General features: G+C 42.7%; 1 protein-coding gene across 11 annotated transcripts; it reads left to right on the top strand.

The window, feature by feature from the left end:
- The first annotated feature begins 22,804 nt into the window (after nt 1-22,804).
- LOC110487942 (DNA-binding protein SATB1) lies at nt 22,805-82,484 on the top strand. 11 transcript variants are annotated; one of them, XM_036946565.1, is made up of 15 exons: nt 22,805-23,031; nt 35,412-35,647; nt 37,532-37,708; nt 38,428-38,554; nt 43,038-43,086; nt 52,100-52,211; nt 54,197-54,274; nt 55,957-55,995; nt 56,592-57,079; nt 58,636-58,863; nt 60,883-60,954; nt 61,352-61,582; nt 78,545-78,754; nt 78,943-78,984; nt 80,409-82,484. In XM_036946565.1, the coding sequence occupies exons 2-15, from the start codon at nt 35,437-35,439 to the stop codon at nt 80,997-80,999; spliced, it is 2,655 nt and encodes an 884-aa protein (XP_036802460.1). In that variant the 5' UTR covers nt 22,805-23,031; nt 35,412-35,436; the 3' UTR covers nt 81,000-82,484. The 11 variants fall into 11 exon arrangements, with proteins under 11 accessions (XP_036802460.1, XP_036802438.1, XP_036802434.1 ...); XM_036946543.1 differs by having other exon boundaries at nt 43,038-43,161; nt 58,636-58,848; XM_036946539.1 differs by having other exon boundaries at nt 43,038-43,161; nt 58,636-58,848; nt 60,880-60,954.
- Nucleotides 82,485-144,179: the final 61,695 nt, after the last annotated feature.

Genomic DNA, 144,179 nt, shown 5'->3' with positions numbered 1-144,179 from the left:
ATGGATTACTGTCATTTCACATCCTCCATTGTGAACGCCTGCCAGCCCTGCTTGCCATTTCTGGGCCTGTGTTTGGAATCTTGATATATTTGCCAAATGAATATTTGAAGCTTTAATTAAATGCATTCCACCTCTACACCTTCTGTAAGACGGCCAAGGCCACCTTGCACATTTCTCATATTTCACATTGGGTCTATAATGTACCTGCTGGTTAGGGTGAAAATCTACAGCATGTTGCCATTTCAGTGAATATTTCCGCTAGGTTAAATTGACTGATTTGTGAACATGTATAAAGCTGTGAATATAGGCTTTACTGTAACAGGATCATTCAAAGACGGCTTTAGTCCTAAAACATATAAAACAAAGAAGTCAGTCATCATGACCAAAAAGAAGATAACAAAGCACAAATCAGAAATATAATTGAAGCATACATATGAATGAAAACAGTAATGATGCAGTAGAACTGTGCTGTGGTGTTTTTCTGGTGCTAATCTCCACTCTCCTGACAGACGAGGGACTATTTCCAGCCAGCCAGGGGAGGACGAGCTAGCATACTTTTAACCAGGACAGAGTAATACATCTTACTCTGAATACTTACTCAACAACATGGAGCATTTACCTTTCATATATCCACAGAGATGGTAACTTCCATTATATTGGAATTGTTCAGGGGTGAGGGGCTATATTCCAACTGTCATCGTGTTTGCCCAATGAAAAGTCTAATAAACCATGCTTACAGTAGATGTGTAATTGACTGTGTACGTGTAGGTTATAGATGGGCGGAGGGATATGAATAGGAAGTGTTCTGTGAGTACTATTCATGCCTACCTACCATAACAGTAGTATATACAGTACAGAACAGCTACACTCTGACAAACAAACACTTGTTTATGGTGAAAGAGGGCATTGAAGTAATGGCACAGTAGGACCTTGAAAACATCAAATACATATTTGATTTCAGAATACAACATTTGTCTGACTGTTTGAATCACCTCATCAAATCCTAGCCCCTCTCCCATCCCCAACCCATAGTATTCAATAAGTACACCCTACACACCATCATCTTCCCTAGGGATCTTGGTAGGTACCCTTCAAAGGCGCCCTCACTCCTCTCCCTAGCCCCCCCAAATGCCCCCTTTCCTGTCTTTAGTTAATTACCCCACTGGTTCCCAAGCATTTTTAGATCACGGTTATGGTGACATAATTCATTAGCGTTTGCCCAAAGAAATGATTTAAACTCTTTAAAGTGCTCCTCCAAGCAGAATAGCTATTACTGGAGCCATATGCACCAGCTTAAGTATTAACCGGTTTGTTGAAGTCAACTACGGAACAAGAGATGATAAACATAAATTATGGCTAATATACTGCACCAGTGGTTTTTATAAAAAATAAAAAATGACTGACACAGGGAAAACACTTTGTAGTCAACGTCGCAGCAAAAATGCCCCTCTAATCCGTGACTGGTGAAGCGAGTGCCTGGAAAACACAACACAACATGGCACCGCGTCACCTTGAACATTCAGCCGGGTTACTGCATCGTTTATGCCTGGGTACACCGGTGTGATTAGTGACTCCTGGTTTGACATAACTTTGATTTGTTGAGATATCTAGGAAAACATAACTAAATAGAATGTATGAATTCCATGTTTTTTTTATGTTGCTCCTAGTAAATCACATTTTACCCTCAAACATAGTGTGATGAAAGTAAAGAACGCTAACTATCACTGTCTTGTACGTGTGGTTAAGATTGATGTAATTATTATCCTCCTATATAAAAAAAATCCCCCAAGTAAGGATGTGTTTTAGAGAAGAAAGGTCTTTTTTATCATTTAATAGCAGTTAAATCAAGTTTTGACGAGTCTATCGCCACTAATGTTCTAAATTTGTTGCTCTACTCAGGGAGTTAAACCGTATTCTTCTAATGTTAATTGACTTGTATAACTAACATTGTTGTTTAACTTTGTTAAAAGAACCGTTTGTTCTTCTATTCATCATCATGATCATGACAGTGAAATATGATAGCGTCAGAAGGGTCCAGTAATTTTATCTCTTATCTCCTCACCTTGTACCTTGTCGCTACAGCCAATCAGGTGTGACATTTAGTTCCAAGAATTTCCAGTGATTCTGAGGGTAAAACTAGAGGGTACTTTGTGCAGGTTCGCTATTATGAGGGAACTGATGTGACCTAGCAGCCACTCCCAGTAGCTGAGTGGTCTTTGTGGAGGCCTGGGGTTCATTGTCAGCATGGCCTTACTATTACCATATACAAGGATTCATTACTTTGTCTCGCCTTTGTGTGTATCGCTTTTTTAAGGGAACTGCAGGAATTATTAGAGGCTTAGCATTGAATGGGCCTCTAAGTAGCTTGAGGGGTGTAAGCCTCTTCCCCAAGTCAAGGCCAACATGCACACTCTGATCCCCAGTCCTATTCAGTGATAATGTACATGTCAGTGGGGACATGCAATGATCCCGCACTTCTCCATGCTAAATGATCACTCTCTTTCTTCCCCTCTTTCTTTCATTTAACTAAATCCATTCCCCTAAAACTCGCAGCAAATATTAACATGTTCCCAAACAATAGTCCACAGAAAGCATGAATCAGCAGACAATTCCCAATTCCAGGCACACAACAGGGGCCTGTGTAGGGGAGGGGGAGCTCTGTCGAAGCCTCCATCTTAAAAAATTCCAAATTCTGGAATAGGGAGGATTGTGATCCTGGGAAAGCCAAAGCGAGTTGCGAGCAGTGCCGCACAACTCCGTGTCTCCAGACGGCCTGATTTGGGAACGCCGTGAAATCCGTGGCACCTCTCCTGCTTCTCCGGCTGAATCGGTGCCATATCTGTGATGGACTGAGGCAGGAAAAGGAGGCAGCCAGGGATGAATACAGCTTAATCTTTACCCAGGCCACATGTGTGTGTATGATAACATGGATGCTTTCTTCCTGTGCAGGGCTATATTCAGCCAGCTGCCAGGTTGCTGCTTCGCTGCGATATTTGCTCACACTAAAAAGAACTATTGCACCTAAGGAGGGGGTTAATGCATGTTTTTGGAATAGGAGGCTCAAATGGTGGTAATTCCTGACACATTTCGAGAGGCAGATAGGGTTGTCTTATGGCTACTGACAATATGTAAAAGCAACTACACATGGCGCTTTCACCCCTCGAGGTCCTTATATCTGATTTGTGCAGATCACCTCACGTGGGGTTATTTTTGTACACAAGTGATGGTGTTGCCATAGATGCTCTTGTCAATTAGAATAAATAAGACATTTTAGTCTCCACGTACGAGGAGAAATGCTACCTGCAGCGTAACACCCCACCAAGGTTCTATGGAGTATAAATGTAGGCCATGATCTGTTCACCTTAAATCCTCTGATTTAACAGAATATAAACAAATGTCTCCTCCTAAGCATGTATGGTGCCATAACAAAATACCTGTGTGTGTGTGTGTGTGTGTGTGTGTGTGTGTGTGTGTGTGTGTGTGTGTGTGTGTGTGTGTGTGTGTGTGTGTGTGTGTGTGTGTGTGTGTGTGTGTGTGTGTGTGTGTGTGTGTGTGTGTGTGTGTGTGTGCGTGTGTGTGATGGTGGCATATGATGGGGGACTGGCAGCTCATCTCCTAGATAGATACTGCCTATATGCAGTAGTCACTTGGACAGCTTTGTTTAAAAAATGTAAACGGCCTCCCCATTCCCCACCCTTTCCCACATCAAGTCCCCCCCACCCCCCACCCAGCAACAAAAGCCATTTATTATGATTGCATTACCATAAATGACTTTATAACATCTGCTTGTCAATAATTATCGTACAAATTCCCCTACCCTCTGACCCCTGGTTTGGATGAACCCCAGGTGTATGCCACAGTCAGGCTAATGAGTAGCGCAGCGCTAGCACATTGTCCCCACGTCACTGCACACAGCCACCCAGCCACTTCAATTAAAACACAGTGTGGGCCTTAATATTAAGAGGAAATGAGGAATCATGAGCTAATTGAAAATATCACATTCAAGAGATACTGTAGCTTCCAAACAAAAGACTTGGATATTTTATCTAATATTGCTCAAATAGCTCATCAGTAACATATGGAGGATGGTATGTATTGTATGTGATAGGTACAACAAGGTGATATACGAGTATTATATATTTATTTTATTTAACCTTTATTGATCTAGGCAAGTCAGTTAAGAACAAATTCTTATTTACAATGACGGCCGACCAAAAGGCAAAAGGCCTGCTGTGGGAACAGGGGCTGGGATTAAAAAATATATATATAAACACTACCGTACAAAAGTTTGGGGTCACTTAGAAATGTCCTTGTTTTTGAAAGAAAAGCGCTTTATTTTGTCCATTAAATTAACATCAAATTGATCAGAAATACAGTGTAGACATTGTTAATGTTGTAAATTACTATTATAGCTGGAAAGGCTGATTTTTTATGGAATATCTACATCGTCGTACAGAGGCCCATTATCAGCAACCATCACTCCTGTGTTCCAATGGCACGTTGTGTTAGCTAATCTGTAACGGCTGTCGTAGGTGGAAGAAGGAGAGGACCAAGGTGCAGCGTGGTAAGTGTCCATGTTCATATTTATTATAACTCAGAACACTAAGACCAAAATAACAAAAATAGACCAACACGAAACAGTTATGTCTGGTGCAGACACAGAGACAGAAAACAACTACCCACAACACATAGTGGAAAAACAGGCTGCTTAAGTATGGTTCTCAATCAGAGACAACGATTGCCAGCTGCCTCTGATTGGGAACCATACCAGGCGAAACACATAGAAATACAAAACCTAGACTACAAAACATGGAATGCCCACCCCAACCAAACTAAAACAGAGACATAAAAAAGGAACTAAGGTCAGGACGTGACATAATCCAAGTTTATCCTTTAAAAAGGATAATTGATCATTAGAAAACCCTTTTGCAATTATGTTAGCATAGCTGAAAACTGTTGTGCTGATTAATTAAGCAATAAAACTGGCCTTCTTTAGACTAGTTGAGTATCTGGAGCATCAGAATTGGTGGTTTTGATTACAGGTTCAAAATCTCTGGAAACAAAGACCTTTCTTCTGAAACTCGTCAGTCTACTCTTGTTCTGAGAAATGAAGGCTTTTCCATGTGAGAAATTGCCAAGAAACTGAAGATCTGGTACAATGCTGTGAACTACTCCCTTCACAGAACAGCGCAAACTGGCTCCAGAATAGAAAGAGGATTGGGAGGCCCCGGTGCACAACTGAGCAAGAGGACAAGTACATTAGAGTGTTAAGTTTGAGAAACAGATGCCTCACAAGTTCTCAACTGGCAGCTTCATTAAAAAGTACCCTGTGTTTTGCGCATACTATTTAATGAAGCTGCCAACAAACATTTTGAGTGTTTGTTGCAGCTCATTCCAGTCGCTAGCTGCAGCGAACTGAAAAGACGAGCGTCCAGGGATGTGTGTGCTTTGGGGACCTTTAACAGAATGTGAGCGGCAGAACAGGTGTTGTATGTGGAGGATGAAGGCTGCAGTAGATATCTCAGATGGGGGGAATGAGGCCTAAGAGGGTTTTATAAATAAGCATCAACTGGTGGGTCTTGCGACGGGTATACAGAGATGACCAGTTTACAGAGGAGTATAGAGTGCAGTGATGTGTCCTATAAGGAGCATTGGTGGCAAATCTGATGGCCGAATGGTAAAGATCATCTAGCCGCCATCATCTAGCCGCCAACATCTAGCCACACTTACCTGCCTATCTATAAATGTCTCCGTAATCCGGCATGGGTAGGATGGTCATCTGAATCAGGGTTCATTTGGCAGACGAGCGATTGCAATAGAGGAAACCAAGTCTAGATTTAACTTTAGCCTGCAGCTTTGATATGTGCTGAGAGAAGGACAGTGTACCGTCTAGCCATACTCCCAAGTACTTGTATAAGGTGACTAACTCAAGCTCTAAACCCTCAGAGGTGGTAATCACACCTGTGGGGAGAGGGGCATTCTTCTTACCAAACCACTTGACCTTTGTTTTGTAGGTGTTCAGAACAAGGTTAAAGGTAGAGAAAGCTTGTTGGAGAGAGGCAGTTAGCAAACCAGGCCAAAGACCCCTCATGGACACCAATACTCCTTAGCCAGCCCACAAGAATGGAATGGTCTACCATAAAAAAAAGATTTGGCCAAGTCAATAAAAATAGCAGCACAACATTGCTTAGAATCAAGGGCCATGGGGACATCATTGAGGACCTGTCAGGTTACAGTGACAAATCCATAACCTGAGCGGAAACCAGACTGCATACCAGAGAGAATACCATAGACATCAAGAAAGCCAGTCAGTTGATTATTGACAAGTTGTTCCAACACTTTTGATAAACAGGGTAAAAGTAGTGTTTTAAATAAAAACCATCAGTGCTTGGATTTAGGGTTTTATTAGTGTTCACTGGATTTATAACTATCATTTTCCAGATTAAATGTCATTATGAGAGCTAATAGCAAACACATTTTGGAAAATTACAATATCTCACAAAGTTTCAAAGCACAACACATTACAAAAATGACATCTTTCAAACACCTAAATAATGCAAAGTGTGTCAATCTATTACCCAAGTCTCCCTAAACAGCAGTCTAGTTGTTTGACTAGACACCACGGCAATGTCAGATGCAGCACTAATTGTAAAGTTAATTATCTTTTCTAAGCCATCAGCTGTCATTTGGGCAGATCAGATTCTATCACAGCCTCCCGGGACCAACTTTATTTTCTTCTTAATGGCTCGGGGCCTTCCATTTAGCTGTGTGGGAACATTTGGTCATTGAAAGTACCATTTATACAGCATTGTTTAATTAAAGTCAAATTAAGAGAACGGTATGCAGAATTTAATTTCTTGTATAAATGATTGTCTAAAAAACTGGGTGCAAGTTAGATCATCAAACTTTTCATTATCTTTCCCATCTCTCGAGGTGCCTATGTTGTTTTGCTGACGCCTCTCTGCATCTTGTTGACGGCTCCCGAAACATAAATGAGAGGAAATCACCCACAATGCACTGCATATCTCTTCAATGAATTCGTTTTTTTGCTCTACCTTTTCCAAAACATGGAGTGAAATAGGTTGTGAGAACTTGTTTATCTAATTTCCTTGTCAAAAATGTCGCCCTGAATTGTATCACTACAAAGGAGGTTTAAGTCTAGAGAAGATAACTGTCACTAAAGTGTTGAAATCAATGGCTGTTTGAAATTCCAGAGGATTTAGGTTTACAATCCATTTAAATAAGTAAGGATTAAGCCATCATGATTACAAGGGTACAACAAAGTGCATTCTGCCAAAGTTTGAGAGTGGCTTAGACCCAAAACTGCATTATTGAATTCTCATTACAGTGCATTGTGCATTGTGTACAATATAAACTCACAGACTATTTCCTCCTGTTCTTGTGGTTCACATCATGACTTTAGAAAGGCCTTGCGTTGGTGCTGAAGGAAAAGATAAATATTCCATCCCAAATGTTGTCTTGAGACAAATGCTTTTGTGTACCACATTGCTTTCCGTAGTCACATTCCTTCTGAGGGTCAGCATCAGTGTAATTGATTCTGCTTCATCTTATTCCATTTGTTATTAAGGCCACATCGCTCTCCATGGGAACGCCTAATTGGTCTTCCCAGGTGGCCACTTGGAGAAACAGACAGAGTCAGTCTAACAGTCACTCGCCGTGTCCAGTGGGACAGCAGCTGATAAAAAATGTACTTCATCTTGCAACTATAGGAGTCTGCCTGTGTTGCGCTCAAATTAAGGTATCTCGCTCAAATGAATTATGTTTTTTGTTTGTTTTGAGACTTGCATTTGTGTCAATCAAGTAAATGTATTCTGTGCAACTTCCAGCACGCGTTTACTGTGAACACTGAGGCTGTACCCACTTTAAGTTACAGTTTTAACAGTTACCAAGTAGGCTACTGTGGCTATTTGATCATAATGTAGGCCTACCAGAGTGGCCTAACATCCAAACAATGGAGAAAATGCATCTCATAATAACATGGAAACAGCTGTTCTATCAATCAGCCTACAGTAGCAGCCAATGTGCGGTGTTCAATGTAGGTCTACATTCCATGAGACTTTTGAAAAAAAACATGCAGGGCTTGACATGAACCTGTTCATCCACTTGTCCTTCAGACAAGGAGGTGACTGAACATGTTGTTGTGTTGTTTGATGCAAGAAACCATTTTACAAAATAAAATGCATTATTATTCCCATACCATTATTACAGAGAATCAGACAAATTATGTTAGCTACTTAGCTTATTCAAGCATTCCTCAAAATACAACACTGCCCTTTTATGATGTAAAATCTCTTTACCTGACTCACTTTTCAAAGTGTTGTGCTCCTGTAGGAAGCAATCACTCCCCTATTGCTGACTACAAATGATCTATAAGTGGGATAGTAACTCACTAACTAGCAAAGGATATTAACAAAAATAATGTATGTCTAATACAGCTCTAATTGGTTATGCCGAGTACGGGCTGAGTCGGGCTGAGTTGTGCAATAGAATCCTACTCCAATGTGTTCTACCTACAACAAAATCTCTTGCATCGTTTTGCATGCTGAGTCTTGCATAGTTCGTTTTATTTCGATATGTTGCTTTTCAAGTGGATAATATTGCGTTGATTCGATCACAATTGCCACAGTAAAGGGAAACAGTTGATATAGTGTTAACCAACAGGGAAAGTTGAGTGAAGTTCAATCTCGTGCTTCGTTCAGCAGGCTTGTATTTCTTCTGCTTTCTTCTACAAGGCAGTCCCAGTTTTGAGGGTCATTGGTGTCAACCATGTTCAATGTCTTCATGAGGGCAACTTTTTTTTTGTAGAATAACTTAGTTTGTACGTACACACTGCACTAGTGTGCAATTTGATGAGATTGATGCCTTACTTTGTAAGGTAGACGGGTTATGACGATATGTGTACATTTATAATTTGCTACGTGTAGGCCTATGGAACACAGTGACATTTTCAGAAGGTCAGAGAGAGCATCTTGCAAAACGTTTTCTAATACAACAGCTGTAACTGTTTTAAAATCTCCCTTGGCATCATGGTGAAATCCCTGACGGGTCTTCTTCCTCTCCAACAACTGAGTTTGGAGGGACACCTGTGTCTTTGTAGTGACTGGGTGTATAGATACACCATCCAAAGTGTAATTAATAACTTCACAATGCTCAAAGGGATATTCAGACATTTTTACATTTTTACACATCTACCAATTAGTGCCCTTCTTTGCGAGGCATTGAAAAACCTCCCTGATCTTCACCACTCAACTGAGGAACCTTACAGACAGTTGTATGTGTAGGGTATAGAGATGTCATTCAAAAATAATGTTAACCACTATCATTGAACACGGAAGGAGTCCATGCAACCTATTATAGGATTTGTTATGCACATATTTACTCCTGAACTTATTTAGGCTTGCCACAACAACGTCTTTGAATACTTATTTGCTCAAGACATTTCAGCTTTACATATTTTATTCATTTGAAACATTTTCTACAAACAAAATTCCACTTTGACATTATGGGGTATAAGTAATAGGTTAACGTTAAATGGGGCCTTCCTCAGCTGGAGCAAAAAAATAGGATACTAAGTTCTCATAATGACTTACTCTTTTTACAGAGAGTAGGCTACTGAGACAGACAGTGAGTGATGTGTCGCTCAGTGGTGAGGCTGAGGCAGTCTGCAATCACTGTGGTATAATAAAAAACGGGGACTGCGTCCAAGATGCCCAATTGTTGTTTTCAAGGTAATCTACTCACGTTCTCATACGCCAATTCATGGACCATGTATATCTGGGTTGACCAACACCACATGAGCCCTAGCAATCAGTGAGCACAGGGAGCAGCGCGGGCAGCACCGAAGTCATCACGTCATCCAAAAACCTGGCAGACGTTGGATGAATATAACATTTGAATATCTTTGACTGTGAGTTATGAAGAAAAAAAATAGGCCTCAGCGACTATTATTTGAATAATTAAATGGATGTTTTGTGATGACGAAAGTTTCTTATTAGGAATTTTCAAATCTGACTTCTCTATGTGGCCGTCTGTGGAAATTGTCTTTCTGGGCCGGGCGTCATTTCAACTGCAGTACTGAAGCAAAACTATAGGATCAATCAAAACCGTGCTTCTAGACCGGAAACCCTGGCTCCTTGGCTGCAATGCATGCAGGAGGAAGCAGAGGAGACAGAGAGAGAAGAAGCAAGCAGAGACAGAGGCTAGTACAGTGGTTCCCAAACGTAGGGTTGGGGCCCCATGCGGGGCCCCTAAGAAAATCTGTTCTAATCTTATCAAACAAGTCTTGAACAACAAAAATATATGTTTCAATATGCTATCTTCCCTGTAGGCCTATATTGAAATGCAATCAAACAATACAGTTCTAAAAATACATTTTCATTTATATATTGGTGGTTGTTCATCTTACCTCGATCACCCACTGGAGTTCATAGTTAACCCATTACCCACCTTTTTATTTACCACTACATCACTGATATTAATACAGAATCATAAGTAATATTCTAATACATCATGTGAATGTGAGAATACGATCATCTGTGTGCTCTGTTGATGTCTGTTTGTGTGTCGTTTTATTAGAACCTCCACACACCCCCCTTTCAGACCTCACTAAAACTCAATCCCTGCTTTACAGCCCTATTTGCCATGATTACGTGCCACTTCCCTCAACTTCAATGTTGCCCAGGTAGCTACTGTTTGTCTGTCTGTCTGGTGCGTCGTGGAACATTGTTCTCTTAGCTCTTTATCTGCTTCCTGCTTCCAATTGTCACAAAAATGTCCTCGGTAGCTAACTTACAATTTAAACTTACACAATCAGTTCTCACTCCTCAAATATGTCATTACCTCTGCAAACGAATCAGAGTGCAGTTGCTTGGTATCCATTTAACCTATCAGTCATGATCAATGACTGATCAGTGATCGTGCTACATACCTAAGGTTTTTCAAGTCTGGGTTAGGCTCTATTCATATAATCTCACAGTTTATTGATTATGGCATTTGACGGTAAATAAATTAATACTATATACTATCCAAATGTCAAAATGAACTCTGAAAATGACGCCCCGCCAATTACAGTTCCTATGGTATGACTCAACATATGAATTGAACAAATACTTTGAACTTTCCCATGCTTTGTTGTGGCAGTAATTCTTTTCAGAACGCCCTCAATTTACCTGAAGTAATTCAACACAATTTTCCCAGCACTTTGCTAGACCACAAAGAAGTCAAGGTACAAAGACAAGTGAACTGAGAGAAACAGGGCCCCAAACGTTTCTGTTTTATCCTCACATACCATTCTGTGTAAGATAGCATGGGTTTATTCCATGAAATCACACCAAACAACGTCAAATAAGAAGAGATAGTGACAGAGATTTGTACTTTAGGAAGTTGTTTTGGAAATGTAAAAAAATGTACGTGAGATAGAGGTCTCAACAGTAACATGGGCATGTGAAAGGTTTTCAGTACTATCTTTTTTCCCAACAATAAATATTGATTTGAAAATGAACGTACACATGTTTGGAGGATACAAGAAGAGCAAATTTTATTAAAATGCATCTGAGTTTAAAATGATGATATCTGAATGCAGAAATCACTGTGGATCTCCATTGCCCAGCTTTAGCATCTCAGGGTTAAATAGTATTATCTGTTGTGATTAAGGAGTGTGTAAACGATACCTGATCTACCACTGAGACAGCCACGGGTGTCAATAGGGCTAATTAGCTCATTACACTGCTATTTAACTGTGCCATAATCATTCCATGTCATCACTTAAGCCTTGGTAGAGCATTGGGGCTTTGAGGGCTGAATACCCTGCAACCCCTGAAATGATCTGAAATATGGAATACTTTAGTTTGAGTGACTGGTTGAAAAGTTTGTTTGTATAGCTTTTATGGACTTATATTTTTCCTTTCAGTGTCCCTTCTCCAGCAACACACCCTCACAAAGAAAATCACCCCCCAAAAAGGTATATGTGATGCTCATGGCTTTCTCTGTGAGTCTGTGGATGTTAAGGGCCACTTCTATACTCAGAATTCCCCTCTCTATGGACTGATAGCACACATTTAGGCAAAACAGACACAGAAACATTGGGCAGAAAAGTTTCAGTGCAGTCACATTTATCAAACCTTTTACTCCCCTCTCTTTTTGTCAACCTGCCACTTGTATAATTCCATTGATTCAATTCACCATGTTATCTTCTCATATCCCACATATTCCATAGGACAGTCATGCCTTCACTGACAGTCTCTAGTTGAGGAGAAGGGGGATGACTTCAGGGCCTGTGTGCTGGCATGGTGTTGACCGTGCCTCTGCTCTCTGTGAAAGGAATGTGTTTGGTGTGGCATCAGCTCACTGCTGGCATCTAGGAGATGAGCTGCCAGTCCCCCATCATATGCCACCATCACACACACGCACGCACGCACACACACACACACACACACACACACACACACACACACACACACACACACACACACACACACACACACAGACATCGACCGTCACACTCGGCTCTCACCTTGTGCAGGGTAGTGATAGGCAGAGGAGGACGATCGAGGCTCCTTATCGACGCCAATCCAGATGAACCTACAGACACGCTCCCCAATATGCCAGTCTCACTCGCTCTGTATTTGGCCACCATTAGTCGTCTTTTAGCTTCAGCAGTCCTAAGGCTAGGGGGGCCCCACTGCCAAGGTGCTCTTGTGATTTGCTACGTCTCCCTGGGCTACAGGGCCTGTGGGCTTACTGGCCCATGGAGACTTAAGCCCCGGCCTCCCTGGGGCTCTCGACCAACTCAAGCGCTTGGCATGGGCTGAACCGCCCCACAGATCCTTCCCAGAGCAGTGGATGACTATAATATCCTTCCACCGAGGGCCATGTCAGTCATGTGTCATTTGAAAGGATGAAGGGAATGTGTTAACTGGAGCTGGCCTGCTGGAGAGAGGGAGTTCACCTGCCTTCACATCACATCCCTCTCTCATAGGGTTCCAGTCAATGATGGCTTAAAATGGACCCATACTTAACTGTAGAATAATTGGCATTTTGAGATTGAAGTGTATAATGTACCCATGTCATTAGTGAGGCCTGGTTTAGATTATAGTACAACTATCTTAGTTGACAGTTAAAGTCACATTACCAAGTACAATGGAAAGCAAGTGTTAGTTTTACAGTATATCAATTATGTCAATTTCACCTCTATTCTAAATGTACTCACTGAATCAGAGGGAGTTATCAGTATTGCATTTTCTTCATTGTCTGTCTTATTGCAGTAGCAACAGCTTTCTCCTTTGTGAGACGTATTATCCTTATAGCTAATTACTTGGAGACATATATCATTTCATAAGAACTGTCACAAGTAACAAAATAATTCAACCGAGACCGCGCCACTTCAACACGAATATATCCAAGGGGTTACAAACACATTGAGAGATTACTGTCATTTTTTATTTAGACATGTTGTTATTTTAATTCTCTCCGACTGCTTTGCCTTGATGGTTTTGATTAATATCTCTAGGAAGTGTTTGTGAGTAAGACGTATACCGCGATTCATCTGCAAAATAATCCAATCATTACCAGCTAATGACAGGGGGGTGAAAAATGACGTGTCTACCCGGGTACTCCCCAGCATGCGCGATGGCCCAATAGACATGGTGGATGTGGGCCCCACCTGTCACAGCATTGCAGTAATTGCATTATGGGTCCTCTCGCTCTCTCCTCTTCTCGCTGTCTCCCTCCATCCTTTGCAGTTCAGCTGCACAGACAATACTGGTCTTAATGAAGCCGTCTGACGAGGTGGCAATTACAGACTTCTGTCGCCGTCACCGGGGGCAACCAGGAGCGGGGGGAGGGGCGTGCTGATGCCCTGAGGGCCCTCCACACCCCCTGGTTGGGTTTAATAGGAGGGAGGAGGGAGGCTAAGCTGCTGTCAGAAGCAACTTGGGGCACAGAAGGATGAAGGGTTACTGTATGGGTAAACTAGAACAAGATAGTGTTAATGTGGAGATGGTGGGACTGAGGAACTCAGCAGGGCCTAGTGCAATGATGTAGCAATATGATCAGCTTGAAACTCCTGTGTAAAACCTTTATCTTTGCCTGTTGACTTAACGATCATGTGATATACAGTGCTTTCAGAAGGTTTTGATACCCCTTGAATTATAACACATTTTGTTGTGTTACAGCCTGAATTTAAAATGTATTAAATTGTTTTTTTCTCTCACCCATCTACACACAATACCCCACAATGATGAAGTGAAAACACGTTTTTAGAACTGTTTGTAAATGTATTGAAGATTAAATACAGAAATATCTTGTATATACTGAAATATCTTATGTTGTAGAAGCACCTTTGGCAGGGATATCAGCTGTGAGTCTTTCTGGGTAAGTCTCTAAGAGGTTTCCACACCTGGATTGTGTAGCATTTGCCTATTATTATTTTTTTAATTCCATAAGCTCTGTCAAATTGGTTGTTGATCATTGCTAGACAACCATTTTCAGGTCTTGCCATAGATTTTCAAGTAGATTTAACACAAAAATTTAACTCGGCCACTCAAGAACATTCAATGTCTTCGTGGTAAGCAACTCCAGTGTAGACTTGGCCTGGGATTTTAGGTTATTGTCATGCTGAAAGGAGACATTTTCCTCTAGGATTTTGCCCGTACTTAGCTCCATTACGTTTCTTTTTTTTATCCTGAAAAACTCCCCAGTCCTTAATGATTACAAGCATATCCATAACATGAGGCAGCCACCACTATGCTTGCAAATATTTAGAGTGGTATTCAGTAATGTGTTGTATTGGATTTGCCGCAAACACTTTTTATTCAGGACAGAAAGTAATACTGCTCTGCCACATTTTTTGCAGTATTACTTTAGTACCTTGTTGCAAACCAGAATGCATGTTTTGGAATATTTGTATTCTGTACGGGCTACCTTCTTTTCGCTCTGTCAATTATGTTAGTATTGTGGAGTAACTACAATGTTGTTGATCCATCCTCAGTTTTCTCCTATCATAGCCATTCAACTCTGTAACTGTTTTAAAGTCACCATTGGCCTCATGGTGAAATCCCTAAGAGGTTACCTTCCTCTCCGACAACTGAGTCAGGAAAGACACCTGTATCTTTGTAGTGACTGGGTGTATTGATAGACCATCCAAAGTGTAATTAATAACTTCACCATGCTCAAAGGGATATTCAATGTCTGCCTTTTGTATTTGTTTTGAGGTAGTCATTCAAAAACAATGTTAAACACTATTACTGCACACAGAGTGAGTCCATGCAACTTATTATGTGACTTGTAAAGCAAAGTTTTACTCCTGAACTTCTTTAGGCTTGCCACAATAAAGGGGTTGAATAATTATTGACTCAAGACATTTCAACTTTTTATTTTTAAATCTATTTTAACATTTCGGGGGTATTGTGTGTTGGCCAGTGACCCAAAAATCAAAATTGAATCAATTTTAAATTCAAAAAGGAGTGAAAACGGGGGTGGGGTGTAAATACTTTCATAAGGCTCTGTAAATACTGTAAATACTGTAAATACCATGTTATGGATCATTTATTACTGCTTTGGCATTTCATGTTTCATGTTCTGTATGATTCTAGAGTACAACAGTTAACGTATAATAAGGCACAGTATGGACGCGAAGAAATGACCTGCCACATATCGCACAAGCCTTACGTCAACATGCAGCAACATTTAAAGGTTTTACACAGGAGTTTTACACTGCTGATAGTTGCATCATTGCAATGGGCAAAGTATGGAAGCAAAGATATAGCAAAGAAAGAATGGATGCCAAGAAATAAATTCAAATCAGTGAACTCTCCTTATATGTCAACAAGTGTATGTCTACTCTCTATAAAGTTGTTAAATAGTTTAACACGGATGCAATTTTTTCTCTCAATTATTTATCTTCTTGGACAAATGTTAATTGAATCAGGTCGTAAATGCTAGGCTGAAGTGTTTTGATGGCGTTAATGAAGCTGACACTTGCGACACGCTCACTCACTCCTCCTCTCCCCCCGTCACACTACCCCACCCCTGATTGGCCTCAGGTGTGCCCTGACGCTTACAGATGTTGCCATGGTTACATCATGTATTCCACTCCTATATAATTATGTGGAATAACTTGACGTGGCTCCTCAACATAACAAAATAGTGCAAATATATCTCTCAGTACAGTACATTCCACTCGCCTCCCATCTCTACCCACACAGACTTCTTACTCTTCTCTCTCAAACTATTTGAGCAAAGTGAGATGATCCATGTCATCTGGAGTGTAGGCTACATTATATTTAGTCATATGTGACTTCACTTAATTGATGCTCTTACTGTCTCACATATTGACAAAATAAAAATAATGACATTAATGAAAGTAACTCTTGGTAATTGCGTAAGTAAACTATTGGAAGAAATATCGGCGACCTCATTAGCTTGAATAGCGAGTCACCCAATAACATATGAGGGCATATTACCTCATGCCCTGTCAGAAGTCAAAGTCCTCATTTTGGTCTGAGATAGGATAGGAAGACTATTGTTAAGAAAAAATCCAATGCCCTGGATATCTTGAGTTTAGCTGGCCCTTTAGTAATGAGTTCATTATTAAACGACTTCAACCACCATATCCTGAGATACAGGGGCAGAGAAATTTCAAATTGGAATTCAGTGTGCTCCCCTGTTACTTTTTGGAACTCTGTTAATTTGCAGAGCTACTTCTGACATATTCAATATACTGTACGCCACTGTACTGCTAATGCGCTGTACTTTACTGCTACTGTACCAATACTACTACTGTACTGTAATTCTTTATTTTTTTTACAGTAGTAACACAGTCCAGTATGTATTGGTAATTGGGAGTCATTTGAATTGAGTGATGACTCATTTCCCCTCAATAGCTTAAAGGGCAAGGGAAATTAGGTCACATGTTCAAGCAAAACAACTGGCCATAGGCTTAAAGTACCTCACACTCAATGACTAACTCATACTCAATGACTCACTCATACTCAGTGACTCACTCATACCCAATGACTCACTCACACACTCAGTGACTCACTCACACTCTCAACAACTCAATCACACTCAGTGACTCACTCACACTCAATGACTCACTCACTCACTCACACTCAATGTCTCACTCACACAATGACTCACTCACATTCAATGACTCACTCACTCAATGACTCACTCACACTCTCAATGACTCACTCACACTCTCAATGACTCACTCACACTCTCAATAACTCACTCACACTCAATGACTCACTCACGCTCTCAATAACTCACTCCTACTCAATGACTCATTCACACTCTCAATGACTCACTCACACTCTCAATGACTCACTCACACTCAATTACTCACTCACACTCAATGTCTCACTCACTCACTCAATGACTCACTCACACTCAAAATGACTCACTCACAATCTCAATGACTCACTCACACTCAATGTCTCACTCACACAATGACTCACTCACATTCAATGACTCACTCAATCAATGACTCACTCACACTCTCAATGACTCACTCACACTCTCAATAACTCACTCATACTCAATGACTCACGCACACTCTCAATAACTCACTCATACCCAATGACTCACTCACACTCTCAATGACTCACTCACACTCTCAATGACTCACTCACACTCTCAATGAATCACCCACACTCTCAATGACCCACTCACTCTCTCAATGACTAACTCACACTCTACATGACTCACTCATGCTCAATGACTCACTCACACACTCAATGACTTAATAACACTCAATGACTCACACACTCAATGACTTAATAGCACCCAATGACTCACTCACACTCAATGACTCACTCACACACTCAATGACTTAATGACACTCAGTGACTCACTCACACACTCAATAACTCACTCACACTCTCAACAACTCACTCACACTCAATGACTCACTCACACTCTCAATGACTCACTCACACTCAATGACTCACTCACACTCTCAATGACTCACTCACACTCAATGACTCACTTACACTCAATGACTAACTTACACTCAATGAGTCACTCACACACTCAATGGCTCCAAACAAATCAAAATAATGATATAGAGAGAAATTATCCTTTGGTGTTCATCAGTCATTGATTGTCATCATCCTTTGGGCCCACCCAACATATGTTTGAAGCAATATATGTAATTTGCCAGTCACAAGCTTTCTAGTTTACAATACGAGCATTGCTTGCTCAATCAACCCATATTCATCGTTGGTTTTACAAAATCTGAAAAACTTCAGATACAGTAGGGTACATCCCAAGCATTTATTTCACAAGTAGACACATTATCCACGCACAAGCTCTCAAGCTCAGCGAAGAGCGTATTACTGTGTAATAGGTAGGCCTACCATTACTAATGTCTAGCCAGGGGATGTGGCAACACTACTCCTCTCATGGCCGCTTCCTTATCAACGATTCAGTCGTCTGAGTTTGGATATGTCTAATTACATTAGTTTAATTAAGCACGGCTAATAGACTCTCCTGGAAGATATGATGTCTTGCTGTGACTGGAGCGCCGTGCTGAGATGCATGTCAAACACACAGACATGGGCATTGTGGGGACTTCAAATGCTTTGTATTGGCAGGCATGTCAGACCAGGCAGCTAGGAGTGGAGGGCTGCGGATTAGATAAGGTTCAACTACTGGGAGAGTTAATCAACAGAACTTACTGTATTTGTCCATGGAATGTTTCAGCATACTGTAAACTCTGCTTGTAGCCTACCAATAACTGAGTTTTGACATGTAAATGTAATTTGCTTGTGTGATTGTAAAAACTGAAAGATCATTTTTCTTCTCGTCTTTCACCTACAAGTAGCATAAAGGTGACAGGAAGTATGGATTTAGCCTCGGAAGCCCAGGCTTCAACTAGACAAGGTTTGTAAGGATGGTCTCACAAGACTAATTTGGATGACAAGGGTATGAAATGCACTGTTGAATGTTCTGTTATAGCGACACCTCACTGACTTGGGGCGGTAGTTAGCCCAAAGGCTACGGAGATGGAGCTGTGGCCAAAAGGTGGCAGGTATGAATCCCAGGCCAGGCGTAGGAAAAACAGTCAGAATTCATCTGGAAACTGGAGGGCTGCTGGGTTCACATCCTCAAGACATTCCCCTACCGTTGGTCCCATTACCCCACAACACGCTCTCCATCCAGGCGCGCTGCACTGCAGCTTGACCCTCTGCTCATCTCACCTGTATGTGTTTTGTCAGGGGGTTTAGAACTGAGCGGAAGACACATTTATGTTGTTCGCTGTAACAAATGGACAATAAATAAATACATTTGATACACTTTACTGACATTTAGCAGCCATTAACAACCAGTGGGCAAACAGACTGATAAATACTTTTACTGAGTACCTAGAACTGCGAACCTGACTGACTGACTGACACACCATTAGCGCAGTAGGCATATTAGGCATGTGCAGTTTGGATAGGGCCTCTGTGGGTCAGCTTATTGTTCTGCTTGGTTCTCCACTTCAAAGTCCTCCCTGACGGAGCACAGCAGCATCTTGAGGGAGCAGATGAATGAGGATTAATAGCGTTTCATCTGGGCTGTGAGCATGTTTAGCACAGCAGAACACATCAAGTTAGACATGAAGGTCCCATCGCCACATACAGAATTGGGGAGAGGTAGAGGCTACAGTGGAGGGAGGGTAGGGAGGGATTGAGCTCAAATTCCCTATTTGATTTCTAACGGGTGAAAATAGAGACAATACGCCTTGTGAAATGGTGAAATGATCAGAAAAAAACATGAAATTCTGGAAAATACAAGTAGATGACAAGTGCTAGTTTGGATTCCTCAGGAATTCTTGTTAAGCATAAAAGGTGATGAGAAGTTAATTATGAAAGAGAGTAACTCCAGCGAGCAGTGAACAGTAACCACAAAATCAAAACAATAAAACACATTCCAGATTTAGACGAGACGTCTGACTCGTGGCTCAAGGCATCTTTTTTAGACAAATTACATTCAGTCGAAAATAGTCTGTAATTAAAATAGACCCACTTGATGGAAATGCAATGATGTCTTGCCATTAAATTGGTCGGAAACATGAATTCTAGAGTGTTGAACCCTTGTAATCTTCAAAGTACTGTTTACTGTCTTCAGAAAAACACAGACAATTAAAATGTTTTGTGGACCCAGCCCATGGTGTTGCTTGATCATGGTTTGTGTAAACTTCACTTCTCACATCTCAGTTCTTTTAACGATATTCCTAGCAAGAGAGGTCACCATGTTACTACAGCTCAGTGTAGAATAGTTGATAATATGCATTATCACTGCTATTTGGAATATCCATAATACTTCGCCAATACTCAAAACTATCAAAGTGTAATGTCTCTATAGAGATAGTTATTATACAGCTATTCCAGTTTTAAACATATTAACATTAAATTGTGCAGTTTTGTAAAGTTTTTAATGTGTGGTTGTTGGTCAATGAGATGAAAAGCAAAACAATTTTATAAAATGTGCCCGAACTGACTGATGGGTAAGAAATCAGGATTATGGGAGAAAGGGTCATCACTTTTCTGTTCTGCCATCTGTCTGATGCAAACGTCATAGTAGTCCCCCTTGTGGCCTAAATGGGAAAAACATACCAGTGCTTGAGCAACTAATCAGGTGGAAGAGGATAAGTCTACATTTGAGTAAATACATAAATTGTTTGTTATCCATATCTTTGAAAACTATTTAGGCAAAATGCAAACTTAAACATAAAATAACAGTAAAAAACGTAATCTCCGAGTCCTTTTAACTGTAACTTTGGAAGCCACTTCATTCTCCCATGAGAGTGCAGTAAATTAATCATACAGAGAAACTGAGTTTTTTAAAATGTAGATTTCAGATATAACTCATTATGAAACCAAAAAGGCTTTTGTGGATTCCCAAACCCACAACAAATACACCTTTCTGAGAAGTTTTTATTCCTGTGCCTTACAATAAACCTACATCCATATAGAACCATTTTAAAATAGTTAACGTTACATCATTCTTACTTGTTACAAAGTAGTAGGCCTACCGGTAAAGTAATTGTTATGCTACAACTCCTGTGATTTTAGTTTAGTTCTTTATGGTTGTGCTGCAGCGCCTCATTGCAGCACAACTGCAACTACTGCTACCTCTGTTTGCACGTTAAAATAATAAATCAAAGATCAAATCGTCAATCACTTAGTCCAGACAACGTATTCTACACGCACGCACACACACACCTAAGAGAGAGAGAGAAAATGATGTAACAACAAAAGCCCACTATCATATAGGATTAAAAAACGTTCCTTCTGCCATATTCCAAAAATGTAGTAGATAACACCTTCTGAGGAAAAGTCAATTACACTATTAAATGACCATGTCCTCTTGCCCATAGGCTACATAGTTTGGTCATGTAATACAACCACTCTATTCGTTTGAATGTTTACACATGCATACCTTTTGCAGTGCATGGCCATCATTGACTAGTCTTTTGGTCACTCATTTTTAAGTCACATTATGAAACATATCAAAGCTACCTACATTTATTTACCTATACTTTACAAAGCATTACGCACGTTTTCACATTAGCAAAATGTTTTCAACCGACTGCATTTATATTTTCAACGCATCAAATTTATACAGGTGAACCTACAGGATTTAGCAAATACCTATTTAAATTGTTTTAGTAGAAATTTGAGAAAACCTCTCATATAGACTGCAATTAACTTTTAGCAAATTAAATACATGTAAATGTTCTCTCCTTCCAACCGCGTTTTGTTAAATTGTTAACACATTTTCAAACAGGCGTAATAACCGAATTGAGTAAAATTATATAGAAAATCTAATTCAGTATTTTTTTTTAGCTTTGGACTAATAAAGCCTTATAGGTGGCACTCTTATCGACCACAAGACGATTTTCAATTCGATTGTGCCATATAGTAGCCATAAATGCGCAAATGTCGGCTACTGTATTAACTATGGCTGAAGCAACAGCTTGCAGTCTTAAGTGATTTAAATGGTGGGTATGGAATGCCAAAGGCATTTTTCTTACGTAGAAAGTAGGCTATATTATTTATGTATTATTATTGTTATTTTTACAATGTATTCATTGTAAATGTAATTAATGTTATTTTTTAAATGTGTGTGTGTTATCTTTTCAATGCAAAAGCCTTTCAACAAGTTTGTCTCGTATAGCAGTTTTTATTATCTTTTCAACTGACATTGATGGAAATGAAACAATGAAGTGGTTATTTTTTTATCGCTTGTTTGGTTAACCATGGATGAAATGTTAGGCTATGATATCCGGTGCGGTAATTGATTTGATACTTAATGTTGTGCTCTGAGACCAGGTTAGATACCAACACTACAAACCACTGCCTAGGAAGCCTATATAGTTCTATATTATCCGGCAGGACCAATTTGAGAGTTTGGACAATATAATGATCTGTTTTGCCATGCACCATTGTTAAAAAGAGGCTATGCGCACCCTCAAACAAATGTATCTTATGAACACGCAATGTTTTATATTATCGGTCGTTTTTCTTGACACCCAAACATGTGGCGCGTAGATATGAAAATGAATGACTGTGAACGCTCTCCTGGCAGTCGGCTCCTATCTGCTATTCCGGAGTCGAGCTCCCTGGAGACCCTGGAGAGCGCGCCGGGAGAAGAGCGTTGTAAAAACTAAAGTGGGGCACGAGACAAGCTGCGCCACAGCTGGCAAATCATCGATTTGAGCATCAGAAACGGGGAGGGGCGGTTCGTTTACCTGCCACCCTTTCAAAGAAACCCTCCTCTCATGCCGCTACTCAAATCTAGCACACTCCCGCAGCACACGTTGCTTGCATTTGCGCTCAATTCTGTCTCTCCGAAGTTCAGCTTTGCGCAGTCTTCGCGAGTGCAATTTTGACAGCTCGTGTGTCTTTCTCAACCGGAATTGTCCGAGCAGTTTTGGATCCGTCAAGGTGGAGCAGACTCTATTAGAATTCTGAACTTTTTGATGGAAAACAAGAGGCTTCACGGTAACTGCTAACTTTGAAGGTATTGTTACATTTTCTCCTGAATTCATTTTTTCTCTTTCAATTCAACAGAACCTGCTTATTTTTTGCTATTTGCTATTTTGTAAGCTACGGACAGACTGGAATGTCCACCTATTTAAAACATGTAGGTGTGATCCTTGAATGAACGGAAGTAGTCTTTGACAGTAAGCATTTAGGTCAGTTGACCAACAGTTTTCAGACCCTTTCTCGATAACCGACTGAAGGCCAAAATGCATCTAAATATTGGCACATTTATGTCTTCTATTTAGAGAAGACAATCTCTACGCTCTGAGTGCATGATTTAATGATAGGCTATAGATGAAATACTACAATAGGCTATGCTATGTAAATGTCTATACTTTTGTGTCGCGTTTAGTTCAGTTGTAAATAATAACTCGGCATATTCCAGGCTTAATAGGCACTCTTGAATGAGGTTAAACCGATTCATGTATATTGCGCATCTTGAGAGAACGCACCATCTCTGTGCTTCCTTATCTTTTCAGTTCCGTGATGTAGCCTAGGCTACCTGCAAACTTGGCTCGAAAAATGCATTACCTGACCAGTATTTGTTTTGAGTGATGTCTTGGAATAACCACAATAGAAAAACATTAGCCACCTTTATTGTTATACAACTGTATATAGGCATAGATAACAGTGTCTTTGACAAAAGTTTTTTTTTTGTCGCGGCAGTTGTTTTACATACTGTTAGATGAATTATATACTTTCAGAACGTGACAGTTTGTATCACGTGTTAATAACAAGTAGGCTAAGTAGTCTATTAGCCTATACCAACAGGCCATGATAGCCCCCCCCCCCCCCCCCCTTTTTAATTTGCCAATGGGTGTTTTATGAAGTCAAGTGATAATCGTTCAAATGTATGCTTATGCTCTTATGCTTATTTTAAGACAGAACTCACACACTCCAACTCATTCACATAGTTTAAGATAGTTCTCCAGATAACTTTACATTTTCCAGGATTCAAACAATAGGTGATCTTTAATAGTCAGAGAACATAGTTATTATACCGTACTACTTAAATATCTAACGCTGCACTTCATGAAGAATTGCTTTATAATTGCTTCATAATCAAATGCATTGTAGCCTAATGGAACTCAAATAGTAAATTAAGAAATAAAGTGGATTGCGGACATAATGAATATGCAGTGGTTGCGTTGACAACATGTATTGCAACTGATGGTGAGCATATTGGGTAAAAGTAGTAATGATGGCCTTGATTTTTTGTCTAATTGAGGTTCTTGTAATTGTGCTGATACAGTGTTTTTAGAAAGATCCAGATGAGTGTGTGTGTAAGGGCATGTTATGGGAAGTTGTAGTGTCCCATTGTGAGATTGTGTGGGCATAGGTGTGTTGTGGTTTTGTTCAGGTTCACGACAGACAGTCTCTTTCACGTATCTCAGTACGGCTTGGATTCTTGACATGCCATAATCACTAGCATTGCTGCTGACTTAGATTAATCTGATCTGATTCACTGATCACCGATAGGTAAACAAGCTGTCTATTGTCTCAGCCCTGAAAAATGTAATGGTTTCTTTATTTAACCTAATATGAATAAATAATTCAATATGGAAAATATGCATTTATTAAAACAATTATTCCACAGGGACATCAGGTAAAAACAGCATGATATGGAGAATTCCATTTACCATAGTTACGTTTTAAGTAATCTTATAGTTATGTTTTAAGTAATCTTATAGTTAAGTTTTAAGTATTCTTTTACAGGAGGTAAAGTTTGTATGTCTATTATTTGTAACTAGCCTAATAAGCCTATGGAATATGTTATAGAAGAAGTTGATTAGACAAATCTAGAGTGTAAACATTTTTCTTTCCACTGCTGACTGTATATTGAGAGTGTGATAGTCCTGTATGTTGAGAGTGTGATAGTCGTGTATGCTGAGAGTGTGATAGTCCTGTATGCTGAGAGTGTGATAGTCCTGTATGCTGAGAGTGTGATAGTCCTGTATGCTGAGAGTGTGATAGTCCTGTATGCTGAGAGTCTGATAGTCCTGTATGCTGAGAGTCTGATAGTCATGCCATTAGTAGTGCTCATACATTTTTTAAGAAGTCAAAGTAGCACAAGCTGGAGAAAACCAGGTTATGGTTTTAATAGAGGTGATTGTATCTTGTCAAATCTCTCACAGTCTGAGGAGCTGTTGTAGTTAATCTGGTCACTATTTCACAGAACAATGTCACAGCCCTTTTCCTGTTTTAGCGACCGTGTCACTTCTTGTAAGTCCTGCTTAAGATGAAAGACTGAATGTTGAAAGTTGAGCGCTTCTGTTAGCCCTCTCAGTCTCACTTTCTGCTTACTAAAACCAGTCTTAACACTTAGCTAGCCGTTGTGAAAGTGGCACACACACACAAACACACACACACACACACACACACAAATCTGTTACTTAACCTTATTTGACAGGAACGACACAAGTCAGATGGCAAGGACAGTGCTAACAGTCCAGATACCTAACAGGACACAGATCCAATAGTGATGCTCTGAAGAAGCCTATCATTGTGCCATAATTTCATGTTCACATACCCTTTTGCAAATTCCTTTGACATGTAATAATGACCATAAGGCGATCAATTATCAAGAATAAATGCAGAAGAAATACCAAGACATTTAACTGCCTTTCTTTGCCTATAGATGTTTTTGAGGTTATCAAAAGTCAGGTTATATTTGTCAAGGCACCAAAGTGAAAGTAGTGTCCGCCTTTGTTATTGACAGCTCTGTAATAGCAGGAAATCAACCGACTGTTTGAGAACTGTTAGAAACACACCTAGGGGATCTCTCCCTCTCCTCTCCACCCTTGTCATCCTGGTGGCACGTTTGCCTCACATCTCCAATAATTGCCACTTCATTTGTCAGGTCGCTCTAGCATACGGGAGCAGAAGATTCTGAGGGAGCGGAGGCATTGCAGGCTCAGCTGAACATTGGCTGCTGCTCTTAACATACAGTACAGAAGACAGGAGTAGGGTGTGCAACTCATAGTGCTCTTTCAGATGAGGTCCCCACAGCCGTTGAACAGCAGTTGTGGTAAGGGATGTAGGGTTGGAAGTACATAGTAATAGATACTAACGTACATAATAGGTGGGCGAGAGGAAACAACGTCTTCAGTTCATGTCCTGACCCTAAGAGACCACTTAGGCAGTACAGTACATCATAGAGGTTTCCTCTTTGCTACCTCTCCTCAAAAAACACACAATGATGTCTCAATGACACTCAACAACACTGACGTTTGAAACTGAATTATTCACTCAAGCGCCTTGCAGTGGTAGCTTGTTTTTGAAGAAGAAGAAAAAATGATGTGGATGTTAAATGGTAGAACCTCCAGACTTTTGCGACTAAACGATAGCTTCAGGTTAGGGTGTAGCTAAAAGAGTTTGGGGCTTGTTCAAAATACCTCCTACGAAGATCTCTACGCTATTAAAATTCATACAGCAAAGTACTTGGAGAGTCTAGAGTTGGGTTGTGTCTCGCTGGGCTGAGACTGATATCTAGGGTAAAACCATTAATCGTCTTTACCACCCTCGATAATTAGCAGTGTAGAAATAACAGCTCAGCAAACAGTGAAATTATACCTGTGGTAGGGAGCAGAGTAAATACCTGTTTAGCTGCCAGCAAATGCATTTATTAGACTGTCGCCAGTAAATAAGAGGCCTGTCTGGTTTTTTGATGTGTGGCTCTTTGGGGATTCCACCTCCTCTGAAATAGGTCTGTTATGATTGCTAATAGAGAACAAAGGTAACAATGAATCTGAGACTTTTTGATGACATGCTGCAACCAGTTTTGGTAAAAGGTCTGTGTCTTAATAGGGATTGTTTGCACATTCCAGGGCTCAGTGTCAAAAATGTAAAAAGGCCTGGCAATTACAGACATACCACCCTGGATGCGCGTTTGTATGCAACTGCAGAGTTACAGCACATTTGGCCATGATCTGAGACTCCTTTAAAAGGGGGATATGTTGCCCCAGCATGTTGAAAACAATTTATTTTGGCATATGCTTTGCATACTGTTGATCCAGATTCCTTGGCTTAACGATAAAAGCTTGCATTGTTTCTGGTCCTCACAATCAGCACTGTTTGGTTCAATGGGGAGCCTGTCTTTCCACAGAGATAAATAACCAACGTCTGTCATGTCGATTCTGTCACGGTTTGGCAAAATGACAATTCTGTAAAAAATGGAATAGCAATTGTTTGCATGCTTCACTGCACAATAACAAACACAATTTGAAATACATGTTGACTGATACTTTGAACTTTTTATAATTCAAATCACCTTATTTCAGGCCCAACATGTGTTTTGATTTCTTGAAAAAATGTGATTGTGTTTTATTTTTATGCTTGTCATTATCCGATCTGTGTAGGTTTTCCTGAATCCTTTGTTCAGATAATGCAACAAAAAAGGAACCGAGTGCTTTGGTGGAATTTGCATCCTGCTAAGATCAGGTTGTTAATACCCACCCACATACTCCGATGAAACAAATTCAACCGATACTGTATTCTCTTGTACACACAAACACAACCTCAACCATCCCCTTGTCAAATGTTTTGTACAGTGGTGGATGATGCATCCTTTGACTGCAGATTAAATGTGCAGAGGAAAATATGTAGATACAACTGCATTGACATGTTGGCACTCCTTATCCAATGCTCCCACCCAGGCCTATGGAATGGTTGGCTCAGTAGCCTTTCTGTGTACTGGGCGTAGTAAACATTTGTTTCACCTGCCCACAATCACTTAACACTCTTAAGAGTTCTCCTGCACCAACCATAGTTTTGTCCTTTCAGTATCCTCCACAGCAGAGTATATGGCATCCTTTGCACCATCTTTAGCCTCCCTTTTCACTGTGTAGCTTAACATCAAAGTGTGGACAAAGCCATCTTCAGTGTCGCTTCCCGAAACACACAACCCTGTCTCTCTAGCTATTAATTGTTGATATGTTGCAATCCACGAGGCAGAAATTATAGTTCAAATTATTCAGTCATGTGATGAGCACTGGCCCTGCAACCAGTGACAGAAAAGTAATTTCCAAGGCCCTGAAACTGATGCTAGTTAATTGTTCTATGACTAATTTGTTTTATAATTCGATAAAAGCGAAGGGGGATAAACAAGCCGATACAGGGTCCTCTCACCAGCCTCGGGGAAACAATCATTTGTTTTGAATCATTAATAAAGATTCCTGTGGGCAGCTCTGGCCCTGTGTTAATCTTGGCCCGGTCGTCGTCGTGGCACCACTGTCGCTACGGCTGCTGCGGCTCGGGACAGCGATCTTGACCTTATGATGCATATAGGCCCAGAGAGCTGAGACCAGCTCAATCTCGGATACCGAGAAACCTGTGTTTCCGTGTGTGGGGGGAGTTGTACAGTGCACACCACACATCGTACTAGTGGTGGGCGTCAGAGTTCCGTTCTGTGAGGCAAATAGTATATTTTGTAAGAGCATGCGGCTTCTCAAAACCGTCACCGTCTCATTTCTGTTACTCTTTGATGCCGGCGTCTACGACTTGACGCATACTGTGAGGCCTGTTCAGAGGAAAGTGAAAAAGTCTTCCAGTAAGTGGGCGGGGACGTCGTCCGGTTCTACTTTGGACATTCATGTGATTATAAAAGAATTAAGCACTTAGGAAACTTTAAGATGTTCATTTGAATCACACTCTCTTTCTCCAATGACGACACAACACTGCCAAATCAGAATTTAAAAAAAATGATTTACTTTCTTTCACTTTTAATTAAAAACCATACTGACTAAGAGGGCCAAATAGAGAGCCTACAACTCGTTCAGTTTAAAGAACACTATCCATTGCTGATATGGAATATCTTTCATATTCAGGTTCACTGCTTAACGACTGAGTACTAAAAGGATATCTCAATTTCTCACTGATGTCTTTTTAGTAATAGTTTATTTGTATATGTGGCACACCATGCAACACTGCTGGAAATGTCCCTTCAACTAAAACAATTTGCACCGGACACTATCCTCTTCAAGTTTTCATGTGACTTTGGTAATTGGTTTGCTGTCTACACACTCTCAATGCAAAGACACTTGCAAATACCTACTACTGTATTAACAATATCTCATTAGTGGAGAGGGAATTTGTGCATGTACTATAATAATGTTTTGACATCAGCACACCAATATTAATAATACACAGATTATTGAATACCTCATTGGCTTATTAGTGCCTTCTTTTTTTGTGTGCTTTCATATTTCCCAGATCCTACACAGCCAGCTGAGGTCTGCACTGACAGCATTACCCCATGCTGTTAGTATTCACACACGGCTAAGATGCAGACAGACTCATTTGTATTAGATAATCCAAATAATCGTATTAATGCCCACTAAAGTAGTGAGCATGACGATATCACAACACCTACATACTGTATGTGATGACGCGTTCGGCGTCTGGGGACAACAAAGAAGCCACGTCGTCCGAGACGCTAAGCCAACATTGCAGCGTTCGCTCATGACGCTTTCTTTCGCAGGATCTTGACATGTTAAAGAGTAGATTATAAACTGGTTGTTAAAACTGACCTCGTACTTATTTTCTCTCCATTATTTAACAAGGGGCTTCATGATCGTTCTATGTGATGGTATAGTGAGGGTCGAAGAAGGGGCTACAATATGGCAATAACATTTGTAAGGTTATATATTATGGTGGTGCAAAAGATGGCAAAGGGGACAGCGCAATAGAAGGGATCATGAGTAGGTGTTGTAAAATGATAGTGAAATCGATTTATGATTGCCATTTTTGACTTCTTATCTTACTTATAAAGGCCACGTGCATGTGATTTGCCTACTGCTTATGTCTATGAATCTTGATACAAGCTTTGTATTGTAACTAAATCATATGGCTCAAGTATTACACTATTTAACAGAGATACATCTTTAAAGACATCCATTATGTTTACATTGTTTATTTTATTGAAGATGTGCATGCCAAACCTCTGCTTCATACTAAGGAGCTCAGCTATATCATCACCCATCTCTTACAAACATGTAATAACACATATGCCTTGGTCCTGGTAAATCTATCACAATAGTGTGTTTGTAATCAGCTGGTATTGATAGAGGCCTTTCAGTGTGAAAACTATTTTTTTTCTCTCTGATACAAAAACCTATATGTTAATTGATAATCAGTACTGTTGATTCAGTGGTGCAGTCAGTGCAAATCTGTGCCCTTCTGGATGTCAGAGGGTTTTCACAGCCATGTTTGTGCCAACGTCGCTGGCAGTGGCAGCACCTGTTGGCAGTGCCAGAACCTGGCTGGCAGGGTTATCAATGCTCTCTGATGGTCTCCCACAATCACAGTGGAAATGACAGCGGCTGCTTGCGTCACGGCAGATAACAATTTGCCCGACTACAGCTCGCATTCGCTGTTATTTCTATGTCCATGCCCACTCTGACAGATATGAAAATGTACACCCAACCAAATGTACAGCAAGCGTCATGTGTAGTCTCTCAAAAACCATTTTGATAAAAAAAACATTTTATGTATTTAGCTTTGAACTTTCCCAATGTGTTAAATAAAACCTTGACCCTGCTATTACAGGTGATATCATGTGAAATGAGCAATGGTTTTGACCCAAAAACATTGATAGTTGTTTTTATACATTTTACTACATCACCAGCAGTAACACTGTAATAACATAGTAATAGCCCCAGAATATTGCGTTGTCCTTTTCATCTTTATTATCATGCACCTTACTTGATTAAAACAAAGTAATACTGCAGTACTCTGTTGATGAATGCAATATGAATTTGTCAGTTTAGACAGTTTTTACATCTCTGTACAACCCAACATTTTATAGATAGGCTACTAAGTTTATTGAATTGTGACATACACCTGACTAGTTTGAACCTCAGTAAGGTTTTAACATTGGAGCATACAGTATGGGTTTCCGGTGACAGGCCACAGACATGGGACAGCATCACTTACCGGCAGCACAGACTCACTGCTTTGAAAGTGACTGACATTGAGCTAGATGTTGCTGTTTACTCAAGACAGTGTTCCACCTCAACTTGATACCGCTGAATCTTACCTTGCTCTGTTTACTTCTGGCTCAAACGTTTTTCAGCAATACAATCATTGGGAATAGTGACTCAGGTGCTCTTTCTATCAAAAAACATAAAACAATTACATTTTTATATGATAAAGAGGTCATCTGCTGGGTCAATCCTTATAAAGCTTGAACACCATAAAGTATTACCCTCTTGGCTTAAAACTTCATAAACAGGTATGAACTAAGAGTTTCCCTGAGCTCAAGATGTCTCATCTCTAGGAACCATCTCTCAGGAATTTAAGAGAAACCCTCCTTTGAAGAGTTGGACTTTTTATGACAAATCTTTTCCCCTCAGATATCTCCTTCTGCTCGCCTCTATGCGTTATTGACAAAACAACCGTTTTTTGTTGTTGTGTGGGAAGAGATTTATGATTTGGCTTAACATTTCTGGGAGCTATAGGCCTTACCATGGTTTATGATTAAATACTACAATATATGCAACATTTTGTTTCTATATGCAGCATTTCCTCTGTGTTTGACCAAAGAGGTAGGCAATCACTGCACATATAGAGTTTGTGTTTATGGTTTGCCAGGTATTAATGCGTCCTGTCTTGGTTGGTTTCCTTTTTAGCTTTTTTTATGAATTTGGACTGCCTTGTTTTCATGTTGTGTTGACAACATGCCTGATATACTGTACCTAATATCTTGGTCTGTCTCTGTAAGTATTTACACCCACATATGTTTTTGTTTATAGTCCCCTGCTGACAATCTTTTCGTGTAGAATAGTGTTTTATCTCAGGGTATGCAGGATAACTGTAATGATTTGCATTCTTTGATTCTGTGTGACAATTGATGTTCTCTCTACGTTGTTTGTGCAAACATATGTTTTATAGCATCGCTGTGCTGTGCACATTCCCATTTGAGCGAGAATAATTGTATTGTGATGTATATAGTAATAGACAGCAACATTGCTTTCAGTTATAGACAATACTTTGTCTATAACAGAGGTTGTAAGGCACTTGCCTTGACAGTGATGTCCTTGAGGTGCGCCTCTAGGGTCTTGGGAAGGTCACACTCACTCTCTCCCAGTCCCCCCTCTCTCCTGTACGAGGTTAGGACAGTGCCATATTTGTGGTCAGGGAAAGTCAGTACTGTAATCCAATATTTTTAGTAGTAGAGGTTTGGCTATGCTCTCTATTGCGTTGTCACCCGTGTGTAGGGCTGCTCGTAGCATGTGTGAAATGAATGCACTGTGTACATAAGCTATTTTAGAAAGGCACCAGAACAGCTTTTGCTCAACACCCTCTACTTCTATGATGTGTGCTGTAGCAATAGGACATATTCAGCCAGTGAGGCACCTCTAAGTGATATGCAAACACAGTTGTCAGGCTTTTGTTCACACCTAACAGATTTGATCTGTCTTCAATAATCATAATATTGGAGCCCGGCATTATTATTGTAGGCTATTATTCATCTTATTATGGGAAAAGTTCAGGAAAATAATAGTAACCATGTAATAAACAAACAGGGATAACAGTTTTGTTTGTTTGTTTCTGTATTTGTTTGTACAATAAGAATAGCTTACGGGTCGAGTAGGCTACTCAGGACTGACGTAGATCAATAGCCAAAATGGCATGGGAGTTAATCTATTGTGCTCTCTCAGATAGCATTCCAGGGATGCGCGGTTTATATCGGCCTATTTTAACAATTTCACACATGGTCCTCCTGTAGCCTATATAATGTCCATTCGCATAGCATCTCGAATATGTATAGCCTATGCGCGCCTCTGTGTATGTGCATGTGTGTTATTCAGTAATAAATGCAGAACCGCCTCACTCTAATCAAGCTGATTAAAAATTCCTGCGCGCACAGCCGGAAATCGCACCATCCTCTGTTTTCTTTCCACTTTTTACTTTATTTTAGGTTCTCCACTCCGCCAGGACATCGGCTGTCGCGGGTGGCTGCCTTCAACACTCGACATGCGGGTTAAATCGTCTTGTTTTGGGGGTATTTTCTTTTGAAATGAGGAGGAGAAAGGGAAAGCACAGGCAGCACCAGCAAGGGGAGTGATGAGTCAATACAACTCATAATTTAATGGGGACACAGAGGGGGAAAGCGAGAAAGAAAGAAGAGCTCCCGTCCGGACGTTAATCAAACCAGCAGAAAGAACATATCGCAAGCAGATGTTGTGCATCCATAGCAAGCCTTAACTCGACATTGGAAAGTAAATCGCACTTTTTAACATGGGTGTGCATATCGTTGCGCCATCGTCTCTACATGAGATAGCAGATCATTGTCGATTTTTTTTTTCTAGAGAAGCCGAATTGATTTAATACACGTTATTTTTGTATGCGTTTATACATCAGGATTGTTCGCGACTGGTAGAAATAACAGATTTCAGCACCGCTTACCACTATCCGATGTTCTATTCACGAACGACTGACTGATAATCGTGGTGGATACGTTGTGTTAACTCGTTGCACTTGTAACCGATGGACTATGCCCGAGACAGTTAGCCAGTTTATTGTATCAGGTGTTATTTTCCTCCGCTACTTCTAATAAGACGTAAGAATGAGCAAATAATTCGATTTATTTAGGCTATACTGTACATACTTAATTCCTTACCAATGTTATCGTATCCCAGTCTGTCTCGACGTCTTCTTTTATATAGATTTGGGTTGCTCTTTTGTATATCAACCTTTCATCTCTCAAAAGAAGAACACATTTCTGTAGAGGACCTATCATTTAAACCTAGAAAGCATCCGACATTGAAGTTGTCTTTCCCTTGACAAAACTTGAAGAAGGCATCGTTCACCAAGACTGCATTATATGCTTTCGAGTTTTGACGTGCTGAGTTTCAGGTTGGTTTGTCCTAAATGTAACTTAACTTGTGTTTTGCACTCTTGCTTGTCTTTTTTAAAGGTCATTCAGAAATCCTGCCCTGGACTACCACCATATCCGGGTCTGGATTCTGTTGCCCCCCCTATTTAAATAATTAGTTGCTTCATTGCATATCATGAATGAGATAGTTCATGATCATTTGTGTGCTGGTGGGAAGGTGGGGATACATTATTTTGACCTGTTCAGTTTTTGTTTAAATATTGAAAAAACCTTTCTATTGCACAATGTAAACACTGTATAATAACCCATCTGAATTTAGCCTTATTTTTTTACCAAAAAGAATGAAACACCATTAACAGATAATTATTCAAATGTTGCTATAGAAAATGGTGTGTATTAGGTGTTTAACCATGTCATTCAGTTGTGGAGAGCCTGTCAAGATGTTGATTGTGTGCTTCCTGCAGTCAGTGGCTGTGTATGTGGGCGGCAGGTAGCCTAGTGGTTAGAGTGTTGGGCCAGTAACCGAAAGGTTGCTCGATCGAATCCCCGAGCTGACAAGGTAAAAATCTGGCGTTTTGCCCCAAACTGTTCCCTGGTAGGCTGTCATTGTAATTAAGAATTTGTTCTTAACCTGACTTGCCTAGTTAAATTTAAAAAAATGTTTTGTACACTTATCAAATGCAACTGGCATGTCAGGCTTTGCTTTATCCATAATTTTTTCTGATTGCACTTTTCATTTCTGATACGCTCAAAGGTATAAAACGTCAACATCTTTTCAATGGTACTGCTTTCATTCAGTTTTACCTCACATTTTGTAATGTCTTCTCTGAAATTGAAAGAGAAATTTAAAGAGACATCCCACACAATTCTTATTCCTTATATCATGTCCTGTTTAGGCACATGTGATACCACTTGTGGGTCTTTTGCCTTTTTATGCTTTTTTCCCAAAAGCCTGTCTGGTAATTTTTTGTTTTTTTGGAGTGCTGAAAGTGACTCAAGATGAATATGCTAGCTCTACTCTCTCAGCCTTCACTTCACTGTTGCAAGGCTTGTGGGCTTGTGGGCTTGTGCTGTGAACTGCAGTAATCATCGGAGTGGAATCTCTCTGCAAATTAATGTGTTTGCAAAAAAATGGTCTTGTTTGCCCACCATATGGGAATCCGTAGTGGGACAGACATAAATAATACATGCTCTGAAAAATGGGAACATTACGATGGCACGAAACATTGTGAGTGCCAAGTAATGAAAGCACAGAATTGGCAGTTATTGTTGTAACTGTTGTGTTTTTGTTATGTGCTTTTTCCCGCAGATAGATGTTCATGTTGACAAGTTATCACCCTCTTTGTTGTAACATTTTCAATGTCAAAACAATCAACCCTAAAAATATTATTTGGCATACTTCATATCATGCAATTGAATATGATGTGCTTACTGTGTGAAGGCCTTACATGTCCATGAAACCCCCTAATGTTCTGCCAGCTAGTGAACACCCAGAATGTCCCTGTCTTATCTCCTCCCAGGTGATAGTGAGCAGAGGTGCTGAGAATGATGGACCATCTCAGCGAGGCGTGCCTGGGGAAGGAGAACTGTGACCTGGTCAACAGCATGGGCGACCGCGACTCCAAGGCCCCCCCAGCCAAGCTGGCCCGGCTGGAACAGAACGGCAGCCCCGTGGGCAGGGGCAGCACGGGGGCCAAGCTGGCCGGGGTACACTACAAACCCTCGGGACACCTCCTCAAGAACTGCCACAAGAGGGGTGAGTGACACTGGTCAGGGTGGTGTGTGTTTGTGTGTGTAGGTGTGTGAGATAGCATAATATAAACCCTCAGACACTTCAAAAGGGCCCTCAGTACAAGTAGGCCCAAATTTTGGCCTGTGTGTGTTTGGCAAGATGGGAGAGAGGTGGAATGTCGCAAGTGTGTGTGTGCTGTCTGTGTTTACAATTGCCATGTTTTCATGGTTCACAAGTGTCATGTTGTCATGGTTTTGTTTCCATCTTCCTGCGCAAACCGATTTAAATTTCCCTTAGTCATCTTAGTGCACACACCCACACTTAGGCCTATCTACAAAGACCTATTTTTTATACCAAGGCCGTTTAAGAATTATTACTGTGTTATTCTGCATAACGCTGTGTCACTGTTTCTCTCCTGTTGTTTATTGAAGAGAATGTCATTTAAGAGCCTTTGCCGCTTAAGGGGCCTTCATTTCGAGATGATGACATAGCTTTTTTATATAACTACTGGCCTGGTCATCACATGAATAATGTTACTATGTTATGAATTTTTGGGGCTAGATACGAGCATTCAGACCTGCAGATTTTCATGAGTTTATTAGCGGTTGGCCGCTATGTCTCGACTGTTTGTTCGGTTGTGTTTTTTGGGGACTTTGGAAGCATAGAATGTTGCGTTGAGTACCTTGATGCGCTGTTGCTCTTAGTTGGTTCCTCTCTCAGTTGTCACAAAACACCACCTGAGAAAGCCCTGCATCATTCTGCCCTCCCGTTTTTCAGAAGGTTCCAGTATATTTTTTGCCTTTTTTTCGAGAGGAAATTGTGAAATTTATAGAAGCGTCTGTTGCTGAAGTTTCGCATGGCCACAGTGGGCATTGTTTGAGCTGAATAATATTTACCATGGGCTTTTCTCCGTTCCATGAACACAAAGGCTGTATTGATCCCCAAATGAACCTACACAGCAGTCTTTATTGTTAGATCTCTATCTATTAACATCAGGGAGAGAAGCAGCATTTCAGCACATTCCCTGGCACCTGCTGGTGATTACCCTGTTTATTGATTGTTTGTCAGAGATGTTTGCATCTTCAGGATGCCGGCCATTAGAAATATGGTTCATTGCAACTGCTCAAACCCCATGAATAATGTGTGGCATATCATCACCACTGAAGGCTATAGAGGAACATTTTAGCCAAAAAAGTTATGATGCTCCAAAACTTAAGCCACCGAATTATCAAAAGTAGTTTTTAACCCAAATGGTATAATGTAAAATTTGCACAGTGCACCCCGAACACTCAAGGTCTTTGGACAAGGATTCCTCGTTTTCTACCTAATAGCAGTGCAGTGTTTACACAGACTAGTAAACCTCAGGGCGCACCAGAGTGTTGGGATTTGGAGCGTTGCATCATGGGAAGGTGATATGGGGTTGACAGCAGAGGCAGAAGCAGTCTAATGTGATCTGAGCTCCTCCTTGACAATGAATCAACAGATCTCAGCCAAAAGTGGTTGAAAGCTGAGATAGGCCAAGATTCATCTGAACAGCATTCAATTTATTTAGACTTTAGTTCAAATTGAGTAATGATGTCATTAATAATGGCTAAGAACATTGCTTTAATCATGATGTCACTGATCATGATTGAATAACTAAAATCACAGTACCACCACATCTACTACCGCTACCACAACTAGTTCTATCAATGTGAATAAGGCTAATATGGAAATTCTAATAAAAAAAACAATGCAATATTTATCATTGTGCAGTCACTGATAATACGAATGGCACTGGCATTCATTCATTCATGAATAGAGGTAGTCTGACTGTATCAGCTGTGTCTAAATGTAATATTAATCCCCCCATTGAAGGTCACCATTTGTCATGTCTGAGCCCTCGCTGTGTTGTCTGTGTCTCTCCAGGCAACATGCTCCCTGTGTTCTGCGTGGTGGAGCATTACGAGAGCCCCATCGAGTTTGACAGCAAGGAGGAGCACGCCGAGTTTGTGCTGGTCAGGAAAGACATGCTGTTCAACCAGCTCATCGAGATGGCTCTTCTGTCACTGGGCTACTCGCACAGCTCGGCGGCACAGGCGAAAGGTAGGACTGGCACAAGCCCCACTCTATTGATGACCCGCTCACACACACATACACACATGCACGCACATACACACACATACCAACTCAGGCATGCACGCACACACACCCGCACACACACAGGCCCGCTCCACGAACTATAGAACTGGCCTTGCTATGATTTGGCTTCTCCCACAGCTTACCCCACATACACTCCCCCCTTCCATCCACACGCACACGCACACACACACACACACACACACACACACACACACACACACACACACACACACACACACACACACACACACACACACACACACACACACACACACACACACTGCCCCCTCCCCCACGCTCCCCACACACACACAACCGCCTTAGTTGTCCAGGCCTCTGATAGTTTCCCAGCTGATCTGAAGGCTCAGTAACGTAGGCTGACATTGATCCCAGACAGGGGATGCAACGACATGTCTCTCAGGAGTTCTCAGGGCCTCTCTGCTCTGTAAACCTCTAGCTAGAACACTCAGTGGGAGTGAAGGTGGAACCCGTTGCAGCTGACTGCAACTCTAACACACATACCTGGGCGGGGCTTACTGGGAAAAGAGATGTCAATCTTAATGTGGCCTTGCTAGGAAAATACAGAATCAATCAATGATTGTAAATGTTTATCTGTATGCGTCTAACTTTGAGAAACATAACATTTACCATTGATTGTGTTTGTGTTTCTCGTTCCATTTCAGGTCTCATTCAGGTGGGCAAGTGGAACCCGGTCCCACTGTCCTACGTGACGGACGCGCCGGACGCCACCGTGGCAGACATGCTGCAGGACGTGTACCATGTGGTCACGCTGAAAATTCAGCTGCACAGGTCAGTCTCCACACCCTGTTGCCCAATCAACTACCCACCCAATGCAAGTCCAGTGAAGTACCCAACCACATCACCCTCCTGACCCCACCACCCAGCTATGCCAGTCTAGTGTAGCATGCGTACCAACACATAGGCCTACCATTCCTTTCCATGCTTCCACCCTAACTCAAATTAGCATTATAGCCATAGACTTTGCAGCAGCCATAACTGCAAAGACATACCTGGAATCCAGCCATAGACCCCATAGTCATGGATGGGCTGGACATAGCAATGGTAGCTATCCAGTCCATATAAAAACTGTGCATGGCGGTCAGGTTTGCTCATAGCACCTACTGTAAAACTGTACACACCATTTACGTTATCTATCATATCTATCCTACCCTGCCTTTCTAAGGTCTTCAAAAGCCAAGTTAACAAACTGATCACCGACCATTTTGAATCCCACCGTACCTTCTCCGCTATGCAATCTGGTTTCTGAGCTGGTCATGGGTGCACCTCAGCCACACTCAAGGTCCTAAACGATATCATAACCGCCATCGATAAGAGACAATACTGTGCAGCTGTATTCATTGACCTGGCCAAGGCTTTCGACTCTGTCATTCACCACATTCTAATCGGCAGACTCAACAGCCTTGGTTTCTCAAATGACTGTCCCGCCTGGTTCACCAACTACTTCTCAGACAGAGTCCAGTGTGTCAAATTGGAGGGCCTGTTGTCCGGACCTCTGGCAGTCTCTATGGGGGTGCCACAGGGTTCAATCCTCGGGCCGACTCTTTTCTCTGTATACATCAATGATGTCGCTCTTGCTGCTGGTGATTCTCTGATCCACCTCTACGCAAAAAACACCATTCTGTATACTTCTGGTCCTTCTTTGGACACTGTGTTAACCAACCTCCGGACGAGCTTCAATGCCATACAACTCTCCTTCCGTGGCCTCCAACTGCTCTTAAATGCAAGTAAAACTAAATGCATGCTCTTCAACCGATCGCTGCCCGCACCTGCCCGCCCGTCCAGCATCACTACTCTGGATGGTTCTGACTTAGAATATGTGGACAACTACAAATACCTAGGTGTCTGGTTACACTGTAAACGCTCCTTCCAGACTCACATTAAGCATCTCCAATCCCAAATTGTATCTAGAATTGGCTTCCTATTTCGCCACAAAGCATCCTTCACTCATGCTGCCAAACATACACTCGTAAAACTGACTATCCTACCGATCCTTGACTTTGGCGATGTCATTTACAAAATAGCCTCCAACACTCTACTCAGCAAATTGGATGCAATCTATCACAGTGCCATCTGTTATGTCACCAAAGACCCATATACTACCCACCACTGCAACCTGTGTGCTCTCGTTGGCTGGCCCTCACTACATATTTGTCGCCAAACCCACTGGCTCCAGGTCATCTATAAGTCTTTGATAGGTAAAGCCCGCCTTATCTCAGCTCACTGGTCACCATAGCAGCACCCACCCGTAGCACGCGCTCCAGCAGGTATATTTGACTGGTCACCCCCAAAGCCAATTCCTTCTTCGGCCGCCTTTCCATCCAGTTCTCTGCTGCCAATGACTGGAATGAACTGCAAAAATCCCTGAAGCTGGAGACTCATATCTCCCTCACTTGCTTTAAGTACCAGCTGTCAGAGTGCCTCACAGATCACTGCACCTGTACATAGCCCATCTGTAAATAGCCCATCCAACTCCTTCATCCCCATACTGTTATTTATTTGATTTATTTTGCTCCTTTCCACCCCAGTATCTCTACTTGCACACTCATCTTCTGCACATCTATTACTCCAGTGTTTGTTTGATATATTGTAATTATTTTGCCACTATGGCCTATTTATTGCCTTACCTCCCTCATCCAACCTCATTTGCACACACTGTATATATACTTTTTCTATTGTATTATTGACTGTACGTTTGTTTATTCCATGTGTAACTGTGTTGTTGTTTGTGTCGCACTGCTTTGCTTTATCAACTAGCCGACCTGGATAAATAAAGGTGTTCTCAACTAGCCTACCTGGTTAAATAAAGGTGTTCTCAACTAGCCTACCTGGTTAAATAAAGGTGTTCTCAACTAGCCTACCTGGTTAAATAAAGGTGTTCTCAACTAGCCTACCTGGTTAAATAAAGGTGTTCTCAACTAGCCTACCTGGTTAAATAAAGGTGTTCTCAACTAGCCTACCTGGTTAAATAAAGGTGTTCTCAACTAGCCTACCTGGTTAAATAAAGGTGAAATAAAATAAAAATGTAATACGTTGACCACAGTCAGTAGCCACACCAACAAGATCTCATAGTTTCCCTTCGAAATTCAACATATTATGGATGAATGTCTATTTTTTACGCTTTTATTACGTGTGGTCACAGGGTTAATTCCACATGGGTACAGGGTTAAAACAGAAACAACTCAAAGGTTAACAGTTTGGGCATTAATAGTTAAGGTTAGGGCTATGGTTTGGGGAAGGCTTAACCTTTCACCCCAGTGGGCTAAATCAGGGTCACAGAGAGTGTTTCTTGGTAGTCTTAAACAAATCTACTTTAAGTTTGCATCCCAATATTACACTTCATATACATCACAGAAGACGGAAATATACCAAAACCGTTTGACATAGAAACACAGATTTTTGGCGTAAAAAGAAAAGGTATGTTTATTTATGATGAAATTCTGAAAAATATTTATAACATTCCACTTATAAGGCCACTAGTTCATTTGACTGCAGGAAAAGGCTACAACTAAATAATAAAAAAACATGCAATATTACCATCAGGTATCATCAGTATTCACAGTGTTCTCCAAGCTTGCTAGTGCATTGTGAACTGCAGTAGCACAGTGGTCTCACTCTGATCATCATCAGTTCTCGCCCACTGCTGGGCAAAATGTTGATCTTTTTGCTGGTGTTAGAGCCGAGGAAGGCATATATCGACATTCTCAGGACGTTTTCAAACATCCAAAATCGCCGCCTATTTCTAATGACCAGTCTGGCCACACAGCCCACACATACTGTTTACAGACCACACAGCAGCCACAGACTACACACACACACACACACTGAGATTGGTACTGCTGGTGTAGAGGCCTGTGCCAGCTGCACACACTCAGCCCTACCCTCACTAGTTCACTGCTAATGCAACCCTCTGGGGGGCTGTTCACTCACACACACACACACACACACACGCACACACACTCACATACACACACATACACACACAGGTTGTTCTCCCTCCCTCTCTTTCCTCCCCTCCTCTGCACACACACCAGCCAGGACACAGACGGTTGTGTTTATTTCCAGCAAGCTTGTGTGCCTGCATGGATAGCTGTCTGTCTATCTCCACTCGCCCCCCTCTCTTTTCCTCCCCTCTGTTCCTTTGCTTTCCCCAGAGGCTCTCTTGCTGCTACAGCCGTTTAAGGTGTTCTGGCAAAGCCTCAACCAGAGCCGTGTGTGTTGTGTGTGTGTGTTTTGTGTGTGTGTGTGTGTGTTCGCCCTCTATCTTTGAATCCTCAAACTTCTACCTATCTACCTTCCGTTTATTATATATGCATCACATATATCAAAGTACCTACAACATTTTGATAACCTCGAAGACAATAGCAACCCGTCTCCCCCACCACACACACATAAACTCAATAGACACCCATACCAACTGTGGAGTGTACGGTTCACGTGTTTCTTTTGTCGTTGCCATAATTCAGGAATGCATGCAATGCGAACACGGCCATATGTCCCACACACGTGACGTCTGCGTGGCGCGTGCTTGATCAAATGAAGAGATCCTTATCTGAAGCGAACAGGGCTCTCTCACTGGAGACCTGCTTGTTCACTTTCGAATTCCCCCTCATTAAAATGATCTGGTTTGAAAGGGGGTCCACTTGTCTGTAAATAGAGTACATTCGTATATCGCATAGGCCCATACATTATTTGTCTTTTTATCAAAAATGTGTGTTTTTACGTGCGGCATGTTGTTATTTCCTTTCCCCCCGCTGCAGAAATCTAGCCGGTAACACCTTAAATTGTTTCACCGAGCACATCGAGCCAGGAAGGTAGAAGTAACATGAAATAATAGTCGCCACATGCAGCTGATGTATAATTCATGCATCAATACAGCAGATGTGTTGTATAAAGTAATTAACTAATCAGAACAATCAGGAGAGAGAGAGGGAAGGAGAGAGAGCGACGAAGAAGGGAGGGAGGGAGGGAGGGAGGGAGGGAGAGAGAGCAATCTCCAGATGCATCTGCTTGATGCGCCAAATGAAATCTGTCTGTCTTGGAGGGGCGCTTGCAGCAGGAAAGCAAGGCCCTGTGCTCATCTCTCTCTCTCTCTTTCTCCCCCTGTTCTCTCCTGTTCTCTTTTCTCTCCTTCTCTCTATTCCCCCTTCCCCTGTCTCAATTTCCCTGTTCTCTGTCCTCTCCCCCCACTCTCATCCCTTTCTCTCTCTCTCCCCCTCTATCTCTTCTTCCTACCTCCTATCTCGTCTCACAGTTGTCCTAAACTGGAGGACCTGCCGCCAGAGCAGTGGACCCACTCTACAGTAAGAAATGCCCTCAAGGAGTTACTCAAAGACATGAACCAGAGCTCTCTGGCAAAAGAATGTCCCTTATCACAGGTGCTGGAGCCGTCCACAAACCCCCACTATTCCATTTGCCAAAGACTGCCAGTGTCCCTTTTTCAAATGCCCAGAGTTTGATAGAGTGGAACACGATGGAGAATTCCATAGACAATCCAAATCAATACCCATTGTCGTCCATATAGATGCACCCCCCTCCCTCCTCTTCTTCTCTTCCTCCGTCATTTGCAGAAGCAGTACTTGTTACGGGGAGTGAATGAGGACCCAAAAGCGAATTAACGTAAACAGAGCTTCTTTAATAACAAAACATACGTAGGCTCAGATGGACCGGCAGATTCCGACAGGACAGGACAAGGTTGCAGCAAACATGACGATAGTCTGGTTCAGGCATGAATAACACAAACAAACAAGAATCCGACAAGGACAGGAGCAGAAACAGAGAGAGATATAGGGACCTAATCAGAGGGAAAAAGGGAACAGGTGGGGAACGGGGTGAATGGGTAGTTAGAGGAGACAAGGGACAGCTGGGGGAAAGCGGGGGAGAAAAGGTAACCTAACACGACCAGCAGAGGGAGACAGGGTGAAGGGAAAGGACAGAGACAAGACAACATGACAGTACATGACAGTACCCCCCCACTCACCGAGCGCCTCCTGGCGCACTCGAGGAGGAAACCTGGCGGCAACGGAGGAAATCATCAATCAGCGCACGGTCCAGCACGTCCCGAGAGGGAACCCAACTCCTCTCCTCAGGACCGTACCCCTCCCAGTCAACTAGGTACTGATGACCACGGCCCCGAGGACGCATGTCCAAGATCTTACGGACCCTGTAGATAGGTGCGCCCTCGACAAGGATGGGGGGGGGGGGGGGGGGGGAAGACGAGCGGGGGCGCGAAGAACGGGCTTAACACAGGAGACATGGAAGACCGGGTGGACGCGACGAAGATATCGCGGAAGAAGAAGTCGCACTGCGACAGGATTAATGACCTGAGAGATACGGAATGGACCAATGAACCGCGGGGTCAACTTGCGAGAAGCCGTCTTAAGGGGAAGGTTCTGAGTGGAGAGCCAAACTCTCTGACCGCGACAATATCTAGGGCTCTTCGTTCTACGCTTATTAGCAGCTCTCACAGTCTGCGCCCTATAACGGCAAAGTGCAGACCTGACCCTCTTCCAGGTGCGCTCGCAACGTTGGACAAAAGCCTGAGCGGAGGGGACGCTGGACTCGGCGAACTGAGATGAGAACAACGGAGGCTGGTACCCGAGGCTACTCTGAAAAGGAGATAGCCCGGTCGCAGACGAAGGAAGCGAGTTGTGGGCGTATTCTGCCCAGGGGAGCTGTTCTGACCAAGACGCAGGGTTGCGAAAAGAAAGACTGCGTAAGATGCGACCAATAGTCTGATTGGCCCGTTCTGCTTGACCGTTAGACTGGGGGTGAAAGCCGGAAGAGAGACTGACGGAAGCCCCAATCAAACGGCAAAACTCCCTCCAAAATTGAGACGTGAATTGCGGACCTCTGTCCGAAACGACGTCTGACGGAAGGCCATGAATTCTGAAAACATTCTCGATGATGATTTGTGCCGTCTCTTTAGCAGAAGGAAGCTTAGCAAGGGGAATGAAATGAGCCGCCTTAGAGAACCTATCGACAACCGTAAGAATAACAGTCTTCCCCGCTGACGAAGGCAGTCCGGTGACAAAATCTAAGGCGATGTGAGACCACGGTCGAGAGGGAATAGGAAGCGGCCTGAGACGGCCGGCAGGAGGAGAGTTACCGGACTTAGTCTGCGCGCAGACCGAACAAGCAGCCACGAAACGACGCGTGTCATGCTCCCGGGTGGGCCACCAGAAACGCTGGCGAATGGAAGCAAGCGTACCCCGAACGCCAGGGTGGCCGGCTAACTTGGCAGAGTGAGCCCACTGAAGAACGGCCAGACGAGTAGGAACGGGAACGAAAAGAAGGTTCCTAGGACAAGCGCGCGGCGACGGAGTTTGAGTGAGTGCTTGCTTTACCTGCCTCTCAATTCCCCAGACAGTCAACCCGACAACACGCCCCTCAGGGAGAATCCCCTCGGGGTCAGTGGAGGCTACTGAAGAACTGAAGAGACGAGACAAAGCATCAGGCTTGGTGTTCTTAGAGCCCGGACGATAAGAAATCACGAACTCGAAACGAGCGAAAAAACAGCGCCCAACGCGCCTGACGCGCATTAAGTCGTTTGGCAGAACGGATGTACTCAAGGTTCCTATGGTCAGTCCAAACGACAAAAGGAACGGTCGCCCCCTCCAACCACTGTCGCCATTCGCCTAGGGCTAACCGGATGGCGAGCAGTTCGCGGTTACCCACATCATAGTTACGTTCCGACGGCGACAGGCGATGAGAAAAATACGCGCATGGGTGGACCTTGTCGTCAGAGAGGGAGCGCTGAGAAAGGATGGCTCCCACTCCCACCTCTGACGCGTCAACCTCGACAACGAACTGTCTAGAGACGTCAGGTGTAACAAGGATAGGAGCGGATGTAAAACGATTCTTGAGGAGATCAAAAGCTCCCTGGGCGGAAACGGACCACTTAAAGCACGTCTTGACAGAAGTAAGGGCTGTGAGAGGAGCTGCCACCTGACCGAAATTACGGATGAAACGACGATAGAAGTTCGCGAAGCCGAGAAAGCGCTGCAGCTCGACGCGTGACTTAGGGACGGGCCAATCAATGACAGCTTGGACCTTAGCGGGGTCCATCTTAATGCCTTCAGCGGAAATAACAGAACCGAGAAATGTGACGGAGGAGGCATGAAAAGTGCACTTCTCAGCCTTCACAAAAAGACAATTCTCTAAAAGGCGCTGGAGGACACGTCGAACGTGCTGAACATGAATCTGGAGTGACGGTGAAAAAATCAGGATATCGTCAAGGTAAACGAAAACAAAGATGTTCAGCATGTCTCTCAGGACATCATTGACTAATGCCTGAAAGACAGCTGGAGCGTTAGCGAGGCCGAAAGGAAGAACCCGGTATTCAAAGTGCCCTAACGGAGTGTTAAACGCCGTCTTCCACTCGTCCCCCTCCCTGATGCGCACGAGATGGTAAGCGTTACGAAGGTCCAACTTAGTGAAAAACCTGGCTCCCTGCAGGATCTCGAAGGCTGAAGACATAAGAGGAAGCGGATAACGATTCTTCACTGTTATGTCATTCAGCCCTCGATAATCTATGCAGGGGCGCAGAGACCCGTCCTTCTTCTTGACAAAAAAAAACCCCGCTCCGGCGGGAGAGGAGGAGGGGACTATGGTACCGGCGTCAAGAGCTACAGACAAATAATCCTCGAGAGCCTTACGTTCGGGAGCCGACAGAGAGTATAGTCTACCCCGGGGGGGGGTGGTTCCCGGAAGGAGATCAATACTACAATCATACGACCGGTGTGGAGGAAGAGAGGTGGCCCTGGACCGACTGAACACCGTGCGCAGATCGTGATATTCCTCCGGCACCCCTGTCAAATCACCAGGCTCCTCCTGTGAAGAAGAGACAGAGGAAACAGGAGGGATAGCAGACATTAAACATTTCACATGACAAGAGGCGTTCCAGGAGAGGATAGAATTACTAGACCAATTAATGGAAGGATTATGACAAACTAGCCAGGGATGGCCCAAAACAACAGGTGTAAAAGGTGAACGAAAAATTAAAAAAGAAATGGTTTCACTATGATTACCAGAAACAGTGAGGGTTAAAGGTAGCGTCTCACGCTGAATCCTGGGGAGAGGACTACCATCCAGGGCGAACAAGGCCGTGGGCTCCTTTAACTGTCTGAGAGGAATGTCATGTTCCCGAGCCCAGGTCTCGTCCATAAAACAGCCCTCCGCCCCAGAGTCTATTAAGGCACTGCAGGAAGCTGACGAACCGGTCCAGCGTAGATGGACCGACAAGGTAGTGCAGGATCTTGAAGGAGAGACAGGAGTAGTAGCGCTCACCAGTAGCCCTCCGCTTACTGACGAGCTCTGGCCTTTTACTGGACATGAAGTGACAAAATGACCAGCGGCACCGCAATAGAGACAGAGGCGGTTGGTGATTCTCCGTTCCCTCTCCTTAGTCGAGATGCGGATACCTCCCAGCTGCATGGGCTCAGCACCCGAGCCGGCAGAGGAAGATGGTAGTGATGCGGAGAGGGAGGCGACGGAGAGCGCGAGCTCCTTTCCACGAGCTCGGTGACGAAGATCAACCCGTCGCTCAATGCGAATAGCGAGTTCAATCAAGGAATCCACGCTGGAAGGAACCTCCCGGGAGAGAATCTCATCCTTTACCTCTGCGCGGAAACCCTCCAGAAGACGAGCGAGCAAGGCCGGCTCGTTCCAGCCACTGGAGACAGCAAGAGTGCGAAACTCAATAGAGTAGTCTGTTATGGATCGATTGCCTTGACATAGGGAAGACAGGGCCCTGGAAGCCTCCTCCCCAAAAACAGATCGATCAAAAACCCGTATCATCTCCTCCTTAAAGTCTTGATACTGGTTAGTACACTCAGCCCTTGCCTCCCAGATTGCCGTGCCCCACTCACGAGCCCGTCCAATAAGGAGAGATATGACGTAGGCGACACGAGCAGTGCTCCTGGAGTAAGTGTTGGGCTGGAGAGAAAACACAATATCACACTGGGTGAGGAACGAGCGGCATTCAGTGGGCTCCCCAGAGTAACACGGCGGGTTATTGATTCTGGGCTCCGGAGATTCGAAAGCCCTGGAAGTGGCCGGTGGATCGAGGCGGAGATGGTGAACCTGTTCTGTGAGGTTGGAGACTTGGGTGGCCAGGGTCTCAATGGCATGTCGAGCAGCAGACAATTCCTGCTTGTGTCTGCCTAGCATCGCTCCCTGGATCTCGACGGCTGAGTGGAGAGGATCCGAAGTCGCTGGGTCCATTCTTGGTCGGATTCTTCTGTTACGGGGAGTGAATGAGGACCCAAAAGCGAATTAACGTAAACAGAGCTTCTTTAATAACAAAACATACGTAGGCTCAGATGGACCGGCAGATTCCGACAGGACAGGACAAGGTTGCAGCAAACATGACGATAGTCTGGTTCAGGCATGAATAACACAAACAAACAAGAATCCGACAAGGACAGGAGCAGAAACAGAGAGAGATATAGGGACCTAATCAGAGGGAAAAAGGGAACAGGTGGGGAACGGGGTGAATGGGTAGTTAGAGGAGACAAGGGACAGCTGGGGGAAAGCGGGGGAGAAAAGGTAACCTAACACGACCAGCAGAGGGAGACAGGGTGAAGGGAAAGGACAGAGACAAGACAACATGACAGTACATGACAGTACTGTTGATTGCATGCAGGGTTATTGTTGGGTAAACAATGGACCAACCCAGAATAATCTCGATTCTCCTCTTTATACGTCAGGCTAGAAATATGTCTGTTTTTTTCTCTGACCGTTATGTAATACACTCACTCTGTATTCAAGTAGCTTGACTCTATAGAATTGCAGCTTTCGTCGTATATCATAGCTCATAACAGAAGCTGTTCTGCAGGAAAGAAACTGCAGTATATCTATCACATGAGCCGTCTGGGTGTGTGTGTGTGTGCTCTTACGATATAGAGTGTGTGTGTGAGCGCTTACGGTATGGAGTGTGTATGTTATGGTGTGCGGTATGGAGTGGACTCTCCCCTCACCGAGGCTGCCGTACGGTCACCCAGAGGCCCGTGGTGTGTTTGTTTGTGTTTAGCCGGGCAGAGCGTGGCGATGATGTAAAGAGTCCCCCGGTGGTGTTCAGGCTGAGCCGTGCCGCCGCTCCCTCCCTCTCTGCCCGGTAATCACCCTGTTTACGGTCCGTATGTGAACAACTCTCTGATTTTACTCCGTTGTTCAGCCATTGTTATTTACTCATTGTAAGATGTTCTGTGTTGGTAAGAAGGTCTGTTTTACAGGCTACTGGAAATATGAAATGATAGTTGAGATGTGCATTGTTAATCCCAAATATCACATATGATATACTCTAAGCAGCTATGTTTTTACTTGCATTGTAGGGGTTCACAGATGGCCCAACATGAACATATCTGACACCTGTTACACTGTGGGTTCTGCATTGCTATACCCACAGAGAGGTGTGTTGTTGCTTTTCATAGGTCTCTCTATAAGTCTCATTTGGGCCATTGAGCCCAGTATTATACCTGCGTGGCTACTCCTGTTTCCTATCTGTATTAAACTCTGGCTCAGAGTCTCTGATGATAGTGCCTGAGGGGGACGTGATGGGCGGCAGGTGAGAAGCCACAGAGGCCGAGGCGCTCCTAAAGCTTCTGGGAAGCCAACAGCGCCCGGGGAGAGGAAAGGGCGTGTTCGGAGGCTTGGATGATTGGCAGCTTTTATAGGATTAGTGTCTCCTTGATATTCAGGAGGGTAATCCTGGGGAGAGAAAGGTTAATAAACAGAGAATTTGGGGGAGAGAATGAACCCTACCTCAGAACAGAGCTCAAAGAGAGAAAGAAAGGGGGGGGGGGGGGGGGGGGGGGGTGGGATCTTGAAAAAACGGCGCCTTTGTTCTGGGTCTTGTCAAACATTTAGTTCATTCTTTTGTGGTGGGGAGTCATGCTTTGTGTGTTTGGCCTACAAATGCCCTGAAGAGACTCCGACTCCAAGAGAGGGGAGGGGGGCCTGAGAGAAAAGAGACTTTATTCACCACTGTGACTATTGTTATTGTTCCCAGTGGAATATCATTTGACTGCGCTCAGATGGAGTTTGAGTGTAATGCCCCCAGTAGAGGAAAAGTAGATGGGGTCTCACTAAAAAGTTTGACTCCCGTCCACCCCCTTCTCCTCATCACCACCCTCTCTGAGAGTGCCGGCTCAGTGACTGGGAGCGAACTTAACCCCCAGGCTCCTCTGAAACTACGGCAACAAAAGAGCCCCCCCCCCCCCCCAGCAGAGCAGCTGTCCTGTTGCATAGCAGCAAATAACCATCAAATGCCATCTTTGTGAGTCTGGGCTCTGCTCTGAGGCTGCCAGCAGCTGAGGTAGCAGTAGGGTCTATTGGTGTGTATGTGTGCGTGTGTGTGTGTGTGCAGGCGTGTGAACATGTGTGCGTGTGTGTGGGGAGGGGTGGGGACGCTTAACCCAATTGGTGTGGAATTGACTGTAATTAGTTTTAGATGTTTGGGGGGGGGGGGGAGGAGAAGCAAGATATTAGCCACAATCAGAGCTAGGGAACAAGAAAAGGGTGAGTGTACGGTGTCTTAGTTAGTTTATGTGTGTGTGTGTGTGTGTGTGTGTGTGTGTGTGTGTGTGTGTGTGTGTGTGTGTGTGTGTGTGTGTGTGTGTGTGCAATATGCTTGCAGGCCATGGCAGGTTTTACCAACGTGTCTTTTTCACGCGTCTCTCTCCCATGACGGAAAGTGGAGTAGATAGTTGGGGCAGATAACGGCCCTGTGCAACTTCCTGGGGACACTGATAAGCTCCTGTGCTGTAGATGGCTATCACTTAAAGGGCCCAGGGCAGGCAGGCGGCAGCATCCTGGTGCCACACAGTACCCACCACTACCTGTTGATGGCTGCTGGCTGGCAGAGGCTTCGTGGGCACGAGGTGGCGGTGGTTATTTGCACGGCTTGGCAAGTGTGTGTACCTTGTCTGTGCCTGTGTGTGTGTGTGTGTGTGTGTGTGTGTGTGTGTGTGTGTGTGTGTGTGCGTGCGTGCGTGCGTGCGTGCGTGTGTGTGTTTGTGCCCCAGTGAGAGGTGTGAAGTATGGAGGGAGATGCCTGATTAATCAGGACTGTTTATTAGAACATCTGTGTCGAAGATGAACACAGGAAGTGTGTCTTGGGTGGGCCCTGCTATAGCTGGCTCTGCCTCGCCCAGATACTGTAAATATAGCATGCTACGCCCAAGGAATAGCTCCCATTATGCCACAATACGGACTACACTGTACTCACCAAAATAGTGCATTCATATGGACTTGGTTCGGCTGATATACTGTACTGTATGTGCCATTTTTCTGTTAACACTACTGAAGATACCAATTGTCAGATCCTCAATAACTCATCCTCAATGATCATTCCGCAATTCACCGGGATTGTAATGTATGCCAGTTGTGTAGAGGTGTTGAGGTCAGGAGTTCAGCATCAGGTCCATAGTGATCCACAGCAGCAGACTCAATCCTCCCTCGTCTTCCATCTCCGGTGAGGAGGAGTGGGAGATGAGGCTGCGGCTCTGCTGCCAGCGTCGTGCGTTGTTCACTGAAGTGCTGTTGTGCCAGAAGGTTTCCCTCCCGTCCCCAAGTGCTCATATTAAAGATATGATAAAGATGGCATACCTGTAATTTGAAACCAGATGGTTTCATCTTTTGAATATTTATAACAATCAAAACAATTTCTCCTGCTATTCACCCGCAGGCCAGGAAGGTGTTAAAACATTTAATGAAAAGAAGACTGCGCCTTGTTTGCGAGGAATGCGTTCGAGAAATAAATAAGGAAGAGTAGAGTCAATTGTGGAGAAGGCGAGAGGGCACAGATATAAAAGCCTTATGTCTCTTGAAGATGTTTTTTAACATATTGTGGAGAGCCAGAGAAAAAAGAAAATATTCATCTGTTTACATTGCCTGATTTCCAGATGCTAACTTTTAATAGGCTGTTTGTTATTTTACTTTTTGAAAGCAAACTGCTCTTTACTGTAGTACTTCACCCTGATATCAACAAGGCTGCCAATTCAGTGAAGCTCACTATTTGCCTTCCTCCCAGAAAGGTTCTCTCAAACTCCGTGGCATTTGCTATAAAGGGACACACCTCTTATATTTCATTTTGATTTGTTTTACATTTGGAAAGACAAGACCAAGATTTGTGCATGACTGATAAAAAAAATGGTCTTTGCTAGATTATTGTTGTTTGTGCACCGAAATGTTTTATTCATTTTGACAAGAAAACACAGTATCAGTGCATGTCACACCAGCGTTAATATATGTCCTCGTGCCGCACATTGCGGATCCTGAAGGTTTTCTCTCTCTTTACCAATCTCTCTCTTTCAGAGTATGATCTCCTCCATTGTGAACAGCACTTACTATGCAAATGTGTCGGCGGCGAAGTGTCAGGAATTTGGGCGCTGGTATAAACATTTCAAGAAGACAAAAGATATGATGGGTAAGCAAAATGTCACACTAACACTGTCTTATCAGACCCCCCAATCACCATTTCCAATATGTCTGCCCCATGGTCCCCCCCTTCCCGGTACATTAAACACATTTTAATCACATCATCTAATGATGGCTCTTCTCAGATATTTCCCTGTACACTGCTCAGGTGCACAATGTTTTCACCGTTTTTCCTGAATCCATTCAGAGTAATCTATTATTGCTTATCAGATGTAGTTTAGTATTCGGTAATGGCTGTCAAAACCACAGACTAAATTGAGGTCCGCGACCTTTGTTTATGAATACTGTTTCAGTTACCTACAAATGCATGCAGTAAGGATGATTTTCCTGGCCATCATCTGGTTTGAAATCAATCTGTTTTTCCTTGTCAAAGTAGAACAAGGCTGGCTTTGTATTTTAGATAACTCGGTTAGTCCTCCTTGTCCCTGTTTGGAAATTAGGTCACATAATTCAGATACTGTCTATTTTATGTGTTTTGGTCATGAAATACTATACCAGTCATATTAATAGAGTTTAATATACAGTCATTTAGAGTATTTGTTTCAACCTACTGTGTAGAAATCCAGCTTCCTATACAAGCTAGTGCTCATGTTGATTACATTCAAGATTAGTGGCGGTCGGTGCTGTTTAAGATTAAGGAGGACGATTGATTTTTTATGAGCATGGCATTATTTCTATTACAGCATATTGTATGACTGTCATTCATATTCCATTAACCCAGCTCAATGTAACATCAACGTGATACTTTCATTTTCCCTGTACCCATCATGAGTTTGCTACAACCTAGCCTACGAATAAACGTTTATAACTTGGGGGGAACTGGTCGAGAGACGAATGGAAGTAATCAAGATGAAAGACAGTGACACATTCAATACCTTCTTGCACACTCATGCTTGCATCTAGTTGATCTAGGGTGTAATCATTAGTTCAAACAGTTCCAATTGAGAGTTTCTATTGGACAAATTCAGTTAGAAGAAATACATTTCTTCAAATTTGTTCAAATATTTTCTTTCTCTCGTTTTCAGTAAACTACTCACCACATTTTATGCACTACACAGCTAGCGAGCTGTAGCTTAGTACTAGATTCCATCTCTGATCTTTTGATTAGGTGGACAACATGTCAGTTAATGCTGCAAGAGCTCTGATAGGTACATCCTCCGGAACTCGTAATAATTACTGTGTAAGTCTATGGAAGGGGATGAGAACCATGAGCCTCCTAAGTTCTGTATTTAAGTCAATGTACCCAGAGGAGGACGGAATCTAGCTGTCCTCTGGCCACACCATGGTGCTTCCCCAGAGAGTGCTGTTGAGGCTACTGTAAACCTTCATTACGAAACAGTGTATTTTAATCAGTTATTTGGTGATGTGACTATATTAAGTAGAGTTTAATCTAAAAAGGATAACTTTTTAAATGTTTCACTATTGACATTTTTATGAAATTCACTTAGTAGGGTGGTCCTCCTCTGAGGAATCTTCACTGGTCAAGATATAAGACCAGAATGTTTTCATGGTTTTGCAAGTGCACACTGTTCTGATCATATCGTACTCCATTTGTCTGGACACATAACACCACAACATGGACACATAACACCACTGGCCCCTTTACCCCATCCTCTTGTGTACACACACACATTTTACCTAACAGTCTTTATGGTTTATGGAAGAGTACATAAAGAATGTAGGATCTCAAGTAACAGCGATGTTGAAACTACACATTTAGACAAGTCCTGTGTGTATTTAGAATGTCATATTTATGTGTACATGGGATATGAGGTGAAGCATAGTGGGTATCAACGCTGTGGCATCCCTTATGTCCACATTAACCCTTTCTTCCCCTGGTCATTTATCATGTAGATTGTATGGGGCATTAAACCTCTCTTTCTCTCTCTTCACCTGTACACTGTGTGTCTTGTCCTCTCTCTCTCTCTGTGTGTGTGTGTGTGTGTTTGCGGTCTTGCCCACACGTCTGTGCAGGCATGCGCCAACCCTCGCAGCTGGAGGGCTACCTGGGGACGTGTGTCCTCCACGATAGCCCGCGTGGCAACACACTAGGTACGTCACGTGGCCACACACACACACACCGTCTGTGGGCGCACACACTGCACTGTGTCCCTACCCAGTCCCTGCGAAAGCTGGCACCCCTCAGGTGGCTGTTTGTCGCCCGCGGCGACACTCTCAACCTTAATATTCATGAAAGGATGCCTACTATGCGTGCCCATTGAGTGGCAGCAATGGCATAGAGGGCACTGTTGAAAGGGAGCATGTTAGTCTTTCCTTTGTGCTTCAGTGCCACTGTAGTTTCATAAACATACACTTAGTCTACCACATGGGCAGTGTAGTTATCTTGCCTTACATTGAGACACTGTCTGTAATTGAAAATGCGTCTGGTTAAACACATTGAAGAGTCCTGGTCCACAGTCTCTGCTGTCAGAGCTGCCTCTATGGGACCCAGCAAAGTGGTCTCTACTCTGTTGAAGTGTGATAGCAGTTCAGGGCATTCCCCCTATCCAGCAGGAGAAAGAGTTCCATGGGGTTTGGACCCCCCTTACTCTCTCTCTCTCTCTCTCTCTCTCCCTCCCTCTCTCTCTCTCTCTCTCTCCCTCCCTCTCTCTCTCTCTCTCTCTCTCTCTCTCTCTCTCTCTCTCTCTTTCTCTCTCTCTCTCTCTCTCCCTCCCTCTCTCTCTCTCTCTCTCTCTCTCTCTCTCTCTCTCTCTCTCTCTCTCTCTCTCTCTCTCTCTCTCTCTCTCTCTCTCTCTTTCTCTCTCTTTCTCGCTCTCTCTCTCAATCTCTCTCTCTCCCCCTCTCTCTCTCTCTCTCTCCCCCTCTCTCTCTCTCGCTCTCTTTCTCTCTCTCCCCCTCTCTCCATCCCTCTCTCAACCCACATCCCATTCCCATTGTGTGTTTAATCCGGGACTCTTTTGTGGCTGGATTCCACACAAGGACTCCCGCATCTGTGGCTGCCTTTTCTCCAGGGCCTGCCGTGCTTTTCTGACACCCCTTTTTTATTTTTTATTTTCATGGAAATGCTGTTTGTGTGTGTGTGTGTGTGTGTGTGTGTTTGTGAGCATGCCCCCCAGCAATGTGTGTGAGCACAGAGTAGAGACAAGAGCGAAACATCACAGCCAGGGAATGCCGAGGATTATGGGAGAGATGTAATTATTACCCCCCTTTTTTCCTTAATAATTTGTTTTGACAAATACTGAAAAGAACAGTTTTGGCTGGTTGTTGTGTTTCCTGACAGTTAACAAAACATGCTGCTATACTTGGGATTATTGTGTGGATTTTTGGAACCCTTCCAGGCACTCAATCTTTTATCTCTCGCTGAAATATGGAGTTTGTGGAAGATTTTCTCTTCCTAACACCAATTTGTGCTTCTCAGAAATATGATTTATATGATTCAATATGATTTTTTGGCCCCATGTTGGCAGTTGCACACATCTAGGTGTAAATGGTATGGATTATTTAAGAGACACTATTCTGAGTTCAGTGCATGTAAATGTTTAAATCTATATGAATTCTTTAGATAGAAAACCTCAGATTCAAGCAGATCCAGTCTGACGAAACCTCACATTCACTCATAGTCACTTTGATATCCTCTTAGATTTTGTAAATTATTATTTTCATCCACAGACGTGTAATTTAGACAGAGCTCAAAATACTCACAAGCTGCCATTATGGACTTAAATATTCCCAAAATGAGAGACACCATAAATAGTACATTCATTTTTCCTTAGGCCCGAGGAAGAGGTCATGTCTAGGATGCTCCTTACAAGGTAGAGATCCTCTTCCTCTCTCTCTCTCTTCTCTCTCTCTTTCTCCCCTCCCTGGGGTTATATTTAGGCCGTCCCCAAAAATATCATATTGCCTAGCTTCCGTATCTTGTTTTAGAATTAGGGACATAAAGAGCGATTCAGGGATTATCTGTCTCACAGAATGCGCAGACATACACACACACACAAACATACATACACACACACACTTGTTTTTATTGCTCACATGATTGGGCCATATAAACTAACTTTATAAACTAATTCCGGGAGCTGCCAAGGCTCTGGGGGCTGTCTGCAGGTCGCCCACTGAGGCCCTTTGTCTGGGGCCTGAATTTAGGGTGAGGCTTTTAAGACAGGCAAGTGTCTGGACAGCTATGTCTTTTCACAGGGACACAGGTTTGTTCAGAGGCTGTAAAGTTTTGTTGCTCAGAGATTTGGCCTGATGCACTGTTTTCAATTTCAAAGTCTGTTTTACTCATCTGAGTGGGTTGGGCAGTGTGCATTGGTACATTCTGTCTGGGCATTTTCTGCTGTACTCTTCAGCCAGTATTCAAAGTGTTTAAATTGACCCTCTCTCTCCTCTCTTTCCCCTCCTCTAGCAGACATTGACGGCCTGTCCGACCACTCCCCTCCGGGCCCCAACCACAACCATCTGACCTTCTCCCAGCAGCCCATCCCGGGCAGCACGGCCGAGCAGCCCCCCTCCTCCCCGGTTCTCCCCCTGCCCCCTCCGTCCCACAGTGGGGGCCAGACGCCCGGCCGCCCGGCTCAGCTCCCCCCTGGCCTGCATCACCCTGGCCTGGTGTCCACCCCCATTAGCCCCCAGCTGGTGAACCAGCAGCTAGTCATGGCCCAGATTCTCAACCAGCAGTATGCCGTCAACCGGCTCCTGGCACAGCAGTCGCTGTCGCAGCAGTACCTCAACCACCCACCGGTCAACCGAAACTCCCTGACCAAGCCACTGGAGCCCCAGGTAGCCAGCAACACCGAGGTGTCCATGGAGATATACCAGTGGGTGAGGGACGAGCTGAAGAGGGCCGGCATCTCCCAAGCCGTGTTCGCCCGCGTGGCTTTCAACAGGACCCAGGTGAGGAGGGTCAGAATTTAACTCAGACTTTTGCATAAATCACCCATTGATGCCAATAGGAGATTTGGGGAAAGATCGCAACATCTCAAGATGTGCTAATAGGACTGGAAATTAAAGCACTCCGACAAACAGCTCTGACACATCTGTCACAAAGACAGAATTGTTTTGAGTTGTAGTGCCGCAAAGTCAAACTCTGCATTCTTGTCGGCAAACAGTTAATCTTATAACCGCTTACAACAACCTAGCACCACAACAACAACAATTTAAAAGCTATAGTACACCTGGCAAGCCGCAACGTCAGAGCACCAGGCGCGGTCACGGCTTGCGCTCCCTCTGCTAAGGAAGGCAGCTACAGGAAGGCAGCGCAGCAGGGCCCTGACAGAGATAATGTCTTAAGATGTTCCGCATATTTTGGGGGGAGGTGGCAGCAAACCTCATTACTCCTCCGCCACTTTGAAGTTGTGTGCGAAACCTCTTGATAAGAATCTATTGGAATCAGTGCATACCGACACTCTCTCCACAAATACAGTTAAGTGGATAGCAAGCAGACAGTGGTGTTTTTGTGCAAATTGACAAGCCATTCTCCTTTCAGCCTTAACTCTCCGGTATGAAGAAATAGTAATGTGCCTTTTGAGAGCCTCCTCTTGTATTATTTATTGTGTGTTAGTGTTTTTCTCTTCCTGTTTCTGTTTCTGCCGAGGGTGTTAATAAGGCTGCGTGTGGTGTGGTGTGGTGTCTACGCGGGGCGGGGCGGGTTGGACGCACCGGGGCTCGCCGTCCCTTTCTTGTAGAAGCGGCCGATTGAGTGGGGAGATGGCCGGGTGTAATATACATGCAAGCATACACAAACACAATTGCACACACACAGACACGCGTATACGCAAACACATAAGACACACACACATATTCTCGCACAATCTTCAGAATACCTGTGACATGCACTCAATGTCAGTATGAAAGCTTGTCTCTCCGTTCAGAGTTGATACCTGTATCTAGTTATACATACTTGGCTCCGTCATAAAGTGAATCTATTCCAATGTCCGTCAGTGTTTCATTAAGTCACAAGCACAGTATGTTTCTTAAACCACCGTACCATTAGTTAAACAGCGGAGCCACAAGTTCCATCTCCGGTAGTTGGTCTAACTATCAACAGAACTGACCTCAAGATGTTTATTACAAAATCATTTTGTTTATTTCCAAATCACACACCTATTGAAGAAGAGAAGCTGAAAATGGATCACTCAGTGTGTGTCCAACGGCGGATGAAAAGCCTCGATCACACAGTCCTGATAATACAGTGATTCCCGTAATTACAGGATTCATAGCTATTGAAAAGGAACAGCGGATACACTGATTGCTACGCTGATGCTCACTGAGTCGATGTGCTGTAGTAGTTACATCATCCTCTGGGTCTGGGAGAGTTTACTAGTAGAAATAGAATGTTCACAACGGACATGAAGTCAATGTATGAGTCTTCTCAGGACTTACAAATAGGGCATCTCTCCCTCGCTCTCTCTCTCTCTCTCTCTCCCTCCCTCTCCCACTCTTCCTCCCAGGGCCTGCTGTCTGAGATCCTGCGTAAAGAGGAGGATCCTAAGACGGCCAGCCAGTCTCTGCTGGTCAACCTGCGGGCCATGCAGAACTTCCTGCAGCTGCCCGAGGCCGAGCGAGACCGTATCTACCAGGACGAGAGGGAAAGGAGCCTGACGGCTGCCTCGGCCATGGGGCCTGCGCCACTCATCAGCACCCCGCCCACCCGGCCAGTGCAGGTATGGAACGAACAGGCAAGCATGCACACAGACAGAGCAGCGTGCACACACACACACACACATACACACACACACACACATACTCACACAAACACATTTATTTTGACCTTAAGTTGTACAGCAAGTGCCACTACCCACCCCACTCTTAAAATAGGAAGCAACTCAATGACGACAAGTTCTGTGGAGGAGCAAATCTCCCCCAGTCTGTCAGTCAGTCCCTCATTCAACTGCCTGACCACCAGCTCTCCACTGTCTCTCCCACAATCAAAGTCCTTTATTGGACAGGTATGTGGCAACTTTTCCACTTAAGCACATTTTGAGTGCGGTCGAGTGTGTCTGGGGCGGAGAGGGCCAGACAAAGGCCCCCTCTGTTCAGCCTCGGACTGAAGACTGCCTTTTATTTGGGAGAGAGAGAATGTCCCTGTGCCACCCATTGGCCAAACAGGGAGGCCCCTTTGACTACATGGCCAGATCGCAGTGGCCGTCCTTACAAAACTGGAAGGAAAGGGAAGAATCAGACTCTGAACCAGTGGTTTTAAACTAGGAAAAGGCCACTTTACAGTTCACAGGTCTTCCTCAACAGTCAGTTGGCTGTGAAAGCTGGACATGGAAAAAGGGAGAGAAATCCAATAGAGAGAGGAAGAGAGAGAGACAGACACAGAGAGGGAGTCAGAGTGATAGAGAGAGAAAGCGAGAGAGTGAGCGAGAGAGAGCTGTCCCTCGTACAATGACACATTGACTAGACTCAACCATGTTTCTGCTATCAGACATACCTCTGTTCAGGCCCTAATTCTGTTTACTTCAGTATCGTCCATTTCAAACGTGTGGTTCAGGAGGTGCACACACCTTTCTGGATTGAATAATTGTGTTAGTCAAATTCCAGGGCTGGGATTTCAGTTTTTGTAGTTGTAGACTTGGGCTTGTATACTAAATGCATAATTTTACGGGGCAGTACAGGACACACAGAGCTTTTCGCTTCATTATAACTGGCTTATTCTCGATAGGTCACATCTAAATTCCCACCATTTACTATACAGTTATTTACTTCTTGCAGAACATGAAACGTCATAGTACCATATGATCATTAGCCCTAATATGCATTTTTCTATTCTTCCCTTCACCTATGACTGAGTCCTACTGTATCATAGTATGATTTGGCCTGGACATATGCCAGACTCCCACTGACAGCTCCTATAAAGTATAAAGTAATGCGTTGGGAGATTTAGCCACATAAATCAGTCAGGGTAGCAATTGAGCAGACAGGGAGGCTTTTATAGGCCTCCTAAAAAAAGATGTGGAGGTATGTTTCTCATGTGTGCCCATGGGTGGCTCCAGTGCCCTCACCAGTCTCTGCATGTCCCAAGCTTAACAATTAGAGCTACTGAGGAAATTGTTGGTAGTCAGTACACACACTGACACCCCTCGCCTACTGAGTCATAAATGGTTAAAAAGATGCCCAGGAATCTTAAAACATTCCAGTTTACCACAAATTTGGGGTCCATTATCTTTTCATAACCACCAAAATGGTTCCCCTGTTAGATGTCTAGACATATACATTAAAAATGTATTTGCGATTTTTACAGATTGTTTAGGGCAAGTTTGTAACTGACAAGATTAATACTTGAGTAATTTAATTATTGCCTACACGTAAAAAAAAATGTATATATATATATATATTTTTTTTTACATTAATCTTGTCAGTTACAAACTTGCCCTAAACAATCTGTAAAAATCGCAAATACATTTTTAATGTATAAAAGAGTTTCCTCCGGAATGATGTTGATTCAATTCCATGTATCTCTCTGCAATCTGATTTCTGATCAGTTTATCTTCATCAATGAGACTGCAGTGTACTAAAGTTGTCATTGCACATGAACTATACCACCTTTGTGTTGATACAGCCTAACAATGTTTTGTTGTGTGTGTGTGCATGCGCGTGCGTGCGTGTTTGTCTGTGCTAATGTGTGTTCATGTCTTGTTAAATCCCCTTTCTAAGGGTGGGACTAAACAAACATGTCTCTGTTGCCCCAGCAGCCCAGGAGAGAAGACTGTAACAACGTCAGACCTGAGGACTGGAACCCCAGAATCCCTGTGGGCATCTCTCCTGTAAGAAAACACAACAATGAACCATCTCTTTGTAACACTTTCACCGTTACTGTACTGTATCAATAACATTGCGATTCATGGTTATCGTAATAATGTATGTTGTGGCATTTTATGTATATTGTAGCATGATTTGCTCATAACAGTTTTAGAATTTAGAAGTTTAGTAGAAAGACTTATTTATGAGTAATTCAAATAATAAAAATGTATTTATTAATAGTTCATCAATTGTTTGTTAATTCTTAATAAAAGTTATAATCAGGCGTTACCAATATGTCATATTATATTTGTTAAGGGAAGTTAATTAGACAAATGATGAGTTGTATGAAACCATTTCAAGTGAAATTGTCTCCCATGTTTTAAACCATGTTCTCTTTCCTCCGTTTACCTTTCTGGACAGATCCCCGAATCCAGAAAACACGGCAGCATCACCTTGTTTTCCAACCCTTTTGCTGACACTCCTTATCCTGCCCAGGTGAAGGCCTCTCCGCTCCCCAGCGAGTGGAACGGCAAGACGGAGAGCTGCATCCTCAACATCAACTCCTCCATCTATGACGAGATCCAGCAGGAGATGAAAAGGGCCAAGGTTTCCCAGGCTCTGTTTGCCAAGGTGGCCGCCTCCAAGAGTCAGGTACAGACCCATACGTTGACTTAGACTCTGTTTGCCAAGGTGGCCGCCTCCAAGTGTCAGGTACAGACCCATACGTTGACTTAGACTCTGTTTGCCAAGGTGGCCGCCTCCAAGAGTCAGGTACAGACCCATACGTTGACTTAGACTCTGTTTGCCAAGGTGGCCGCCTCCAAGTGTCAGGTACAGACCCATACGTTGACTTAGACTCTGTTTGCCAAGGTGGCCGCCTCCAAGAGTCAGGTACAGACCCATACGTTGACTTAGACTCTGTTTGCCAAGGTGGCCGCCTCCAAGAGTCAGGTACAGACCCATACGTTGACTTAGACTCTGTTTGCCAAGGTGGCCGCCTCCAAGAGTCAGGTACAGACCCATACGTTGACTTAGACTCTGTTTGCCAAGGTGGCCGCCTCCAAGAGTCAGGTACAGACCCATACGTTGACTTAGACTCTGTTTGCCAAGGTGGCCGCCTCCAAGAGTCAGGTACAGACCCATACGTTGACTTAGACTCTGTTTGCCAAGGTGGCCGCCTCCAAGAGTCAGGTACAGACCCATACGTTGACTTAGACTCTGTTTGCCAAGGTGGCCGCCTCCAAGAGTCAGGTACAGACCCATACGTTGACTTAGACTCTGTTTGCCAAGGTGGCCGCCTCCAAGAGTCAGGTACAGACCCATACGTTGACTTAGACTCTGTTTGCCAAGGTGGCTGCCTCCAAGAGTCAGGTACAGACCCATACGTTGACTTAGACTCTGTTTGCCAAGGTGGCCGCCTCCAAGAGTCAGGTACAGACCCATACGTTGACTTAGACTCTGTTTGCCAAGGTGGCCGCCTCCAAGAGTCAGGTACAGACCCATACGTTGACTTAGACTCTGGATGCCATTTTTGTACACACAACATACAGTTCTAGGCCACAGACCACTAAGAGCACAGTTTGATACAGACACACAGACCTGCAGAACAACACCACATGCAATAAGTATTATTTTCCGCTTTGCCACGCAGTTGAAGAGGGTCAACAAAGAAACTGGTCTCATTTTGGGAGAAATTGGCACTAAAGATTGAAAGAAAATGTTGAACAAAAGAATGTCTCTGGCTATAATATTGGGAACATATGTTATTAAACTATTAGTTACAGTTTTGTGGATGTTCCAGCTTCAAATATAATGCACACATCAATATTTACAGAGCTAATATTTTAATTTCGTGCCTAAACTTGTCGTGGAGACATTTTGTCTCCTTTCCAGTGTGGTTGATGAAACATTAGAAAACAAAAGAATAAAACACGATATAAAACCAGATCTGGAGACATTCACCAGTTAGGGGGTTCAAAAACTGAAGCGCCACATTGTGCAACTCTCCTCTCTTCTCCGACTGGTGATTTATCGCCATAATGACATGTCTCCTTTATTGTGGGTTTAGCGAACAGCAGACAGTGTTTCAACACAAAACAAACCTGTTTATATTAGCTGTGCTCTGAATGACTCTCAGCTAAAGCGGAGCCTGTTATCTCGCCCAGGGAACAACCCACTCGTTGAATACTGGTTTGTGTGAGCAAAATTACCATCAGTTTAACTCTTATTAAAACTAATTAAAGAAATGCGGAGCATTAAAGGTTTGATATATTGGTGGAGCACAGTTGAAAATGTTTCCACAATTGTTACTTGATGAAGAAGAAGAAAATAGATTAAACAGGGGCCAAATTATCTGGAAATATCTGTGTGTTTTTTTTCGCTGATTGGCATGATTATAGGGGCAGATATCTTTGTTTTACCAAATTGCAGTTTGATGCACAAACCATTGTTTTTGTTCAGGAGTTCAAAGTATTTTTGGAAGAGAAGAGAGAAGAGGGGGAGAAAAAATATCTCTTCTCAGATTATCGTTTGTGAGTGAACAGGTTTCCACTGTGTTTCCTACCTCCCCTCTCTCTCTCTCTCTCTCTCTCTCTCTCTCTCTCTCTCTCTCTCTCTCTCTCTCGCTCTCTCTCGCTCTCTCTCGCGCTCACTCTCTTCCCTCTCTCTCTCTCCCCCCTCTCTCTCTCCCCCCTCTCTCTCTCTCGCTCTCGCTCTCTCTCGCGCTCACTCTCTTCCCTCTCTCTCTCGCGCTCACTCTCTTCTCTCTCTCCTCCCTGTCTCCCTGCTCCTCCATTCATGGCGATGGAGGCGGAGGGTGTGAATGTGAATTGAGCAGCAGATAAGAAGTGTGCTAATTATGCCTGTGAAAGGGGGCCTGGGAGAGCACTTATCTCTGGCTCCATCTCGTAATGGGCGCTCCCCGGGCAGCTGGTGCCCCTCCTGGCCCACACCACCACCAGGGGCAGTGGCGGCTCCACTTCGCACCAGGCCCAGACTCAGAACCAGAGACCCAGGCCCAGGCTCTGCACTTTAGTGGGGGCTGCTGGTGCTGGGGTTGGAGGGCGAGGGAGTGAGGAGCTGGGGGTGGTGGATGGTGTTGGGGGACGGGTCCATCCATTGGGGTCCAGACTGGAAGGAGGAACGGGGGTTTGGGGGCGGGGGAGGCTCAGTGTCAATATGGAGGCTGGCACATGCGTGTCTGATTGGTGTGCCGTACCCCCACTGCCATCCCGGCACAGTGCAGGAATTCTCAGTGGTCGCACGCTCGCATGTATGCAGCCCACCACCCTGGAAGAGCTGGCGAATGTTGGGGGGTTGAAGGACAGGAGAGCTTGGCTCAGACAGCTATTGTGTGTGTCTGTGTGTGCGTTTGCCTCGTCTAGCCCTGCCCCTGTGAAAGGTAGATAGAGCGAGGAGAGGAGGGGAAAGGAGGAGTGCGGAGAAGAGGGGAGGAGATCTGAGAAGGGGAGCAGGGGGCTGTGGAGTGGGAGAGGGTGGGAGCAGTGGTGGTCCCCTGAGTGGGAGAGCTCTAAGCAGGAGTTTAGAGATTGGCTTACACTCCAGTGTGTGTGTGTGTGTTTGTTGTGTGCATGGGTGTGTTGCATGGGGGATGGGGTTTGGAACACAGCCATCCCGTCCCCTCTCAGGGCTTGTAACCACAGCAGACCTCTCTTTCTGCCAGCCTTTAACTGGTAGGTCTCTCTCTCATATTCACAGTAGCATTTCAATCACCTTTTTAACCTCTACATTTTGGGTGCAGTGAGTAAGTACAATTGAAAATCTCCATTCTGCTGCTGGTTGACATCAAATTTAGTCATGCAGCCTACAGTATATATTGATACTACAGCCCATTTTGATTTATTTGTACAGCTATACATTACATTAAGATAGAACCCAATAACCCTTCATATTTCATTTTTTGTCAAATTTCGTTCTTCTCAAATTCAAAGTAGAGCCAACATTCAGCTGTGGGAGATGTACTGTATACTAGTTTGAGCAGGTTGTTAGAGGGTAACTATAGTATTGAGGTAGCCTTTGTTGATGATATAGCCTATTGGTTTGAAGCCAGCCACAGGAGACAATGCCGCCAGAATCCGCAGCTAGCATTAGGAGACGCCCCTTTAGTGATAGCGTTCGAAAAGATGGAGGCTAGATTTTGATGAGAGCCATTGTCAGTGCTAACAAAGCTGCCCCGGTAGAGGTGGTAGCTAGCTAGCTATCTGTTTTAGCTAGTGAAATGGAGGCTATCCATATTGGCTAGGCTAACAGAGAGGGTGTTTAGCTAGCTGTATGTTGTTGGTTGCTAAAGGAGCGGAAGCTAGCGATGGGTGGCTAGCGGTGGGAGGCTAGCCGTGGGGAGCCCCTAACATGGCTTTGGTGTCTAAACTGCCTGACACACATCCTGACAGGGAGCTGTGATTGTCTGTATCAGAGTCCCTGCTGTCACACAACAAGCGATCCGGGAGCCCCTGCGCCACAGGGCTAGCACTCATACCCCCCAACACACACACAGAGTGACCAGTGGAATACAAAAAAGTAAAGCCACCACCAAGTGCCTATCTCTCTCTCTCTCTGTCCCTCGTTCTCTCTCTCTCCCCTGGAAGAGGCTACGCTAATTAGCCAGGCTTTAATGAGACAGAATGGCACTGATCTGGTCCGCCACTGCGCCACCGGGGGGGGGGGGGGGGGGGGGGGCCTGGTGTGTGCCATCTGTCACCCTGCGCCCGCCTGGCACGCAGCTCTCCAGGGGGGTGGGGGAGGGACACTGAGTGCCTCGCTGGTCTGGAGTGGAAAGGTGGAGAGAGGGAGAGAGACAGAGGGGAGGAGGAGGGTGGTGGAATTAATGGACCTGCCCCCCCTGCCCATAATTTCTGAAATGATTCATATCCTGGGTTAGTGGAATCTGTGTTGTTGTTTTTGACTGGGACAGCTTGAACGCTGTACATCCATCCCACTCATATGGCCCAACCACCTCCTTAATACTCAGTGCATAGACCCCTCCTGGATACCTCTTTCTGCTGAGTCTAAGAGGCAGATGTTACAGGAGATGACATTTGGAACATAGACTCACTGCTTTGACAGAATTGAATAATTATCTGATCTTCTGAAGCAGGAAGAGCCTAGGGAGAAACTGGGCATGACCACCTACACCATGAGCCATGAACCTAGAGATAAAAAATGTGAGGGTTTTATAACTTGAGTGTTTTGCCTTCATGGATAAAATGAATGGGGTGCGGTTATGGGGCTGATCCAGAGTGAAGTTATAAGTCACCTCCCAAAGTTTCACTTCTGTTTCTGTGGTGCAACGGCCAACATAATATCTCCATTGTTTGTTTACAGACTCCGGATTGTCTCCCTGCGAAGCTGAGGCAGATTAGAAATGAGAGAGCATCACCAAAAGGGAAAGAAAGGCCATGACTGTTTATTAATTAATTAATGTATTTATCCGGTTGCTTGGTTATTAGGTTGTCGGGGAAACGGTGGCAGATCCTCTATAATATTAAAGAGACAATTTTTGGAACCGGAGGCCCAGATGTCTGAATAATTAATTTAGTGTATGAATTATCTCGCAAAAGGCAGTTCCTCCTCCTCCCTCTAAAATTAGCATTTCCCTTATTGTTTAATGGACAGAAGAATTCCCACCAGCATCTATCCCACTGCCTCTCATTTCATCAGCCACCTCTAACCCCCCAGAGAGCATGCACATACCTCTCTACTGTACTACTCTACTGTCTGTTTCTCTCTCTCTTTCATTCACACACTCACACCCTCTTTCTCTCCTCCATTCTGCCCTTTTGCTCCCCTCCACCACACCTACTGTACCTACCTCCATCCCCACTTTCCACTCCCTGACATTTTCCCCCCGCTGTCCCAAGTCTGAGCTAGCTCTCACCCTCCACGCCCCCGTTGCTTCTCCTTCCCAGGCCGGGCTAACAGTGTGGGGAGAGCCTCGCTCCAGCTCCAGCCCTTTCCCACTATCTCCTCTGACAGACCACACAGGGCTTGTTCTGAGGCCCATTCTGGCTAATCTGATCAGGCAGGCAAATACGCCGGGAAAAGTGCTTTAATGATCCCCCTAATTACCTCAAGTCAATACCAACTGTATTATTAGACTCGGGGAAAATATTCCATTAGGGTGCCCCCTGTGGGAGTCCCCCCCGTGCGCACTGATGTCACGCGCCGCGCGCCCCCACGCTTGTAATTAATTTTATTTACACACGCAGGAATGCACAAGGTCGCACCTGCAGCCCGGAGCCGCCCGACTCGGCCCGCCTAATCAGATCTGTCATAATTACCATTCTGCATGCTTCTGACACACGCCGGGAAATATTTCAATTTAACTACAGCCACAAGCTCCGGCAGATGCAGTGTGGGGATGTGTTAGTCTGTGTGTGTGTGTGAGAGAGAGAGAAAGGAGGAGAGAGAGTAAGAGAGGGAGAGGGAGAGATGGGAATTAAATGGGGAGACATTAGGACCTATTCGAATGCTTGTGTGCTCCCGCTTTCTATTTCTATTTCTCTATCTCTCGCTCTAGTTCTCTTTCACTCTCTCTCTCTCTCTCTCTCTCTCTCCCTCTCTTTCTACTTGTTTCTCTTCAGACCCTGTCTCTCTCCTCTCTCTTACTACACACATGATTCCACAAAGTAGACTTTTCATACGGTATAGCTATGACTTCTCATTTCATACAGAGGGTTAAGACGTCCCTCACATCTCATACATATATTTCATTGAGACCGATGATTTTGACCAAAGTTCATATTTGTAGATTTTAACAACTTTAACAGTCCCTTTAACAGTGGCGTTAGCTGTTAGCTGACATACACAATTTGCAGGTTTTCTGAAAATTTTTATCCATAATTCACTAAGATCAGCCATGATTTATCAGTATAATTATGCTCTGATATTAGCAATTCAACTCCAGCTTTGAATTCAATCTCAATCAAGTGCTTATAATTGATGGAATCACACTCCTCATAGGTGATTGGTGTGTTCCTAATTCAGATGCTGTTTAGCTCTGAAACTTCCTTCTTCTCTCTTCCTCTTTTGTGAGTTAGTGGTCCTTTGTGCATTCATTCACTCTCTTACTTGTTCTCCTGTTTCTGTAGCTGCCTCAATGCTGTTGTAGACTCCATAGAAGATGTAAACAGAGGGATGCTATAATGTTAAAGATATTTTACTGTACCCTCTCTCTCTCTCTCTCTCTCTCTCTCTCTCTCTCTCTCTCTCTCTGTGTTTAATAGTTATCAAAACCATTGATTGATTTTTTTCCACTGTCAACTGAACATGCCTCCTAATGTGTGACAGAGAGACCCAGCATACAACATAGTGATTTGTTTTGTCATTTTGTAGCCTGGCAGAGCAGAGCACAGATGTGTCATGTTCTGTATTTGAGGATTTTGACATTTTGTTGACCTGCTCTGGTCGTTCTGTCCTAGTTCTAAGTGTTCCCGTTTTAGGAATTCATTCTGTGACGATGAACCGATTGCCATTGTTCTGAGAGTAAATGCTGAGAAAGAGAACGTTTCCTGCACAATCATGCATTCACTCCGCAGCATATGTGCAATGTAGATGTTCCAGTCTGCTATTGTTGACAACTGGCGCATTGTGATGCGAGAGGGCATGACCTTTCACTCGGTAAACGCTGATATCCCATGTTTCCCAGCTGGTGTCTTTGACATCATATATCTTCCACTGCGGGTCTGAAATGTGTCGGTCAAGACTTCCCATGTTTCAATTTGAAAATGAATGCAGGGAAACAGGTTGCCTTGTTTGTTTCAGATTGAGCAGATGTGGGTATGTATGTATACTCTACTGTTGACATTCCTGCAACGGGGTTAGGTAACCAATCTGGCAACCGATTCGAAGGAATTCCTCTTTGACAAGACATAATGCATGTTTTTATTTAGCTACAGGTTAAAATCTGTATAAATGTCCAAAAAAAGGGATTGAAATCGCAGATGACATTAAATTCTGTTGAGCAATATATTTCCTACTAAGGATTCACAATTTGACTGGATTGTTTTGTGTACAAATCCTTCAACACAAATCATCACTTTTCATTCATTGTTTCTAAAGAGTGTTAATCGATAGATTCATTCTATAGCACAAATGGCCCCAGTCCAATGAGTCCTTTTGCAGGGAGTCAGATGGTTGAGCTATGAACAGTCAAGAGTATTACAGTGTATTACCATGCGCAGAACAATCACCTGCAGGATCAGTGAGTAAAGCCCAGGACCTGAGCTCTACCAGGTGCAAATAATGTAAGGGTGCACATAGACATCTGCAAGAGCTCTTTCACAGTTCACTCTACTTGTGTCACCATTGACTTAAGGTGAATCCTGAAAACAATTGCAAAACATGCAAAACAATAGCTGTATACTTACGTTGAGGAGTTTACCACAAGAGTCACGGGCTTCATAAATAAGTGCATACAGTGCATTCGGAAAGTATTCAGATCCCTCGACTTTTCCACATTTTGTTATGTTACAGCCTTATTCTAAAATTGATTTAAAAAAAAAAATTCCCTCATCAATCTACACACTATAGACCATAATGACAAAAAAACGGAAATATCACATTTACATAAGTATTCAGACCCTTTACTCAGTACTTTGTTGAACCACCTTTGACAGCGATTACAGCCTCGAGTCTTCTTGGGTGTGACACTACAAGCTTGGCACACCTGTATTTGGGGAGTTTCTCCCATTCTTCTCTGCAGATCCTCTCAAGTTCTGTCAGATTGGATGGCGAGCGTTGCTGCACAGCTATTTTCAGGTCACTTCAGAGATGTTCGATCAGGTTCAAGTCTGGGCTCTGGCTGGGCAACTTAATGACGTTCAGAGACGTGTCCCGAAGCCACTCCTGCGTTGTCTTGGCTGTGTTCTTAGGATCATTGTCCTGTTGGAAGGTGAACCTTCTCCCCAGTCTGAGGCCCTGAGCGCTCTGGAGCAGGTTTTCGTCAAGGATCTCTCTGTACTCTGCTCCATTCATCTTTGCCTCGATCCTGACTAGTCTCCCTGTCCCTGCTGCTGAAAAACATCCCCACAGCATGATGCTGTGGGGATGGTGGCAGGTGTCCTGAAGCTTGGCATTCAGGCCAGAGAATCTTGTTTCTCATGGTCTGAGAATCTTTAGGTGCCTTTTGGCAAACTCCAAGCGGACTATTATGTGCCTATTACTGAAGAGTGGCTTCCATCTGGCCACTCTACCATAAAACCCTGATTGTTGGAGTGCTGCAGAGATGGTTGTCCTTCCGTAAGGTTCTCCCAGCTCCACAGAGGAACTCTAGAGCTCTGTCAGAGTGACCATCGGGTTCTTGGTCACCTCCTTGACCCAGGTCCTTCTCCCCAGATTGCTCAGTTTGGCCGGGTGGCCAGCTCTAGGAAGAGTCTTGGTGGTTCCAAACTTCTTCCATTTAAGAATGATGGAGGCCAGGGTGTTCTTGGGGACCTTCAATGCTGCAGCATTTTTTTGGTACCCTTCCCCAGATCTGTGCCTCGACACTATCCTATCTCGGGTGCTCTACGGACAATTCCTTTGACCTCATGGCTAGGTTTTTGCTCTGACATGCACTGTCAACTGTGAGACCTTATATAGACAGGTGTGTGCCTTTCCAAATCATGTCCAATTAATTGAATTGAACACAGGTGGACTCCAATCAAGTTGTAGAAACATCTCAAGGATGATCAATGGAAACAGGATGCACCTACATGAGCTCAATTTTTAGTCTCATACCAAAGGATCTGAATACTAATGTAAATAAGGTATTTCTATTTTACATTTTTTATACATTTGCAAACATTCTAAAAACCTGCTTTTGCTTTGTCATTATGGGGTATTTTGTGTATATTTTTTTTATTTAATCAATTTTAGAAAAAAGCTGTAATGTAACAAAATTAGGAAAAAGTCAAGGGGTCTGAATACTTTTGCACTGTAGACGATTTCTTCCCCACAGTTACTATAAGAACATATCCAAACCATGTACAGTTGAAGTCAGAAGTTTACATACACTCAGGTTGGAGTCAAAACTCATTTTCAACCACTCCACAAATTTCTTGTTAACAATTCGGTTAGGCAAGTCGGTTAGGACATCTACTTTGTGCATGACACAAGTAATTTTTCCAACAATTGTTTACAGACAGATTGTTTAACTTATTATTCACTGTATCACAATTCCACTGGGTCAGAAGTTTACATACCCTAAGTTGACTGTGCCTTTAAACAGCTTGGAAAATTCCAGAAAAAAATATGTCATGGCTTTAGAAGCTTCTGATAGGCTAATTGACATAATTTGAGTCAATTGGAGGTGTACCTGTGGATGTATTTCAAGGCCTACCTTCAAACTCAGTAGCTCTTTGCTTGACATCATGGGAAAATTAAAATAAATCAGCAAAATAATTGTAGACCTCTGGTTCATCCTTGGGAGCAATTTCTAAACGCCTGAAGGTACCACGTTCATATGTACAAACAATATTACGCAAGTATAAACACCATGAGACCACGCAGCCATCATACCACTCAGGAAGGAGACACACTCTGTCTCCTTGAAATGAAGGTACTTTGAAGCGAAAAGTGCAGGACCTTGTGAAGATTCTGGAGGAAACAGGTACAAAAGTATCTATATCCACAGTAAAACGAGTCCTATATCGACATAACCTGAAATGCCGCTCAGCAATGAAGAAGCCACTGCTCCAAAACCGCCATAAAACCGCCATAAAAAAGACAGACTACGGTTTGCAACTGCACATGGGGACAAAGATTGTACTTTTTGGAGAAATGTCCTCTGATCTGATGAAACAAAAATAGAACTGTTTGGTCATAATGACCATCATTATGTTTGGAGGATAAAGGGGGAGGGTTGCAAGCCGAAGAACACCATCCCAACCGTGAAGCACGGGGGTGGCAGCATCATGTTGTGGGGGTGCTTTGCTGCAGGAGGGACTGGTGCACTTCACAAAATAGATGGCATCATGAGGTAGGGAAAATTATGTGGATATATTGAAGCAACATCTCATTACATCAGTCGGGAAGTTAAAGCTTGGTCGCAAATGGGTCATCCAAATGGACAATGACCCCAAGCATACTTCCAAAGTTGTGGCAAAATGGCTTAAGGACGATAAAGTCAAGGTATTGGAGTGTCCATCACAAAGCCCTGACCTCAATCCTATAGAAGATTTGTGGGCAGAACTGAAAAATCATGTGCGAGCAAGGAGGCATACAAACCTGACTCAGTTACACCAGCTCTGTCAGGAGGAATGGGACAAAATTCACCCAACTTATTGTGGGAAGATTGTGGAAGGCTACCCGAAACATTTGACCCAGTTAAACCATTTAAAGGCAAAGCTACCAAATACTAATTGAGTGTATGTAAACTTCTGACCCACTGGGAATGTGATGGAAGAAATAAAAGCTGAAATAAATCATTCTTTCTACTATTATTCTGACATTTCACATTCTTAAAATAAAGTGGTGATCCTAACTGACCTAATACAGGGAATTTTTACTCTGATTAAATGTCAGGAATTGTGGAAAACTGAGTTTAAATGTAGTTGGCTAAGGTGTATGTAAACTTCTGACTTCAACTGTATTACCTACTGGGCCAGAGTTACCGCTTTCAAGAAATGGGACACGGACATGGACGCAAGAAATCCCGCTACGACCTCCGACAAGACATCAAACATGCTAAAGGACAATATAGGAGGAAGGTGGAATCCTATTACACCGGCTCCGATGCTCGTTGTGTGTGGCAGGGCTTGCAGACGATAATGGATTGCAAAAGGAAACGCAGCCGTGAGTTGCCCAGCGATGCAGAACTCCCAAACAAGCTAAATGCCTTTTATGCTCGCTTCGAGGAATATAACACTGTGCCTTGCGTGAAAGTTGCTGTTTTTCCAGATGACTGTGTGATCTCACTCTCCGTGGCCGATGTGAGAAAAACTTTTAAACAGGTTAACAATCCCAAGGCCGTCGGGGCAGACAGAATACTAGGGCACATTCACAAAGCATGCGCAGACCAACTATCAAGTGTTTTCACTGACATTTTTAACCTCTCCTTGTCCCAGTCTGTAATCCCAACATCTTTCAAGCTGACCACCATGGTCCCTTTTCCCAAGAGCTCCAAGGTAACCTGCCTAAATGACGATGGTCCTGTCGCACTCACATCTGCAGTTATGAAGTGCTTTGAAAGGCTAGTCATGACACACATCGACACCATCATCCCAGACACCCTACACCCACTCCAATTCGCATACCCCCCCAAGAGGTCCACAGAGGACGCAATCTCAATTGCACTTCACGCTGCCCTGTCCCACCTGAACAAGAGAACGATAACTATGTGAGAATGCTGTTCATAGACTACAGCTCAGCGTTCAACACCATAGTCCCCTCCAAGCTTGGGACCCTGGGACTGAACCCCTCCCTCTGCAACTGGATCTTGGACTTCCTGATGGGCTGGCCCCAAGTGATGAGGGTAGACAACAACACCTCTGCCACGATGACCCTCAACACTGGGGACCCTCACGTGTACGTGCTTAGTCCCCTCCTGTACTCCCTGTTCACCCATGACTGCATTGCCACGCACGACTCCAACACCATCATCAAGTTTTCTGACTATGCGACGGTGGAAGACCTGATCACCGACTGGCTGTATCACCGCCTGGTATGGCAAATACACCGCCCTTGACTGCTAAGCCCTACAGAGGGTGGTGTGGACAGCCCAGTTCATCACTGGGTTCGAGCTCCCTGGAATCCATAACCTCTGAATCAGGCAGTGTCAGAGGAAGGCCCGAGAAACTGCCAAAGACTCCAGCCACCGAAGCCATAGACCGCCCGGCAAACAGGCTCCAAGAAAGCTTCTACCCCCAAGCCGAAGACTGCTAAATAGCAAGACTGCTAAATAGTCAATGAATAGTACCTGAACTATCTGCACTGACTCTATTTTGCACTGACCCTACGCACACTCACTAGACAATATATACACCCTACGTTGACTCTCCCACACAAAAACCCACGCACATTCAACATACAATAAATACAAACACATACACACATAACAAATACACGCATACCGACATAACACAAACACACATACATACACATTACACACACACACACTTTTATACTCATCATATGGTGCTGTTGTTCTTTATTTTAATCTTATTATTATCCACCCTGATGCCGAGTCACTTTACCCTGCCTTCATGTACATATCTACCTCAAATGCCTAGTACCTCTGCACATTTATCTGGTACTGCTACTTCCTCTACATAGCTCCATTCTTGTGTATTTTATTTTATTCCTTGTGTTACATTTTATTTTATTATTATTTTTAAGCCTGGCGCATGTGACAAATACCATTTTATTTTATTTGACGTATTTGTACTACTCTACTTTTAAGTGCTTTAAAATCTTTACTCGTTGTTTTATTACGGAATGAGTGAGATTCTAGTCAGCACTGGGAATGCATGCTAAGAGTGTAAGATTTTTCAGGATGGCCACATGGTAGCTAGACCTCCAGTTCCCCCGGGGAAGAATGGTTGAGTTCAATTAAGGGCCTCAACCCCATTTCCCCTTGTTCCCCCCCTCTCCTCTCTCCACGCCAAGACTATTTGAATAGGTGCTCGGACTTGCCTTATTTGCATATTAAGATTTCCTCACACACACAAAACACTGGGTCTGTTTTCCACAGTAAATTTTTGATTATTGTTGCGGGAGATTCTCATATGCTGAACATCAAGCAGGTTGGTATTTCCCGTCAACAGATGGGCATGGTGCCGTATTTACAACCCAGTGCTGGTAACTGTGTGGGGTGAACGCGCTCTAAGGTGACGCTCTTGCAGAGGAGAAACAGGTTTGAACATACCGTGTTATCAGCTGCATTTATCTGCATAGCATTGTCTGCTAGTGGAGCTGGGCCCTATGCCAGGTTCAAGGAGGGAAAGACAATAATGCTTTGTCTCTCCTACTTTTTATTTCTCTCTCCCTCTCGGACAGAGATGTGAGTCTGGCTCTCTGCAGCTCTCAATCCCTCCTCTGACAAGTTCCACAAGTCCAGCCACAACAATGGATCGCAATATTTTTCTCCCAACTGTCACAAGTCCCCCCCCCCCCCCCCCCCCCCTCCCCTCCTGTAACAGATGTTTTGCTTCTACAAGGTCAAATGTGCTTTTGTTTCAGTGTAGACAATTATTATATAAAGCACCATATTCAATTTGATTGTGTTATAATCCCCCCACCCCCCACCCCACCTAACAAAAAGAGAATCACAGTTGATGGACATCTGCCGGCTTATTTTTCGGTGGTGGACTGATGGGGCTCATAATGACCAAATGAGATTAGAGATAGGTGTTGGCCCTGCCGTGTGACTGTGGAGGTAGGCCTCTCTCTATCTCTCTCTCTCACCTCTCTATTTCTGTCTTTCTCTCTCTCTCTCTCTCTCTCCATCTCTCTTTTTTCCATGCAGGGTTTCACAGCAGAGTGTTGTTTATTGATGCAGTAGTGTGCGTCCATGTTGTGGAGGGAGAAGGGAGGGAGGTGAAGGGAGAAGGGAGGGAGATGAAGGGAGAAGGGAGGGAAGTGAAGGGAAGAGGGGTGGGCGTGATTACCGGGCTGTTCCCTAACAGTTCAAGCCTATGCTCTCATTGGCAGCTTGTGACTGTCGCAGACACACACAAACATGGTACGGTGTGCCGCTGCGTAGTTAGGTGAATCTTGCGCATGAATTCAGCATTGTGTTGGGAGCGAAATAATTAAGAATGCCTGGTTGCTATTTATACTGTGCTAAACAATGGGAGCTCTGCTGGGCAGCGTGAGGCCTGCTGCTGAAGAGTATATTACTCTGTCATTCTGCACCTCTTGACCCCCTCAGCCCGTGTGCTGACGGTCAGATTGGACGAAAAAACAGGCAGGGTGGTCACTCTCCTCACCTCTCCATTCTCCATGCTAATCATTATGAATAATACATTTTTATTTATAGAGAGCTCTTCACTAACTCTGAGAGAGTTCGAGGTAGTTCAGAATTGGTGAGCAGTGTAAGTACGGCGTATCCAAGCACTGTTGTTAGGGGGAAATGAACAATGTGGAGGTAGTACACAGAGCAACAGAGATGTTTGGTTCTTATTGAAAGTTCCTGTTTCAACACAGTAACACAACATGCATTGTGCAGCCAACCTAATAACTATTACACCAATTGATGCTGCTTATACATTTCTGCAAAGTCTATCTAAAGCTTCAAAAGTCTGCACAATTTCAAATAGAAGTTGAAACAATGGTTAAGTCATAGATATGATAGTAAGCTGGATTTTTTGGATTTTTCCACCATGTCACATTGTCACTGTGATTATTAGACAGAAATCCTCACTCCAAATGAAGTTTTCACATCACATTTATTGACCAAAACCAAGTTTTCCCCCCTTGAGTTTGCTGGCAATAGAGCCAAGTGCCACCTCCTCTGACCAGCTCTCCCACCTCTCTTTCTTCCCTCAATGCTTCTGCCAGGCCTGTGGAAGCAATGCAATTAGACAAACACAAACACAACTTCAGCTCTTTAAACCCCCAGGGAAAATGCTGACTGTCCACTTGTGTGGGGACGACTGAGGGAAGCTGCCATTTTGACATTAACTACACTTTTGTGATAATTTTATCAGTTTTTGCTTAAATGTTAAACTTCTCTGCGCCAAACTTCCTTTACTTTAGTCGTACAACATTCTGTCAACGAGCTTTCAGCAAAATATGAATAGCATAGTGACAACATATTAAGACTTTACCTCTTGTTTTTACTGTAGTTATTTTTAACTAGCTAGTTCATTTATGTGAGGATTTCCCAGAATTACTATGGGCTTAATGTTGGCCTCTTGTTTGACTGACTTTAGTACTTTGGGTTTAATCCTGCTGGTTTGGGGAGTGTTTGAGTTGGATTACTTCATCGTGGTCTAGGTAGTGTGGTTCAGTTCTGGCTAGGAAGAGGCAGGGAGGCATGTGGGGGTGAAAAGAGGGGTGTTCCTCAATACCGAATCAGCCGAAACCAACAGACATCAAAGTGGTAACGCGGTCCAAATCCCTCTGCATGCAAATTAAAAAAGGCAACAATAAACGTGGCAGAAGAACAAGGTGGGCACGCAGTCTTTAGGTCCCTTCTACCCCTCTCTCTCTCTCTTTTTCTCTCTCTTTCTCTCCCTGTCCTTCTTTCTCTCACACTCTCTCTCTCTCCCTGTCTTTCTTGCTCTCTCTCTCTTCCTCTCTCTCTCTTCCTTGTTCTGTCCCCCTCTCCGTCTCTCTCTCTCTCTCTTCCTCTCTCTCTCTTCCTTGTTCTGTCCCCCTCTGTCTCTCTCTCTCCCTCCCTCCCTCGCTCCCGGCTTTCTCCAAAACCCTCCTGGGTTTGATGTGGCTTAGGGGAGGAGTTGGAACAGGGGACAACAGAAATGCTGAGTTATCTCTTGCATGCAGTGTGGTGGCGTGGCTCTGGCCTTGTGTGTGTGTGTGTTTGTGTGTGTGTGACCAGCGCAGTGTAATCTTGTGGAAATGAAAGGTGCTGCCGCACACTGGCTGGGAGATTACAGTACTGCTCTGTCACGCTGCCAGGACAGACTACCGGCTGAACAGCTTCATCGCTCTCCCTTCTCTCCCCTCCCTCTCTCTCTTTCTCTCTCTCTCACACACACACACATTCTCACCCTCCCTCAATGAAGCTGCTTTCCCTCCTTCCCTCCCTCCTTCTGCCTTCTCACCCGTTACAGCTCTCTTTTAGCCACGGTCATTTAAAATTCCCTATTTTTCTGTCTGTTTCTCTTCCTTCCTTTCTCTGTGTCTCTTTCTCCCTCTCTCTCTCTCTCTCTCTCTCTCTCTCTCTCTCTCTCTCTCTGTCTCTCTTCCTTCCTTTCTCTGTGTCTCTTTCTCTCTCTCTCTCTCTCTCTGTCTCTCTTCCTTTCTCTCTCTCTCTCTCTCTCTCTCTCTCTCTCTGTCTCTCTTCCTTTCTCTCTCTCTCTCTCTCTCTCTCTCTCTCTCTCTCTCTCTCTCTCTCTCTCTCTCTCTCTCTCTGTCTCTCGCTGGCTCCCTCGTTCTCTACTCTTCATCTCACACTATTTTCTCTCACCCTCTGCTTCAGTTCTGTCATGGTGATCACCCCCCTGCCCTGCCCTCACACGGCCCAGTTGAGTTCCCTCCACATCCAGTGCTGTATTACTGAGTCACAGGACCTCATCACAGAGCTCCATAGATGGGCTCCGTCTCTACCGTACTGTACCGCTCAGCTGCACCCACACAGTCACACACACAAGCTGCCTTTGACTGGGGCTTCTCAGATACATGCTCTGTGTAAATTAATATTGTGTAGCGACAGTCCTCTATGGCCCACAGTCCCATCTCTCATGGCCCTCTGCTGGGCTAGAGTATAATGTTTCCTGTAAACTGTTAAATGGGTCCTTCATTTTGTGCTACATACTATGAATACTACATACATGTGTATGTTGTCATACCTAATGGTCCCAGAATGTGTTATTTTGCTGCCTTTGGAATTGTATTATATTGGCATGTTACAGGAATGGGTTAAAATGTATAAAGTGTAAAGTTAAAGTGGAGGGTAAGGCTAAACCTCTCTCTCGTTTCCTTTCGGTAAAGGGCTGGCTGTGTGAGCTTCTGCGCTGGAAGGAGGACCCCAGCCCGGAGAACCGTACGCTGTGGGAGAACCTGTCCATGATCCGCCGCTTCCTGAGCTTGGCCCAGGCAGAGCGTGACGCCATCTACGAACAGGAGAGCACGGCCGGCCAGCAGCAGCACCACGCCGACCGGCCCCCGCACACAATGCACATGTCCACTGATCCCATGCAGGTGAGGAGGCAAAGACGTGCACATTAATACATACATGCACACACACAAGCGCATAAATACACATAGACATGTACATACACACATACACACACGTACATATGTGCAGTGGACACGCATACATATCCATTGAAGATGAGAGGAGATACACACAAAAGCACAGACACCAACTCTGATGTCTGTACCCACAGAACCCAACTCTGATGTATATGTCCCACACAGACCCACTACAGGTGAGAGAGAGAATTTGTATTATTTTATTTATGTTGTGATTTCAAATAAGCAACCAGTATTATCCCCTAGTTTTACATTGTAATTATCTGGTGTTCATAATAACCAGCAGTAAGGGGACATTTCTACAAATTATCTATATTAATCACAAACATAGTAATAGTCAAGGTTTGTGTTTTTAATTAAATACTTTTTAAATTTACTCTTACTTTGAACTTTTATTTTTATTTTTAAAAGGCAGTTTGCAAATGAACACAAAAACCTGAGACCCACTTGAAACTTTTAAAATTGTGAATTCTAAACATAAGTACTTAAATTAAACATAGTGGCAGCTGAATGGCTGATCAGTTATTTTGTTAGCCAGAAACATATGGCCAGTTCCATGTAAAAGCACCAGTGTAGAAATAATCATATTTTTCTCATTGAGCCTAATATCAGATTTAAAAAAGTGAAAAGAAATGACCAATTTGGGATACTTCGCAGAAAAGTTAACCACTAATGAAATAGAAATGTTTTGGCTTCCTGTAAAATGTCTCAGTACTGTAATGCATAGAGGAACTACTGACACTTGCAATTCATAGTGCTTATTGGTGTTGGCGTTGAACCTCTGTCAACTCAGGTCAGTCTATTGATTAAAAAGCTTGTTCTCAAGAGAGACCTGTTGCAATGCAGTGATTCACAGACGTGGAGAGAAGCTTCCTTTAGTGAAGCTCGCTATATGTGTGTGTTCTAGTGTAAAATTGTATCTTTGAGTGAACATGTGCAGCTGGCCGGTAAGCTATCTGTAAAGTGCTGTGTTTTCTAAACTTCATTACCAAACTCCAATTGGAGTGTGTCTGACTCAGGGGAGAAACAAACTGTTGTGTGGTCAATAGAGAGCACGAGTTGCCCACTCAACCCTCTCTCCACGCAAACAATGAGACATTTTAGGAGTAATGTGTCATGTGTTTACACTAGCGGGATACTGAGGGCAAAGCAAAGCCATCGTTAGCATTCTCACACCCATGGCAATCGGCGGCGATCGCGTTTTGAATTGTACACACATTGAGTTTGTTTATCGTGGTCTGGCAGTACCAACCAGAATGGACAGTTTCCGTGTGAATTCTCAGCGTCTCAGTGTCTTTCTACGTGTTTGCATGCATGTGTGTCATGTGTGTGTGTGTGCGCGTGCAGGTTTGTATGTGAGTACGGGTGCCTCTACCCCACAATGAAAGACACAATTTCCGCATGAAAAAAAATCTCAAGGACTGATTACATTCAATAAGATATTACATGGAAATTCCTTCAGCGGAGCGCCTGTTCTGTACACAGTGGGCCCATTCTACACAACTCAATTGATTTGAATGAAAGGCGTTATTAAGTCGCCGGTAAGTGTTCACTGATAACATCCTGTCTCTTGCCCCCCCCCCCCCCCTTCCCACCACAGTCTCAGACCCATCAACCGCCACAGCAGCAGCACCAGCCCCCCATGTCCCTCCAGCACCCCTCCCAGCCTCCACTGTCCCAGCAGCCCATGCAACAGCAGCAGCAGCAACCACCCATGGGCCCCCGGCTGCCCCCTCGCCAGCCCTCCACCGCTTCCCCGGCAGAGACAGAGGACGAGGGCCGTGGTGGCGGAGGCACCAAGGCTCGCTCCGGCGGGGGCAAGATCTCCCAAGAGGCCCTAGGCATTCTGCAGAGCTTCATCCAGGACGTGGGGATGTACCCAGACGAGGAGGCCATTCACACCCTATCGGCCCAGCTGGACCTACCCAAGCTCACCATCATCAAGTTCTTCCAGAACCAGCGCTTCTACGTCAACCACCCGGCCAAGCCGCCCAAGGAACCCAGCAACAGCAGTAGCAGCAGCCCTGCCTTCGAGGAGGAACTGTCGGAATTCAGGGAGGGCAGCGCCGAGCTGCTGAAGGAGCTGGAAGAGAGCACACAGACCAACAGCACCATCTTCTCCATCAAGATCGAGGAGCACCTGGCCCGCTCTGAGGCCCTCTCAGAATCTGACCACGAGTCCAAGGAGTAGAGAGAGCAGCCCCCAGTCTGAACACTGTGCTAAAAGAGTAGTGTTGCTATACACACAGAGACTGAATGCATTGCTAACGGGTAATGGTCTGGCTAGCGCAGTGCTGCCGCTGCGAGAGAAAAGAGTAGTGTTTTTATCAATGCAGAGTCTGGACTCTATGCGTACGATTAGCGTTTATATATCAATGCAGACTGAAAGGCTACGCAACGCTAGCATTCTCACGCTGGAAACCCTCCATTTCCACAGACTACAGTAATACGAATAAGTATTGCTTTTTCTGATTTTGTAAAACTTGTATTATTCACTGTAAAGACTGATGCATCATTTAAATAACCTGCACAAAAAAATATTTGAAGTATGTTGCCGTGGATATTTGCTGACTGCACTTAATGTCTGTTGTTTTACACTGATTTCCTTTCTTTTTGAGCTACTGATATTATAATAAAAAGCCCCCATGGAGTTTGATAGGATAGGAGGTGTTTACGTATGTGGTGTTAACTGGATTTTTTCAAATGCATATGAAATCATGGAACAAGTGGATGACAAGGCCTTAATGATGAGGTACTACATCTGGAAGCCTGCTGGCAAATTAGTTATTCTTTGAAAAAGCGAAAAACATGACAGTGATTACGGATCACTCAAACTCTGGAACCCAAAACGCACCCCAAGTGCGTCGCCGAGAATAGCTCAATCGTTACATATTATTTGTTAGGAAGAAATATAAATATATATATAGACATTATATTAACTGTAAAAAAAAAAATACAGTCTTAAAGAAACTATGCCAATAAATGCCTTGTACTATATGGCACTGCCGATTAGATTATTTTGCAAAACCTTTGTCACTGTAACTTTTTGAATCAGCCACACAGTTTAAAAATGTGAATCACAAACTCTGTTTTTTGTTGTCTTCTACATTATTTATTTGCAGTTCATGCAGTGTTTCTGATGTAATGACTTTTTTTGGAAAGTTTGTTACATAGAGCTTTTTTCTTTTTTTTTCACCGATCCTTTTCTATTTATAAATGTAATTTTGATGGGCAGTAAAAACAAAAAGTGTCTTAACGTTTTAAATGGACAATGTGCTTTAAAGGTTGCCTATAAAAGTGCTGTATGTCAAGCAACTCATGCTACAAGCTTCACAATTAATGTTGTATGCAATTTTTACTATCATGCAAATAAGCATAGGTAAATTACTAACCTATAGAACACCTTAGAGAGAAAAACATATGCAATCTGTGTGAATATCGATGTCTGCAATGTGTCTTCCTTTGGTTAACAATCCAATTCAAGCTATTCCTGTATAAATATCCTGTATACATTTTTTTTTTCTTTTTTATGAGTTTATTTCAATGAGAACATCAGTTATTTTGTTACAACTGACTGTTTTATAAGTGTTTCTCGGTTTCTTTATGCAGAAATTGTCTAACTAGGAGTGATTCTTTATTGTTAATTACACAATTAAACTGTTTGTATTGTACCCCAGATTCTTGCCATTCATGTGACCACACTACTTGCACCTATAGAACAAGGTTTCACTTACCATATTCAACAGTATGTAACAACATATAATGACTTTTCAGTCAAATTAGTTGATTTTTTATCCTAAAAAGTGTAATACTTGTAAGTATCACAATTTATAATTGTCTTTTCTTTTATTTCTATGCAAAAGTTAACACTTTTAACAATATGTGCATATCTAGTACCTTTGAAAACCACTGTACATGAGCTCCACTCTTGCATCTTTTATCTTGATACTCTCCTGAGAATCTGAAGTAGCTGTGAGACCTGAACAATAAATACAAGTGGGGTGTTAATTCCTGTGCTAACGAAGCCCTCTACAGGGAGATAACCTATCAAAACAGCACAGGTTCCCTGACCTCTCCCTGAACCCCAGGTGAACTCAGGTGTCTGTCTGCTCCACACAGAAATGACCTTTACCTGTTAACACCATCAGATATGTGCCAGCCAGTCTGGGCTGGATTCCCTCAAGGTTTTGCTCTTTTTTTCCTTTTTCAAAATAAAGGCCAGTGTAACATTGTGTGTGTTTGAAGCAAAGGAGGAGAAATGCACAGATGCTTGAATCTCATATTCACATAAGGGGATTGATTCTAAGGGCTTCAATCACCGGAGATTTGAGTTCTTGAGCACTTTAGGTTATTTATAATTCAAGGAGAAAGGGTCACAGTAGTTTAACATACACTGTACACTCTTAGAAGAAAAGGTGCTATCTAGAACTTAAAGGGTTCTTCGGCTGTCCCCCTTTTTTCTAAGAGTGTACATACCAGGGTTGGGATCAAATCGGGAATTGTGTTACAAATGGCTCTAATTCCAATTAGAATCTTGAATTTGAATTTAATTTGAATTGGCCACACCCCACATGAAGCAAAATTTGAATTGAATTAAAGGAAATAGAATTGAATTAGATTCAATTCAATTCAAATGGCTCATTTATCACCATAGAAATGTGTATTTTGACATAATGTATGGTTACCAATAACATGTAGCATAAGGTTGAAACATTTCATTTTTAAAACTCATTCTTGTAAAACAATTTTAAATACACTTGTCTGGAAATATTCTAAGATCATGTTGTGGGTTGTCTATAATAATTCATAATTCCCTTAAAAATATGTTTAAAAATGTCGGAAAAAATATTTCCCAGAATGCATTAGATCAAACACTGCAGCATGGAAGGGAACGTTAACTTACATCCCATGACAAAGATAAATACTGTTTTGCATCTTTTAAGTTATAATCAAACTAATATCTGAAATGGTATGTATATTATCAAATCAAACTTTATTGGTCATGTACACAGTTTAGCAGATGTTATAGCAGGTCCAATGAAATGCTTGTGTCACTAGCTCCTAACAGTGCATTAAAACGTCAAGCAAGTAGATAAATAATCAAAAACTAAAAACAAGAAATCAGGAAATGTCAAAATGAATCCAATTAACAACCCAAATAACACTATCAGTCATCCAAACGTAATCTATGCGTATATAAACTGAAAATATATACTATAAATGATATGTACAGCAGTAGAAAATAAATGGGAACTGTATCTCTATATACAGTGCATTCGGAAAGTATTTAGACCCCTTGACTTTTTCCACATTTTTTTACTTATTCTAAAATGTATTAAATCGTTGTTTTCCCTCATAAATCTACACACAATACCCCATAATGACAAAGCAAAAACAGGTTTTTAGAAATTTTAGCAGATGTATTCAAAATGTCAACTGAAATATCACATTTACATAAGTATTCAGACCCTTTGCTCAGCACTTTGTTGAAGAACCGTTGGCAGCGATTACAGCCTCGAGTCTTGTTGGGTATGACACTACAAGCTTAGCATACCAGCATTTGGGGAGTTTCTCCCATTCTTCTCTGCAGATCCTCTCAAGCTCTGTCAGGTTGGATGGGGAGCTTCGCTGCACAGCTAATTTCAGGTCTCTCCAGAGATGTTCGATCTGGTTGAAGTCCGTTTCTGTCTGGGCTACTCATGGACATCCAAAGACTTGTCCCGAAGCCACTCCTGCATTGTCTTGGCTGTGTGCTTAGGGTTGTTGTCCTGATGGAAGGTGAACCTTTGCCCCAGTCTGAGGTCTTGAGCGCTCTGGAGCATGTTTTCATCAAGGATCTCTTTGTACATTGCTCCAGTCATCTTTGCCTCAATCCTGACTAGTTTCCCAGTCCCTGCCGCTGAAAAACATCCCCACAGCATGATGCTGCTACCACCATGCTCCACCGTTGGGATGGTGCCAGGTTTCCTCCAGCTGTGAAGCTTGGCATTCAGGCCAAATAGTTCAATCTTGGTTTCATCAGAGCAGAGAATCTTGTTTCTCATGGTCTGAGAGTCCTTTAGGTCCCCACAGAGGAACTCTGGAACTCTGTTGGTGTTTCCAAATTTCTTCCATTTAAGGATGCTAGAGGTCACTATGTTCTTGGGGACCTTCAATGCTGCAGACATGTTTTGGTACCCTTCCCCAGATCTGTGCCTTGACAAAGTCCTGTCTCGGAGCTCTATGGACAATTCCTTCGACCTCATGACTTGGTTTTTGCTCTGACATGTAGAAACATTTCAAAGATGATCAGTAGAAATAGGATGCACCTGAGCTCATTTTCAAGACTCAGCCAACGCTGCTGTCCCATGTACAGGACATTCAGGAAGTTTTCCGACTCCTTCCCCTTTTCCACATTTTGTTACAGCCTTATTCTAAAATGGATTTAATATTTTTTCCCACATCAATCTATACACAATAACCCATAATGACAAAGCAAAAACAGATTTTTAGAAATGTTAGCAAATATATTAAAAATAAAAAACTGAAAAACCTTGTTTATTTATTCTCCTTCGGAGAAGGAGGGCCCATTGCTGTCCATACATCCTTGGGTTGGGCTGTGCAAGGTCCAGCCCATCTTCTTCTCTCCACCCAAGCTGTATAGTCACAGCAAGTCCTCTTCACCAGAAGCAATCCAGATCCATCCCCCTGTGCAGCCACTGACCTCCTTCGGAATGTTGAGATGCTCTGGAAGATGGACACCTTCTCCAACCGGAGGCTACAGGAGGTCACTCGCTCGAAATATGACTCCTATGCATTAGACCTCCTGGAGAAGATCACCACCACCACTGAAATGGATGGCGTTCACAGGTATGCGACCCCACTGCTATGGGTGCCCAACCATCTTCCTCTGGCAACCACGACTCGGGCTGTACTCCCACTACTGCGTGGAATGGAGCGATGCCTGGTGAAGAATCCTGAGCTTGCAGAAGTTCATAACCGAGAGATTCATAAGCTTGTGAAGGCAGGCTATGTCACTAAAGTAACAGCTCATGAAGAGGGAAACGCACTACGTGAATCCTGGTATCTCCCTCACCATGTTATCCAGCAACACGGTGAGAAGTACAGACTTGTCTTCAACTGTTCATTCCAAGCTGCAGGTCAAAGCCTGAATGACTGTCTACTCCCCAGACCAACCTTAGGTCCTTCCTTGCTCGGTGTCCTTCTCCAGTTCCGGCAGCACTCTACAGACATCAGTGGAGACATCAAAGTCATGTTTCATCAGATTCGTTTACTGCCTTCCTACACCACACTGCTCCGGTTCATATGGCGAGATATGGAACGAGAGGCAGAGCCCACCATCTACAGTGCCTTGCGAAAGTATTCGGCCCCCTTGAACTTTGCGACCTTTTGCCACATTTCAGGCTTCAAACATAAAGATATAAAACTGTATTTTTTGTGAAGAATCAACAACAAGTGGGACACAATCATGAAGTGGAACGACATTTATTGGATATTTCAAACTTTTTTAACAAATCAAAAACTGAAAAATTGGGCGTGCAAAATTATTCAGCCCCCTTAAGTTAATACTTTGTAGCGCCACCTTTTGCTGCGATTACAGCTGTAAGTCGCTTGTGGTATGTCTATCAGTTTTGCACATCGAGAGACTGAAATTTTTCCCATTCCTCCTTGCAAAACAGCTCGAGCTCAGTGAGGTAGGATGGAGAGCATTTGTGAACAGCAGTTTTCAGTTCTTTCCACAGATTCTCGATTGGATTCAGGTCTGGACTTTGACTTGGCCATTCTAACACCTGGATATGTTTATTTTTGAACCATTCCATTGTAGATTTTGCTTTATGTTTTGGATCATTGTCTTGTTGGAAGACAAATCTCCGTCCCAGTCTCAGGTCTTTTGCAGACTCCATCAGGTTTTCTTCCAGAATGGTCCTGTATTTGGCTCCATCCATCTTCCCATCAATTTTAACCATCTTCCCTGTCCCTGCTGAAGAAAAGCAGGCCCAAACCATGATGCTGCCACCACCATGTTTGACAGTGGGGATGGTGTGTTCAGCTGTGTTGCTTTTACGCCAAACATAACGTCTTGCATTGTTGCCAAAAAGTTCAATTTTGGTTTCATCTGACCAGAGCACCTTCTTCCACATGTTTTGTGTGTCTCCCAGGTGGCTTGTGGCAAACTTTAAATGACACTTTTTATGGATATCTTTAAGAAATGGCTTTCTTCTTGCCACTCTTCCATAAAGGCCAGATTTGTGCAATATACGACTGATTGTTGTCCTATGGACAGAGTCTCCCACCTCAGCTGTAGATCTCTGCAGTTCATCCAGAGTGATCATGGGCCTCTTGGCTGCATCTCTGATCAGTCTTCTCCTTGTATGAGCTGAAAGTTTAGAGGGACGGCCAGGTCTTGGTAGATTTGCAGTGGTCTGATACTCCTTCCATTTCAATATTATCGCTTGCACAGTGCTCCTTGGGATGTTTAAAGCTTGGGAAATCTTTTTGTATCCAAATCCGGCTTTAAACTTCTTCACAACAGTATCTCGGACCTGCCTGGTGTGTTCCTTGTTCTTCATGATGCTCTCTGCGCTTTTAACGGACCTCTGAGACTATCACAGTGCAGGTGCATTTATACGGAGACTTGATTACACACAGGTGGATTGTATTTATCATCATTAGTCATTTAGGTCAACATTGGATCATTCAGAGATCCTCACTGAACTTCTGGAGAGAGTTTGCTGCACTGAAAGTAAAGGGGCTGAATAATTTAGCACGCCCAATTTTTCTGTTTTTTATTTGTTAAAAAAGTTTGAAATATCCAATAAATGTCGTTCCACTTCATGATTGTGTCCCACTTGTTGTTGAGTCTTCACAAAAAAATACAGTTTTATATCTTTATGTTTGAAGCCTGAAAGGTGGCAAAAGGTCGCAAAGTTCAAGGGGGCCGAATACTTTCGCAAGGCACTGTATGAATGGCAAGTACTCCCATTTGGCACCACCTGCAGTCCTTGTTGTGCCATATACGCTCTGCAGAGACATGCACGGGAGCACCCAGACAGTGACCCAGAGGTATGGGATTCAGTGGAAAATGCCTTCTATGTGGATAACTGCTTACAGAGCATCCCATCCACGGCTGAAGCGAAAGCACTCCTTAATAAAGTACGGAATCTCCTGTTCAAAGGGGGATTTGAGATCCGACAGTGGGCGAGTAACAGAGCAGAGGTTATCCAGCACCTCCCGCCACAAGCCAGGTCCAGTAGCAGTGAACTATGGCTATCGCAGTCTGGCGCTAACCCACAGAAGCCCGCTCTAGTACTGAGATGGAGCTGAATACCGGATACCCTCGGGTACAAGCACCGCTCAGCCGTGAATACCGAAACCCCCACTCTGCGCACCATCTATCGGACCCTGGCCAGTCATTACGATCCCCTTGGGTATATCCTGCCATACACAACCCGGGCCAAAGTCTTAGTCCAGGACCTGTGGCAGACCAAGAGGGACTGGGATGAACCGATCTACCTGGGTGACCTAGTGGAACGATGGATCTGTTGGGAAACAGAGTTATCGGAGCTCTCTGAAGTCCAAATGCCAAGATGTTATGTACCACCCTGTGCTGACCAACTGGGATCATGCCTGGAACTGCATATGTTCTGTGACGCTTCGGAGCGAGCTTATGGGGCGGTTTCCGATCTAAGAGTGGAGAATAAGGCAGGCCACACCCATGTCTCCTTTGTCATGGCCATGTCCAGGGTCGCACCCAAGAAGCAGTTGTCAATGCCTAGGCTGGAACTCAGTGCTGCCCTTTCCGGAGACCAGTTGGCCTCTACCTTGTGAGCCGAGCTCACCTTGCCAATCCAAAGGGTAATCTACTGGAGTGATTCAACCACTGTATTGACCTGGCTCAAGTCGGAGTCCTGCAGGTTTAAGGTGTTCGTCGGAACTCTCATTGCGGAAATCCAAGACCTAACAGAAGTCCAGGACTGGAGGTATGTTGATAGCATAAACAATCCTGCTGATGACATTACTCGCGGTAAAACCCTAAAGGAACTGGCTCAACTCCATCGCTGGAGCTTGGGACCACCATTCTTGTCCCAACCAGAGAACCAGTGGCCGACAGCCCACAGGCGTGCGGCACCTCCGCAACCAACTGAAGCTCATTAGTTAAGGAAGTCCGCCCAATGCTACAGCATCTCTACGGAACCAACAACAGCTCTCCCTGACCTAGCACAATCCCAAACACTGCCGGATCTGATCGCCGCCACAAACCAGACCTCAGATGGGGTGGCTTCTATACCCATCTCCCTCACGGCAGAAACACTACTCCTCCAGCAAGCACAAGCAGTTAGCTACCCTGAGGAGTTAAAAGATCTGAAAGCCGGTAAGGAAGTTGCTAAGGAGAGCAGTCTTCTCTCTCTCAACCCAGAATACGATCAAATCCTTGGAGTGATCAGAGTCGGAGGGAGGCTGCGTATGCAGAAGTTTTGGACCCCGATGCTATCCACCCAATTATCCTTGACTCCAGACACCCTCTTACCAGGCTCCTCATTAAGAGTTATGATGAGAGGCTTCTCCACCCAGGGCCAGAGAGGGTCTATGGGGAGATGAGGTGGAAGTACTGGATAATTGGAGGACAAGGAGCCATTCGTAAGCACCAATACGCCTGCGTAGAATGTCAGAGATCCACGGTGCCCAAAATGGCAGATTTACCCCCTGCTCGCTTGCGCCTCCTTAAACCACCCTTCTGGTCAACAGGAGTAGATTGCTTTGGCCCCTTGATGATCAAGCTAGGTCGTCGTGTGGAAAAGCGCTGGGGCATTCTATTCAAGTGTTTGACAACTAGATGTGTCCACCTGGACCTACTGGAGAGTTTGGATACTGAAGCCTTCCTCATGGCCCTACGGCGGTTTATCTCCCGACTGGGGAAACCCTATGAGATCCTGGCTGACAGAGGTACGAACTTCAAGGCAGGAGAAGCCCGTTTGGAGGAAGCCTTCCAAGCCATGGAACCCAGCCTCCAGGATCAGCTGATGGACCAACAAATGTCATTCAAATTTAACCCTCCAGGAGCTCCTCATTTTGGAGGAATATGAGAGCGAGAGATCAAATCTGTAAAGACGGCCTTACGAGTCGTACTAGGGGACCAAACTGTCACTGTCTTGAGGACCGTCCTGATAGAGGTGGAAGGGATACTGAACTCCAAACCCTTGGGATATCTCTCTGCAGACATCGCTGACCCCGATCCGGTTACACCGAATATGCTCTTGATGGGATGCTCGAGATGCGTCACTTCCTCAAGCCTTGTATGCTGATACCAACCTCGTTGGCAGACGCCGGTGGCGACACAGCCAGATCTTAGTTGACCATTTTACCTACCAAGTCTACAGCACAGAGGGAAATGGCGGAGAGAAATGGCCAGCCTGGAAACTGGCCAAGTAGTAATGATGGTGGACCCTCAGCTGCCTCGAGCCTCCTGCCCGGTGGGCTGTATCACTAAGACCATGCCTGGGACCGATGGTCGTGTTAGATAAGTGGAGATCTAGGTGAAGAACCGGACATATATCCGGCCAGTTACCCAACTAATTCCTTCTCCCTGAGATGACAGAGGACGGGGAGCAATGATCCTTTTTTGAGGAGTGTGGAATTTAACACATTTCCGGATTGGCTGTAGAAAAGGCCCATGGAGTTGGTGGAATAATCCTTTAATTCATTGCCACTTACTCAGCTGGGCCAGGGGCGCTTTAATTAGGTCAGGTGGAAATGTCCGACAGATCTCAACTTCATAAAAGGAGGAAATTGCCATCGCCTGATTCCATTCAAATTCTGCTTCCTGTAGGGAGTGGCCAATTAAATGTTTTGAATTTAATTAAATTCAGAAATTCCGAATTGACCCCAGCCCTGGTACATATAGTAGACAGACAGAAGGTGTACCTCACACTTACTCAAGTACACACAGTTTAAACAGTTGTTTGACTTGACTGACCTATGAGAAGCCTTAATATCCTCACATCCTTAACACGGGTCTATCCTGTGTAGTCCCAAGCTATCTCCAACCCATTCTCCAACTCCATTCTCACTGGTGTTGACCGGGGGCTCTAGTTGTTTGTCTCAGCTTCAGAGTTTGTTAGATTTGTTCTATTATGGTGGCAGTATAATACACAGGGCCGGCCCAAGGCATAAGTGGCATAAGCGGTCGCTTAGGGCCCCCGGCCGCTTGTTGGACCCTTAACTCACTTGAGGTTTCAACTTATTGTTGAGAGTTGGAGTACTAGAATACACAAGGTGCAATTTCAATATTTGTTGTTAATCAGAAGTTTTTCCCTTGTTATGTCAGTCACTGTCAGCAAAACATTTTTAGATTGGTAAATTAGTTTAGCCAGCTTCTAAACTTGTAGTAATCATGGTCAAATTATCGACCAGGCACTTGACGAATGGCCCTGACCTCCAGGTGGCCCACATAGATTTGTTTCATCACTTTTACTCAGATATCATATGAACATGGCATAATTCATGGCAAAATATGTAGAATTGCATGAAACATTTTCTCTCCACCCCATAGCATTTTTAGGGGGGAATTGCAGGAAATTAGCTTTAAAATGGCTAAATGTTCTGTCCGCCTCATGGCACAATGAATTACATGAAATTAGTTTTAAGACTGCAACATTTCCTCTCGCCGCACCATGGCAAAATGTGTAGAATTGCAGAAAATGTGCTTTAAAACAACCACATTTTCTTTACACCCCATGACAAAATGTGTAGAATTGCACTAAATTAACTTAAAAACGAAAAACATTCTCTCCGCCCTTCAAGGGGGGACCACTAAAATGTTTTACCTGCGAGGTGGGGAACCCCCAAACCAAATCTTGCATAGGGTCACCAAATAGCTCAATACTTCTCCACTTGCAGTGGGAGGATTTGGGCAGGAGTCTCCAGCACATTGAAAGATGTTGAGTATCATCATGGGCAGTCTTTGTAGGAAGGGGAACTAGAAGAGGCAACTACAGACGTAGGATCTTGATTTGATCACTCTTTTGTTTGCTAAGAATTTTCCTGCAAAGGAAATGCTAACTTGTAGTGTATTTCAGGGTTACAAAGGCTTCTAAAGTGTGTATTTCCACTTTGAAATGTCAGGCTTGATTTGCCCTAACAAAAAAACCTGCAAATAGGTCTGTTCATTATAATCCACATAATAATTCACATTTCCTGTTTGTGCAGGATTATTTTCCTGCTGTAGCAAACTGGCTCAAATTAAGATCCAATACCTGTAAGCCCCCCACAGCATTTTATTGACAGATGTCACATTCTCTGATGTTATTTTATTGACAGATAACACATTCTCTGATGAAATATGCCCCTAAAAAACACTCTGCCATCTCATAAACATATAAAACATGGACACAATGTATTCACAATTACAATGGAGATTCTGATGATTCAGTGGCGTCATTACCTCAGGCCTCGACTACTGCCATTAGCTATGTAAGAAGTTAGTGGGCTATAGAAGTACTGTGAGGAAACACTTTACGTTGAGTACACATATTCCCAACATGGCTTCTTCCACTTTCCCTCTATGGCCTTACCATTTTGGGAATGAGGCAGATATAGTTGTCACCTTATTTAAACCTGTTTTTGAGGGAGATTTGTGTCACTTGCACCCAATGTGGGTCTGGCATTGCCCTGTTCTGTCGATCATTTGTTGATGTACTGAAAGCTATTTTAAGATGTAGATATCCAACCCATCATGCGGTTCATTAACCAGTCAATGCTCTTTTTTTCCCTTGAAAACAGCAGATGATATGTTGTTGTAGGCAGTAACGGGGGAAGCCAGGGAGGAGTGCAGTAGGGTCTAAGTGGAGGATGATCATTTATCAACACACCGTTTACACACCAGGTCATGCATGTGCTGTATTTAAAGGCCCGGTGGTGCTGATTTATCGGCTAAGGCCTTGGTAATATTTCTGCAACGTTTAACTCCAGATTAATAGGGACGTTATACTCAGGTTGCTGCACAACAATGGTAACCAGGTCTGCCTCGTGCAGAGGAGTCCTCCTTGGCTCAGCAGTCTACCCACACAGCCCCTGGGACTGCGCAGTAAATCAAACAGGAAATGCAGCAGAAAGCCTAATAAAGTTATTCTAATGATAGCGATCTCTGCGGAATCGCCCTGTGTAAATCAGGAAGTTATCCCTCTCCTGCTGAATCATTTGGCAAAGCCAAAATGTTTTAGATGTTGTTTTTGAATTCCCGAATTGAAGGAGCGGAAACAGAAGGTTAGGGTTTGAGAATTGATAACATGAATCGCCACGTTGCTTTTCCCCGCTGTGCTCTTGCCCTTTGCCCTCCAGTTTTTAGCAGAGCAGATTAAACATAGGACCAGCTCAGGGGGATTGAAGCATCTTTCTGAACACATTAATTTGAGCAACATCACACTTACATGAATATGCATGGGAATTCTTAGAAAAACTGGCACACGGCTCCATATTATCATAATACATTTTATTATCATGTTTAAATTTTATTTTCAGTATGCACTGAACATGTTTTCACTCAGATGGCATTGCTATAACTTAGTGAAGTCCACTGAAGGTCTAGTTTCAGTGGTATACAGTGACGACTAGGCCTAAACAATGCCCCATTAAAATGAGCTCAAATTTGGTCTTTCCTCAAGGACAACAGAAACATATAATTCAGTGAGTAGTTTATACACTAAACATATTAATGAAATGTCATTCAAAAAGGTAACATAAAGGTCCCATTTATGGATATAATAGTGTTTGCAGGAAACACAGGTTATAGGTGTAACGGGATTCGTCCTCCTCTGACGAGGAGTATGAGAGATCGGACCAATACGCAGCGTGGTAAGTGTTCATTTTAATAAGATAAACTGAATACTACAAAAATACAAAATAACAACGTGAAACAAACAAAACGGTCCCGTGTGGTAACAAACACTAACACGGGAAATAATCACCCACAACTCAAAAGTGAAATCAGGCTACCTAAATATGGTTCTCAATCAGGGACAACGATAAACAGCTGCCTCTGATTGAGAACCATACCAGGCCAAACACAGAAATCCCAAAACATAGAAAAAGGAACATAGACAACCCACCCAACTCACGTCCTGACCATACTAAAACAAAGACATAATAAAATAACTAAGGTCAGAACGTGACAATAGGTCACATGTTGGACTTTGTTTACCCTTGTGCCCTTTGATCCATTGCCCTGGGAAAATGGAGGTCATTGGCAAGTTATATGTTGTCTTTGACTGATCCCTGTTACAATATTGGGGTTTATCGTCGGGACAGACAGACACATCTTGCTCTTTATCACCCTCTCTGCTCCCAGCCAAAACAACTTTTGTTTGAAAAGTGAAGCAGTCATAACAGCCTAGCCAAGCTTTCTTTGAACTGAGGCTATTCACCTCTGGAGCAATGGACAGATAAATATCTGGAGCATCAAAAAAAACTGCAGCTTGTCTTCAAAGACTTGGTCAAAATCATTGTGAAAGTGAAGTGTCTTATCTGACGCATCAACAGTTTAGTGTGTAGACCTTGCATTCCAGATGTGGAATAACTGAATGACCACTGAAGCCCAGAGCTTAGCTGCAGTAACTTACCTCAGTTCTCACAATGCCAAAGCCTGTATTGTATACATTGAATACAATAACTCCAAGCACCTACTGTTTAAGTCCAAGCACCTTGTCAATCAGTCAATATTAAAATGTTCCCCAGCAAATACACAGTTGAAAGACCACCCATAGCCACTTCTATAAGTCTATAAACAACACATTTTCTATTAACATGAGGAAGTTGACTTGATACACAATTGTATGTGTACACCTCACCCTGCATACATGCAGCCCACTATACAGTACACTCATCATTGTGTACATGTCTCTTTAAGAGGATAGGCTCTGGTCAGTAGGGTATTGTACCCACAAACCATGGGATGGGAGGATCAATCTACCCGTGGTTCTCGTCTCTAAAGGCAAACAACCTCACAGTACTTACTGTTCACCCGGGGAGGGAGACCATTACACTGAACAACAAAATCATCCCTATTTACAGAGTCTGTGGCCTGTTGTTCATATTCTAGGAATTTAGCTCAAGTGGCCTCTTGTTGTTTGAAGTACTCGTTGAACCCATTTTCCTTTTCTAAACCTGCCTCCCCGCTTTAATTTTAAAGCAATAACTCATCGATGAACAACACCACTCGACAGTAACCACTCGTTTCGATGGCTCCACTTAGGCAGTGACCAAAACAGACTCCACGCAAAAAGTCACATCACAATTCACCGCCATCGCTTCATTATCTAACTGTAGTGTGTCACCACTTGTTCAATGAATTACAGTTAATATATTCAAAGTTGAGGTTATTTTGTAAACCAACATTGGCATGGTGTGTTGTACTGGGGATTTTATTTTTCAGGGGAAAGAGTGATGACCCACTGGGCCAAAACTGCTTGAATCAACATTGTTTCCATGTCATTTCAACCCAAATAATCTATGTGATGTCGTTGAATGAACGTGTACAAATGTATAAGATTTGCAAAAATCATCAACGTATGGGTGTTTTGTCTTTCGCCCAACTTTTAATTAACATAAATAAATGTTTTTTGATTTTACATTGAGTTCACAGGTTTCTACTAAGCTAACATATGGAATTGTTTTAAGATGGTCATGCTAAGGATCATTTAGCTATTTCTCTTTGTATTTTAGGACCCCTGTAAAACTTAGTTGATGAAATTGAATTTGTCCTTACTGCTATTAGCCCATAGAAACATATTGAATAACATATTCATACATGGCAAAAAAATGATCAAAAGGAAATATGTTTTGAAGTGTCTGTCCTATATCTGAGCGATATAAGAAAGTTTAGTGTTGTAGAGCCAAATGTGTTCTAATGGTGGGGTCATATTAGTAGCCCAAACTGTTCGGACACTACAGACAGAAGTTGGCACATCAATGGTATCGACTTCAGACGAGTCCTGTGACACTTGTGGGGGGTCATAGAAAGTCTCGTCTTTCCATAGAGGGGTTCATTTAGTTTGTAGCCCAAACCGTTCAGAAGCTACAGAAGTTTTCGGTAGAAGACCGATTTTCGGGATGTCTCATGGTCTGACAAACACTGCTGTATCTCTGCCACCTTCCACCGCAGATGTAAATGACTGACGGATGAGGTGAGTTGAGCTGTAGCCAATTCAAAAAACAGATATCTCTATCTTAAACAGATGGATTTTGATGGGGATTTTTAAATTATGCTAATTAGATTTCCACGGGGGCAGAGTAGGCTTAGATGTGACAGAGTAGACCTAGATATGACAGAGTATAGGGGACAGAGTAGGCCTAGATGTGGCAGAGTATAGGTGACAGAGTAGACCTAGATTTGACAGAGCATGCCTAGATGTGACAGAGAGACCTAGATATGACAGAGTATAGGGGACAAGGTAGGCCTAGATGTGGCAGAGTATAGGGGACAGAGTAGGCCTAGATATGACACACCTGAGATACTGTAGGTTTCAATTAATGACTGTGTATTACTATTATAATTTACTGCTAATGTTACGACAGGGATCTGCCATTCCAGGTGTTCTGACCTGCTCTTCTCTGGACCAGGCAACCCACATAGCAGGAGGTCTGAAGGTGTGATACTCGTCTTCTCTGACCATCTTTACACAGAGACAGATGGGAAATACTGCAATCCACCGGTATCCACCCTTATAACATGCACCACGGTCTAAGAGAGCTCATGAAAATAATCAAGCTTGTAAGTGGTCTTAACACCCGCCTTCACTCAGTATTGCTTTTTCACAATTTTCCTAGAGTGACATATGAGTTATAAAAAAGCACACATTTTTGGATCTAATTCCGGAATTGTAAGGTATCGATGAATATAATTTACAGGTGGATATTAGACTGCGCCCATTTCTGGACTTACCTGAGGCCTTCCTCAGGTTCCCAAGATGTTATAACAGTTGTGAGGCCTTCAGCACTATGCTCCTCTCCTTCGGAGTAGACACGGTTAAATTGTCTTAACAGCTGTGGAGGGGATGAACAACTCGTTAGCTCTGTGCATTTTAAGTCATCAAATCCCTCACCTCCTCACCTCCTCCTCATTTGCAAAGGGGACAGGAGTGAGGTGCTAATTAACGTGATAAAGAGAACAAATCTGATGGAAGCGCAGGATTTCAGAGGGGCATCTGTATTCTCTTACACTCACGGAAGGTGTTACTTTCATGTTTAATTAATTAAGCATTCTCTTTAACTGTATCTTGACAAATACGAGCCAATTAGAAATAAAGGAGAAATGTTTATAGCTAATTAATGGTTGATTTCAAGGGAAAAAGTGTAAGGTGCAGGTACAGTATAACCCTCTTTATTACTGTTATCGGGAATCTGTAGTTTACACCTATAATGAAGTTGGTTATGAAGGCTTTATATGTTGGTTGGATGTTCAGAAAAGTTAAATCAAGGTAATTCTATGAAACCAGGGGTTTTGGACTCATGCATGTGATGCGATCCATTTTCTGTTGTCGGGTTGAAGGCAAAAGCTCTGACACTTTTATATGGTTGTAAGGGGTGCGTAACTGGTGGCAGGGAAGTCAGACGCAGGAGAGCAGAATTGGGTAATAACAGGAGCAGTTTAATTATCAAAACCAACGGCATCCAGAAATAACAAAATATGGGTACAAGACCCGTCTCGCTCAAGTCAAAATGTGCACAAGCATTTACAACAAACCATTTCACACACAGACTTGGGGGGAACAGGGGGTTAAATACATGACAAGTAATGAGGGAAATGTAAACCAGGTGTGTGGGAAAACAAGACAAAACAAATGGAAAGGGAAAGGTGGATCGGCGATGGCTAGAAGACTGGTGACGTCGACCGCCGAACGCCGCCCGAACAAGGAGAGGAACCGATTTCGGCGGAAGTCTTGACAATGGTAACTTTTGTGAGGCAAGTAGTAGTCAATGGAATGTACATAAATATGGCAGGATTCAGATATGATGTCATTGTTTTAGCACTATCCACTTAGTTTTAAAACTACGGTGTGCGATATAGTTTAATGTGACAATAAAACAGCACAATCTACTTTTTCTGTTGAAAAAATTGCTAGCGTCTTGGAATTAAAATTGGGATCATGTATACTCTGCTAATAACCATTTAAAAATGTGTATTGGTGAGAAATGTACAATACAGCGAACAAGGAATGTACGGTTAGTGCAAGGACCGCCGCTATTTCTCCATCCCCACTTTAAAGTAGTACGAACAAATGTTTGTGTCAGTGTTTCTCAGGGTGCCTCAATTAGTAGGGAAGACGTAAGAAGGAAAACAGATAGTATAGAAAAACATTAACATTTGGTATAAATTCGTCCACTTGAAGCACATTTACACTATGTCCTGGAACTGTGCTGTCTTATTGATTGGTACGTTTTGGGTATGATTTTGCTTTGACTGAATAATCAAAGTGTATATTTTAAAGATAAATTCCAATGTGGTAATGCTGTTTCCCTGGCCTACTTATTATGAACAACAGGAACAGGTATGACACCTAGACTGTTGCTTTTATTTTGATTCAACAGAGTGATCTTGTGTATATTGGAATGGGCCAATGAGCTAGTTCACTTTGGGTTACTGTATTTCTGAATTCATCTTCTATTGTGGTATTGCTTTATTCATTTACCATGACTATGCTGGTGTATCATTAATTTCTAAAAATCAATGCAAGTCATCTGAGTTGAGCAGAACTGGTATAAGAAAATATGACGACCAATAATTGTAGAATGGTTCAGTCCATTTTCCGTGAACTGTTACGTCAACATTTAACATTATTTTCCCGCCTATTTCCCATTTGAAGAAGGTGTGTTTTTCTGATCGGCTTCTGACATTAAAAGTATGTAAATATTGTTCTGTTTCTAGGCTACTTAAAAGTAGTGTAGGCCTAATATGTTCCTTGTGAACGTAATTTGTAAAATCAAGATGGAATTCTGTTTGTTTAGAAAGTTATATTTGTACATGAACTTAATGGAATGTTTATCATAATACTAGTAGCCTACATTTTGAACAGGAGCTAAGTTAACGTTAGCACTTGTTGTTTTTAGTATTTCGCCAACTATGCAGCTTAGCATGTTAAGCATTTTTGCTAGGCTGTTTTTCCTGTGGTAAAACAAAACACATGAATTGTATTTTCACTGGTCAGGCACTAAGGGTTATATTGATTTGCTATTAATGCTAAATTGTAATTATTTTCTCCTCTAGGGCCTATTGCCTACCTCCCTACTCTTCTAACGTTACATTTGCACACACTGTAACGTTACATATATTTTTCAATTTGTCTTTTCTTTTGTGTTATTGACTGTACGTTGTTGTTTTTGTCGCACTGCTTTGCTTTATCTTGGCCAGGTCGCAGTTGTAAATGAGAACTTGTTCTCAGCTGGCCTACCTGGTTAAATAAAGGTTAAATAAATAAACAAAATATTCAATAGGTGTGTATGCAGTTGTGAACTGGTGCCTGTTGCTTTCATTTTCTATATAACTATGCATGTATGGTAACTTTTTCAGTATTTGAGAATTACAAATGGTTTTATTTGTGTATTGTATTATATTATGGTGTGGCACAGATGCAGTTGAGACGTTGCACTTATGTCTGTTGTTTTCTCAAACTGCACTGCAGGCAGCAAATTGATATTCAGATTCATGTAGACAGAAGTCGTGCTGTCATCCTTTACACATAATGCAAAAAAAAACGTTTACACCAGCTCCATTTGGATTTTTCAGGGGAATGGGGATGTGCTACTCATGCAGTAAGCCAATGCCTAGTGAGATGGAAGAAAGAGAATCATATCCACGGACTTGAAATCAGCTCACCAGGTAACACCAACACAGTATCATAGTTATTTAGAGTCTTCCACTTTAATTCATTTTCCTGTGTCAAATCTGTAACCATTTGAAGCCTACAATATTGCACTCAACTGAGGGAATGTAATTGTCTTAAAGTTAGCAGCAGAGCCTCTTGTGGCCAGTTAAGTATTGCAGTATAGTTTAGTAAAGTGTTGTGGGTGCATACTATTAGTTGTAACCGTGTTTTGGTGATTTCAATGTTTTTCTAAAGCCTCTTTTTCAAATGTGTTGTATATATATTTCGTGACACCTAATCAATTAAAGGTTGTTTGTAAAGTCTATCAATATCAACAGTAATCAGAGAAAGGCCTATTATTCATGGTCTATTGGTTGATTTTGTCATATTTTGGGGGGACTGCATTAGCCAAAGTATATTTGACTTTGATTATTTGCGGTCTGCAATGGAGATTTGCTTTGCAGTAGGTTAGAGAGTGGAAAGGAAACCTACTTTTTGTTTGTTTTCTTCACAGAGAAAGGGAGTGGGGGCTTGTTTGTATCATTGTGGTATATAGATAAATACATAGTTAGAACAATATTTTAAATAAGGGAATGAAAGTCATCTAGTTGTTCTGCATCTTTCTTTTATACAAAATAGTGTCAACAGTAAACACTTAATTACACTAACCTGACAGTATTAGATGCGGAAGGTAAAGTACAGTAGGCCATTTATTTATTTTTACTGATGAGGCAACCATTTACAGACATGCCATATCCTGGCAATTCACACCTCTGCTTGAACCCAAACAAAAAAGTATACTCTCTGCACACAAAATAGCATTGCCATCATCCTGGACAGGACATGGTCTAACAATACAGACCTGATCTCATCACACACACACACACTCACACACACACACACACACACACACACACACACACACACACACACACACACACACACACACACACACACATTCACATTCACAGCATTTACTTCCCCAACCTGATTTCAGTAAAGCCATAAAAAGGCCTTTTGTGCCTCGACATTTCCTACCATTGAACCATTACTGAATTATCATTCTCCAAGGGAATAGAGGCCTGTCGTCGTCTTTCAATTACCTTGTGTGAAAGTGAATGAATTCTTAAAATAATAACATTACACATTACCGTGTATGTCGCCATCTCGCAGAGTGCCACTGCCACAATGGAGCAACTTTTCTGTGGCAAGATGGAAAACAGCCTAATGTGTCGCGTAGCTACTTCATTTGACTTTAGAAAAGACAGTGCTGTTTTAACACAGCACTAACTAGGCCTACAGGCAGCCATAATGAATATACAAGTTGAACAGGGCCCTCTTGGTCAAGTGGATTCATTTTTTATCATTCTTATTTGAAATCCTATATGTGTTTAATTTATGGGTTCTGGGTGCTTAATTGTGTTGAGAGGGCCCCTCCAGACTAAATATATTCATCATATAATCAGAAATGTACAACTTTCCGTCTTGGTGCCTTCCACTGTAGCAGCGCAAGAGCATACAGGGAATGAGGACGGAAGTGTGTGTGAATTTTAATTGTGCTCGCAGCTACACGGCCACCAACTACAGTGACACACTGGTGTTCCCTGAGGTATAAACATTTAAAATGAACTAAGTAAAAAAGAAAGTTGCCGTAAATGGGGGGGGGGGGAACATGGCAGTGGCGTATCCAAATGAAGAGGGAGAGGGGAGAGCCGCTGCAATTCCCTGAAGATGGTTTATTATTCTGTGCTAAAATGAAGCGGGAGCAAGGAGTGGTAGTCAGCGATGCGTCAGAGTTGCTCTTTGAAGACATGAAAAAGCTGAACGCACAACAAAGACCAGATGTTCCAACATGCCTTATTTATGCACCCATCAGCCAGCTTCCCATGTCCACAAAACACCAGCATATATTTTCCTTTTAAACTCACACATACAGCATAGCACCTGCCTTCTGCAAGGGCGCCACTTTTTTGTGATTTTGTGTGTAAATGTGCTCCTGTCTTTCATTTGGAATCGTGGAACAGGTACAATTTGGTCAATTAGCTGACATTTCAAGTTATGACTTGGTTCTGTAGCTGTCAATCATAGCGACTATTTCACTATTTGTGGAAAGATAAGGACATTGAGATGATCGTATACAGTATGTCTATATGGTTTTTGGTTACAAAAGGGCACCGTTATCGCATCTAGAACCTGTAAACTGCCCTATATTCCTCTCCACTAACACCATTCAGTTTCTATCTGCAACAGCCATTCCAACCTCAATGACCCAAATACTGCACATGCACACATGCTCTAGTAACTGTATATGCGTGTGCATGCATCCCTTCACACATCCCTGTACCACTGAACACACACACATACTGTACACTGAACAGAAATGAGCTGATGGTCTAATTTCTCTGCATTCTAAATGTGATAGCATAGTATCAGCATGGTTAAAAGCTTTGTATTCATTGTTTTCAGTGCTCTCAAATAAGTATCAACAGTTTATCTCTGTTTCTTACTCCAAAATGCTAAGGACCGGAAGGAAAGATCCTTAAACAAAAGCTGTTCAGTTCAATTAAAAACCGGAGCTATCTCTCCCCGAATGGAGGGATTCATGGAAACAAAGAGTGCTAAATTGATGGCACCACAATAAAACTATTAGCTGGGGAGTAGACAGATGCTGATGTGCCGGTCTCCTTTCCAGGGATTATTATTTATTTACACTTCTCAATCACAGCCTCCCAGATGCCACCCGGACTCTGGCGTGGCACGCACACTGGGGGAAGTAGGGAACTCTGGGTAATAGAGCAGGGCTAGGGGAGAGCATCTCTCCAGTCAAAGGGACATGGGGTCAGGGTGCGGAACGTGGGTACAGCGTGACACAACAGTTAAAGAAGCCCTGGCACCGTGCCCAACACAAATCAACGTCTTAGATAGCTGTTTTTGTCCAAGGATTCTTTAATTGTCTGTGTTCTAATAGGCCTGCGTGTGCACATCTGTCACTAAGAAACAAATTGCTTCGTTTAAAGAAAAAATGGAATTAATCCAATTTCACATAAAAACTAACACAGGGATGGATGCAGACTTGGAAGTCATCACAACTCAATTCACTTCTGTTCAACAAATTTTGAGACAATGTGTATTAAACTGTGTCATGATTATGCTGTGACAAAATGGCTGCGATTCAACCAAGAGTCTGCTCAGAGACTGAGAGAGAGAGCCAGGTTGTATTCACTTGGAATCTTCTTTCACTTCAACCCATCTCCCCATTTCCTCAAAGCAGTAGTTGAGGCACTGATTTGGTCTTGTCAGATATGATGGAGGGGGTTTCTTTGGAGACGGCTGTCCTTGCCTCTTCTTTGGCCCGAGAGCGTCTCGAGCGTGCCCACCACTCTCAGTATGCACGCTCTCGCCTCTGAAAAACATCTTTATTCAGCTTCTTCACTAATGTCTGCGGCACAGGCATCAACATGCTTTGTGCGAAATGAATTACTGCTAATTAAAAATCAACAGAAATGAGCATGCAACACTCTGTGCCCCATTAATATTTTAACCAGCAGCAGCAGTAATTAAAGCCGCGCTAATTTTTTCCCTCTCTCGCTCAGCATCCACAACCAGTCAATAAATTACATCAAAAAGTACAGGTGTGTTTCCCTGTCAGAGCTGTAATATCATGATAAATCGGCATCATCCCTCATAGTTAACAGTCCCCTCGCAATTCGCCGCCGACTCACTACTTGCTGTTATCTTTGCCAGGGTAAATGGTAGGGGGGCGAGGAGGCCTCTCGTTGCGGTAACGCGCAGGTGTCTCAACGTGCCACATTTTGCAGGTAGCAAATGTGTGCTAAGAGCACCATTAATGGAGACGTAAAGGCTTTTTTTTCTGCCTGGGTGTTTATAAAGACACTCTGAAAGAGAAAACTAATGTTTTCTTCACAGCTTCTCCCCCAGGCAATAAGCATGTCACTGTTCTTAGTATATCATGTGTCTTACATGTCTGTTTATCTTATTCTGGTATTTATTTGACACAGTTTTTACAATTATTTTGTAAATATATCATTACTACGCATGGCGGTGCACAGACCGTCATTTTGTTGTTGTTCATATCTCGAAATTCATAACATACTAACTGCATCTGTAGTGATTATTATATTATTTTTTTTCCCCGCATAGGCCTATATATTTCTGAAACAAATCACTCACTTATCACAAATTGTAAGCAGGCTAGTTACAGTGCTTCCTAAAGACATGGTTGACATTGGGAAAAGTTGGTGGGCTATCAGCTGATCATTTTTTGTTGATGATTGAACTAAATCTGCTAGTTAGCTAGCTCAATTTTTTCCCTACTGTTTGTGATTTATCTTTAATGCTCTTAAATAATAACTTCATAATATATAATTACAGTTAGACCCCTATCTGTGCACATGCCTGCTCCAACGTCACTACTTACTTTGCTATTAGTAGAGCTATCAACACAAACCGTTTCAATCAGTTTACTCCATCAAGTGCATCATGGTGCTGTTGTCCTAATATTCAAGCATTTTCTACTTCTACTTAAAGTGGTAATCAAGTAGTTGAAACAAAAACCAAGTGTGAGGGATGGGGCTGGAGAAATGTAGCCACTCTCAAATTCATACGCAGAGCTATGGATGCAAGGACTGATCATCCATGATATCAAACTTATAGTTGTATCTGTTTTCAGGCTATATAGTGTTTGTTTACATTTACTTTGTTTACAAACATTGGAGTAAACAAAGCTTCAATTTTAGCGTACCACAATTGATCTAAGATCATGAAGCATTTATACATTATATTCTTGAATTATCAATGGGTACATTTTTTATTTGATTTTATTTCACCTTTATTTAACCAGGTAAGCTAGTTGAGAACAAGTTCTCATTTGCAACTGCGACCTGGCCAAGATAAAGCATAGCAGTTCGACACATACAACAACACAGAGTTACACATGGAATGAACAAAACATACAGTCAATAATACAGTAGAAAAAAAAGAAAACAAAGTCTATATACAGTGAGTGCAAATAAGGTCAAATAAGGGAGTTAAGGCAATAAATAAGCCATGGTGGCGAAGTAATTACAATATGGCAATTAAACACTGGAATGGTAGGTGTGCAAGTAGAGATACTGTGGTGCAAAAGGAGCAAAATAAATAAATACAGAATGGGAATGAGCTAGATAGATGGGCTGTATACAGATGGGCTATGAACAGGTGCAGTGATCTGTGAGCTGCTCTGACAGCTGGTTCTTAAAGCTAGTGAGGGAGATGGGAATCTCCAGCTTCAGTGATTTTTGCAGTTCGTTACAGTCATTGGCAGCAGAGAACTGGAAGGAAAGACGACCAAAGGAGGAATTGGCTTTTGGGGTGACCAGTGAGATACAATGCCTTGCGAAAGTATTCGGCCCCCTTGAACTTTGCGACCTTTTGCCACATTTCAGGCTTCAAACATAAAGATATAAAACTGTATTTTTTTGTGAAGAATCAACAACAAGTGGGACACAATCATGAAGTGGAACGACATTTATTGGATATTTCAAACTTTTTTAACAAATCAAAAACTGAAAAATTGGCCGTGCAAAATTATTCAGCTCCTTTACTTTCAGTGCAGCAAACTCTCTCCAGAAGTTCAGTGAGGATCTCTGAATGATCCAATGTTGACCTAAATGACTAATGATGATAAATACAATCCACCTGTGTGTAATCAAGTCTCCGTATAAATGCACCTGCACTGTGATAGTCTCAGAGGTCCGTTAAAAGCGCAGAGAGCATCATGAAGAACAAGGAACACACCAGGCAGGTCCGAGATACTGTTGTGAAGAAGTTTAAAGCCGGATTTGGATACAAAAAGATTTCCCAAGCTTTAAACATCCCAAGGAGCACTGTGCAAGCGATAATATTGAAATGGAAGGAGTATCAGACCACTGCAAATCTACCAAGACCTGGCCGTCCCTCTAAACTTTCAGCTCATACAAAGAGAAGACTGATCAGAGATGCAGCCAAGAGGCCCATGATCACTCTGGATGAACTGCAGAGATCTACAGCTGAGGTGGGAGACTCTGTCCATAGGACAACAATCAGTCGTATATTGCACAAATCTGGCCTTTATTGAAGAGTGGCAAGAAGAAAGCCATTTCTTAAAGATATCCATAAAAAGTGTTGTTTAAAGTTTGCCAGAAGCCACCTGGGAGACACACCAAACATGTGGAAGAAGGTGCTCTGGTCAGATGAAACCAAAATTGAACTTTTTGGCAACAATGCAAAACGTTATGTTTGGCGTAAAAGCAACACAGCTGAACACACCATCCCCACTGTCAAACATGGTGGTGGCAGCATCATGGTTTGGGCCTGCTTTTCTTCAGCAGGGACAGGGAAGATGGTTAAAATTGATGGGAAGATGGATGGAGCCAAATACAGGACCATTCTGGAAGAAAACCTGATGGAGTCTGCAAAAGACCTGAGACTGGGACGGAGATTTGTCTTCCAACAAGACAATGATCCAAAACATAAAGCAAAATCTACAATGGAATGGTTCAAAAATAAACATATCCAGGTGTTAGAATGGTCAAGTCAAAGTCCAGACCTGAATCCAATCGAGAATCTTTGGAAAGAACTGAAAACTGCTGTTCACAAATGCTCTCCATCCAACCTCACTGAGCTCGAGCTGTTTTGCAAGGTTGAATGGGAAAAATTTCAGTCTCTCGATGTGCAAAACTGATAGAGACATACCCCAAGCGACTTACAGCTGTAATCGCAGCAAAAGGTGGCGCTACAAAGTATTAACTTAAGGGGGCTGAATAATTTTGCACGCCCAATTTTTCAGTTTTTGATTTGTTAAAAAAGTTTGAAATATCCAATAAATGTCGTTCCACTTCATGATTGTGTCCCATTTGTTGTTGATTCTTCACAAAAAATACAGTTTTATATCTTTATGTTTGAAGCCTGAAATGTGGCAAAGTTCAAGGGGGCCGAATACTTTCGCAAGGCACTGTATACCTGCTGGAGCGTGTGCTACGAGTGGGTGCTGCTATGGTGACTAGCCAGCTGACATAGGGCGGGGCTTTACCTAGCAGAGATAATCTGCAGCCAGTGGGTTTGGCGACGAGTATGATGCGAGGGCCAGCCAACGAGAGCGTACAGGTCGCAGTGGTGGGTAGTATATGGGGCTTTGGTGACAAAACGGATGGCACTGTGATAGACTACATCCAGTTTGCTGAGTAGAGTGTCGGAGGCTATTTTATAGATGCGATCGCCGAAGTCAAGGATCGGTAGGATGGTCAGTTTTACGAGGGTATGTTTGGCAGCATGAGTGAAGGAAGCTTTGTTGCGAAATAGGAAGCCAATTCTAGATTTCATTTTTGATTGGAGATGCTTGATGTGAGTCTGGAAGGAGAGTTTACAGTCTATCCAGACACCTAGGTATTTGTAGTTATCCACGTATTCTAAGTCAGAGCCGTCCAGAGTAGTGATGCTGGACAGGCGGGCAGGTGCGGGCAATGATCGGTTGAATAGCATGCATTTAGTTTTATTTGCGTTTAAGAGCAGTTGGAGGCCATGGAAGGAGAGTTGTATGGCATTGAAGCTCGTCTGGAGGTTAGTTAACACAGTGTCCAAAGAAGGGCCAGAAGTATACAGAATGGTGTCGTCTGCGTAGAGGTGGATTAGAGAATCACCAGCAGCAAGAGCAACATCATTGATGTATACAGAGAAGAGAGTCAGCCCAATAATTGAACCCTGTGGCACCCCCATAGAGACTGCCAGAGGTCCGGACAACAGGCCCTCCGATTTGACACACTGAGCTCCATCAGAGAAGTAGTTGGTGAACCAGGCGAGGCAATCATTTGAAAAACCAAGGCTGTTGAGTCTGCCAATAAGAATGTTGTGATTGACAGAGTCGAAAGCCTTGGCCAGGTCGATGAATACAGCTGCACAGTAATGTGTCTTATCGATGGCAGTTATGATATCGTTTAGGACCTTGAGCGTGGCTGAGCTGCACCCATGACCAGCTCGGAAACCAGATTGCATAGCGGAGAAGGTACAATGTGATTCAAAATGGTTTGTTAACTTGGCTTTCGAAGACCTTAGAGATGCAGGGTAGGATAGATATAGGTCTGTAGCAGTTTGGGTCTAGAGTGTCTCCCCCTTTGAAGAGGGGGATGACCGCGGCAGCTTTCCAATCTTTGGGAATCTCAGACGATATGAAAGAGAGGTTGAACAGGCTAGTAATAGGGGTTGCAACAGTTTCGGCAGATCATTTATGAAAGAGAGGGTCCAGATTGTCTAGCCCGGCTAATTTTTGCAGCTCTTTCAGAACATCAGCTATCTGGATATGGGTGAAGGAGAAATGGTGGGGGCTTGGGCAGGTTGCTGTGGAGGGTGCCAGGCGTTTGACTGGGGTAGGGGTAGCCAGGTGGAAAGCATGGCAAGCTGTAGAGAAATGCTTATTGAAATTCTCAATTATTGTGGAGTTGTCAGTTGTAACAATGTTTCCTAGCCTCAGAGCGGTGGGTAGCTGGGATGAGGTGCTCTTATTCTCCATGGACTTTACAGTGTCCCAGAACTTTTTTGAGTTTGTACTGCAGGATGCAAATTTCTGTTTAAAAAAGCTAGCCTTAGCTTTCCTAACTGCCTGTGTTTATTGGTTCCGAACTTCCCTGAAAAGTTGCATATCACAGGGGCTATTCGATGCTAATGCAGAACGCCACAGGATGTTTTTGTGCTGGTCAAGGGCAGACAGGTCTGGAGTGAACCAAGGGCTATACTATATTCTATACTATATTCATTCATTTATTTAGCCCAAAAATGTATGTAGCATCTGCATATTGCCCCTTTAATCAACAATGTCCTGGTTCCTAGTTAGTACCTCCTCTCTAATTTAAATCTTAAAGCTCTCCTTGGATTAAATTAGTCATTGAGTGACAGCCTAACATAATCCCGTCCATTTTTATCATATTTTGTGTCAACAGAGGTTAATCCTATATCAAATCTTACGAAGTTAAGTTGTTTGTGAGGGCAACATTATGCAAGCTCTTATGAGAGCTTTGACATAGAAACTTTACAACATCAACAATGTATTACTGTAAGTAACTGATATTATAACTATTCTACCTTAGTCCCATCATGGTTTGGAGGCAGTGTCACTATATGCTGTACTTGACCAATACAATATACCCACTGGGGACACACTGGTTGAATCAATGTTGTTTCCACGTCATTTCAAGGAAATTACGCATAATCACTGTGGAATAGACGCTTTAGTTGGCGTCTGTGCCCAGTGGGTATTTACTGGTATTGCTGCATTTGTGGCTAGTTTGGCTGAATGGACCCACCCATTTCATCACCTGCTTCTCTTGAAATCATACAATAAACGTTAACTTGGGATCAAATCAAATCAAAGTTTATTGGTCGCATACACAGTTTAGCAGATGTTATAGTGGGTGCAGTAAATACTTAGGTTAGTGGCTCCTAACAACGCAGTAAAATTTTACAAAATCATGTTTTTATACTTTACAGCACTCAACAATGTTATTTTAATAAATCATTAGCTGAAGACCTATAGATACAGCGGTGACAATCTGTGTGCAGTAAATGTATGGCTCAGTTAACTTGGATGTTGATGAGTAAAACGCACTCAGCACTGAGACAAGACATGGCAACATAAGTGTAAATATTAATTTCACTGTATTTTTCGTGTAATAAATGAATTGATACATGCTCTGGGGTCCTGGAGTCAGTAGTGGATAAATGGGTTGATTTGTTACGTGCCTCAACAAATGATAATTCCCTTCTCCTTGGGAGCTTTGAGCGCTTTTCTACTATTTTTAGGCCCCCTGGTGTGAGCTTTCTTCTGTCTCTACTCACTCTGTTATTAAGTCTCAGATCATTTTCAATTCATTGTTGAAGACTGAAGTCTTTGGGTGATACTGTGTGGGAAAACGGGAAACAGTTTATTATAGTAAGCTGTTGTATGTTAATTAAGATTGCGTGTGAATTTCCCAAATTTACTAATGATTAGACATGACCTGTGTGTGTATTACCTCTGCGTCTTACACACTCACTCACTCACTCACTCACTCACTCACTCACTCATTCACAGACATAACAATTCAATTGTTTGGCGCATATATGGAGTGTGTGACTACTCGTTAGTCAGCACCTCTACAAAAAAATGTGGGTCGTGCTCATGCTTTTTAATAAACATGAGAAGTCTGATAAGAATGACAAGCAACTCCATACAGTATCAGTATAATTCAAATCAAATCAAGTCACTTGCTCTGAATACCTTACAGTGAAATGCTTACTTATGAGCAATGCAAATTTTCTGGGTAGCCATTTGATTAGATGTTCAGGAGTCTTATGGCTTGGGGGTAGAAGCTGTTTTAGAAGCCTCTTGGACCTAGACTTGGCGCTCCGGTATCGATTGCCGTGCGGTAGCAGAGAGAACAGTCTATGACTAGAGTGTCTGTAGTCTTTGACAATTTCTAGGGCCTTCCTCTGACACTGCCTGGTATAGAGGTCCTGGATGGCAGGAAGCTTGGCCCCAGTGATGTACTGGGCCGTTCGCACGACTCGCTGTAGTGCCTTGCGGTCGGAGGCTGAGCAGTTGCCATACCAGGCAGTGATGCAACCAGTGCTCTCGATGGTGCAGCTGTAGAACCTTTTGAGGATCCGAGGACCCATGCCAAATCTTTTCAGTCTCCTGAGGGAGAATACGTTTTGTCGTGCCCTCTTCACGACTGGCTTGGTGTGCCTATACCATGTTAGTTTGTTGGTGATGTGAACACCAAGGAAATTGAAGCTCTCAACCTGCTCCACTGCAGCCCCGTCGATGAGAATGGGGGCGTGCTCTGTCCTCTTTTTCCTGTAGTCCACAATCATCTCCTTGTCATGTGGCAGTCAGGTAAAGGGTCTTGTCACCAACTAGGTTATGCTGTTCTACATCTCTGGTTGACACTGATTTCTCAGGGGCATTAATGGTAACGTGACTTATTTCTATTCAAGCACAATGGAGCGTAGCCCTTAGCAATTTTTACAGTAAGATCATTGAACACAGTTCAGTCAAAGATGTCAAGATGTGTCTCATGTACATGAGTTGGCAGTCCATTGTATAGAATGAGTATGTTGTTAACTCTTAGTATTGTTGACATTTATTTATAGAGTGGACAGATATATAAATGTCTGTGTGGTGTTGACATCATTGTTGAGGTCAATTGACATGCATATAATGGAAACATACGGTATGAGTCTGAATCACTTGTAACTGTTTTTGTTGGAAATAATGTACAATGTGTTGGCCTAGCAAGCTTTGAAGAAAAAAAACATACAGGCTAAAAGGTTACATAAGTAAATAGTTGATATATTCATCATCACAGTCAAAAACTAAAGAATGTAATGTTCAATGCTTTTGCTAAGCCTAGATAAGACTGAACTGTTGTCTCAGTATCATGGCTCTGTTTTTGCCCTCCCTGTTCCTAGCCTCTCTCTGCACAATGAAATTACAGGATGCTAAGCTTCAGCTCATATAGAGACATATTCAAGACCCATTTATTTGAGATTGCTTTTAGCGTAATTCAATAAAGTTTTTTGTTTTACTAATTTATTTCCATGGTGAAATTTCTGCTGAGGAAAACCAGGGCTGCATTTCCTTCATTAGCTGTAATAATAACGATAATAACAATAATGACATTAAATGCGGTCATTACAAAGTTTCCCCTCTCAGGCATCAATGTCAACGTTATAGACCTACAGCACTTGGTGACTGATTGGCATTGGACATTGAGAAAGATGGAGCCAAATCATTTTAGTTTAAAATAAATGACATGATGTACGAAGCTGATTTACATACAGCGGTTACAGTAAGTAGACGTATTGGAGAAGTCTCATCATTTATATTGTTCATGTCTTCTTATTCTGGTTATGTTGTATTGGTGTTTTATCAAATATTGACTTTCTTTATATTATTTCTTAAAATTGGAATTTGTGAATATATTTGTGACAATATTAAAACAGTATTAGTCATAAGCACTTTTGAAGTACTGGTCAGAAAAACAATGGTGAGCTCTAGTGGTGCAGAGAGGAGGAGGAAGGATAGAGAGGGAACCTGACAAAGGGATACCCAGGCAGTCAGAGAAGAAGACAGGCAGAATGTAAAAGGAAGAGAGAGAGAGCAAGGATGAAGAGAGATATAGAGGAATGAGGAGAGGGCAAAAACGCGGAATTCACCCGCCACCATCGTCAGATCCATTTTCCACCACTGGAGGCCAACTGGCTATCAAAATGGCATCGGTCGGAGCTTAGAGAGGAGAACTTGGGCTTTGGTGATCTGCAGTCAGAGCAGCACAGCCTCCCAAATGCCCTGCAAAAATAAATATTTGAATATTCTCCGGCGCTCCTTAACCAGATTAAATTGGATCATTTCATTGCGCCGCTCGCCCTTGCCAAAATGCCAAAAGAGTGTGGGTCTTGGCGAGCCTCTGTCGCCCAGGCATGCTTCCCTCCCCCTGGCCCTGCCCACCCCCTGCACTATCTGCTGACACAGAGTCTGCCCCCAGGCCCCGGCTTTCTCCTCGGCCACCCTCTCCGCTGAGAGAGCTGGCACACGGTGCACACGTATAAAGCCCCAGACACACACTGGGAACGGAACCGGCCACCGGGCCAGAGAGCCCATCCTGTTTATGTGATGTCAGCGTCAGGTGACTCTCATCTCTTATGAAGGGTGTTGTCGCCCCCTCAGCCACTGTTGGTGCTATGAAAGCATAACGTCTCTGGCCTTTAGTTTTCCAATGTGTTGTACAGTTACTCCAGAGGTGGAAATCCATTCTCAAGGAGAGAATTCTTAGCCAAAGGAAAATGTCCTATTTCTTTCTGGAATATTTTCATACATGTTCATAACTTTGATGTTTACATAGCCATGGTATCTTGGTGATTGTTGCCAGCGTTGCCACTGTAACTTTTAAACTTTTGGAAAATCCTTCGTCAGCGCTGGAACAGTCTAGAAAACATCTCTTCCACTGTCAGAACCCAGCTGGTCTGTTCGGCATGTCTGAAAGGTCTGTCAGAATAGGGATCAAGCAACAACTGTGTACCCGACGAAGCAGTAAAAGCATCTACTATACTGCTGCAAGCGCAAATTATACCGAACAAAAATCAGAACTCGACATGCAACAATTTAAAAGATTTGACTGAGTTACACTTCATATAAATACATCTGTCAAGTGAAATACATTCATTCGGCCCTAATCTATGGATTCCATATGACTGGGAATACAGATATGCATCTGTTGGTCACAGATACCTCACAAAAAAAGGTAGGGTCGTGGATCAGAAAACCAGTCAGTATCTGGTGTGACCACCATTTGCTTCATGCAGCGCGACACATCTCCTTCTGCATAGAGTTGATCAGGCTGGTGATTGTGGTCCTGTGGAATGTTGTCCCACTCCTCTTTAATGGCTGTGCGAAGTTGCTGGTTATTGGTGGGAATTGGAACACAATGTCGTACACGTCGATCCAGAGCATACCAAACATGCTCAATGGGAGACATGTCTGGTGAGTAAGCAGGCCATGGAAGAACTAGGACATTTTCAGCTTCCAGGAATTCTATACAGATCCTTGTGACTTAGGGCCGTGCATTATCATGCTGAAACATGAGGTGATGGTGGCTGATGAATGGTATGACAATGGGCCTCAGGATCTCGTCATGGTATCTGTGTTCATTCAAATTGCCATCGATAAAATGCAGTTATGTTCGTGGTCCGTAGCTTATACCATATCCCCACCGCCACCATTGGGCACTCTGTTCACATAGTTGACATCAGCAACACATTCGCCAACACGATACCATACACGTGGTCTGTGGTTGTGAACCGTTTGGCCAAATTCTCTAATATGACTTTGGAGGCAACTTATGGTAGAGAAATGAGCATTACATTATCTGGCAACAGCTCTGGTAGACATTCCTGCAGTCACCATGCCAATTGCACACCCCCTCAAAACTTGAGACATTGTGGCATTGTATGTACAAAACTGCATAGTTTAGAGTGTCCTTTTATTGTCCCCAGCACAAAGTGCACCTGTGTAATGATCATTCTGTTTAATCAGCTTCTTGATATGCCACACCTGTCAGGTGGATGGGTTATCTTGGCAAAGGAGAAATGCTCACGAACGGGGATGTACATTTGAGTGAAATAATATGATTTTGTGCAACTGGAAAAATTCTGTGATCTTTTATTTCAGCTAATGAAACATGGGACCAACTTGCATTTTTCTATTTTCGTTCAGTGTAGATACCCAACCTTAAACTGTTTTTAGTGTTTTTAGTGTTACCCAACCCTAAAAGGCTTGTTCATAGCTGTTCACAGCTATTCCATCTCTTCTCAACTCATGAAACTTCTTTCATCAGTTGTCTATAATTGCCTCATTAATTACAGTTATCAAAGCGTCATCCTGTCATATCAGAGCAACCAACTATTTCTTCCCCCTTTTTGTTTGTGTTTATTCATTTCACAAGTACAGTTGAAGGCGGAAGTTTCCGTACACTTAGGTTGGAGTCATTAAAACTCGTTTTTCAATCACTCCACAAATTTCTTGTTAACAAATTATAGTTTTGGCAAGTCGGTTAGGAAATCTACTTTGTGCATGACACAAGTAATATTTCCAACAATTGTTTACAGACAGATTATTTCACTTATAATTCACTGTATCACAATCCCAGTGTGTTAGAAGTTTACATACACTAAATTGACTGTGCCTTTAAACAGCTTGGAAAATTCCAGAAAATTAGGTCATGGCTTTAGAAGCTTCTGATAGGCTAATTGACATAATTTGAGTCAATTGGAGGTGTACCTGTGGATGTATTTCAAGGCCCTACCTTCAAACTCAGTGCCTCTTTGCTTGACATCATGGGAAAATCAAAAGAAATCAGCCAAGACTTGTGGACCTACACAAGCCTGGTTCATCCTTGGGGGCAATTTCCAAACGCCTGAAGGTATCACGTTCATCTGTACAAACAATAGTACACAAGTAGAAACACCATGGGACCACGCAGCCGTCATACCTCTTAGGAAGGAGACGCATTCTGTCTGCTAGAGATGAATGTACTTTGGTGCAAAAAGTGCAAATCAATCCCAGAACAACAGCAAAGGACCTTGTGAAGATGCTGGAGGAAACAGGTACACAAGTATCTACAGTGGGGCAAAAAAAGTATTTAGTCAGCCACCAATTGTGCAAGTTCTCCCACTTAAAAAGATGAGCGAGGCCTGTAATTTTCATCATAGGTACACTTCAACTATGACAGACAAAATGAGAAAAAATCTGATCTGATGAAAGAAAAATAGAACTGTTTGGCCATAATGACCATTGTTATGTTTGGAGGAAAAAGGGGGAGGCTTGCAAGCCGAAGAACACCATCCTAACTGTGAATCACAGGGGTGGCAGCATCATGTTGTGGGGGTGCTTTGCTGCAGGAGGGACTGGTGCACTTCACAAAATAGATGACATCGTGAAGGAGGAAAATGATGTGGATATATTGAAGCAACATCTCAAGACATCAGTTAAGCTTGGTCGCAAATGGGTCATCCAAATGGACAATGACCCCAAGCATACTTCAAAAGTTGTGGCAAAATGGCTTAACGACAACAAAGTCAAGGTATTGGAGTGGTCATCACAAAGCCCTGACCTCAATCCCATAGAAAATATTTGGGCAGAACTGAAAAAGTGTGTGCGAGCAAGAAGGCCTACAAACCTGACTCATTTACACCAGTGCTGTCAGGAGGAATTGACCAGAATTCACCCAACTTATTGTGGTAAGCTTGTGGAAGGCTACCCGAAACATTTGACCCAAGTTAAACAATTTAAAGGCAATGCTACCAAATACTAATTGAGTGTATGTAAACTTCTGATCCACTGGGAATGTGATGGAAGAAATAAAAGCTGAAATAAATCATTCTCTCTACTATTATTCTGACATTTCACATTCTTAAAATAAAGTGGTGATCCTAACTGACCTAAGAAAGATAATTTTTACTCTGATTAAATGTCAGGAATTGTGAAAAACTGAGTTTAAATATATTTGGTTAAGGTGTATGTAAACTTCCGACTTCAACTGTACATGTAAAAATTACTGCAAGGCTGTGTTGAAAACATAAAAGAAAACATTAATAACAAAGTATCGCAAAGTGTTGTACGTACGTTTGTTTGTTTTTTTATCTTAAGAAAGCCCCTGACATTTTCCCACTTTGGTACATTGTACACTAAAGGAAGTGAGAACGGAGCTTCATAAATGCGGTTTGTCTGTGAATGAAAGTTAACTAACTAAGAAATTAGGGAAACACGGCAATTTGAACAAGCAGCTGGAAGACTTCAGCATTTGTAGCACTTTCCTGCCTCCTCTTTCATGCAGTGCCGAAGTACGTCTTTTTTGGTGCCCCTCACTTGCCACACAGTGGTACCGGGAGATATCGTCTCCCCATTTCTGACGATTTGTTTTAGAGGGAACCCTCAGGAAATGTAGCAATATGAATAACAAATCAACGATCTGTTAAAAAGTGCCCCTCATGCAATCTATGAAATACAATGGGGTTCGAGTTCTCCCCTCTCTCACTGTTACCAAACAGACAATACTGTTCCTACACAAGTGCAGTCTATATGACTTGATAAGCAAGAACTTTACAAGTGTATGTGGTTGTTCTCCGTCTCGCTTTCTCCTCTCTTTCTCAAATGAATGTCGCTTATCTGTCTAATTGCTGCTCGCTCTGCTTGTTGTTGGGCTTAGCCTTTCAAATTCGTCATAATTTTATTTCCAATTTAAGGCAAATTTTTCAGTGAAAACTTACTAAGTACAAACATAAAGCACATAGGGTATTTACAGAATGAATGATGGTAAAGTAGTACTAATATATATATTTCAGAGACGGTTTTCTGGCTCATCTGGCTCTCCGCCTTCTAAAACAAAGGATGGTATAGGAGGTAATGAATCCCAAACCTGCTCTGACCAGTCTTTCTAATTCCATCTCTCTCTCTCTCTCTCTCTCTGTCTCTCTCTCTCTCTGTTTCTCTCTATCTCTCTCTGTCTCTCTCTCTCTCTCTCTCTCTCTCTCGCACTGCACTGCACTGCAGCTGTGGCGTCCTCAGGGCTGTTAACCAGATCAGGTGCTAAATTCACTAATTGAATAATTTCACTGGGCTCCACTATAGGGCCTTTAGAAGCGGCTGCTCTTTGTTTCTCTCCTCGTGTGACTGAAAAATGGTAGGCTTTAAATGAAGGAGTAAAGCAGGGCTGTTGTACTAGCTAGGGTAAATACAGTATGATCGTATGATGTGGTGTGTTTTTTCCAAAAGATTTTTCAACAGGGACCACATCAGGAAGTATCTATCGCCAGTGAACTTAGTTGGTTGGTTTTACATGATGCAATGTTTGGGAGATTTAAGGCTTTAATTTACCATGATGTGTTGCAGAATATCACCTGCATGAGGTTGAGTGACCCACTGATGCGTTACTCATTTGGACTTCTAGCCAACACTAAAACAAGAGAGAACACTGTCAAATGCCATGCCGGCAATTCTACAAATTGCCCTGGCAATAAGCCATGTGCAAAAAGGGCCAATCAGAGAATGTCATAGTGAACAGTCAGCCAATCACTCTGACCTTTAGCTCTGATATTTGTATTTTCATACAACAGACACCACACACAAAGTTTTCTGTGGAGGAAAATATCCATGAACTGCATTCAACTGTCTTCTATTCTAGTTGCCGCTATACTGACTCCTCTACCTCCTCAGATACTTCTCCAAAGCCTCTAGCTCCTCTAACTTTTGTGCCGACGTTTGAGTTGTCTTTCTTCGACTCTGAAGCCGAAGGCACGTGACCAAGGCAGATCTCACTGGCAATCCATCTCACCCACCGGCGGAGGAACGTGGAACAGAACAGCACTATTGTGGAAGATTGATCAGTCTTTGGCACCCGCTGGCCACCACTTGCCCAGAAATCTGCGTCCCCAATTCCCTAGGCTTAGGTTGGCCTTTGCAGCTTCCTTAGCCTACACAGCTCCAGTTGCTCCAACCAGACCGGCGGATATTTACTGTTTCCTCTCCCGTTCTCAACTTGTGACCACATTTCTTACTTTAGATTGACCCCTCTGATCCTCCTTTGTGCTCGCACCAAGATTATGGGAACAGACGATGCAGGGGAGGGAGACTGCCAAACGCCTGACTGTCGAGATGCCTTTCCTGGGCCGCTCATGCCTGAAACATCCCCGTGCCATCCCCACTCCGGCCGGCGCCAGTCTATATGACTTATGGAGTTTGGGCCCTCTACTGCCAATCCCACTTAGAGTGCATTTTTCCGATAAACAAAAGCACATTCAAGCTTTAGCTTCTCATTTCACACTATGTGCTTTGGCTTCAGGCAATGTTTTCCCGGAGCCCTTGGCCTACAGTCCAAAGAATGGCTCCAGTTGGCCACATGTGGAGGATTAGACTCCATCTTTCATCCTCCACGCTCTCTTCTCGCCCTCTACTACCAGAGCCATCGCTGCTTCCCATGCGCTAGTGAACCATCCCCATGGACACACACACTCACCCTCTTCTTCCTCCACCTCCAATACAAAAACACAAACTCACCTGTCTCTTTCTCCCCCACTCTCTTCTTCCCCCTTGGCTCAGCCAACCACACACAGCGACATCACAGCAGAGCCACAGTTGGATTTGAAACTTGTTCGTTTAATGCGGGGGTGTATTGTTGGCTATTGTGTGTTTTGAGCACTAGTTACTTAGACAAATCTTAGATTCAAAAGTCTTATTTTGATAGCGAACGTCTTGTGGTGAATGGAGGTATTATGTGATGCTCTTTTCATGCATAAATTGGTAATCCACATTGTTCTTTTACATATTTCAGCAGCTACCATTTGTAGCCTGGCAAGTATATGTTAATGGTGAACTGTACATATGGTGCTACAATCGAGTGGCTGTGCCATCTATTGTGAATTTATTCAATTTCAGAGGTGTACACTTTGAATATACTTAGGCCGCTGGAATGGTATGCCAGATGGAAAGACGCAGGAGAATAAGACAAGCATGACTTTTAATGCTCCCTCTATTAGAAATGTCGTGGCTCGGATCTGACGCCAAGTAGACCTGCGAAGGCCCTTTGTCTGGGGCTAAACAGGGATATCAGAGCAGTTATTAGCAGTGTTGTCTGAAATGCTATCCGAGGCAAGGGGTGACCCCCAGGGCTTCGCCTGTCTCGGGGAACAGACGTGCCACCCACTCGCAACAGTTGTACCCTACCCACAATGCCCTTGTGGGAGTATCTGGGCTAGTCGCGGGCCGAAGATGATACCTCACTTAACTAGCTCCCCATTGGCTCCAGGGAGGGAGCATGTTTTCGTGTGGAGGGGAGGCAGAGGAGGGGGAAGAGGGGGGAGGGGGGGGGGGTGAAAAGCGCATATATTTAGAGGATCAATATTTACCCAAACTTCTTCTCCTGAGCCAACACCTGCTGTGTCTTTGTATAAGAAATGCTGCAGAAAAACTACTGCCTGATTTCAGCTCATGACTTGTTTTACTTTTTCCAATATTAACTTTAAAACTAGATAAAGTTATTATTTCATTAAGTTTGTGGTTGCTTTTTCACAATGTCTCGGAGTGCACATTACAACAATACAAATAATAATGAACATTTAAAGGCTCATTTTCCTGACTAATTTCCTTTGTTATTTTTTTTTTATCCTTAATGAAGAGTTTAATTTCCAACATGTGTGTGAAGAAAACATGCATTACTGACTGTGTAGTTACTGAAAGTGAATTCCTTTCTTTTATAATGTAATAGTTATGTTTAATTGCTTTATAATGTTGTCTGTAGACTCAAATCTTGGAGGAAAATAAACCTTATGTTTTGTTTGTTATCTTTCAATTTCATATCTACAAATGTTATTTTACAATTCTTAATGGCTCATTATTTGCATAGTACTTATATCAGCATCGCAGGATTCATTTTAGTGTTGCAAGTTCCTTATAAGAACAAGGTTAGGCCTATTTATTTTGAATAACACAAGTCTGTCAGGTCATTTTTCAGAAGGAATCACAAGAGCATTATATTATTATATCCCATGATATTATTTTATAATAATTAACAGGAGAATTCACAGCTTGACTGCCCATGCTGTGGGATTATGAGTAAGATATGCACTGTGAGTGTTGGGACTAAGTGGAATGAACTGTAGTGGCACTTAAATCCACAATTTGCACAGAAGGACTTAGCCCTTAAATTCATTTGTCAATACATGCATGATCTATATGCAGCTCCTCAACCTTCTGTCTGTCCTCCGCTCTCCATTCTGAGTATAGGGGGAAATGTTTATCCATTCATCATAGGGTACGTCTGTATTTAGCTATTTGTCTGATGTTGAGAACAGATGATCTTAACTTGTTATGGCATTTGTCAATAACATAGAATTGACTGTCTCCATATACCACAACCACACTTGTCACATTGCTTTTAACAGCAAACCATTAACAACAACCACATCATCTCTTATTTTATTTATGTCTATCTCTCTTCCTCCCTCTTAATGCCAATCAGAGTAAGATAGGTAGATTCACTGCTAACTCTTGAGATTCAGCATGTGTTTCTTCCCAGAGGGGAAAAATTAATTCCTCCTCCTCGTCCTCCTCCTCCCTTTCTCCGCCAAGGTGCAGCATCCTCCCTCTTTCTCTCCCATCTGAAAGAATACAAGAGAATGAGAACCTCTCCTGAGGGGATCCAGCTTATATACTATTTCATCCGCATTTAAATCCTCTGATAGATGTGAATATGAATGCCTTCGCAGGGAAGTTACAGAATAAAGAGAGATTATTTTCTGAAGATACTAATATTAGTATTTTGGCAAGGGGAGTGTAAATGGGAACCATAGGCGTGGGGATGACTATTGATATTGATATTTAAGCTTGTCTTTTATAGCACTGCCATCAAAGTAGAGTCAAAAAGGAAGCGGAATATAGTTTTTATGTACCTGTAACTTTCTCTTCAAAAAAAGGAATTAACAAAGAGGATTATGTCTTAATTCTTAAATAAATATGTCATTTGGATTGTTATTTTATGTACATATGTTTCATCCATCATGGAAATCCTATAGGGGGTGGACTTCATAAGAAAGACAGTGATATTGACCCCACAGCACACTGCCTCAAATTCTGTCATGACAACCTGGTTATAGTAGAAAACTGTTTGTGGAATTAATATAATTTGATATGCTGATGGTTTGGCTTACCCAGTTACTACCAATGCCTACCTTGCTCACAGGGTTGGGGAGTAGCTGATTAGATGTAATCTGATTACAAAAAACCGATCTGTAATCGGTTACATTACAAGGAAAAATATTGTAATCAGATTACAGATACTTTTGAAAAACTAGATGATTACTTCTTGAGTTACTTTTAAATTCAGAAAGGATGTTTGTAAAAAAAAATATATATACATTATGCCACCTTTCTGTTTTCTCAATGACATTAAATTCAGTGTCTTCCTTTTTGTCTTCTTCTAATGTCTCTTAAGGGGAAGGTAATCAAAAAGTAACTGAAAGTAACCAGGCAACTTTAATGGATTACATTTAGAAAGTAACCTATCCAACCCTGCTCGCTCACCGTTAAACATCTGGTGGACAACATCAAAAACACAAGAGTAATCCTCAAGAAGAGACTTACTCTTAGAGGCCAGGAGTTCATTGGTTAACACTGTCAGTGTTATTCATCCTAGAGCAGTGGTTCCAAACTTTTTATAGTCCCGTACCCCCTTCAAACATTCAACCTCCAGCTGCTTACCCCCTCTAGCACCAGGGTCAGCATACTCTCAAATGTTGTTTTTTGCCATCATTGTAAGCCTGCCACACAACACTATGTGATACATTTATTAAACATGTTTTTGTCACAACCCGGCTCATGGGAAGTGACAAAGAGCTCTTGTAGGACCAGGGCATAAATAATAATATAATAATCAATAATGTTGTCCTTTATTTAACCATCTTACATATAAAACCTTATTTGTTCATCGGAAATTGTGAATAACTCAACACAGGTTAATGTGAAGGATGTGCTTGAAAGGATGCACATAACTCTGCAATGTTGGGTTGTATTTGAGAGAGTCTCAGTCTTAAATCATTTTCCACACACAGTCTGTGCCTGTATTTAGTTTTCATGCTAGTGAGGGCAGAGAATCCACTCTCATATAGGTACACTACTGTTCAAAAGTTTGGGGTCACTTAGAAATGTCAGTGTATTTGAAAGAATAGCACTTTTTTTGTCCATTTTAAAATAACATCCAATTGATCAGAAATACATTGTAGACATTGTTAATGTTGTAAATTACTATTGTAGCTGGAAATGGCAGATTTTTTTATGGACTATCTACATAGGCGTACAGATGCCCATTATCAGCAACCATCACTCCTGTGTTCCACTGGCACGTTGTGTTAGTTAATCCAAGTTTATAATTTTAAAGGATAATTGATCATTAAAAAACCCTTTTGCAATTATGTTAGCACAGCTGAAAACTGTTGTGCTGATTAAAGAAGCAATAAAACTGGCCTTCTTTAGACTTGTTGAGTATCTGGAGCATCAGCCTTTGTGGGTTGGATTACAGGCTCAAAATGTCCAGAAACAAAGAACTTTCTTCTGAAACTCGTCAGTCTATTCTTGTTCTGAGAAATGAAGCTGAAGATCTCGTACAACACTGTCTACTACTCCCTTCACTGAACAGAGCAAACTGGCTCTAACCAGAATAGAAAGCGGAGTGGGAGGCCCCGGTGCACAACTGGGCAAGAGGACAAGTACATTAGAGTGTCTAGTTTGAGAAACAGATGCCTCATAAGTACTCAACTGGCAGCTTAATTAAATAGTACCCGCAAAACACTAGTCTCAACGTCAACAGTGAAGAGGCGACTCCGGGATGCTGGCCTTCTAGGCAGAGTTCCTATGTCCAGTGTCTGTGTTCTTTTGCCCATCTTAATATTTTATTTTTATTGGCCAGTCTGAGATATGACTTTTTCTTTGCAACTCTGCCTAGAAGGCCAGCATCCCGGAGTCGGCTCTTCACTGTTGATGTTGAGACTGGTGTTTTGCGGGTACTATTTAATGAAGCTGCCAGAACATGAACATGTTCTGTTCAAACTAATCTACGATTACAAAATATCTTGAACTCGATAGACTCCAGATTATTCAAATCCTTCTTGGTGTAATCATAATACCAAAGTGCCACCATGTAATCTAAATCAAATTAGTTTTTTTTTTCCTTCCAGAAAAATGTAAATAAGGGTAATGCTACAGTGTAGGACGATGAAACTTAAAAAATGCTGTGCTTATTTGAATCATTAAAATATTAATCACAGATTAAGCCCCTTAATATCCAATGGATTTCTGTTTTAGAAACAAATACAATAGTCCCCCCACTCTCTTCTTTGGAGGAACCTCCTGGCGGCTCTGAAATCAACCACATGTTTCAGCAGTGAAAGAAAGACAGGAAAGGATAGAACTGTAATCCCTATCAATGCACTTTACAAACCACCTTCTCCCTAAAATGTGTGACTAATGGGCACAAATCTGCAGCTTTAGACGCTGTCAGTGAGGATGGCTGGAACTGTTGTTCTGCCATTCACCGCACAAACGTAATAAACCCGTCTGTTTGTTTCTGCCATTGCTGAAGCCTTTTTGTCTCTCCTCTGAGCAAATGTACCTTGAGGTCTTGTGTAGGGTTTCTCTTTTCAAGCTGCGCCTTTTCTGCCCGGCCTGCGTGCTTCGTGGTGCCGTAATGACATTAAAACACGAACACTTAAAGGGCTTTCGGCGAGAGCCGCATTGTCTGCTGTGAAAGCTTCCAGAAAGAAGATTTTATTATGTTGTGGGATTTAATGCCAGTGTGCGTTACCTGATAACATTAAGGGAGAGAGGAAGGCGAGAATATTCCCAAACTGGCAGGGCTTCAAGAATATTGACCACCAACAGGATTGCAGCTGATGTTGTCCATGTGTATTCATGGACTCGGAACAGCCTGATTATAGCTATTACAGAATTATATCCGGGGAGGTGCAATTCATTAGCCCTCATTTCTCTTTATCTAACATTGGAGGGCAAGGCTAGCTTAGCGGTGCAGTGCTAGATAAATGTTATTTTCCTCCCAACCAGATAGGAGGCAGTTGTGTCTTCAGAAGGATTTGAATCTTGGTTGAGAAACCTATTGGTTTGGGTTAGAATGCAGTATGTAGGGGGAGGACAGTTGCCACTCTTGTGGAGTTATCTGTTTTAATGAGTTGAATTTAGTCGTCTTCGCTAAATGTTGAGGCTAACACTTTGACACATTTGAAAACTTCCATTTGGAGTTTTTTTCCCAGAGTGAAATTTTGTGGCAGGTGTGATTTTTGTGGGTCCAAACACATTTACGTCTGTGTTTTTGCTATGACAGTTGAATACACTTTTGGGAAATGAAGTAAATGAAACCTATAAAATGGAGTTTACTTCCAGCTGAATAGCTAATTTGGTAAATCTAGGGAAAACAAGTCATTTTTCACTGCTGTATTTGAGGGAGAAATAATGACAGTGTTTCGGTGTTGTTTGATCATCCTTAGCAAATTTGAATGCCAAATTTGTTTTGCAGGTGTTGCACATGGAATAATTGAGCTGCATAATGTGGATAAGGTGTTGATACCATACTATACTTAACTGTTATGCATTTCAGGAACCAAAAACAGTTCCAATCAGTAGAAAAGCTTAAATCATTATTCAATTTGAAAGTAAAAGTGTGGTTTGTGAGACAGGTGGAATTGGCTAGGGGAAAGTTTTGGCCGTTATGAAACGATGCTTATCACAGTTTTCACTTGGATATCGTTGCAGTTAGAACTTCTCATCACCATGTGAGACTTTTGAAGAGGCCTTCACATCAAAACAAATTTGATTGGTCGCATACACGTGTTTAGCAGTTGTTATTGCGGGTGTAGCGAAATGTCCGCACAGGGTTTGAATTCCATCGACTTTAACAGTGTTCTAGGTCACCGGGATCCTTCGAATTAAAAAGGCAGTCATGAGACATACTTTTTATCATGTGCTCATAGTTGTTGTTGTTGTTTTATTGACTGTAGAACCATGTCATTTGATCAAAAGGCCTGGCTCATATCAGTCTTTTCTTTCAGCATACCATACTATAAGTACCATTACCCAATTTAAAAACATGCCCATCCTACGTAAAAATAGTCCACAGGATCATTTTGCATTGTGCTGTGTTGATGGTGCTAAAGCTGTGAATTGGTGCAGCTTCCACCACAGTGCAGTGCAGTGCGGTAGCTACATAGAAACATTCCCTGCCAGGCTGAGTCTTTCACGTTGCCTTGGGTGCACTCTGCTCCCCCTTCACCTCTCCTTCCTGGCATGATGAGCCCCCCCGCATGCATGCACGCACGCACACACACACACACACACACACACACACACACACACACACACACACACACACACACACACACACACACACACAAGACAATGGCTATTACCAGGCACACCTGGGTTCCCGGCCGCACCATCCTCCTAATATCTTTTAAATCTCCACATAAGGTATGCTTTCCATAGGGCTTACAATACCATTTGCTCTAATACATTCTTTTGGCAGTGCTGAGTGCAAGCTGCTTCTCTGGGCCCCTGGAGAGTCGAGGGGGGAATGGGAAGGGTGAGGCAGCCCAAAATATGAGAAGAAATAGTGAGGAATCCTCCAGGACCACGGCCTGGTAATCAACATTCTTCCAACTGGAAACATTTTCCAATTCTTCATCTTCATTTAGCTTCTTTACCTGCTAATTCTTAGCAGCGGGTAACAATAATTTGCGTTGACGCCTGAAACGAGAAGGAGGAAACAACCAAATTGAGGGTTTTTTGGGGAGGGAGGGAATGGGGGCTGATTGTGATAAGCAAATGAAATTAATGACAGCGAGTGTTTGTCTAGTGAAGAAGGGAAGAGCCTGTCGCGTTTGCCATGTTAAACACTCCACATACGGCAAAGGAGCTAATCCAGTCTCCCTCCATCTCAAGCCGCCGCGTGATTATAGGAACACTCTCCTCACAAACGCCGCAGAGCAAAACGGCGGCCCTCGTTACCGCTCAAGCTCCCTCCAATGAGAGGCTCATTAAGAGGGGAGAAAAAAGATTTTAAGTGTTGACTAATAGAGGAGCTCCAAGGTATTTATTTCTTATTGTTTCGATGCAAAGTCATTATACTGCACTGGAGTTTTTCTTCGGCAGAAACCAAGAGCGCTAAGTACTAGGGAATAGGCTACATTTGTTGGTGTTTGTCGTTTTTCTTTCTCTCCCTTCCCTCCTCCTCCACTTTGAGGGAGAGGCGATGGCTTCGGGCTTGCCTGGATCCCTAACATCAAGATGCACTCCTGTTGTAGGTCTTTACTGCAGTACCATATGAACTGTCACTTGTAACGTTAAATAATAGATAGCTTCCACTAATTCCCGGCCTGATATTTCTGGCAGAGAGGAGAAACATGCGGACAGTCAGCATCTGTTAGACCCCCATGAAGGCCAATTTTTTTTTCACATTCTGAGGAAAGGATTACTGGTGTGCATTCACCTTTGTTAGCATCCAACATTGCAATTGCTAATGCTAGCCTACCTCAAGCTGAAGCTACATGATTAACTACGTTATTTTAACTCTTAGATGTTGGTGCACATTTTAATATGATTTCTAAAGAGCTTAATTGATATATCCTGATTTCAGCCTTTTTGAATACAACTCCATTTGTTTCCCCAACTTTGATATAGCATTTTTAAATTATACACAAGTCAAACCTTGTTGGTTGACTTTTTTTTGTTTCATTAGGTTGAGAATATTTTGGGGTTATAGTCAGGTGATTTTTTTCATGTTATCTTCTCTAAATACAACTTTGAGTTTCCAATTGTCTTAACAATAGTTTCATTGTTGCTTTAGCCGCCCACTTAATAGATGTACAAGACAAAAAGCAGCAATGGCTCTGAAAAGAAACTGATGAATAAAATTAAGGAACACCTGCATGCGGCTCGCTTCTAATTGAATAGATTTCTTTGTTCACTGTTCTTCAAAGCTACACGTTCAGTCATTACCTACATTAGCCCTAGCCCCCAAAATTGTGAAAACATTTAACAACACAATGGATTATTCAATATACAGTATCAATAAGAAATGCGAAGTACCCTAAATATACATTTTCTGCCATAACTTTGACAACAGTTAATCTTAACAAGAATACGTTTCTATGAAACTATTACAACAACAAAAAATGGTATTTGTATGATTCGACTAGTTAGCAGTGGTAGAACTTGTATAATAGTTAGAGAAACATTGACATGGTTAGAACGCTTGTCTTCAGGATTAGGTCTCCCCCAGTGGGAGTTTACCTCAATCTGTTTAGCAGTAGACTCATTCTATCCACCGTTCTGTTAATACGACCCCTCCTGGTGAAGCCTGGGACTGTGTGTGTGTGTGTGTGTGTGTGTGCAGCTACAGTAGTGAGATGGTGTGTGTCTGTGTTTGTGTATGTCTGAGTCTGTGTGTGTGTGCATACACGTTAACACTCCTGCTCAGCAAAGCCAACCACCCTCTGTGTCTGTGCTGATGGCTTGGGGCCTTTTTTTTCTTTCCCGTGGGGGCCCTTGACTAGGGCCAGAATTCCATCACGTGTGTCTGTATGTGTGTGTGTCTGTGTTAGCCATGGCGGGATTGCTTTAGACAAAGGAGAGGCACTTGCCAGAAGCCGCAGCAAAGGCAACAACATCCCTACCCCACCTAAAGCACCCCATTTGTTCCCCATCCTCTCACCGGCTCCCTCAGTCCACTCAGGCAGCGATGATGGCGGCTGCTCAGGAAAAGGGCCCTCAGGAGACTGGAAAGTGAATAAAGAAAATGGTGAAAGAGAGAATAAGCATTTTTCATGCTTTTTTGTCTAATGCCGTTTCCAAAAATAATGTGGGCCCCAGAAACAGAAGGTATGGTTTATAAGAAAACACAAAAACAAACACACACACACACACACACACACACACACACATGCACTGAATGGCGGTTTGGGGAGGGTTGCGAGTACCTGATTCTTCTCCCTCTTTTTTTTCTCATCTCCTTTTAAAAATCTGCAAATCCATTTGCTCAACAGCTGCACCTCTGTACTGAACAGATAACAACCTGGGCCAGACTGGCTTTGCAGCGAGTGGAGGCAGATAGGCCCAAATCTCTGGCCTTTTTTTGTAAAATGCTAATGACGAAGGAACACTTCTCCAGCCAAAACTGCTTTTGTAGATCTGTCAATTGCTATTTTGACAGATATTTGCTTGTAAGTACACACAACACTTGTTCCCCGTGTCTTATCTGGTGCTCTGCAGAAGACCGACCTACATTACGTCAAGCACAATATGATGCACAAACATGCTCTGTTCAATAGACGTTTATTTTCCCTCTCATTTTTTAACTTAAAAACAGACGGAACTAAATGAAATGGCTGCAAATCCTACAGACAGAAGGTATTCGCTCCCAAGTAAAACCTTGTGGCTTACAGGGAGGAATCTTGCGACCATCTCCGGGTGTTTGATAGCTCCTCGAAGGGCTGTGCAATAGCACTCTGTGGAGCAGAGTCAATATTGGGAAGACAGCTACAGCTGCTCATTCACTTCATTCTCTCTCTCTCTCTCTCTCTCTTTCTCTCTCTCTCTTTCACATGCTCTCTAAACCATAACAATAATGGAACAACAACACATATTGATGTGAGAAATGTGAGTGTGTGTTTATGTATGTTGCTCAGTTCAAATGTGTCACTGATATCTGAAGTGTTGCACCACTTGTAATAGTGAGCATATCTCTAAGCTGTAAATTGGCTAAACTTGTAATCCTCCAAATTACCAAGTGTAACGTAATATTATCGTAGTTAATGATTATCAATAAAAGTGGTTATAACATCATCAATTGTAACTGAAAGATAAAGATCATTATAATATTTAACCATACCATCACATTCATTGTTGAAAAAAAAAAAAGATTTGAAAAAGAACTTAAGGTGACTTTATTTTCTACCTTGTTTGACTGTTGACGCACATCTCTCTTCTAAATATTGAGTACAGTGTCCTAATATATTTACCATTAATATGCCACACTATGGTAGATTAGTTCACGAAGAAACAACTACATAACAACTATAGGACTTATTTCCATCCTCCAGTCAAACAGCTTATTTGGGTAAAGTATCGTAACACAATGCCCTCTGGGATTTGACCCCACTTAGACACATGACTGGAGGATGTCCTTAGAGACTGTGAGAGTGAAATGTCTGTCTTCACGTTGCCCCAAGAAACGTGACAGTGAAACAGCTAGGTACCGTAACTTTAAACTCAAAATAAATACTCTTTACTGTTTGAGTCTACATTCAAAAGCATATATAGGCCTACAGTACACAGTAAAGTGCAGTATTTAAAGCAGGCCTTTAACAGGCGATGACAGAGTAAACAGTTTGTTCCTGTGAACAGCTCGATGCCAATCAGCGATTAATGAGGCGATGCTGGAACCACCGGCTGAGAGAAGTTAAACTGAGCTGAATTAAGGCGCAATATCATCCCTCATGCAGGTGCTCGCCGAACGAATAACTGCTTTAATTACTGTTATTCAATCATTCGCTTTTTTCCTCCGCGCCGAAACACTGCTCTGGCATTATCAGCTTTTCTTGTCAATGTACAAACGCCTATCACGGGGGTAAAGCGTGAATGTTTTGCTCACAGCGCTCAACCATATGTGACCTAAAAAATAAAAAATAAACTGTTCCATGGCTAAAAGTGTGCATTGTGAAGAGAAAGGAAAGACATGCTGCAAGGTGCATGGTGTAAAGTGATCCCTCCATTTGAATAAGTCCTTATCTTGGTTTGCGTTCCACGGTGGAGAGGCTTGTGGGTAGCCTTTGATGGGACACATCTGTGTGCGACGGGGGCTCGGTGGGGTGGAGGGAGGGAAGAGTGGGGGTGTCTGCACCTGCGCTGGTATTCTGCTCAACAATAGTTCTTATTTCTGTTGGAGCTACTTGTGTGTACAGCTTTAACTCTGTCGCCTCCAACAGGTTGGGAATGTTTTCCCTAATAGAGAAGGTGGTAAGAAAGTCTCTCACACAGCATGGCTTATGTTGCTGAGGAAGCAAGCAAAGCAAGGAACATCAACATGAATCAACTGTGATTAACAGTTAGACCTCCTGACGTTTCTCTTCGCCCCATCAGCCTACATGACATGTACATAGAAGACAAATAATAGTGTGTACTTAAGTAATGCAATGCAAATTGATGTTCCAGGAAATTAGACCATTCTTCCTTAATTATTCTACTGAATGATTACGAGATATAAACCTATGCAGTTAAAAGTTAAAGACGATATGACTAAGTTAATATTTCTTTACTATTAGTAGGTATGATGTGTTAACTTTTGTACAAAGATTGTCATTCCTTTAGAATATAGAATCATTCATAATTCTCTCTTCATGCTATTTGTTGTAAGTTTATTTGATCACGCATCTGATTCAGTGAGGTTGACCGTTTGGGTCTCTTTTTCTAAACGAGGTTAGATATCTTTAATGTATTCACAAGGACAGGTGCAGAGAAAGTAAAGGAACAATAGCAGGGAGCGAATGGAGTCGATTAACATAAAACAAACGAGGTGATTTCTCTGCGAGTCAGTGGAAGGATCTAACTCTCTAGAGCTGCTCGCTGACAAGTGCAGGTCCGTGGGGACGGTAAATAGAGCTGTTACTACACCAGAGGGATACAGGCTGCTTCATTTCATGTTATTTAACGTGGTTTTTAACATGAGATGTTGCAATGTACTCTGGATTCATTTTGGTTTGATTTGTAGAACATATTGCCATAAAATGGAATGAAAATGAAATGAATTGAGTATCAATAAGGAGACCGCAAAGTCTTATTCATTGTCAGCGTACGATATATTTGCTCTGTGAATGTTTTCTTCTCGATTTAATGAATATCATATTGATATTTTTTGTTCCATTAGCAATGAGGTATCAAATGTTAATTTGTACAGACTGAAAGTGAAACTGGACTATTTTGTGGCTCTGGTCATATTGACAGGTGAGACAGTCTCTGTGGTACAGTACGGTCTCTGTAGACTATGCCCTCACAGAGGCCGCATCCTGCCCAAAAACACAACCTCTCTGTACCCCCTGGAAACGCCACTGAGTCAAGGTTCTCTCACCGGGGCAACACACACCAGCTCAGTGCAGACACAGCACCCTTGACTCCTGTTCTCCCCAGAGGACAGCTTTCTCCCTCCTCACCCCCCAAACGAATGATATTCTGTTGCTGATGTCTTAACAATGTACTTACACGCAGAAACACACACTTACTGCACACGGTCTTGTATGATCCTCAAACAATGCCATCCCCTGTTATTGCCTTGCTTTGCCTCTGTCTGCAACATTCTTAAGACACAATGCATTGTTGTCTAATTTGTTTCCTGCAATTTCAAAAATGGAACATTATGAAACTATGCATTCTTTGCTAGTGTTTAAAAAAAGAAAATCACAGAAAAGCCGCTTTGTTTCATGAGATTTAAATGATTTAAAAACAAATGCGCACTAAACAAACACGGTCCTTGAATTCAATACAAACCAAGAAATTAGTTAGAAATTATGTCAGCATATCGTAATATAATGTCAGCATATCGTACGTAATACAATGTATTTATTGTTTACTGTAGGCTTATATTTAGATTTGTTGTACTAACAGTACAGTTGCAAGGGCTTGCTTCTCTTGTGCACTATACTCACGTTACACAGTTCTGTATGGGGTGACTCCTAGGAGGACAAGAAAAACTTACTTAGAGAGTATGTTACACCAGAGTTGCCTGACGACTCAAACTGAATTATTCCGCTGCTCTATCGTTATCGCTACATACTTCACTCTGAGAAAGACGGTCTGCATTCTGGTGAGAAGAGTGACATCAACTGTGTCCTCTTGGGCTTTGTAGACATCCCAGTGCTCTCACTATGTTAATGATGGTCAATGAAGAGAATAGCGCTGGTGGGGATGGCTGCCCTTTTATGGGCTCTTAACCAACCGTGCTATTTTGTTAGTTTTTTGCATTGTTCGTAACTTATTTTGTACATAATGTTGCTGCTTCTGTCTCTTATGACCGAAAAGAGCTTCTGGACATCAGATTACTCTCAGTGATTACTCTCCTTGAATTGGACAAATTATTTTTCTTGAATGAGTCGGACGAGAGGGATTTACTCCAGACACCCGAACAGGCCCACATCCTTGTCATTTCGCAGGAGAAAGAGACGGAGGTTTCGCGGAAGGAGATCGGGGTGTCTTGTGAGGATCTGGCGACGAGTGGCTAATCTGCCTTTGTACGTTGGCCAATTGTACCGATCGCAATCGCTGGATAATGAAGTGGACGAACTAAAAGCACGTATATCCTACCAATGGGACATTGAAAACTGTATTATCTTATATTTCACCGAGTCGTGGCTGAACAACGACATGAATAGCATAGTATCGGCAGGATAGAACAGCAGCTTCTGGTAAGACAAGGTCGGTCTATGTATATTTGTAAACAACAGCTGGTGCACAATATCTAAGGAAGTCTCAAGGTTTTGATCGCCTGAGGTACAGTATCTCATGGTAAGCTGTAGAACACACTATCTACCTAGAGAGTTTTCATCTATATTTTTCGTAGCTGTCTATTTACCACCACTAACCAATGCTGGCACTAAGACCACACTCAATGAGCTGTATACGGCCATAAGCAAACAGGAAAACGCTCATCCAGAGGCGGCGCTCCTAGTGGCTGGGGACTTTAATGCAGGGAAACGTAAATCCGTTTTACCTAATTTCTACCAGCATGTTAAATGTGCAACCAGAAGGAAAAAAACTCTAGACCACCTTTACTCCACACACAGAGATGCATACAAAGCTCTCCCTCACCCTCCATTTGACAAATCTGACCATAATTCTATCCTTCTGATTCCTGCTTACAAGCAAAAATTAAAGCAGGAAGCACCAGTGACTCGGTCAATAAAAAAGTGGTCAGATGAAGCAGATGCTAAGCTACAGGACTGTTTTGCTAGCACAGACTGGAATATGTTCCGTGATTCTTCCGATGGCATTGAGCAGTACACCACATCCAGTCACTGGCTTCATCAATAAGTGTATCGATGACATCATCCCCACAGTGACTGTACGTACATACCCCAATCAGAAGCCATGGATTACAGGCAACATCCACACTGAGCTAAAGGGTAGAGCTGCCACTTTCAAGGAGTGGAGCCTGTGCCTAAGAACACTAAGGTAACATGCCTAAAGGACTACCGACCTGTAGCACTCACTTCTGTAGCCATGAAGTGCTTTGAAAGGCTGGTCATGGCTCACATCAACAACATTATCCCAGAAACACTAAACCCACACCAATTTGCATACCGACAACGACAAGACAGCCTATGTGGAGGAGGTCAGGGATCTGACTGTGTGGTTCAAGGACAACAACCTCTCCCTCAACGTGATCAAGACAAAGAAGATTATTGTGGACTACAGAAAAAGGAGGACAGAGCACGCCCCCATACTCATCGACGGGGTTGTAGTGGAGCAGGTTGAGAGCTTCAAGTTCCTTGGTGTCCACATCACCAACAAACTAACACGGTCCTGTCATGAAGAGGGCACGACAAAACCTATTCCCCCTCAGGAGACTGAAAAGATTTGGCATGGGTCCTCAGATCCTCAAAAGGTTCCACAGTTGCACCATTGAGAGCATCCTGACAGGTTGCACCACTGCCTGGTATGGCAACTGCTCGGCCTCCAACTGGAAGGCACTACAGAGGGTAGTGTGTACGGCCCAGTACATCACTGGGGCCAAGCTTCCTGCCATCCAGGACCTCTATACCAGGCGGTGTCAGAGGAAGGACCTAAAAATTGTCCATGACTCCAGCCGCTCCAGTCATAGACTGTTCTCTCTGCTACCGCACGGCAAGCAGTACCAGAGTCTAGGTCCAAGAGGTTTCTGAACAGCTTCTACCCTTAAGCCATAAGACTCCTGAACATCTAATCAAATGGCTACCCAGACCGTTTGCATTGCCCCCCCTCTTTTACGTTGCTGCTACTCTCTGTTATTATCTACTTTAATAACTCTACCTACATGTACATATTACCTTGACTAACCGGTGCCCCCGCACATTGAATCTGTACCGGTACCCCCTGTATATAGCCTCGCTATTGTTATTTTACTGCTGCTCTTTAATTATTTGTTGCTATTATTTCTTTTTTGTGTGGTATTTTTTGTAAAACTACATTGTTGGTTAAGGGCTTGTAAGTAAGAATTTCACTGTAAGATCGAATACCTGTTGTATTCGGCGCATGTGACAAATATAATTTGATTTGATTTGCTGCACAAGCACACCAACAGTTGAACTTCGGGGTCTTCAACTTATAGTTCCAGGCCAGAGACTCTGACTTCTTTTGTTGAGTTTTGGAACCCAAGTAGTAGTTGAAGTCCAGAGATATTTGGTAGCTATATTACATAAGAAGATAACTGTACAGCATGTACTTGAGATACTGTATGACACATTATTTTTTCTGTACTATAGTTTACAGTCAACCATAAACTGCTCAATTTCCCCTAAAGGATCTCCTGTTTTGATATCTGCCCTGGCTCATAATATCTGACAGGGTTCTTCACAATCTAATTAGCAGTGTCATCGCAGACAGTGACACGAATGCTACATTAAAACCCATTGTTACTGTAGCCCCTGATATTTACTTCTGTCATGTTCCCAGTCATTTACAACAGTGTAGTATCTGAATAATTAAGCGCAAGGATAACTGCTAAATGCATGCTTAACAAGCCGGGGACGTGCATCTATCTCACAGCATCTGGAACCCACATTGTTAGCTACTGTTTTAATATCAGCATTCAATAGAGTAATGGGATGATAGAAGGAAGTATATGAGTCGGGGGCATGGTGTGCTAAAAGCCCAGTAGCCTCCCATACTCTGCCTCCTATGACAATCCTGCAGAGAGTTACAGTGCCATTACCATCCAGACGAACAGCGTGGCGAGAGGGGCTCCTCATTTAACCTAATGATCACTTAGGCTCCAAAGCTTTGATGGGATGGAGGAACCCAGGGAGTATATGGGATGCTTGAGGTGTTAGTCAAACATTTGCAAGGAAAATAGCAGCACTAAATCAACCATGATGCCTCATACTTACACTCTCTTCTCCAGTTGTGGACTCCAGTCACATGACTTGGACTCAAGTCTGACTCAAGTCACAAATTTGACTTGAGACTCCACATGATATAAAATAAAATAAGTTGATACTTGACTTTGACTTGAAACTGATGACTAGAAATGATCTGGCCAGGTTTTGTATCATTTTGTCACTCATTTTGTGGCACAGAGTCTCCATAGATTACTCTCCATGCAGTCTGAGACAGTAGCAGCAGTATCGCCATTGAAAAAAAAAGTGCAATAGATTGGCTAGTGAAACACACATTCTGCCCTCTGATTGGACCAGCAAACTGTCAATCAACACAGGTCGGGTGAGCTAGCGAACAGATTGCTGATTTGCTGCACAGCTATAGGATCAGGTGCAGCGCAAACCTCAAATTGTTGCGAGAGAAGATTGACATAATAAATAAAATGCAACTCCAAAAATTGTTTGGTGATCAAGAATATGAACTATTTACTTTGTAAGTTCACCAGAAATTTGGCATCAAGCAACAATTACCAGCATAGGCCTACTGGCCTTCTGGTATGTCAAAATTGCTTTAAATTGGTCATTTATTTATGAAGCTTGCATTTTGAATTTGTAAAATTTGTAGTTGATAAAATTATTATTGTGGCGAAGACGCAGAGGCGAGGGCTTTGTTCTCTTGTTTAAGTGTTTGATGTTGTTTTCACACATTTAATAAATGCATATGTGGTAAATCTATATTCAATCTAATCCTACAATAATTGCTAGCATTTCATCATTCCATCCCCATACTCTTTATCGCAACACTTGTTTCATGTTTGATATGATACATTTTAATTTAGCCTACCATTTCTTACCCTCCGAGTGGGCGCAATGTTTATTGTGCACATGAACATTTGCAAGACTCACGAGGTGGAATTTCTGTTTATTTCATTCAATGTATGGTTTCCTTTGTTCATTTTCCCGGGCTATGTCGGAGTTCCGCGTGTCTGTGTCCTATGTCTCTGTCATTCTGGTTGTGATAGGAGCGCAAGTGCCACAGTGCACATAGAAATAGGCCTGCCAGTACGTTGAATAAGAGAAAATGATCGTTCCATGTATGAATGGTGATGAAATATCATTAATAATCATTAAGTCTGACTAAGACGGATGTAACAATGGATGTGGAAATTGCCTATTACATTGTAGAACCAGTTTATTGGTTCTGTTTGCCAATTGGGTAGTTGTATGGTCCTGGAAGGGGTAAAGTGCTTGTAGGCTACCTGTTTGAGCTCCGTTTAGACAGATTCAATGTGGTTTCTTAAGGGGAGGCTGGGCAGTTTTGCCCTCTAGCTGTGTCAGTTCAGATAGGACAGGTTAAGCCTGATATAGAGGCTATTTATTTTGGGCTATTGCTCGTGTGTGTATATTTGGTAAATCTACTTAAATATTTTGTATGATATGGTGCTTTCACCATTGGATCACCAAGACCAGTAAATAAATCTACACTCTGAGCACATCAACCTGCCTTGCTTTCTGCTGATTTCATGCCCTTACCACTGCTACAAGGTCCATATTTTACAATTACATAACAAAATAATCAAAAGGGCTGTCAGGTAGCTTCAAAAAATTGACAAATGGCCTCCCGGTGGTTAAGGTCGCTGTACTGCAGCGCCAGCTGTGCCACCAGAGACCCTGGGTTCGCGCCCAGGCTCTGTCGTAACTGGCCGCCGGGTGCAGTGCAGGCCTACCAAGGTTGCCAGGTGCGCAGTGTTTCCTCTGACACATTGGTGCGGCTGGCTTCTGGGTTGGATGCGTGCTGTGTTAAGAAGCAGTGCGGCTTGGTTGGGTTGTGTATCGGAGGACGCATGACTTTCAACCTTCGTCTCTCCCGAGCCCATACGGGAGTTGTAGCGATGAGACAAGATAGTAGCTACTAAAAACAACTGGATACCACGAAATTGAAAAAAAAGACAAATATTTGTACTTTAGCAAGTCATTGCTATCACGACTCAGGCTAAGACCCAGATGCTGATGTCTTAGAGTTTTCTATAGGTCAAGGGGCAGACAAAAGGTAAGTCAAGGCAGGCAAAGAGTCTTAATCCAAATCAGGTACAGGACGGCAGGCAGGATCTGGGTCAGGACAGGAAGAAAGGTCAGAACTGGGAAGACTATAAAAAACAAATTATAGCATAGGAAACACGGTAGGACTTGACGGGACAAGACTAAGAGGCAACAGACAAACATAAAATGCAGGTATAAATACACAGGAGATAATGGGGACAAATGGGAGACACCTGGTGGGGGTGGAGACAAGCACAAGACAGGTAAAACAGATCAGGGTGTGACAGTTGCATAAATATATATATTTTTACTGCACTTGAGACTCGATTTGACTTGCTCTTAGAATGCACGACTTGGACTTCACTCAAGACTCGACCCGTTCTACTTGGGACTCAAACTTGAGACTCAGACCTTGTGACTTGTGACTTGCTTGTGACTTGAATAATAGTAACTTTGAATAATAGTGTCCCAGCTCTGCTATTCTCTCCAAAACTTGGGAATATAGCATCAACAACATTTGTGGAGATGTGATGATGGTAACTCTTTGTTAGGTGTGGCATAGGCCATGGAATGTTTTTTTCAATACCGTCAATACCATTGAAACTATTTCTTTGAAGTTCTTCATGATGCATGTCCATATTTATTTATAATATTTACCATTGAAGGAATGTAGCCAGCTACATTTCCTAATGTTCTTTTTAAAGTTAATCTTGTATTTTACTGGAGAAAAGTAGGCTTGCTGAGAAAAGTAGCTACACATCAGTCAGAGCGCTGTCTGCTGATAGAATGGCGTGAGTGGAGAAGTGCAACTGAAGCACAACATTTGTTTGATGCCAAGCAGAAATTACAATAAAAAGCATTTTAGATCTGAATTTACAAAACGCAGCAATATTTCTTATGCATTTTATCTTTTTTTCCTGCGTGAAGAACAAAGATTTCTGCCTTAGGCCTGATGTCCACCTGATTGGTATGTGTTTTGTTTTACCAGAACTCTAGCCCACGTTTTCCATACTTGATGCACACCTGCTTTGCTTTTCAGCTAGTTAGCGTATGTGTGTACTTCCGTCTGTATGACTGCATGGTAAAGCAATGCATAAGTTGAAAGAAAATATTGAATGCATGCAGTACACAGAACGCACCGCAGCCTAGTGCGGCACCCCCAATGTAGCTGTTGCGGACTGCTCTATTGATAATGAATGACTTCCGCTAGAATACAAAGAGTTTAATGCATCTGGTGGCGATGAGGCGTTAACGCGACCTCTAAGTTTAACTTGCTAGTTATCTAAGTAAGTGACTAAATTAATAAGGTGATGGTGCATCATACTGTGTTAGCTTTCTGCTGTGTTTGAGAAGTCAAAGCACTTTGGATGAGTTATCTGTACAGCTGTCACAGCAGCTTGATTACCTTGCATTTTTTCTCCTCAGTTCTCAGCCCGTCTGCTCCTCCCCATCTTCTCTGTGCAGAGCAGGCAGGCCCGTTGCCTTAGCGACTCCACACAGACACAGCGGGTACACAGTACTGTTTTTCCGTCAGACAAGCATGCGTCAAAACTTTGTTCATTTGCACAATGTCTCATTCACATTTGCTTGTAATGACATTCGGTAGCCCCTACCAATATGTATAACTTTATGAGCTGGATTTCTTGTCTTTGCAATTTGTTTATTTTTGTTTGCACTTGCTAGAATATTTAGCTAGCAGCCTCTATGGAAATTTGCTATTACTTGAGCTGATTTTGTTAGCATTCTGGTAATAGACACCCAATGGCCTTTTTTGCATTTTTTGGCATCCCGTGGTGTACTAAGTCAGTAATACCATAAATACCAGGACTAGAGAAGGACGATACGAAAATCTGGATACCGCCCAACCCTAGTGTGGCAAGTTTATACAGTAGGTACAGTTGATACATCATGCTGTGGGGGTGCTTTGCTGCAGGAGGAACTGGTGCACTTGACAAAATAGACAGCATCATGAGGAAGGAAAATGATGTGGATATATTGAAGCAACATCTCAAGACATCAGTCAGAAAGTTAAAGCTTGGTCGCAAATGGGTCTTCCAAATGGACAATGACCCCAAGCATCCTTCCAAAGTTATGGCAAAATGGCTTAAGGACAACAATGTCAAGGTATTGGAGTGGCCATCACAAAGCCTGACCTCAATCATATAGAACATTTGTGGGCAGAACTGAAAAAGCATGTGCTAGCAAGGAGGCCTACAAATCTAACTCGGTTACATCAGTTCTGTCAGGGGGAATGGGCCAAAATTCACCCAACTTATTGTGGGAAGCTTGTGGAAGACTACCCGAAACGTTTGACCCAAGTTAAACAATTTAAAGGTAATGCTACCGAATACAAATTGAGTGTATGTAAACTTCTGACCCACTGGGAATTTGATGAAAGAAGTAAAAGCTGAAATAAATCATTCTCTCTATTATTATTCTGACATTTCACATCCTTAAAATAAAGTGGTGGTCCTAACTGACCTAAGACAGGGAATTTTTACTCGGATTAAATGTCAGGAGTTGTGATAAACTGAGTTTAAATGTATTTGGCTAAGGTGTATGTAAACCTCCGACTTCAACTGTATATTGTTGTTTTGGAATGAGTTATAATGAATATAATTGTAGTGATGATAATTACAATGTTTGTGCAGTTTCTTTCGAGGTCCCATCACGGAAATACTTACACCTATGATAACTCTGTGTCAAAGGTGTCATCCATAAGTTTTGTTTGCAAAGCAGTACCGCTTCATGGCTGCTGTTGAGAGAAAAAAAAGCTGCTCAATTTCTTGCCATGAAACACTCTCCAGCACCTCAACAATATGTTTTTGAGCTCAGTAATAGCTGTAAGGGGTCACTCCATGTTGTTACAACCAAGCATGTAACCACATCATTTTATAATTAATGAAACCTGGTAAAATGTGTTTCCTACAGGAAAGAGGAAGAATTCTTCCTGGCTCACCAGTGTTCATTCTCTGTCATAGGCCATTTGCCATAGTTGAAGAGGTGAAATGTCTCTCCTTGATACTGAGATAACAATTCACACGTGTTGTCATGGAGGTCAAGAAATGTTTGGAATTAAATGAAGGGGGTGTCAGTCAGTCTTGTAAAATTTACAACGTTCCAACTATAGACGGAGTGTCATTAAAGTCCAAGATGCTGTGGTGTGTACGCATGAGAGACCCTAACTCGAAACCACTTCCAGTAATCATAGGTCTCGCACGAATCTATGACTAAGAAGACAGTGTAGTGATGTGTCGTAATGCCATATGTTGAAAAATGTGAACATGTTGGATGGAATAGGACATTCCCTTACATAAATGGTGCCCCGTCTGAGAGTACCTTACAATGGTGAAAGGACATTGGTCACAGAAAGAAACCAAACCTTACTATGCTATAGATTGTCGATTTCAAATGAGTTGCTTAGCATGTTAGTGACCCGAGGAAATGAAGGGGAAAAATAAAAGTTTGTGTTTTTATATCCATTTAAAATTAACATTTAATAATGAGTTCCAAATGTTAACTATGGAAAACCCAGGGGAAACGCTCTTTACTAAATAAAAGCATTCATATATTTAGAAAATAGTTCTGTAATAGACAGCCCATGATTTACAAACTCATTTTAAAAAACATAAGCCCATATGTTAATGTTTTGTAATGCAGGAAGTTTAAAGGGGGAGGTTTGTTTGAAGACGAAAATACATAATAATGTGAGAATGAAGGATCCAGTTTGCTGAAGCAAATTGGGTAAGAACCACTTTGGAACAAGCAGCATATGTGAATACGCTGCTCTGTGGCTCGAACAAAAAAAATAAAAAAATAAACTTGGTGTGCTGAAATGATTTTGTATCTTGTGTTTAATTACAATTCAGCCTGTGACTGTCCACAAATTCAAAACACAGAGAATACCAATTTGAATCTTTGACGCATTCTTCATTTTCTACAACCACAGTAAAGGGTTAATGGATATGTACTAGATTGCAGTACATACATTTTTGTTTTCTGCTATTGAGCTGATTGAATGTGTCTGTGTCCTTGCATTGTAAGGGTAAATGCGAGTGCATAATGGTTCAAATAGTGCATTGAGAGACATACTGTAGCTTAGGGGAATATCATTTCAATTTGGACTTAAGTCTTAACAGCAAAAATATTTTATTCAGACAAAATAAGTACATTGATAAAGAATAAAAACATTACATTGCCAATGTACTTGATAACCTGTGATAATATTTTATTGCTTAACATTTTTTGAGCTTATTGTTTTATTGCATGAAAAATTGTCTTTCGTGGAAAAGTTTGTAGTCATGCGCACATCCTTTAAAAAAATGGTCTATCAAGCACTTCAGTTAGATCTACCATAATGCAATCAGGCTGATGTAGGCTAAAAAGAGTTTGATAGTAATGATCAGTCGTTTAATTTAGGATATTTTTAGACACAGCCATTATGTTAACTGCAGCCTCACAAAGTTAAATGTCTCGTAATTGGATACTGTATGCAACAGTAGATGTCCCAAAGAGAGAGGATAAAACTTGTGTTAGCAATGTTAGTAAGGTATAGGACTGTAGATTGGTTATTTTTGTCACACACACACACACACACACACACACACACACACACACACACATACACACACACACACACACACACACACACACACACACACTTTAGCAAGGAAAGATATTTCACTTATATTATAATTAATTACAGGTTATATTTCATAGAAATCTGGAAACACTGGACAGTTATTTTAAGGTTTTAAAGCATTTAGCCATTTACAACTGTACTTAAAACCTAAGGACATTCTGAATGTTTTTTTGAGAAAGACATTATATAGGTTATTAACTTTATTAACGCATTATTCATGTTTCACAATGTAAAATAAAAACTAATTCCACATTTTAGAGAAAGTTAACGTTGAAATAAATGTTTAAAATAGGCTGTGTAGATGGGAAAACATTTTGCTGTAGCCATGGCCTGTGAAATTTGCCTTCCTATCCCATAATTATCCCTTTTTTCACAACATGGCGGCTGTGTGTAGGGAGAAAGTGAACAAAAAAACATCTATTAGGTTAGTAATTGCAGCATGATTAGCAGACGTGGTGTATTTGGCATGGTTCGAGGTTTTTCCTGAGTTTGGAAGAAATACACCTACTGGTGTCTACTGATACAATAGAGCTGCTTCAGTGGTCATACATCCTGCATGTCTTCCTCTCTCTCCCTTGCTTTCTCTCTCTCCACCCACCCCCCCTGGGTCTCTCCCTCTATCAATCCTTCCCCCTCCTCTGCATGTCTGGACTGGGACCAGCTGGCTTCATTAGGGGCCTCCTCCATTCCAGATCGTCTGTTTTGTCTGTTGCACATTTTTTGACTGTTTTATCTTAAGCGCTGTCCATCCCGGACCTCATTCATATTTTCTTGGCATTTCTGCATCCGCACACTGGCTTCTAATGAAACAATTCATGTGTCCATTGTACAGTTTGTTTTTTAAATTAATCTTTGTGTCCGGCACCTTTTTTGGGATCCGCATTGTTTGCAATCATCAGGAGTGAATGGATGGATTTTAATGGATTTTAATGGGTTGAGTTAGTGGATTTGTCTGCACCGGTTTGAAAGAACGTTCAAATTCAAAGCAGTACCTGTTATGATGTCGATTCCTTGTTCAAGCAGGAGTAATATTATATGTGATTTATGAACTACTATAATCACAGTGCTTGTGTGATGTCAGTTGTGACATTTACAACTACAAAATTGAAACCTACAAATGTTTTGGACTAGACAGTCTGGTCTGCAAACCACTAGCTTTGCCTGAGGCTAATACATTAACGCCACCTCATTGCCCACATTAAATATACTCAATTATTCATCCTGTTCCCCACCCTATCTCCATTATCTAAGAAAACTACAATTTCAATCAATCGATTTTGTTAGATCATTGAGACCTACTTACATCTTGAATTCACTCATTCGTAAAAAATTACAGAACCAATGGTACACTGCACTGTTACTGCTGTTAAATCACTGTAGGGTTAGGGTGGTGGTGATGTAATTAATGGACTGGTGACAAAATTGAAACCACTGATGTCTCTGTAGATTGTAGTTCTGCTTCTTGATAGACTAAGGATGACAGGCAGATGACACTGGGAGTGGGACATCCTAAAGAGGGGCAGAGACTTGGGTACCACTCTACCACTGGCACCAGTAACCATTCCATGACCTTCCTCTCAAAGGTCAGGGTGAAGAGCATATGCACACTGAAAACGTACTGTGACCCAAAGGGAAGTTCTGAAATTACCAAAGGTATGAGGAAAAGTATGATTTGATAGTATATACAGTATAAAAATATTTCAGATTTTAAATTCCATTTACTGTGACACAAGTAAATGCCGAATATATCTTGAGACATTGTTAAAAGGGACAATTGAGAATTATTGGCACCATTGTTTATAATGAGCATTGTACCACAATAATAATCTAGTCTACACTGGGTGTACAAAGTGTACAAAACATTGAGAACCTCTTCCTGATATTGAATTGACCCCCCCCCGCCCTCAGTACCGCCTCAACTCGTCAGGGCATGGACTCTACATGCAATGTGTCGAAAGCGTTCCACAGGGATTCTGGCCCAAATTGACTCCAATGGTTGTCCCATAGTTGTGTGAAGTTGGCTGGATGTCCTTTGGGCGGTGTACCATTCTTGATACACACAGAAAATGTTTAGCGTGAAAAACCCAGCAGCGTTGCAGTTCTTGACAAAAACGGTCATATTGGGAGTTAAAAACTGTGAATTTCTCGGTTTAACATCTTTGCTGCAACACAAAGCTACTTTCTGAAACAATACAAAAGCAGGACTATAGCTATGCTATTTGTTTGTGTTGCTTCTTGCATGAGGTTGCCTGGTGGAATGATTTAATCTGATGCGTTATTTATGGTGTGTGATTATTTATTTATTTGATTATTTTGTAAATTATTTATCTATTGAATTATTCATTCATCTTCATGACATGCCTTACATTATTCATGACTTAATTTGAGATTATTGCATCTACATGCCACATTGTTGTAGTGTAGGATCGCCTTTTCACATCAAGTCAGACAAGGAAATTAAATCCACCTCTGAGGCTATTTTGTCTTGAACTGAGGAGAAGTAGAGAAATGATCCTGTAAGGATGCTATTTACATACAATCTGTGGTCACACTGGAAAGAGATGGACACATTTGTCTTATGTACATGTTGTTA

This window comes from Oncorhynchus mykiss, chromosome 2 (genome assembly GCF_013265735.2).
Source record: "Oncorhynchus mykiss isolate Arlee chromosome 2, USDA_OmykA_1.1, whole genome shotgun sequence".
Classification (NCBI taxonomy): Eukaryota; Metazoa; Chordata; class Actinopteri; order Salmoniformes; family Salmonidae; genus Oncorhynchus; species Oncorhynchus mykiss.
The sequence above is the reverse complement of the archived record's forward strand: the minus strand, read 5'-3'. Positions and strand labels throughout refer to the sequence as shown.

Coding starts and splice junctions, on each gene's coding strand:
- LOC110487942 (XM_036946523.1), top strand. CDS start 35,437: ATGATGGACCATCTCAGCGAGGCGTGCCTGGGGAAGGAGAACTGTGAC. Junction 58,864..60,882: donor TGCAGGTATGGAACGAACAG/GCAAGCATGCAC, acceptor TTGCCCCAGCAG/CCCAGGAGAGAAGACTGTAA. Junction 60,955..61,351: donor TCCCTGTGGGCATCTCTCCT/GTAAGAAAACAC, acceptor CTTTCTGGACAG/ATCCCCGAATCCAGAAAACA.